Here is a 144,179-nt window from a genome sequence, read left to right on the forward strand (position 1 = left end):
TTTCTCACCTACGTACCCCATAAACTAAGACAATAACAGGGAAGAAGGTTAAAAAGTATCAAAAATATCAATAAGATTGTGGATCACTGAGCACTTCTAATCAAGTAAGGCCATTTTTTTATGACAAAGACAGTAATATCTTGAAACATAATAATTTTAGAATTATTGTTATTATTGTTATAACCTGCTGAAGTCCTCTGTCAAAGCAACTGCTGAAACGGAAATTGCTCAATGTAAGGCCAAGGAATAGTCTGAGAACAGTTAAGGTGAAAGATGATCATTCTCTTCAGGTCTTGGCACTAAAGCAGGTATTTATGGCAGCAGCAGTATAAGCCCTCATGCTCATGCACTGTGTACTCCAACTCTCCAATTTTTAGTTGTTGGGACAGATAATAAATGTGTTGGACAAACCCTACAGAGGGCTGGGCTTAATGAGGAGCAGTGTAGAAAGCACAAGTTTACATTGATAGAGAATTCTAGTGGTAAAGGTTGCTTAGATTCATCATTTTACAATTCCCAATTCCTATAGAACCAGGAATCGGTCCCGGTGAGTTTCTAACAACCCTGGCCTTTATCTGTGGCTAACTCACTCCCATACTTGTAACCAAAGAGGTAGAACTTTGCTTGTTTCATTCCTGTTAATGGCAAAATATCTGGACTTTCTTTCCTTGTTCTAATTTCCCTTCCCTCTTCTCCCCAACCTTCTCTTCTCTTCCTTTCCCTTCCCTTCCCTTCACTTCCCTCTAGTTTTATTCTTAATTGGATTTAGCGCTTTCTGTTCCTACATGTGTTACCCTGAAAGTCATAGAAGATTTGGCCTTCTAGTTTGATACTTGTCTCCTACCTTCTGATTCCTTTTACAGGTGGAGTCAAAAAAAGAAAAAAAGGTTGCAGGAGGGAAAAAGGTATTAAACAAATCTGACAAGGCAATAAACATGGGGAAAAGAGTGTGAGGTCAAAAGGGTGATAGATTGGAAATAAAATGTGGTGAGTGTGATGGTTAATATTTGTCCTTTCAAGACAGCTACTAAGAAAAGTGCAAGGATGTTAGTGACCATTTAATTGAAGTGCCAGCTGTGTGTTGTAGAAGGGAATCAGACAGCTTAAAAAGACTCTACCTTGGGATGCCCTTGTCCAGACCCACCCACCTTCTCGAACAACTCCTATGCGTTCCTCAACTCCCTCTAGTTGCCTCTCCCATATCACCCTCTTATTTCTTTGATAACAGTTGCTGCCATCCTTGATTAATATATTTCATTTATTTGTGACATGTTCATTGTCTCTTTTTTCTAATAGAAAGTATGCTATATGATGTTTGTAAAGTGTTTGCTTTATACCTTAACTTCTTTCTCATCATAATGATGGCACCTTCTATATACAATTGTATTGTATTCTACTTTAATAAACTCATTGGTTTCTTTTCACTTCTAATAAAATATGAGCCTCTTAAATGTTGGGTCATGCATTACTCCTCTTTGGAAATGCAGACCACTTAGCATATAGTTTTCTGAATGGATGGACATTTTTCAGAAAGTAGTATTAGTCTCCCAAAACCATTTTGATCAAAAGAGAAATTTATATTTCACAAGTTATCAAATATGGAAAATACACTTCTTTATAATTCAGATAGTAGAGAAGTTTTTATTATTTGCTTATGGAAGTTTATCATAATTTAAATACATATTTTCTATTTACCTATAAATTCCATAATCTATTTTAACCATTTCCTTGGTTAAAAAATTAGATTTTCAATATAGACAAATGTAAGGTTATGCAACATTTTTGAAGTATTCTTTTTAATAAGTGGTGGTTGGCTTCCTAACTCCTTCCTTTTTTTTCAACTTATCAGGTAACTTTGGTGCCTGATAATTGTGACTCTTTCTCTCTGATACTTAACGAAAATGCCAGGAATATCAGACACTTACTTGTCATAACAAATATTAAAGGAAAAGTCATTTTCTACCTTTTTGGAAATGTTTAACTAACAAGATGTCCTATATGTTGTAAAACTTGAAAGAGATACTTAGGCTACATAACACTAGACATTTCCCCCCTTTTTTTTACAATAGAAATACAGAACTCTGAATAATAAAATTAATATTTTTCTCCATTATGGATATTAATTTATTGTCTTTTCTCTGAACACTTACTTGGATATAATTTACAATAAAAGGTATAAGGTATATGTGCATTAGATGTCTTAAAAGAAGAGTGATGTTGGGCAACCAGCTATCCTGGATTGCCTAGAACTGGGGGTTTCCTAGGATACGGGACATTCAGTGCTAAACCCAGGCAAACTAGGATGATTGTTTACCCTAGGCTGATATGGCATCAGGTTTTTTCTTTTTTAACTTAAACCATATACTTGTTGGAAAAGTTTCTAGAATTTTATAAGAATGCATCTCTAAGGTAAAAGTTAAAGAGAGGAAAGTAACTCATTTTTGTTTGAAAGGTTGACATTTTTATGTTTTATTTTCATCCCAAGATGATGATGATTATTTATTTATAATAGTTGTAAGGGTACATGGCACTTGCAAACACATAAAAGACAAAGCTCCTGTGAGATTTCCCATCTAACTCAATATACAATACACCATATAATAGCAAAGGAGGAGGCAGAAAGGGTTGGGAAAAAATCAATACTGGAAGGTTTAGTGAAAGAAATGTGTTCTAAACTTTCAAGGAGAAATGTCAAAGAATAAGAGGAAGTTTATTCAAGTAAGACTAATCTGGTTTTAAACCTTTTGAGAATTATACATGCATAAATAATAGGAAAATTAATTTCTGTGTCTTTTTTCTGTTATACTGTATCCTTGTTTTTTTAAAATTTATCATTATGCAATGACCCTCTTTAACCTTAATACTGTAATGTTTTCTCCCTTAAACTCCAGATTCTTGTGACTATTATTTGTCAGGTACATCATTTTTCTTCCTGTTACTTTCAAATTTAACATGTTACTATGTTTTACATGTGATTTTTAAAGTAACATATAGCTGGAAATTTGTAATCTAATCAGAAAATTCCCATTTTTTTTTAATGTTCACATTTATTCCATTCCTCCTTACTGTGATTCTTAGTATTTTATTTCTGCCACCGTACTTTCAGTTTTATCTTTTTTTTAAATCTTTTCTGTCTTCAACTTGGGCAAATCAAGTGTATTTATTTCATTTATCTTCTAGATTATTGGAAGTTACACATTATTTTATGTTATTTTAAATTTCTAATATGTATAACCTAACCTGACAAAGTCTAATATTAATATCTTTACATTCCTATTCCATAGAAATAAAATAACTTACAACCACTTTCCATGTAATTCATATCTAATATTTTAATGTTTTATTTTTAACCTACACAGGCTTGGCCATTATTTTTATAGTAATTTATGTTTACCACGTCTTTACCAACATTCATTCTTACCATCCATTTATGAATCCTGGTCCTACCTTCTGAGTATAATATTTTTCTTCCTACAGTAAATTCCTGAGTGGTAATTTACGTGATGGGGGTTCTCTAAGTGACTGAAAAATCCAACAAGCAAAAAGCCCTCTCTATTTGAACATATCTCCCTATCCCCCCTCACTCTTAAAGAATTATTTGACAGGGTATAGAACTCTAGAAGATAGTTATTTTCTCTAAGCATTTAGAAGATATTATTTATTCTTTATTTTCTGACCTTTTTATTGCTTTTGAGGGATCTGCTGCAGTCCAAATATTACTTCTGTGCAGTTTTTCATTCTCTCTCTCTCTCTCTCTCTCTCCCCCCCTTCCACCCTTCCTCCCTCCATCCTGGTTGTCTATTCTCTCAGTTGTCTTTAAGATTTTTCTTTGTAAAAAACTAATGTTTGACTTTCTGTCCCTCTCTTTGACGACATTAGCAGAAAATGATCAAAACCTAATTGTGGAAACTTTTCTCTGCCACATTTTGGTAATAGGAGGCGACCTCCATTAAATGGAAGATAAAGGCTACTTCATCTAAAGTGCTTTGAGCACAAGAAAGAGCTGTGTGCAGCACCTCACCATGTGTCTACTTTTTGTTGCTTACACAAGCCTGGGCATTTCTATAATATTTGGTATCAATAAGGCTTATCTATACTAGTTTGTAGAAATGGAATTAATATGGCAATTTTAGATTTAATTGAGGTTCTACACTTATTGCTTATATATTCACTTTAATCCACACTGTTACCTTGTTTCTTTGTGCATGCTGAGCTGCTATTACTAGGAGATGTTTAAAAAAACAATACTTCTCTGTTGCCTAAGGCACTTGAACCATTACCAACTATTCTGTGCCCATGGAATATCTTATTTTTGAAATGAGTTTTTATTTACAAAGAGTTTCCAAAAATAAAATAGTGGCAGTACAGTAAAATAAAAAAAATGTTTGGCAGTTTCAATTAGACATGATTGGTACAGATTTATTTTTATTCTGATTGGAAATTATTTTGCTTTTGGACTATAAGAATTCATACTTTTCCTTGATCTAAAAAAATTTAGTCATTATCATTTCAAATATCGTCCCCTTCTTATTCTACTTTGATAGCTCATAGTAATATGTATGTTGGATTTTCTCTTTTATCTTCCCTGTGTCTTGGTCTTTCTTTCATATGTTTAATCTTCGCTTCTCTCTGGGCTACATTTTGGGAAATTTCACTGCCAAGCAATTCAAAGTTCTCTCTTCAGCTTTATTTAATCTGCTTGACTAGTTCACTGACTATGTTTTAATGTCTAGAATGTCTAAGTAATGATTTTTTTCCAAATTAGCCTGCTCTGTTTTTCATAGTGCCTAAGTCTTTCTTTGTGGATTCTATTCTTTTTTTTTTTTTTTTTTTTTTTGAGAAACAAGGTCGGGTCTGGCTCTGTTGCCCAGGCTGGACTGTGGCCTGATCATTGCTCACTGTAACCCTGGACTGTGGCCCAATCATAGCTCACTCTAACCTCCAACTCTTGGGCTCAAGCGATCCTTCTGCCTCAGCCTCCCTAGTAGCTGATACTACAGGCATGTACCAACATGCCAGGTTAATTTTTCTTATTTTTTGTAAAGGTGAGGTCTCCCTATGTTCCTCAGGTTGGTCTTGAACTCCTGGCGACAAATGAGCCTCCCATCTTGGCCTCCCAAATTGCTAGGATTACAGGTGTGAGCAACTGCGCCCAGCCAGATTCTATTCATATATGGCTTTAACTATATTAAATAAATTATTTTATTGTCTGTTTCAGATTATTCTATTTTCCTCTTTCTTATATTTGCTTACTGTGTCTTAGGTGGATTGTTTCCTTATTTTTTTAGTATTTGATTATGATTTTATCTTCCAAAGCAATTATTTACTCCATAGGCATTTTGTATAACATAGATCATGGCTATAATCACCAATAAGTTAGGGTATACTTTAACTAAAAGAGTAATTGGAATGTTTGTCTAGAGTAGTTTTACATTTACTTTTTCCAGATGTGTCAGGAGAACCACTGCTCCAGGAATAATTTTTTAACATTTATATTGAGATATAGTTCATATACCATAAAATTTACTGATTTAAAGTGTATAATTCAACAGCTTTAGTATATCCACAGAGTTCTGCAACCATCACCACAATCTAAGTTTAGAACAATTTATTACCCCCAAAAGAAATGCTGTACCCATTAGAAGTCAGTACTCAGTCATCCCTTCCCCCCAGCAACCAGTAATCTACTTTCTGTCTCTATGGATTTGCCTATTCTGGACATTTTACATAAATGGGAGCATACAATATATATTCTTTTTTGACTGGCTTCATTCACTTAGCATAATGTGTTAAAAGTTCATTTATATTTTAGCATCTATCAGTATTCATTTTTATTGTCAAAAATATTCCATTTTATAGATGCATCACATTTTGTTTATTCTTTCATCAGTTGATGGACATTTGGGTTGTTTCTAGTTTTGGAATATTCTGAATAATGCTGCTATAAACATTCATGGACAAGTTTTTGTGTGCATGTATGTTTTCATTTTTCTTTGCATATATACCCAGAAGTGACACTATTGCATCATATGGTAAGTCTATGTTTAGCATTTTGTGGACATGAGTGTTTTCCACAGTGTTTGCAGCATTTTATACTTCCACCAGCAGTGTCCAAGGGTTCCGATTTCTTCAGATCCTCAGCTACTCTTGTTATGGTCTATTTTCTTGATTATAGCTATTCTAGTGGATGTGAAGTGGTATTTCATTATGATTTTGATTTGTATTTCCTTAATAGATAATGATGTCAAGCCTTTTTATGTGTTTATTGGACTTTTCTATATTATTTCTGGAAATATGTCTATTCAGATCTTTTGCTCATTTTTAAATTATGTTGTCTTTTCATGATTGAGTTGTAAGAGTTTATATTAGAGTAAGAATATACTTTCTGGATATAGTCCCTTATCAGATAAAAGATTTTCAAGTATATTTTTCCCATCCAGTAGGTTGTCCTTTCACTTTCCATACCCAGTGGATTGAGGATTTTTATCATAAGGGGTACTGAATTTTATCAAATGGTTTTTCACCATCTATTGAAATGAACTTATGGTTTTTGTTCTTGGTTCTGTTAATGTGATGTAGCACATTTATTGATTTGCATATGTTGAATCATCCTTGAATCCCTGGGGTGAATCCTACTTGATCACGATAAATGATCTTTTTAGTATGTTGTTGGATTTAGTTTGCTAGTACTTTGATGAGGATTTTTGCATTTACATTCATCAATGAGATGGGCTTGTAGTTTTCTTTTATTGTTGTGTCCTTTTTTGGTTTTGCTATCAAAGCATGCAATGGTGACCTCATAGAACGAGTTTGGAAGTATTCCCCCCTCTTCAATTTTTTAGTTATTTATTCCAGTCTTCTCTGTCTAGTTTGTTTTGGTTTTTATTGAATATGTTTGCTTAGAAATTTTTCATAATTTACCTCTTGAATATTTTTTCCCTGCTAGGTCACTGCTTCCTTTTGGACACTAGATGGTACCCTAAGCCCAGGTTCACCTCAGCTCTGGTACACTACTGGAACACTTCCCGACCTAAATGGGGAGGGTCCCAAAGGTGATATCCCAGTAGCATGGGGAGGCTGGCTATGGTTTCATGCCCAGGGCACCTGTGGAATGTACTTCCTACAGCATGGTGCTGCCGAACAGCCACTCAGATTAGGCATCTCCTTTGGCTGAGTTACAGGTCAGAGTTTCCACAGGTGGGAATGGTAGTCCTGCCTTCCCCCTTCCTCTCTGGTTGTCTTCAGGGATATTCCTTCCTTTATGTGCTTGCAATATTGCCCATGGGACAGGGCAGGGACAGGTGTCCTGTCAGGGGACCCAAGACAGTGGAGAAGCTGGTTGTCTGCCTTGATCTCACTTTTTCCACTGCAGAAACCATGAGTTAGAAGAAAATTTCCCACATGATTGGTGCCAGGCAGATGCAGGGGGAGTGTCTAGGATACGGAAGTCTGATTCTTAGAGGTTTTCACTTCTCTGTGGTCCCAGGAACTGTATCATCCTCATATTTGAGTTCTAGGATATTGCTGGTGATAATCTAGGCACTGGATATTTGGTTTTGGTTTTCTGTAAGGGGGAGCTTAGAGTATACAGCTTCCTACTACACCGTCGTTTTGGAACTCCTGAATTTCTTATATATTAAATATATAAAACTATTGTCATGTTTAAATGAGACAATCTGAACAAGGATTTTAGAAATTAAAATAAGTCAGTAACATGCAATTTCTAAATTCTCTCTCTTCCTCATTGAAACGAAACGTTCAGGGGGATACACGATTTGAATAATTAACTTTTAAGGTCTCAGAAGAAAAGTTCCAGAGAAAATTTTAACTATTTTATTGCCAAAATAATCAGCCATCTTTCATATTCTAAGGGGCAATAAAATAAACACTTATTTCTAATATTTCAATCTTATAGCTCTTATTTGATTCACAGTGATCATAGTATTATTTTAAAAGTTTATCTGTGAAATATATTTTTCAGCTAAATTTTAAACATTTAAAAGTTTTCTTGTCAAAAATGTCATTTTGTTTCTGAGGAGTTTTTCCTATGTCGTATGCTGTTAAATACAGTTTGAGAAACAATAAATCAGTATTTTATCACCAAATCTTTCCAAATAAATAATTCAACAAAACATTTATTACAATTTCACATTGCCCAAAAATGTCTTCTAACCATTCAGCTTTGATTGTCTTTGTTTTACCTGGTTACAGAGCTAGCAAATTGGGTATTCATAATAAATGTCTATGGGGTTGATTTAGGAAAGAAGACAGACAAAAATCAAGAAATACATATGATTAGTATCTATGCATTTTATAAATATGTGATTCTATCAATTAGAACCATTGATAAGCTGTACACCTCATAATTGTATGTATCCCATTGTATCACCATAATTTTTCTTAGTGTCAACAGGGTTTTCCAGTAGCAGATGAGTATGGCTGCAGAAAGTAGAACTTTGTTTTATTTTATATATAGCATGATAACATTATTTAACATATTTCTGAACTTGTGTTTTGGGTGTAAATTTATCTAATTTAAGCACACTTCCAATTTATTAAAACAGATACTTAGTTTTGTATAATTCTATATGTTTGATGTTATAGAATGAAGTTTCACATGGAAGCTTTCTCAACAAGATTAACAGCTAACATAATTGGCCTTAGCTGTGTGGGTTTTTTAAATACAGAATTGTTTGGCCCAGTTGCATTTCCCAATTGATATCAACCTCATTTTCTCATAATTTAATCCTTTAAATATTTTATATGTGATGTTTTTATAATTATGTTAATTAACTTCTGAAGAACCTTTTTCTGTAGAAATAATCTCATTTTCACATTTAGGTGAAAGTGTAAGATTTTTATTTTTAGCGTATCTGTTTCAGTAGCTCATTCACTTTTATATCCTTCATTATTTAAGAATTTCCTTTGAATTAATTATTTGATGTCAAATAACAACAGTGCCATAAAATAAATAGAGGGGCTTTTATTAAAGATAAATAAGATCCAATAATCTCTCAATTAGTTACTGAAAAATTTTTTTAAATGCCATTCTCACCGAAATGACAGGCGGAAAAACCCCTCTGTTTTATTTATCTGTATTTATCTCGGAACTTTGCTGTTAAGGTAAAGGGAAAAGATATGACTGCCTGCATTTTTCATATTTGAGAGTGAAAATTCACAATGAAAAGTTAAATTTCTGGCTCAGGCCAATATTTTGAAAATGCTAACTTAATTTCCTGGCCATTGAGAATTTAAAATTAGCCCTAAAATAGTTCTTAAACATTTTTAAATAAATTAGCAGAACTGCAAGAACAATGTCAAATACAATGTATAAGTTTTGTTACTTTTTATGTTTAAATTTTCTATATAGATTCTCATTTGTATTACAGTTCACCTAACAGTTTTTCTGATAATGTATTAACATGTTAACAAAAAAACTTTGAAGATCAGTCTGAGATAATGGCTGAACATAGAAATGAGAGTAAATGTGACCCCATTAAAAAATATCTTTGTTTTTCGGAAGATTTACTTTAAATTTTACATGACCGCTGTATGTGAACAACAGATAGTGAGGGAATACTCTTCTTATTGTAGATTTTACTGCGTTTCCACAATCTAAGCTTCCAGTTACCAGATAATAAAACAGCTAGCTTCTCTGGATGCAGAGATAGCCTTCATGCTATAAATCAACACAATAGCTTCTTGCAAGCTGCTGGGGAGCCAGACAGCCTCGAATAATTTAACACCAGGAGAGGTGTGAATCCCCGCTATTTATCTTAATAAAGTGTTAACTTCAAAATATTTAAGTGCTTACAGTTTTATCCCAAAATAAAAAATACTCAAATCTAGTTATGGAAACTTAATTAAATCACTTTTCATTTCTCAACGTCTTTCTTATGCTCTGCCATTTAACTACTACTATAAAAACAATGAGTTCTCTAGAACTAATGCAAATAATTGGCAAACTAAATTTCTGAACAAAAACATAAAAAGCGTTTTACTATACTACCAAAGATTTTATCAATGCTAACAATAACATTGAATTTGTCATAAAATGTGATGTTGCTCCAGAGTTATACATTGCCAAAAAACAGAAACTGAGCTTGGTTGTAACGTACTAAGTTAGGAGTGAGATTTTCTAGGTTCAGATCTTGGCTCTGCCATTTATTATAGAAGACTAATTTTGGACAAATTACATAATCACTCTCTGCCTCACATTAGTCATCTGTAGATGGGAATGACAATGGCACTACCTCACAGGTTAAGTGGGTTAATATTGTTATTTAGAATAGTGCCTGGCACATATAAATACTACACATGCATTCAAGAAATACTTGATCTAATAATGTATTATCATATATTGAATAAAAACATTTTTAATTTTGTAATTTCTGCTGTCTTTTTGGAAAGTAGATTGTTTTGGATAATAACTAATGAAAACCAATCTTTTACCCAGAGGAAAATAAAAGACATACTTATTAAATTTGTTAATAACCCAGTACTGAGAGCATAGCCAATAGTTTAGTTAACACATTGACTTCAAAAAGGCCTGCTGAAACAATGAGCTGATTCTAGTCAGATAAAATTGAATAAGGAAAACTAATGCTTTATATTTAGATTTATAAAATTTCCAAGTCTAGAATGGAGGACTTAAGTTTAAGAGAGGTTCTATGGTCTAGTAAGAGCCAAGTTCAAAATTAACCAAACATATTATAGTTGCCCAAAATAACTATTAAACTTTAGACTCAATCAATAACTATGTAGTGTCAGTTGCAAAAAAAAAAAAAAAAATTACTCTGTAATGTGAACAGAGCTTAACATTTCTAGAATGTTGGAAAAGACCAGATAGTATATTTTAAGGTGGGTATTAACTAGCTGAAGTACATGTGGAAGATGTCATGACAATTACATAATAGAAATCTCAGTAAAGGTAGAACAATTGATGTGAATAAGGCAGTTTAGTCTGAAAAGGAGAATACAAAGATACATGATAGCTGTGTTCAATTTCTTAAGCTCTATAAAGTTCTTAAAAAGAATTACACCTTATTCCTCTTACTTTTGAAAGCAGAAGTTGTTTCAAAATGCTTAAACACCCACCATTTTAACAAAATTTTCCTCTCCTAAAATCTTTCTATTTGACACATACAGTGATAGATTTCTCAGTTCTCTTCATTTCTATCCTCTTACGAATTATCCAGGGACACCAAATTCAGGTCAGGGTAGTGCTGGGGAAATATAATTAAAAACAAAATTTCCTCCCAAGCCACATAAAAAAACTCTCCACAAAGGTAGAAGAGAAAGAAAACAGTTTTGTTATTGAATAAGCATTAAACCAGAATGTGATGCATGTGCCAGGCAATCCGCTAAGAGATTGCAAAGACAGAAAGGAGTCTCACCCTTTTATACAGCCAAGCAGCTTCAACCCTTTACATACATGTTCTTAAGATAAACAATAACTCGTTCTCAGGTAACAGAACTAGACAGAACCATTCGTCACACATAGTTTATTCTAAATTTATCTCGTAATTGGGGTGACCATCTGTATTGGTTAATTAATTGGCATCCCAAGTAATAACAAACTTCTCCTATCTTTATGACAGGAGGTAGTTTTGAAACTTTGAGCAAGGCACCCATTCACGTTAGGCTCCACCCCTTCCACAGACACTGGGACATAGGGATAGTATCTTCCTTGATAATTATTAATACTCACTATCAAATCGGTATTAACTGATCAACGCTTAAGTGCACATATAGTAGTAACATTCATCTGATGTTGGGAAGATGGGAGTGGGGAGGAGGGGATGGGTATATACACATCTAATGGGTTAATGGGTGTGGTGCTCACCATCTGGGGGATGAACACACTTGAAGCTCTGACTTGAGTGGGGCAAAGGCAATATATGTAACCTAAACATTTGTACTCCAATAATATGCTGAAATACAAACAAAATTAAAAAAAATACATTTCAAAGGAATGACTCCCAGACCCTTGAGAGAGATCTTCTCAGTCATGAAGCTGGCAAGAGACTTATTTAGATTTTAAAAAGATTTTCATATATTTCAAAGTCACAAAGAAAGAACATATAATTACCAGTTTCCAAAGTAAATTCTCTAAGAAAAAGGATGGGGGGGAATCTCTTCCCATATTTTCAACATTGAGAATTAAATCTTTTATTTATTTGTATTTCCTCTTACAGAAGGGAGAAATTGAAAATGGAAAGGGAAAAGGCAAAGATAGTCTTTGCCATGTATCAGAATTAAAATTCAGAAAATACAAGTGGCTAAAGAAATCAAGAATATTTGTCTTATAACTGCTTATAAATAAGTGATGATAGCAAGGCAATCATGCTTCCCTTTTATTAAGAAAAGAAATGCTGTATATGTCATGATCTAATTTAAAATTATATTTACCATTTATGTCCAATGTGTCTGTGAAGTCCAGCATTTAAGAGAACTGTTTAACTTTTGTGAAAGTAACAAAAACCATCTAAATGAGAAAGAACAGAGCCTATTAATTCAGAGCTTGCTGTAGCAAGGGAGTCAGCCACCATTACTTGCATTTGGCAAAGACTCAGAGGCAGGCAGGGGAATATGAAAGCTTTATAGTGAAAAAAGAAAAGGCTTCAGATATGCTCTGATTTCAAGTTGTTAGCATGGGAAAAGTGGAGGGGAGCAAACTACAAGTGGAGAATCTCATGTGATTGGATTGGGGGACACATTTGGCCTTTTTTGGTTGGTCCTGAGGTGGTAGTGGGGCAAAAATGCAGAAGTTGACAATCATTGACTTGGGCAAGTCCTGACCATTCTGCGCTGGTTGCTGCAGAGGGTGTTGGGTTGTTGGGGCAGAGTTCCATAGTCCTATGTCGTGTGCCCATTGTCTGTGCCTGTATTCACTTTCTCACTTTGTGTAACCCAACATTCTCAGACTTTATTATGCCGACCTATTGTAATGAGTTGAAAAACTTACCAGGTTTCTATGTGTTCTGGAATAATTTATAATATCAGGGATGGTATATATTTTTTGAAAGTTTGGTAGAACTTGTCTATGAATCTGCTTCCTTAGTATTTTCTTAATTATCTTAAAAGGTAATATAAATAAGTTAACTTCAAATAGCACAAAGGATATGCAGTGAAAACTAGTCTCCCAGCTCTCCTGCCTAGAGGCAAACTCTTATGACAGGTTTATATATCTTTACATACACACATATAATCCTTTTCTTCTTCAGAAAGAATAGCACCTTGCTCCTGTTTTTTTTTTCAATTTATTTATTTATTTTCTTTTTTAAAAAATTTCAGAATATTATGGCATCTGCACTCAAACGTTTGCTTGCTCTTTCTAAACTTTGCAGGATGTCTTAGTGGTTGTGCCACGTCAGCACCTAGAGATAGCTATTTAGGTTTTCCCAGTCTTTCGTTTTTACAAACAAGGCTGCTGTTAATAGTTTTGTGTACACATCCTTGCACATATTTGTGAGTCTATCAGGTAGTTAAATTCCTAGAAGTAAAATTTCTGGATGAGAGAATTCTAAACATTGATAGATACTGCCAATTTGCCCTCCAGAGAGATTGTATCAATTTCCATCCCTACTAACAACTTTAAAATTGGCCAGCTTCCTATACCCTTGCCAACACAGTCTTCCATTAATTGTTAGGCAAACAATAGATTAAAAGTAGTATCTTCTAATTTTTATTTGAATTTGCATTTTTATGAGTAAGATTAAAGTTTTATGTTAAAATCCATCTTTATTTTCTGTTATTAGTCATCATCTTTGTTCCATGTTTTCTTGGATGACTTGTTTTATAGATTTGCAACAATTTGTCACGTGTAAAAGAAATTAGCCATATGTGTATCAAATGTACTATAGAATTTTCACCCAGTTTACTAGGTTTTTTGTGTGTTTGTGCTGTTGTTGCAATGGAGGTAGTGAAATTGTTAAGGAATGATATTTATTATTTTTTGTATCTCCTGGATTATGCCTAAGAGGAATCTCTGTTTTCAAAGCTTAGTTTATATTCTATCCCAAGTTTAGTGTGAGTTACTTTTATGAATTCATGTTTTGCACTTATCTTTTGCTTTACCTGAAATTTATTTTAATATAAGGAGGGAGTTAAGAATCCAGCTTTACTTTACTTTTTTTCCAGGGAGTCAAAAATGAAATCAAATCAAAATATTTAAAAAATTTTAAAGCTTTTTTTGCATATAAAAGAACAGTTCAAGAACCATGGGAACCTTAAACCAGTATGGTTAGAAGCCCTGCTCACAGCAGTTACAACACAGTTTAGAAACCATACAGAAGGAAGTATAATATTTTTACCTTTTTTTGTGATTGGCTATTATACATTAGCATTTTTTGAGATAAATAAGTAGAGCTGTTTAGGCTGGTTTGTCTATAGCTGATTGGTTTAATTTCACTGAATTATGCTGACAAGGATGTGAAGCTTACATTTTATGCTTTGTTTATGATTACAGCTAACATTTCAGGGAAGTCAGGATGATTTACATTTTGGCTATGTAGCTATAGGCAGTTGGTCTTGGGTTATATCTAAACTGTGGCCACCATTTTTATTTATTTTCTTAACACTAGTCATTTTTTTCTCCAAACAAGTCTCTATCTATATTCCATAGGTTTGAAATATAGTGTTATACTAGATGGAAGTTTATTTGCATTATTTCATGCTTATACACATAATTATTTAAGGCCATAATCTTTTTCTCTAAAAATGTCTCTGAAATAGATCTGAAATACAATAATTATTGCTATTTTTCTAGCTATTCTGGAATTTCTAGATTTTTCTCTCGTATACAATACTTGCCTAAGGGGTATTTTGTTTTTGTTTTTATGTCTAACTCTGCAATTAATGTCTGGTTTTATTGCATTGTGATAGATATTGGTATCTTTACTCTTTCTGGTTTTTGAAATACGTTGACGTTTTCTTTAGGAACTTTTCATTATTTGGACAATTTTGATTACTAGACAGCAGTAAAATTGTAGTCTTTGCTTCCAAAATACAGCATATAATACATCAATTAAAGCTACCTTAGTAATCATATTGGCATGTAATTTAGATTTACTATTATTACTTATTTTCTACTTGATTGACCATGGGTGAAAGAGATAAATTAATGCCTCATAATACTATTGTCTTTCCATTTATTTCACCTTGTATTTCTGTAGCTTCTGCTTCATTAACTTTCTGGTGTCATAAATATTCCTGACTACTTCATTGTAGTCTCCTTAACTTGTCTGTTTTCACGCTTGCCTCTCTATGGTCTTTTCTCCACACAGCATCAAGTATGAAATTTTAAAAGACATAACAGGCCGGACGCAGTGGCTCATGCCTGTAATCCTAGCACTCTGGGAGGCCTGAGGCCGGTGGATCACTCGAGGTCAGGAGTTCGAGACCAGCCTGAGCAAGAGCAAGACCCTATCTCTACTAAAAAAATAGAAAGAAATTAGTTAGACAACTAAAAATAGCCAGGCATGGTGGCGCATGCCTGTAGTCCCAGCAATTTGGGAGGCTGAGGCAGCAGGATTGCTTGAGCCCAGGATATGAGGTTGCTGTGAGCTAGGCTGACGCCATGGCACTCTAGCCCAGGCAATAGAGTGAGATCCGTCTCAAAAAAAAAAAAAAAAGAAATGAGTGAGTTCTGAATAGTGCAATTTATCATTATAAAATGTTCTTGTGTCTGACAATTTCAATTTTGTTTTTTTAAACTGTTTTAAGGTTTTTTCCAGATTTATTAAGGTATAATTGATAAATTATAATTGATAAATTAAAATTATATTTATTTAAGGTATACAATGTGATTATTTGATACATGTATACATTGTAAAATGATTACCAGAATTAACTCATCTATTAATATCATCTCATTTCTATTTCTATTTCTCATTTTCTTTGTAAAATGTAGGTAGAGATTTTGTTCCTCCTCCAGCTTAGAAGTCTCTTTGGTTCCATTTTTTAAGGGTAAATCTTTTACTTTCTGTATTATTTTTTCTATAGTTACTCATCAATTCATATTTTCTATCACTTTAGAGCCAATGTGGGTAATTTTCCCTTGAAAATTGTCTATTTCATTTAGCATTTAACTTTTATTGGTATAAATTTTAACAGATCATTGTTTTATACTTGTTTAGTACTCCATATCTGGAAGAAGTCCCTTTATTATTTCTGAAAATTTTGTAATATTTTGACTGACTCTGAAGATGTTAATTATATTCCTTTGTAAGTCTTCTGTTTGTTTACTAAAATCTTGAGATTAATTTCTTGTCAAATTGATGACTTATGTTAATAAAGCATATTTTTCACAAAATTTTGGTGATTTTGTTTGCTAGCTTCTCATATTTCTGTTTGATGATTTCCATTTGCTTGGCTGTGGATGTATGTTCTGACATCAGAGCTGGCCTCCGGAGATTGTGGGAGCAAAATGCTGGTAGACTATGCCAGAAATTTCTCTCTGATTACGTCTGGCTTCAGTGATCCGGACACTCACCCTCTCCACTTTGGTCTGAGCACAAATGCAGCTGATGCTCAGGGAAGGAAAGAACTCTCTCCAGCTATTCCACATGCACTCACCCAAATAATCCTTTCTCTGGGGGTCTCCCCAGCTGTTTGTATGTGTTGACTCTGGGCTTTAAGCATCCTTTGGTACCATTCCATATCTGCTGCACAATCCTATTCTGAATGTCTTTTGGGCTGTGGTTTAGATGAACATTTTTTCTGCTTTTTTTTGTTCTATTGAACTTCTAAAATTATATGATTAATTGATAAAAAAGATATTCTAGTTTTTTAGCACTTTAGATTCATTATTTCATAAAATACACATGGCCATTTTAAAGGTAATTTGGGTTGGAGAGTGTTCATATGGTTTTTATCAGCCATTTTATCTAATATCCTTGTTCAGCACTTTCTATGATTTCTGATTTGAAACCTGTTTTTTTCTCTTACCTGGGTTAAACATTTCTAAGACGGCAATGTAGTATCTATGTGGATTTATCTCTTCTAGAAATTTGAGGGTTTGTTTCTGTTAGTGGTATTTTTTGCCAGGGAATTTTTCACTTGCAGAATGTTTTTTTCCATGTGTGTTAGAGGGATGAAGCCAATTCTTAAGGCCATAATGGTAGAAGAGATGGCTTAATTATAGCTGACACAATAAAAGGCAATAATGCATGGTACAAAATTCTGAATAATATCATCACATATTTTATTATCTAATAGTAATTATTTTTTTTAATTTGTAGATTAGCTTATTTTGGGGGTTTTAAATATTTAGTAATGCCTGTGTTTTTCATCTATGTGGTGGCCATCACCACAAAATTACAAATATTGGGGTGCAAGCAGAACAGATGAATCTACGTAAAAATATAGACATATGTACTCTAAGTGAAATGACTTTAATATTCTGTGTTTTTATGTTTGCTTTTACTAAAAAATTGGGGATATGTTAAAGATAACATGAAAAGTCATATTAAAACTTGGAGCTATCTCAATGTAATCAAACTATCCAATTATACTTAGAATATGTTTAAACTATCAATCTATAAAAATGACTCTAGCTGTAGTATACATTTTATTATTTGATTCTGAGTAAAGTTGGAAAATTATGAAGTTTATATAGGCCTACAGAAATTGCCCCATATAAAATTTCTGAGAAGAGTCTTATAATTTTAATATTTCATCTTTATATTAATATTTTATGACTTTTTTACAGGCTTACTAGGATTTACAGTAGTACTAAACTAGGGTAATAGATAGTTGTATTTACCAAAAGGCCTCTGAGAAAACTGAAGTTAGATTAACAATTTATCACAGATCCTAGTATATCCTGAAAAATGTCTTTGTCACTGTTTTTTCCAAAGTTGCATATTTATCTTTAAAAACAATAAATTGAATGAGATTTGCATTGCCTTGAGGTACTCACTGCTTGTGCTTGTTTTGTTTTTGAATTCAGTAATTCCTAAGAGGTAAATGCTTTACCTCCTAATTGTGTGTCCTGCAAATAGATAGCTATAAACTTGTTTTCAAAAAGTAGGATAAAAATTCCTAGAAGCATATGCCATATATCTTTTCTTTGTCCCTCCATACCTTCTTGCCACTCTTCTTTGACTTACTTTCTACCAGAGGAGGCTGACATGCCCAAAGCATACTATTGCCACCCACTGACCTCCAGCTTTGGGTGGCCTTGGTCGATGGGAAGCCTTGGCAGTTTATCTGAGGGAGTATTTATCTGTGGGGTGGCCTGAGGCTGGCTGCATCACTGCACTGAAGGTCACATCTTTACTTAAGGCAGTCCTTTCTATACGACTTTCTCCTTCTGAGATCCAGGAACTGCTATCTCTCCTTACTGTTGACATAAGTGGTCTACAGCCTTACTAATGCATGGTTTCAAGTATCACAATGGAAAGAACAATGTCACTAGTAAAGAAAAGGAGATGGCAATAGTTTCAATAGTGGGACTCAAATAGTGCAGCCAAGATCGATTTTTGGCTCACAGACAGTAAGAACTTGTATTAATTATTTTGTTGCAAGTGAAAGAAACTCATGTCAAATTGTCAGCAAAAATGGATTCGTTTTTATAATCGAGAAATGTAAGTGTAGATAACCAGATTATGACAGATGGGAGTTCAGACGTTCTCATTTAGACATTTATGCACATCCATTCATTCTTATTTTCCTCCCGCCCTTCTCCTCAACCCCTTTCTCTACTATTTCTTAACTCTACTTTGGTTTTAGAGGGTTTCATTCTCAGCAAGTTCTGTGCCCATCAAAGTTGGACTTAGATCCAAGCTTATAATGTCTTAGTATCTAGCAAGCCCAGTGTAAAGAAAGCTTTTGTTTTTCAAATATTACAGCAAAAGACTCAGTACTTACTTTGACTGGAAATGCTTGAGCTATGTGATTATTTCTAAACATCAATCAGTGTGGCTGGAGCAATAGAATTTGTAAACTGCCCAGGCTTGTGGCAAATGAGTGCCTGTGATCATAAGAATAGGGAGTGGGGTTGCTCACCAAAATGACAGTTATTCAATCAATCAACTATTATTTACTAAGTACCTACTAGGTATGAGAACTTTCCTAAGTGATAGGGATAGTCTTTAATAAAATCTTTGCCATAATGAAGCTTAGCTTCTGGTCAGGATTATAAACGGTAAAAATAAACAAACTGTAATATATAGTTACCTATCTGCTTTAAAGCAAATTCAAGAAGGTAAAGGGATAGAGTGTGGATCATTAGTAAAGGGTCTCTGATAAAATGACTTTGTAGCAGGACCCGAAGGAAGAGAGTTAGTGAGGTAAGTAGATATTTAGGGGAGAGTATTTCTAGGTAGTATGTTTAGGATGTTTAAAAAACAGCAATAGAATATTATTCGGCAAAGAGATTGAGGGAGGAAATTTCAATATAAAAGTGAGAAGTAGCAAGAGACCAGATTAATTTTTCTGACTGTGATAGGAAACCATTGAGAAATTTTTATTGGGGAAGTGACATTTGTAATTACATTTTTAAAAAATCACTCTGCTTTTATGTAGAGAATCAAATGTAAGAAGATAAGAATGGAGGTTGAGAAGCAATTTTAGGAGACTGTTGCTTTGGTCCCAGTGAAAGATAATTGGGTTGATGGAGGAGGTGAGAAATCCTGAATCCAGGCTAGGATATATTCTGAAGATATAGATAATAGTACTTGCTTGTGGATTGGTGTGAAGTGTAGGAAGAAGAATTAAAGATGTCCTCAAGGTGGTTCTACCTGTATCTTAGTCAGCTTGGGCTGTTATAATAAATAGCATGGTTCTAGAGGCAGGGAAGTCCAACATCAAGGCACTAACAGATCTGGTGTCTGGTGAGGACACTGTTCCTGATTTGCAGATGCCATCGTCTTGTTGGATCCTCACCTTCTTTAAGGTTACCTCTCTTCCTCTTCTTATAAGAACTCTAATCTTATCATGGAGGCCCTACCCCATGACCTAGTCTCTCCCAAAAGCCCTACCTCCCAATACCATCACAATAGGACTTCAATATATGAATTAGGCAGGGGGTGAGGGGGACACAAACATATAGTCATAGTCCATAGCTGCCTCCATAATTGCACGGAGGTGGCTCCTCATCATTAAAAAGGAGCAATTTCAGGGTTCATGAAATCAAGGGTTCTGTTTTGGACCTGTTGATTTGAGAAGTGGAGATCTCTTTTAGACATCCAAGTGGAAATATCCATAATGCAGATGAAAATACACATCTGCAATTTTTAGTAAATACAAAGTTGGTATGTATCCATCTGGAACAAAAGATATAAAATTGGAAACCATAAACTTATATAACTGCACTGAGCATGGGGAGGGATGATTCATCAGAGGAATATCAAAGTGTTGGATAGTGGATGGACAAAAAGTTAAACACAAACTCTCAGAGGCTATATATTTTTTTATTGTATTTTCCCATCTGGTACCAGTTTTTACTAAATGTGAAGATTATTAGTGATGTTAAATGTCATGTGCCTATGAATTTCCTCGCATTCCCCTGAAAGAACACTGCTTTTTATTGCCAGTAACAGAAAACCAAAATCTCAAACTGACTTAAATAAGGAAATTTGCTAGCTCCTATAACTAGAAATTAAGAGACTTGTGAGGTTTCAGAGTTAGTTCATCTAAGGGCTTACCAATACCATCAAAGTTGAAGATCATTATATTATATTATATTATATATTTTTTCATTCTGCTTAGTCAACCAAAGGACTGGCTTCATGTTAAGTTTGGTTCTCTTTTGGTAATGGGAAAGCTGCCAGGAGTAATTGGTCTACCTATTTCTAGGCACCAGGAAGAGGAGAGGCTGATTTCCCATGATATTTCCCCAAAGAGAAAGAAAAAAAGATCTCTTAGAAGTCTCAGAAAGTATTTCCTTACATCTCTTTAGCCTGGATTTGGTTAACATGCTCATTCCTGAATCTGTGACCGTACCCAAGAGGATAGGATTTTTCTGCTGGAGGAAGATGGTTTGATCTAAAGGGTATCTTTAGATCAAAAGAAGCATATCCAATACAAGGAAAATTAAGGAGGAGACTGATCAAGATTAATGTTATTAGTATTTGGAGGTAAAATATGAATAGAATTAGCAGATTACTTAGAGTAGGTAGAAAATTCTAAATAGTCAGATATAAATGACAAAATGAAAATTTTATTTTTAACATTTTTTTCAGTCTAATAGACTTACAAGATTCTGTTAAACAAATATGCCTCTATACTTTGGTCTAGTTTACACTACTTAAATGTGAAAATAAGTAGGAATAGCATAATATTTGTTTATCTCCATCTGTTCTATTCCTTTGGCTGTGCCAGACTCTGACACCAAGTTCTCAGTTGAATATATCCTAATTAAACTGAAGTTTTTCAAAGGTGATTATATGGTAATCACTTTTATTCTGCTGTAATCATAGGAAAGATATCTTGGAGTAAATTTTTTACTATTGAGGATTAGATAAAAGAGGGACAACACAAATGATAGTTTATTCTCTGATTAATATAGTAGCTATAATCTTATCATTCTAACAATACACAGTTGTTGATGGGCAAGTATTAGGGAGGAAAGATTAACATTTAGCCATAGAAAGTCTCATTGTTATTGCAAACAAGTGAAAAATGAATAAACTACTCTCAATTTTTATCAAGGGTACTCTATATATTGACTTTCCCATTTACCTGTAAAAATGTATGAATGTAATGAATAGATGCAGATTCAATTGAAAGTAATAGGACCAAATTCTGACAATGTTACAAAATGTCTTTCTGTGTTAAAAATTCATTTTGAACCTAAAGCAAATGGTTCCCAATTACTCCAAATAACTGATGAACTCAAAAAACATGCAAACTCTTAATCAACTTTCCATTATTCAAAACTATTCTTTATAAAGTTTCTAAAAGTATGCCAATTTTTGATCACTCAAAAATGGGGAAGAAAAAGAAAAATGTTAAGCTAACAAAATGCTACCTGCTCCTGTGCTCTCTAACTTTTAGAGCTGGATCATCATTTTTCAAAACAAACCAACCATCAGTACTTTTATTTTTTAGTCTAAGATTACATAGAAGAGAGGCTGTATATGTGGATATTATTGCAGGATTATACAGGACATAGCCATCTCATGCTATAAAATGTAAGACATGTAGAAGAAAGGGACTCTAAACCTAAGACATAAACCCATATGTCCACAGTATTAAGAAGTTGAACGAGCCTCTTTGACTAATTTGCCTTCCATGTCTGTTAATTTCCAGCAAACATTTCCTCTCATTTCCTCTTATTTTTCTTCATGTACCACCTTTTGTGTGTATTGCATCAATTATACATGTGTCAAATTTGAACATAAACCAAGTTCTTTACTGGTGTACTCAAAAATTTCACCTAACTCTTAAGCATTTTGTGAGCTCAGTAAGTTTACTGAAGTTTTCTTTTTTTGAGTGGGTTGAATGGGGCTATAGCATAGGTATCAAAGAATGGTATCTCTTCTGGAAATCATGCACACTCTCTGGCTTTTTGTTGGTTCCACTTTAATTTCTACTTTTTTCTCTTTCTTCCCCTCTACAGAGAAACCTGAAGAACCAACTGTTTATTTTCTTAGGCAATATTGTTCTTCTCACATAGCACCTGGCTGGATCTTGGTTTTTATTATAAGTAGGTTTGTCAAAGAATTTTTTTCTGAATATACACTCGAATTATAAATCAAAAAGATTTTCCTGAATGCAGTGTTTTAAATATCAATAAATATCTTTGGTGTTTTATAATTTAGCTAAAGGTTATCTCTGTTGAGATAGCAAATTTCAACCACGTGCTTTTTACACACTGAGTCACTGATGTGCCACGTGAGATGGGCCAAAATAGAAGAATGACCCACTCTTCTCCATGATTAAAATTTTGGTTCTTCTTGTTTAGTCTATGCCTTGCTCTGCACATTGAATTCCAGTTATGCTAACTTGGCTTTTAGACTTTTATTTTGTGTCTATCCATTCAATTTTCCTTTGCATGGCATATCTCTTAGCATTCCTTTCAGACAGGACTTTTCACTGTATTTGCTCTTATTCACTCCAAGTCATTACTCCATCAAACACAGTGGGAAGGGAACTTAGGAGAGAGTGATCCAATCCAATTAAAAAAAATTGTCTGTTGCTGAGAAAATAGATGAAACAGGAGGCTCTTAAGCTCCCAGGAGTATTAGAGACAGACATCTTGTTTAAATAGTCTAATTATAAATGATCTAATTCAAGAAATCACTTATTTTTATTAACCTATACAAACTTACAAAATGTCAATCTTAACTAATGTGTTACTGTGGTCATTATACTCAAAGGTCTTTGTCATTGTACTTGTAATTCACAAAATGTGGTCTTTGAACCATTGGTAGGCTCCACAGATTCTCCATGTTATTCATGGGCCAAATATATATATGTGTATATATATGGTTGGGTGTGTGTGCATGTGCCTGTATATAATGTTTGTGTTTACAATGTAGCTTCTTTACTTCTTTGGTATTAATAAGCAATTTGCCTATTTTTCATAGTCATATATAACCTCACTAGTGTCTATCCAAAATCAGTATCTTTCTTCTTATCAATTCTATTGATGATTTTCAAACATTGGGATAGTGGAGATAATGAAATGTTTTGTTCATTGGCCTGCAGATCACTGGAAAGAAAACTGAATAGTCTATCATTAGGCATGATGTCTTAGTTAACCATTCATTTATAAAGTATTTAGTGACTCCCAAATGAACAAAACAGCTTGAAATCCCTGGCCCCGTGGAGCTTACATTCTAGTGCAAAACACAATTAAATGAGTCAATTTTACAGTGTGTTTGAAGTTGATTAGTGGTATGGGAAAAAAAGAAGTGTAGCAAAAGTCTGAAGGGATGTGTGTGCAAATTTAAATACAGTTTGGCTTCTTGGAGAGGTTATACTTGAGGAAATACTTGAAGGAATTGAGGGAATTAGGAAAGAGTATTCTAGTACTCCACTAAGACTTCACATAAACAGTAAGGAATCCAGTTTGTCTGAAGTGAGTAAACATGAAGATATAAAAGTCAGAAGGATAGCAAAGGAATCAGATCATATATTGCCTTTTAGGTCACGTAAACGACTTTGACTTTTAGTCTGATAGCATTGCAGAACCTTTGTCGTACATTTAGCAGAGGATCAAACGATTTGACTTACTGTCCTTGATGAGACAGAAGCACTGGTTCTGTGTGGGCAGAAGATGAAGAGTAAAGAATCAGGGGGATCCTCTAGGATGCTACTGCGAAAATCCAGTCCAGAGAGTATGATGACTTACATCACAGTGGTAGTGATGGAGATGATTTGCAGTGGTCTGACCCTGTACAGATTTAAGGGGACAGCTCATAAAAATTCCTGGGTGTTGGTTGTCACAACACTATTGGTTACAAATAACAGAAACTTAATTAAATACTAATAAATACTGGTGGAAATCAAAAGTATCACATGGAACATAAGAGTAGGACATATAGCTCCTTATGAATAACTATGTCAAAGATATTAAGAAGTCAGTAAACTACTTTGTCTTTTTCTCTGGGATTACATGATGGCTGTTTTTGTTTCTTTGTATACATCTGATTCATGCTTCATCTTTCTTTGCAGTTTGTTTTGCTCTCTCTTTTCATGCTCTTGTGGACAGTGGCCACCCTAGTCTCCTATTTGCCCTTGCAACTCAAGTAAGTGTCAAAGTCAATTGACTTGTACACTAATGCTAATCCCATCTTCCTAAGAGAGAGAATCTGACTGGCTCAGCACAGGCAAGAGATTGGCTGACCCTGAGTCAAGTGATCAAGTGATCACCCTCACTCAGCCTATAGTCAGGGTGGAACAGCATCAAGTATATAATACAAGAGTGGCTGCATGGTTAGACTTCTTTGTGTGGGGAGCACAGTTTTTAGAGTATGAGTTGCATAAACACCCAAAATGGTTATCAGATAATTTTAGCACTAAAAGTTGCTTAAATACACTTTGAGGCCTTCAAAAACTTATTTTGGTTTAGTTGTTTTTAGTTATGTTGTTAAATGATTAAAAAAAATAATTTTTTAATTAACAAAAAAGAAAGCAGCTAGTAATCCAAATCCTACACTTAACAATAACCAGTGTTAACATTTTATGAACATTATTTCAGACACCTCTGTACAAATAAATAGAATTAGCAATGAAGCTACCTGGGTAGGTAGATATAATTAATTTTAAAATAAAGAAAACATAATACATAAATGTTATTTTAAAGTAAAAGTATTAAATATTAAATTTTATTTGAATAAATCAGAGGAGAAAACAGTTGAAGTAAAACTGAAAGGATGGCTAAATTTCAGATAAATGTTTTTTACCCCAACAAAATGCATAAATTCTTATAAGAATCCTCTCAGCTGGGAGAAAGGGAACTAGAAGAAGAAAGTGTTCATTCTTGTTATAGCACTGAGATGAGCCTTGAACTTTCAATTGTTCTCAGAAAATCAGCCAACTCTGAGTTCTGAGTTCTGAGTTCATGCAGCTTGGGTTTTAGCAGCAGGACAGCTGATTCACTAACAAGCCTTGAAGACTTTGTGCTTAGAAAGAAGTGGACATATAGCAAGAAAAATTAGATCATATGCCTTAGGTGAGAGGATTTTTAAAGAGAGATTCCTGTCTTTTCAGAATCACTGGAGATATTATAGTGATTATACAAGGAGGCCTCAATTTTATAAATTGTTAGAAAGCTAAGGATAGGAACATGTCACAGCCAAATACTTGTAAATATTATAGAGACCATAGCTGTAATCTATTTCTGTTAATAATTCAAATCAAGGCACAGAAAGAAAATAGGAAGCATCTGAAGGAGGTTGAGACTGATTAAGTGCCTAGAAAAGAGATTACCTAAGAGGCAGACATTAAGGGAAGATGGTGCCCCTAGACCACACATATTAAGCATCCACATATATTTCTCCAGTAGACTGTTCTATCAAACTGACATGACTTGATTATGTTAAAATGTAGGATCATCAAATAAACTTTGTTTAAATTCTATGCTTTCCTAACAACCAAGTGTTTATATTAGTAATTTGGCATCTCATAAGTACTTATATTAAGATAATGCCCTATTCTGTAAACATATTTAATTAAAAATTCTGGTTGGAATTTATTCATATTATCAGTTTTTTATATCAATGTCTGTTTAATGTGAGCTGTCTCACCAGAGTCTCAATCTGAATATATTCTCATATTTTCACATATAATATCTGATCATAATCACATAAAATTATATCTGTGACAGTCTACAGCCTAGAAATAGAAAAAGAAGCAATGACTTTGACCTGATAATCAAAATGAAGGCTGGATACAGGGTTCAGAAAGGAATAAGACTAAAAATGTATTGACTAGTCAAGAATATTTTATGCTTAAAGCTATATATTGTAACAGGACTGAAATTTACTTTAGAGAATCAGTTTTCCTTTATTGTCATAGAGGAAATATATTGCTGTATTATCATTTCTGCTTAATTCTTACTTCCTCACGAAGGCTTGCTGTGACTTTTCTATCTAGGTCAGTTTCTCCCATTTTATACTTTCCTGGTACCATGAACTGTACTTTATATCTTGAATCATAATCAAAATTTTGCATTGATTTCTCTGAATCTATAAAAGATTCTTTCTCCACTGCAAGCTCCAAATGGTCTGGGGACAGGCCTGATTGTGCACAACTTAATGCTCCAGTGTCCTGATCAATCCCAGGCACTTGCTAAATGTTTTAGGAATATTCATTAAGTTACATAATGCCTTTTGGTTTTTTTTAAAAAAAAAACATTAAGAAAATGTTATATATAAAGAAACAGTTATTTTGAGAAGGTCATATATTTCTTATAGTCTTTGAAGAGAAAGCACATAGTTATAATTTACTTGTATGAACCAATACACTATAAAATATTGATCTATTTACAGTCTATAATTAAAATTTGAATATAGAGTTTTTTTTTCTTAGACAAGAAAGGCAATTTTTAAAAAGAGTAGGATTTGAAGGTAACTGGAAGTTATGCATGTAAATTTAAAAATTACTATCAAAATACAAAAGTTTTAGGGAGAAATCTTCAATAGACACCTGTTTTTCTCAATTTGTGGTACACAATGTTATATTTCAAAAACATCTTTATTGTCTTCCTAATATGCTTTACCATTTAAATTTATAATTTAAACATAAATTTTGATATAAATTTGTTTGGATTATCTCCTGGTTCAACTATATATCAATACAAAAATTTGATGCTTTATTGAAATGGGATTTGATAAATCAATCTAGATGTTCATTAGGATTGGGCAGAAATGATGTTGGATATAATAAAATGAACTCCAACCAATATATCCTAGCTATTATTGCTAGAAAATCTCAGGAGTAAGTAGGAGATCATATTGTCAGGCTGTAGGGATGCAACATGATGACAACATCTTGCAGGATAGATAGATAGAAAATAACAATAGGTTAATGACCCTACAATTAATGCAAAGGAAATGAATTTGAAGTGTTAGACTGTTAGGCAATTCAAATCGACATTTAGACATTGAAAAGTAAATAGTAAAGAACAATTTGAGAACAGTAATGAGAGAGAAGAAGTACCAGCAATTTGAAGATTAATTTCTTTCACCGTTTTTACTTACAATAACTGCACTGGATCTTTTTATTTGTGCATCAGCTAAAAAAGCACTCTTTCCACTTTTGGTGCTTGTTACTTATTAGTGAGAATCTCATTTTAACTTTTCTTAAAAAGTTCTTAAAATTTCAATTTTGAACATTTTACATTGTAGATTTTATATCAAAACTTTTCACTGCACCTTTAAAAATTATAACTTGTAATAATTATTACATTAATTGTTAGCCTTAGAGTAACTTTTCAATGCTGTTTCAACAAGCATAGAAAAACAGTAATAGATTGTTTTGGCATTAATGTCCTCAGTGCCTTTCCAGTTGATTCAATCTCTGTTTTTCCCCTCTCTTATTATATTAATTTGCACTGTATATTCATGTGTAATTTTCTTCATTTGTAGAAACTAATTGCTAATGTGAGGAAAAGCAGATAGGCTCTGGAGCCAGATGCATCCCAGCTCTACAACTAATTGGGAGATTATGAAAAAGAAACAAGACTGGAAGTTACTAGGATGTGTAGGAAGTGTTTACATCCTAGAGAAATTGAGAACAATCACTATAGCAACAACAACAAAAAAAGGAGTTAAGGTATACTTCTGTTAGATATCTTCATCACATCCTACAGAATACAGACATTTATAGGCTAAACAGATGATGAGGAACAGTTTTAAAAGATTCAACTGAGGCCAGGCGCGGTGGCTCACGCCTGTAATCCTAGCACTCTGGGAGGCCGAGGTGGGTGGATTGCTCGAGGTCAGGAGTTCGAGACCAGCCTCAGCAAGAGCGAGAACCCCGTCTCTACCAAAAAATAGAAAGAAATTATCTGGCCAACTAAAATATATATACAGAAAAAAAAAATAGCCGGGCATGGTGGCACGTGCCTGTAGTCCCAGCTACTCGGGAGGCTGAGGCAGGAGGATCGCTTAAGCCCAAGAGTTTGAGGTTGCTGTGAGCTAGGCTGATGCCATGGCACTCACTCTAGCCTGGGCAACACAGCGAGACTCTGTCTCAAAAAAAAAAAAAAAGATTCAATTGATAAAAAGGTAAGAGGAAAACTACAACTATTTGCAGCAAAATGAAAATGCTTTTACAAAGACTAAAAATGTCCTTTTGGCTTAGCAATAAAGAGCAAAAAAGAGGTAGGTCTTCAATATTTTTGTCAAGAGCAGTTTCAGTATAACAGGGTGGGATGGGATAGAAATCAGAGGTGAAGAAAGAGAAACAGTTTTCCTTAGCCTTTATTTGTTAATTCAATGGATGTTTATCACCCACAATTTGCCAGACACTGGACAGGCTCTATTTAGTAAGCAATTCTCCCTGCCCTTAAAAAGCTTCTACTACTGGAAGAATGTGTTTAAATGCTGCTAGGAAAGAATGGGTGAGGAAAGAAAGTTGAAAATACATCGAGAGAAGATATATTAATATTACTGATGACAGAAGGGAGATGAAAATGGTCAGGATCCAAAGCCCACGTGGAGGGTTTCACTTACGGACTAGGAACAGTTATTTCGAAGCCGGGTGAGGCCAGAGAAGAAACGACGACAGAGTCTGACCCTTATGTTAGGGGCAGAAAAACAAAGTGAGTGGTAACGAAAGTCAGTAAAAGAGAAAGGAGAAAGCAGTTGTAGAAAAACAATAAGGAGGAAATGGTTACAGAAAAATAAAAAGAGGGAACAGTTATTTCAGTCTTAAAGAATGGGGTAATTAGGCCATGGAACACTGACCACCATTCAGAGAATGGAAAAAACACCATAAACAGGTATGGCACTTTCCCCACCATATGTATATTAGAAAGAATGACTGAAACATAACCTTTAAATTATGTCTATACCTGGGAAAAATTCAGTCCCCAAAACAGTGACATAGAGTTATGAATAATTATAATTAACCTTTACCTAAACTACTAACATATAAAAGGGAAAACACAGAATTAGACAGTGCCTTCTGCACTCACAGAGACAGACCTGTTTCCCCTCAGGAAACGTCTTTAGCTTTGCACCCTTAAACTTTACTTATAATACATTCTTCATGCATACTTGCGGAGTGTTTGTCATATCTCTCCTTCATGCGGGCCAAGGCTTGTGATTCTTCTAAGCCCAGAGCCCAAGAACTGGGGCAACACTTCAGAGTTCAGACATGAACAGGACAGGGACACTTATCATCGTTTTCCTCAAATGGACAGCTCTTGAGCTTATTCACTTGTCCCCTCCCCTCCCCATGCATGGTATATAATCACGGTAGGGATGGGAAAGATAATGCTTCCTGTTGAAAGAATAGGTACTTTGAAAATAGTTAGCTATTTCCTCCTGCAAATATTTATCTAAATCAGATACTTTAGTCCAAATTAGCCTTGGAAATATTTGTGTAATTCTTTGTTACCTTAGTCTCACACTGAGGTGGTTTCACTTAAATGACTGAAGGCATACATCAGAAATTTGCAAAGGATTCACATTTAACAATAAATCTTATTAATTATAACACAAATCATAGCCCTAGAAACCAATGGCAAGGTAAACCAAATCTGCCTGTAAATAGCATAACCCATTGGAGGAAGGATGCCAATGCCCCAAAATTGCTATACAAACTATCAAATACCATTGTTATCTTTGTAACTGTTTCCATGTAAAAACTGCATTTGGGTGCTTACTTCTGGAGGAAAGAACTGGAAGTTAAAGATGGGCGCTGCCCACTGGGGTTTCCAATCTATGAAACCGAATCGCAAATCCCGCACTGCACATCCGCCCCGCTTCCCTGTCAGGCGCCTCCAGCCACGAACGCGGGAATTGGCGGGGGGCGGAGTTAATGGGAGCGGCAAGAATTCTGGGAGATGCGACCGGACGGGGCGGGGCCTGTACTGAGAGGCTTCGCTACCCCTAACGCCGCATTCTGTACTTCGGGGAAACCTCCAGGGCGCCTTAGGCCTGGGAACTAGTACGCAGTTTTCCCTCCCCGGGCGCGGGAAGGAACGACTGTTTAGCGCTAGTGACAGTGTACGCATGCGTGGGAGCTGGGCCGTCAGCGTGCGTGTGACGTCATAAGCGCGCCCATCTAAACTCTTCGCGGGTTTCTTTGTAGAGTGCGAGTGAGTAATATCTGAAAAGTAAGTTTGGAGTTCGTTGCGTGGGTACAAGACGCGTCGGGATCGCATTTGGCATTATAAAGGGGTAGGTTTAGTTTAGATCAAAATTTGATGTAATTATTGCAAAGAAACCTTACGTGTTATCTTGAGCCTGTTGTGTTCGGCATCTTGCCTGGCTTTTTGGGAGAGGCAGACGTCCCTGCCCTCAAAAAGCTCAAGTTGCTTGGGGAAGGTTGGTGCGCATACATTAAAACTGAATATTGACAGTAGTGACTGTCCCAGTCAAGAGGTTTGAGGAATAAGAATGAACCTACAATACACAAGTTAACTTCAGTTTAATAATTGTTTCTTTCGGTTATTTAGGGAGTGAAGGGAGGAGGCCATAGATAATATTGTGGCAAGCTTTTTGTGCACAATTTACTTACACAATATTACAACTGCCAAGGGGTTTAAAAAACAAAAACAAAGCTTTTCAGCCACTCCCCTTTCCCAATAGCTTTTATATTTTAAAGCAAGGTGGTAAAAGCATTTATTAATGAAGTTTTCACAGATCTTAAAACTGGCTTTTAGAGGTACTTGAAATACAAAAGCTAAGTAGAAAAGAGTTAAGTTTCAGTTCCTTAGAAGAATGCTGTGTATTGATCCTTGTAATAAAATGTAAAATAATCTATCCTCCTGTCCCTGCCTCCCCAACCATGATAACTAATTTAAAGGAAAGGAAAAGCAAAACTAAGTCAAAGAGGCTTACAGCAAATTATTGACTACATTTTGGGTAAAACACTGGTCTTGTGTTTTCAGCAGCAAGCTGTCAACTTCCCTATTTGAATTTGCTTTGGACATCACTGTGAGGCAGAACTGATATGCCACTTGAATTAATAAGGGAAGTCAATGGAGTGCCTGAAGTTCAGCCACTGAGTATATTACACACAGTGTGTTTGAGATCCCTACAGCTGGATTGTGATTATAGCAAGAAATATATCCAGGTAAGAATTTTCGTAACTCAGAATGTTTTTTCCTCCTAAAAGGGATGCAGAATTTTACATTGAGTTTCTTTATGAGAGCCATTTTAGGAGTGGTTTTTATCTTGGCCATACATTTTAGACAGTGTTTCAATGATAAGTTATTTTTAATTTCTCAGCATTTATTTAGCAAACATTTATTGAATTCTTCTGTGATACACTGGAATAAGTTTCCGAGGCACAAAAATGAATACACTCTCCCCACAGTCACTCTTGCCTCATATCTGTGCCTCTGGTACTTGTCTTGGAATCTATTTGGTTTGATAATAATATAGCCTTGCCAGCATTCTTATCTTTACTGTTTCGGTGGTTTGTCAACTTACTGGTGGTTTAATACTTTAAGTATCTCTTAGCATATCATTGGATCATACTTTTTAATCTAGTCTATCTCACCATTTAATTGGCATGCTTAGTCAATTTATTTAAAATAATTAACAGACCACATCATGGTCTGTTTAAGTCTATCTTGCTGTTTGATTTGTCCTTCTGGTTTATCATCTTTGCTTTTTTCCTGAGTTCTTTTGGGTTAATTAAACATTTTGTATTCCATTTTATTTTCTCTTGGCTTTAAGCAATACTTGTTTTATTTTCTTTGGTGGCTATTGTAACACTACGAGTATACATCTTTAACATATTAAAATCTACTCAGACATACTATTGTACCACTTCCCAGATGATCCTTGTTATTTCTCACGTCCTGCTTAAATTCTTCCCACTTGACAAAGGTAAAAAATCTTGCAACAGTAAAATTCCACTTACCTGCTTCTCTGTTCTTTGAGCTGTTATATCTTTTACATGTACATGTATTACAAACTCCGCCTTACATTGTTATTTTTGCTTTAAACAGTGAGTTGTCTTTTAAGGAAATTAAGAAAAGGAAAAAATAGTCTTTATATCGACTGGCATATTTACCATTTCTGGTGTTCTTCATTTTTGCCTGTATACCTGAGTTTTTATCTGGTTAATTTCCCTTTATCTTGAAAAATATCAAGCATGTCTTACAGTTTGAGTTGTAGATGACTTCTCTTGGCTTTCATTCATTTGAAAATGCTGTTATTAAACATTTGTTTTGAAGAATATTTTTATTGAATATAGATAGACTCCTGGGTTGCTTTTTCTTTCTTTTAGCACTTTAAAGATATCATTCCACTTGCTTTCTGGCTTCCATTGTTTTGTATGTAATGAGCATTTTTTTTCCTTTGTTCAATTTCTATTTTATCTTTTGTTTTCAGCAGTTAGGCTGTCATGTGCCTAGGTGTGTTTTTTCTTTGAGTTTCTCCTGTTTGTGGGTAACTGAGCTTCTTGGATTCGTGAATCAATGGTTTTCATCAAATTTTGGAAATTTGGTTACTGTTTCTGGAAATCTTTTTTCTGCTACGTTATTCTTTTTTCTTTCTAGAATGCCAGTTACATGTGTGTTCATATATTAGGCTGTTTGATACTGTCACATAGATCTCTGAGATATTGTTCCTTTTTCCTCAATTTTATTGTTTTGGTTTGTTGGCGGAAAGGATTTTCAGATTGAGTAATTTCTGTTATCTGTCTTCAAGTTCACTGAACTTTTTTCCTGTTATATCCAATATTTTGTTATGCATATTTAGTGAACTTTTTATTTTAGTTAAGGTGGAGTTGAAGGACTTAGTAAAATGGATCTGATAAAAAAAGAAAGAAAAATCTACATTTCAGTTTTGCCTTTCTAATTGTTAATATTCTCCATATAGAGACATTTGTTATACCTTTGATTCATCTATTTATTTTTCATTTTCCTGGAATTTCCTTTCATATGAAATAAAGTTTTATGAATGACAGTTAGTCTTTTCTACTTAATTGCATTTAAATTCATATCAAATGCTTGTTAGCATTCTCAAACTCATTTTACATTTGGTTGATTAGTGTGGTGTTTCTTATATACTTGTATTTGTTTTGTGTGCTTGATATAGAAATGTCAAATACTATGACACTTTGCTAATTCCTTATTTTATTTTTGTTCCTACTTATTAGTGAAATTTTTTTTTCAATTTTAACATTTTTATTTGTGTTACTGTAGTAAATCCTTTTACCTGTAAGTGAACATGTTATTATAGTATCTAGTAAGGTTAAAACTAGCAAATACCTTTTGTGTGTTTCTCATGGTTAATGTATTATGTACAGTTCTCATTTAGAAAAAAATAAAGTTGAAGAATTTTTCTGTTCTTTTATGTATCTGAATTATTTCTCATTTTTCAACCTCAGTTTGTATACTTACATACTCTTTTCTAACCTGCAGAAATCTCTTATTTATGTTTCTTAAATTTTATTAATGGCTTTTACTGCTACATTTACTGTTTTTAGTATTACATTTCTGTGAGTTTTGACAAATATATAGAAACATGTTAACTACATGTTAACATATCAAGCAATCCATCACCTTCCAAAATTTTATAGTCACCCTGCTATCCCCAGTATTAACCCCTGATGACCACTTATTAGTTTTCTGACTTTATACTTTTGCCTTTCAAGAATGCCATGTAAATGAAATTATACAGCATGTAGCCTTTTTGATTCTGGCTTCTTTCACTTAGTGTGCTGCATTTGAAATTCTTTCAGGTTGTTTTTATCGGTAGTATTCTTTTCTATTGGTGACTGGAATTTCATTGCAGCCTGTTTATTCACCATTGTAGGAATATTTATATTCTTTCCAGTTGTGGTGGTGAATAAAGCAACTATAAATATATGTACAAGTTTTTATCTGAACTAAGTTTTTATTTCATTTAGGTAACTATCAAGTGGTCAAATAGTTCTAAGCGACCGTGTATAATTCAGTACTTAGGTTGGCCTGCTATACTTTAGCTGGTTAGGAGACAAGCAGCCCAAATGGATTTACATAGTTTATTACTTATGGCATAGCAGGCAGTATCAACTTCATGTTTACATTGGTTGTTTTTTCTTCCCCGTGTCCCATGGGGACAGGCCAGATGCATGCTGTACATACAGGATTTGTATCACAGCTGAAGACCGCTGAGCTTAGAAAACTCCCAAATTTTTGATGGGGTATATTAGTTTGTCAGGGCTGCCATAACAAAATACCACAAACCAGGTGGCTGAATGTTTATTTTCTCATGGTTCTGGAGGGGTCTGCAGGTTTGATTTCTTCAGAGACTTCTCTCCTCGGCTTGCAGATGCCCACCTTCTTGCTGTGTAATTACATGACCTTTCGTCTGTGCATGTTGGAGCCTCTACTGTCTTTCTGTGTACCTTTTTGTCCTCTTATAAGGGCACAAGTCAGATTAGGGCACACCCAAATGGCCTCTTTTTAAAGTAATTATCTCCTTAAAGGCCCTATCTCTAAACATACATTCTGAGATACAAGGGGTTAGGGCTTCAGCATATGAATTTAGGGGGAACACAAAATTTAGTCTATAATAGAGTATGTTAACATATTAATATCTATAGGAATTTTTATCTGAAAAGCAAGCATGAGATTTCTGGAGTAGAGACAAACTACGTAACAATGTCTTGGACTGTATATAATAGGTAGAGTCATAAGATTATAATGCCATATTTTTACTGTATCCTTTCTTGGTTGCTATGTTTAGATACACAAATATTACCATTGTGTTACAGTTGCCTGCAGTATTCAGTACAGTTACATGCTGTATAGGTTATGAAGCAATTGACTATATCATACAGCCTACGTATGTAGTAGGCCATACCATATAGGTTTGTGTCAGTATACTCTGATGTTCAAAGAGGAAATCACCTAATGATGCATTTCTCAGAACATATCCCAATTGTTAAGTGCCACATGACTTTGTTACTCTCAGCAATCACTGCATCTTAGCATCACTCAGCAATAACTCCATGCCTCCCCATTCAGGGCAATGCATTGAGGGCCTTATATCTTCCTGCATGTATTAATATAGAAAGGGGATTTCTTGCACTGTAGGAGAGGAACCATGAAATGATGAATCTGGGAGTTATGTAGCACAGATTCACCCTCCTCTCCTGAGAGAGGGAGAGAAACCTAATCTACTTAATGTAAATACATCATTTGGAATGTAAAGGAATAGCTATAGATTTTGTCTACTATTGAATTATAAACACATAACTCTGGGGACATAAATCTCTCTGGACGTCTCTCACTGTTCAGTTATCCTTTAACTTTCAAACCTTGTCTTTTAACTTAGGTTCTAATTTTCTTTGCTCACTTCAACTAAAGGCAGGGAGAAATTTCATACCACTTTTGTAGTAGAATAACTTCCATTGTAGGTAAAGCTGTGAACATAATATATAACTGAGGGTTACATGGTCAACCAAAAGTGTTTTGTTAAACCCTTCTATGTTTCTTATAGCTACCTCTGGGTGCACATCACACTATTTTTGTGGTTAATTTCTGCCTTTCACACAAGAAGTACAATGCTTAGGGCACACAAAACAGAGTTTAAACTGTTAGGGGCCCCTCCAAGAAAGATATAGATCAGTCAGACAGGTTGACACAGGGTCTCCTCTCTTGCCTACCAGCTGGTAAGCCCTAAGGCCCCCAGTTCAGTCCCAGTAGTTCGGGTTTTCAGACAGAGATCACCTGAGGGCTGTCAGTTAAATCTGTCTTGCTTTACCAATTCATTTGCCCTAGTTGTGGACAATATTTGGAGGTATTCTGCATCCAAGATGCAGAAACTGGGCCATGCTCTCCTGGTTCATAGTTAGAGCTATCGGGTAGGGGGTGGTATGGGCTTAGTAGTTGATTTACTTTCAAAATTCCCAGTAGTTTGTGAGAGCAGCACCAGTGCCTTTTCCTTTAGGGTGATGGAAGGCTCCCGAAGTAGTTCTGAAAGACAAAGATCATTTATGCCTCCCCTCCCTTCTGCCTTTAGGGTCTAAGGGATTTTCTTCCCAAGTTCTGGAATTCCTTTTTCTGGTGCTAGGGCCCCTCCCCAGGTGCTAGAGATCTCTCCCTAGGTGCCTAGTTGTTTTGCTCTCCTTCTGTTGTTATAAAACCAGCGTGTCTCATTTCAGTAACTATAAATTCATATTTTTCCCGATCGTCCCCTCCTCTCACCAGGATCTATCTTCTAGTTGGATCAGGTACAAGAGGAACAAAAGCACTGCTTTGAGTTTCGTTTGGTTAATCTCATTTAACCTGATTGTGGTTCTCTTGATAGCTTTTTCTTGACAGTTTATTTTTTCTTGCCTTTTTTGGTATGCCTCATAATATGCTATTGTTGAGAGCTGTACATCTTGTGTAGGACAATGGAAACTGAAGTAAATATACTAGGCTGTGTATAGATCATGAATAGGACATGTATAGGTCTTTTTCTGCTAGGCTTTTAGTGTGGTGCATTGAGAGTTAATCTAATCAAGAGTAGAGCTAGGTTTGAGATTTGCTGTTTGTTGTTCAGTGCACAAGAGGCTTCAGATTCCTCTAGAGTTACTTCATATGTAGAATGGGTGCTGGTTGGCTAGAGGATTTTTCTCTTTGTCTTCCCTGTCTTTAGGTTAGGTCTTTACTTTGTGCTTTGATAAGTTCTCTTTGCATGCCCTAGGGCCTCTCTCCCAGTAGTAGACCATGTTACTTTTTATTAGGTACTGTTAGCCTTTTTTGGGTACATGTTCTCCATTCTAAGTAAGCTTGTCTTGGCAGGAAGTAGGTCCCTGGGTCTTGTGAGTGGGGCCTTGCCCTGCCCCTCGCTGTAGGTCTGGGTCTTGCAGCTATGTACCTATTCCTGCCCATCCCTAACAAGGGGTAGAAGGTATTTTTTTCTGTTTCTTCCAGCTACAGTGGGTTTTCAGAAAAGCTCTAAGATTGACAGGTTTGTTGCCCATCTCCCAGCATTTTAATGCCTTTGTTCTGAAAGAAAGAGGAGAAAGATCCAATAAGAGTTTCCTGCCATAATTGCTGCCACCCTTACCCTACCTCTTAGCTTGAACCTTGTCAAATCTGTGTTGAAGAACTTGTAAGTGTATTGTGAATTTCCCTTGTATATGCAGCTCAGGGGCTCCATGTGTTTTTACTAGCCCAAACTTGGCCTTTAGTAATTCATTAAGTATGTTAGAAGAATTTTTCTTACAGATGTCTGACATCATTTGCCATTTGCCTTAAGTAAGCAAGTGCTTGCTCCCATTGCTCATTTGGAGGTACTCTTCTTTCCTTAAATTCCTATTTAGTTGTTTTCCCTGACACTTCAGCTCTCTGATGGGTCAAGAAAAGTTTTGAAATTTGCAGATTGTCCAACTTGTCACTCTTTCCAGCTTTCTATCCCTTAAGTGGAAATATTAATTTTTACCTTTACTTTTGACTGAATCATTATGCATTGTTGATTGTCATATTTTATTTATGATTCCTATCTTGTAAGTAAAATTGATATATGTTTTGTTGGCTATATCAAAGTCTGGAATATTTATGTGAAAGATATATATTGTAGGGTCTGTTTAAAATTTTATTAAATAAATAAAGTATATTTCTGTGTAGAAGTTTTCAAAGAACCCAATAATATATTCATAGAATCATCAAATTTCAGAGCTAGAAGAAATTATAAAAACCATCTAGATTAAACACTTCGTTTTTTTCTGAGACTCTGATTACATAACTTTTTTTAAACTGACAGATCTGGTTAGTTACAGAAGGCAGAACAAAAACTAAACTGTGCCTGTGTCTTAGTCTATTGATTTGTCCATACTACTTTTGAGATTATCATTTAATGACAGGAATACATTCTGAGAAATATGTTAGGCGATTTTGTCGTGTGAATGTAATAGAGTGTATTTACACAAACCTAGATGGTACAACCTGCTATACACCTAGGCTGTATGGTATAGCCTGTTGCTCCTAGGCTGCAAACTTGTATAGCGTGTTCTTTACTGAAATCTGTAGGCAAATGTAACACAAAAGTATTTGTGTCTCTAAATATATATAAACCTAGAAAACTGTAGAAAAAGTAAAAATACAGTATTATAATCTTATGGGATCACCATTTTATTATATGGTCTGACGTTGACCAAAACATCACTATGTGGTGTGTGACTGTACACAAATGAGTAAGTACCATATACCATTATAACTACCTAAATATTAACATCAGTTTCTTAATATGAAATATCAACGTATTCATGTATATGTACACATATATACATATATCTGTCTTCCTTTCTATTTGTACATCTGCAAACACACAATTCCATTTTACACCTAAAATAACTTAACAAAATGCTTTTATATAATCAAACATCAAATCAGTATTCCATTTTCCCATATTATCTCATAAATTATTTTTCAATTTGTTTTCTTCTATGGAAAAGACTGAGGTAGAGAAATCAATGTGGAGGCTTTACAGTAATTCAAGACCTATCCTGCATGTATAAAGACCAAAACTAAAGAGTTGGTGAAATTGGCATAGAATTGATTAGTTGTATATGTGCATTTGTGGGTTGCATGGGGGCGTAGTTTTCAGTTTTTGAGACAGAATTCATCATATAAGTCTGTAAGAACATCTGCTTCCTAAATTTTGAATTTGAATGTTTTTTAATGCTCAGTATTAGTTTTTCCCACTTTTTTCTACATTAAGTAAATATTTGAATAAAAGCAGCTGTTCTTGGGTATTATGTGTTCTCTATAAATTTTGTTAATCTAGCATAGCATATGTGTCTAATATTCGTTTGACACTATGAAATGGGTCGCCTATAAACTCTGCAACTTTTGGATTGAAATGCCCTATCAGTATATTCGAAATATTTTCTTGTCTCTTAAGATTTTTTTAAATAAAAAACATTTAAATTCTATGTCCTAAATTATTTAGGTAAACATTGTCACAGATTGCTGATTGCTGACATAGCAAAAAAACCCAGAAGTTATACTGAAATGTTGCCCAAAAAAGTCAGCTTTAATCACAGAATTCTTTTTGTTGCTCATTTGTTGCACGTAAATTTGGGGATTGTGCAGAAATTTATGGCAGTATTTGTAGCCTTCTGATTTTCTTGGGTGAGAATATTTATAGTTCCTAACTTCTCTTAAAGCAGGCTTGAACATCATCCTGTAATTCCTTTAAAATTTTTTCTTTCCACACGTGAGAAGATAAGATTCTAGAGGTCAGTGTTATATCTAGTAATTTGTGAATGAGTTGTGGCATGTGTCCAGTTAGGTGAATTATTTAAATAATTGTAACAGTGCTAAGAATGAGCAGTATGTCCACAACTATTAGTTGGAGTCCTCCAATACCTCCTGCCATTCCAGCCCAGGAACCCTAATGTGAAGCGGCACTACACTTCTCTTGCTCCGTTTCTTTGAATGCTCCTGTCAGGTAGGAGAGACCATGCCTCTAATGGTGGTCCTGGCATTGTGGTGGGTGTCTGGTCCTCTAAGGCTGTGACCATCTGTTGACTTTGTAGGAACTGGAGCCTCTGCAGTATACCCTACTCATCTTTTGCATTTTAGATATTACTCCTGAATATATCTGTGTTTCCTAGAGGAGAATGTAAGAGAATTAGTATGTATTCATTCAGTCATTCCTGCGTTTATTTGATAGTATATTGAGCATCTATTAGGAGCCAGGCTTGGATCACTGGTGATCCCCACAAAGAAGGTTGTTCTTATACAGCATACGCTCTAGTGGAGAAACACAATAAACAGAAATAAATAATATATTTTTTCTAGTGGCAAACAGTGCTATGGGGAAACTAAAGCAGTGGAAGAGAGATAAGGTATGAGTATGAGAAGAAGGGAGCTTTGTTTTTATCTGGTGGTAAGGGAAAGACTGTGATAGTGATATTTGGGCAGAGACTTGGAAGAAGTGATTAAGTGATCCCTCAGATATTTGAAGAGCATACTAGACCAGGAATTAGCAAATACAGAGGCTCTGAAATGTGAGTGTATGTTTTAGACTCAGCAACGGGATTAGAGTGTCTAAATCCCAGCAGGTAGGACCTAGGGCAAACCCTTAACTCCATTTTTCATTTAGTTTTTCTTTTTTTTATTTTAGTCTGTAAGATGGGGCCAATGGATTATTGACAGGATTAGAGACCAAATATATCTACTACTGGCACATAGTAGGAACTGAATACATAGCAACAATTATTGTTATTATTTTCATATTGTAATTACAGGCCAATGAGGAAGAGTAGGGTGGAGGAAGGGAATCTGATTGTATATGTTTTGCAGATGCATTGTACATGTTTGGCTAATTCATATTACATATACAATATCTTATTAGTATTTTATCTGACATATGAAAAGTGTTTTCTGCTATTGAAATGAATTTTAAATAGGTACTCATTAAAATAAAATAGAACTATACTTAGTACTTATTACTTGTCAGATAACAAGAAGATGTTAATAATGGTAAGTCAAAGTTTTCTCTCTTTAAAATAAAATGGTAAAAAGACTGAGGTCACAATTTACTTCAAATTCTTTCTGGATTTAAAATCCTCAAATGCTGGTCATTTGAGAGTCTAATTTGTCTATTTATTTTAAAGGTTGTAGTATCAAGATTAAAGGTTATTGTAATCTAAAGGTAAAACTTTTTTCATAAAGGAATGAATTTTTTCTAATTTAATTCTTATACCTTTCTTCTTTGTCATTTGCTTGTTCTCCTAAGGATAGCTTTGTATTTGAAAACAACAATCATAAAATATTAATACTGAAGTGAATTTTAACAAGATTTTAATCCTTGCTTTGGTAGACTAATGATAAATTTTGCAGAAATACACATGCTCTAATGGAACCTTTCTCCATATAAGGCATTTTTTCAATTTTAACTTTCATTTTTTAAAAGTAAGTTTTAACCTTTAGTATGTGGATATAAAATATGAGGAAAGACTTTTCCAAGGTATTCTGAAAGTTTTTAAAACAATATTTTATCACAAAATTGTCAAAATTATGGACATTTGTTAATACATTTTTTCCCATCTTTATAGAATTTAATTCTGAAAAAGGAGGTACAATGGTGCCTGTATTGGAAGTCAGGAGATCTGGATTCTTGTCTTGGTCTTTAACTAATTATCTGGATGTGATCGTAGACCATTGATTTATCGTCTCTGGTTCTTTATCTGAAAGGTGTTCTATTAATAGTATATGAAATCTAAGGACCTCTTAAATGCTTTTCTAAATTGCTAAGATTCTATGAAGTAAGATTTTGAGCGTTGTACAGTTTTATTTAAGATTTATGAAGGTATACTTTCTATATATATATATATGAGTATTAATATATTTGGTTATTTATTTAGTTGTCCAAATACTTGTTAACACAACTAATGTAATTATTTTATCCAGATATGATATATAACTAAGAATATTGAGTAGCAATGAGAGTGGTGGGAAACTGAGCACAGGGGTACTTGAGTTATTTATGGATTGGTAAGAAAGAATAGCATATACAAAGGCCCTGAGCGAGCATCTTGAGATGTTTAAAGAATTGTGAGAAGGCAGAATATTGTGTGAGTCACACGACATGTGGCTGGTAAGATCAGTGGGTGTCAGATCCTATAGTGATTAGTGGACCGTTGAAGGATTTTGGTTTCAGTGCTAATATTATTCACATATATTACTTATAATTATGTCCTTGATATTATAATCCAGTAGATGTTAATGCTCTGAAAATTCATTTTTTTTTTATATTAGAGAAATATTTTCTGTCACATTATCAATGCCATTAGGTCCCCTGGTTTCTCCCTGTATCCTCTTACTTTTTGTAAGAATGTTTTAAAATATAATAACCTAACAAGATTTGTAAGGTCAATATAGAAAAGTTATTTAATGTTTGTTAAAGTTAGATAAGCATTTTTCTTTTTGAATTACATTTCATGTTTTCTATCAGTGCTTTCTTGGTCCATGAAGTGGGGCATTATAGTTGTCTTTGGCTATAATGTAGCTGTAGATGCTGAAGACCCTTTTAGAGCAGGAGATCATATATTCAGTGAGCATTAAATAAGTTTAGGTTAACCAGTTTTCCATTTTATAGAAGTAATTCCTGTTTTTAAATAATAATATAAACAAAGATTATATAATATAAAGAATTATAGATATTTTGATAATTGATTTAAAACATTTTTTCCTATTTAGGACACTATTGCAGTGGCTGAATTTATTGTTTTGTCAGCTTCTTCATCTAGAATGGAAAGCATTACATATTTTTGAAAGCATTTGAAGACTTCAACTGTTTATGTAAGTGTGCAACTTTTAGTCTCTAATCATGTTGCAGTTTTAATGTGCTAAAAGTGATGGGACAGAAGTAGTATTTCTATAAATCTGCAGATAAACTGTTCTGATTGAATGATTTTAGTTGAATGTTTTAAGTTTAAAAATTCTTTTCTTCACATTATGTTTAGAATGACTCTAGATAGAAAAGGAAGATCCCTTATAGGTACTTATTAATGAAACTTACAAAACTGCACAGACATTCAAGTACCCTTTTTAGGTAAAACTGATTTCTTCCCATTTTATCCTTAATGAAGATGATTATCCCTTTCTTCCCTCTTTAGAGTGGACCTCGCCCCACACCTTCCACCCCCCCGACCCCCAGTACACAGGGATACACATACTTGAAAATTGCCTCTTTGGTCTAGGCTGTTAGGTGGAGTTGGGCCAAACCATATGCCCTGCAGGCCAGTATCTGCCTGGTTTTTTTCTCGTATACACAAAGGTACCATAAGGGCTAGAGGTAGCCCTGCTTGATATTAAAATTAATGGGTTAGACTGAATATGGGTGAGATTTACAGTTAGAGTGATCACTTTTGCACTTCCTCATTTTTTTCTTTCTGAAAAAATTGAGGGATTTTTGCAGGAAAAATTTTAAATAACTCTGCTTTTCCACTTCCATTGGGTTAATCAAAGTTTATATTCTGTTTTACATTCTATACTGAGAACTGAGTATTGGCGTACTGCAAATTTAGTCTCTAAAAGTACTAATTTTTTTATAAAGTACATTTTATTTGACCTTACATCTTTTATTTTTTTAGATTCTATAGCTTAGACAACTTTGCACATGTCACTCTTAATTTGTAAGCTGTAACTTTATGCCATTCTAGTGAATTTGAATAGTATGCAGTTAAGTGTGTAGTTTTACTACAACTAAAGGTCTGTAATTACATTGGAGGTTGTTTGCATACAAATAAGTCCCTTTTTTTTTCAGGTTTATGTTAAATCTATAAGAGATTGTTCTACAGAATCAATGTCTTTGGTAAGATGATATTCTGTTTTATTTAGAATATGTACACCTACGCTCACACATACACACAGATACATGCTTATATATATTCAACCCACTTTATATCTAATTTTGAAGTTGTATCAATACAATGGGGAAAACAGTCTTTTTTATATCTGATAATGCTACAATGAAGTTATATATTTACCTAGTAATTAATATATGAATATTCTGTTGTCTGGAATATTTGCTGATATTTTACATAAATGGTACATACACAAGAAAATTAAATAAAAGTTTTTACTACATGAAGACACTGAAATTTATATTAGTTTTAAACAATAGGCAAATTCATTTCTTTTGTTTTTCATCAGCTTGTATTTAAGCAGATTATGTACTGAATTATGATTTGACAAATTGTATAATTTTAAGAAGTTTTTTATACTTGTCATACATTTTGCTTTTCTTTTTTCTTAACCCTTTTTTCCCCCTGTTTTATAAAATTTCATTATCTCATAGCAATAGGAAGGTTCCTCTTTTTATAGGCGAGCTACTTGTAGCTGAGTGAAACTGGAAAGAAGGTAACATATTGATAAAGTTTAATACAATGTTTATGTTTTATCTATGTTTTTAAGCCTTTAGTTTTGAAGGAACAGTGCAGGGACCTAATTTCTTGTTGACAATGGCCGCTGGACACAGATTTTAAATACTGAGTACTGTTTTTCGGGAACACTGTAACCAAACCAATAAAAAGGATTGATGTACTTTTTTTGAAAATGTGAATGAACCCTAGATATTAGTACTTCTCCAAAATTTTATAGATTGGTTTCAAATATTTGATGTATCTGTGAACCTGTAAATAAGGCGGAGATAAGTGAAAAAGCCTCTAAACTTGGCAAAAATGATTTTTCATAAAACCCATTCTAAATTAACTAAATCAGGCACAGATTGGACTTTTTCCTGACTACAAGATGCTCATTTTGCACATTTCCACATTTTTAATCTGAGCAGCAATCTGCTATCTTGATGTCAAGAAAACTTCAAGTTAATCATTGTTGAGATTCTTCCTGTTTTCCTGAAAAAGTGCTGTTTTCTTGAAAATGCATTATTAAATATCTAGTCTATCTGAGGACTAGAGATATTTTTAGAATCTAGGAAATCAAATATTTTGTTTTTCTGTGTTGGAAGGGTTGCCCTTTTCAAGTGACTTAGGGTAGCAATTTGATCTTGTACGATCTTCAGGATGTAAAAGTTTTAACTGGCCAAGTTATCCAATCTGAAGGCCCACCATAAACTATCCCCTATAGTCCTAACCAAACTATTAATAACTTGTTATTACCTTTGACCAGTACACTCCAGCTGTGCAAGCCTCCTCAATTTTCAAAGTTACTGAATTAGTTTTCTCTGTTTGGAACACTGTTGCTTATCTCATTCTCAACTTCTGTCGTTTGCTTAACTGGTTTCCTTTCTTTCTTTTTTTTTTTGAGGCAGAGTCTTGCTTTGTGGCCTGGGCTAGAGTGCCGTGGCATCAGGCTAGCTCACAGCAGCCTCAAACTCCTGGGCTCAAGCAATCCTCCTGCCTCAGCCTCCCGAGTAGCTGGGACTACAGGCATGTGCCACCATGCCCGGCTAATTTTTTCTGTATATATTTTTAGTTGTCCAGATAATTTCTTTCTGTTTTTAGTATAGATGGGGTCTCACTCTTGCTCAGGCTGGTCTCGAACTTCTGAGCTCAAAAGATCCTCCTGCCTCGGCCTCCCAGAGTGCTAGGATTACAGGCGTGAGCCACCGCGCCCGGCCTGGTTCCTTTCTTTAACTATCTTTTCAAAGGGACTTTCTAAGAAAACTTCATTTAAGTCATCTCTCACCTTTTATGATCTATTCTTCCATTAGTGCAGGGCTCTTTATGTTTTGTTCATACCTTTATTTTTAGCACCATGTATATTACATAGCCCATTGTTGAATGAAATATGGAGGAAGGAAAGAATAATTTGTGGATTGAATTATGCAGCTAGGTGTCTTCTCTTAAGGCTTATATTGTTTGCTGTGCTTGATTTTTATTAACTTCCTGCATATGTTGTAAATTATATCTCATTTAACCTAGTCCTCACATTTTCTTGGCTGATTCCATAATGGGCTGCCTCTTAAGCTATTGGAACAAAAAAACTTTGCATGTCTATGCGAAGGGTGGATCAAGAGATGTACTTGGTTTTTTGATAATGCAATCAAGTTACATTTAGTGTGTCATGAGCCCATGGTTTTTTCATGAATATGTTTTAATATTTTAGGCCAAGTGACTGTCTAGACCTGTGCTGTCCCATACTGTAACAACTAGCCGTGTGTGGCTATTAGATTTAGAAATTCAGTTCATGATTTGCACTAGTTATATTTAAATTCCTTAATAGTTACAGTGTTGATATAGAACATTTCCATTATCAGAGAAGGTTCTATTGGACAGTGCTATTCTAGATTATTTTGGGAGCAATACAATGCTTCAATAAGCATTCCCATCAAAAGTACTAGCTGCTTTTATTAGCCTGAGAATTGTTAGGATGCCATAAATATTATATGCCTGTTGTCATAAATATTAGACACACTTTTGTATCAGCCATGTCAAACTATTTCTGGACCCCTGATTATATTAATATAATGCTTTGTCCATTCTCTTGCACATGCTATACCCTGTTCCTGTGTTACTTATCCTTTAATATTTAGATTTATTTGTTACGACCTTCAGAAAGCCTTTGCTTACTCTTCTCCTTATCTAATCCTACTATATCCCCCACAACACACATTTGTCTAAGTTCAGACTGATTGAATTTTCTAAACTTATGCACATTTATTTCAGAAAATAATTTTTGTGTTCTCTTGTTGCCATTTTAATCTCTTTATATCATTTAATAATCAAAATCTGGCTTTATTTGGGCCTAAGTAAAATCTTTATAATAGTATGGGGCAAAAAAGAGAGAGAAATTGTACCACAGTTTTGAAGTGATATTAGTTAAGGTTAAAAACCCCTTTACAGTCCTTTTTTATGGAATGTCATACTACATTGTGTCAGCAAGGGAGACAAATTGGCCACTTACTAGGAATCATTATCTATATTTAATTCCTATGTTCCCACGTATGGGCTTACTTGAGAATACATTAACCAAACTTCTAAGAGAAGAACTAAGAAGTGAAAATACCAATTTATTAATTTATAATGAAGACTATAACTTAGCTGCTATACATGCATATATTGGCTGATTTACATGGAAAGCAAAATTACTAATTAAGAAGTTGTATTTTGGTCATGAATTAACAAGTGCACTTACTTGGATGACCATAATGGTTAGTGTCATTGAGTTGTGTTGGCCTTCCCCATTCTTTACATTAGGGAAGTACTTGTTAAGACAGAATATTAGGTCCAGTTAGTTTTTTAGCTGAACACGTATCTTCTCTCTGCTGTTCCATATGCTTCTGTTCCTTCATTCTTCTTTCATCATTGATGAGCTACAGCTTTTTTTATATTAACATTTGATTAGGTTTCTAAGTCCTACTCTTTTTGTTTGGCCTGAGGGATCGGCCTCCTTGAAAAAACTAATTAATTCATTTTGATTTGAGTTTTAAATTTTTAATTCTCAGAGTGATGGTAACTATTTCCAATTGAGGTGGAGGTGAGTAAAATAATCACTCGGTTGGGGGTCACCCAACTGAACCCTTTTATGGGTTGGTTTAGTATCTTTGTTAATATATAAACATAGCCTTGTAAACCACTTTCCCTTCTCTTTCCAAAGTTATGCACAGTTATTTCAGAAAGTAAACTTTGTGTTCTGTTACTACCATTTTTTTTTTAAGTTCTTTTTTTTTTTTTTTTTCAGCTCATCATGGGGGTTCAGGTCATATACATTGTCCATGTCCCGCCCATCTCCCCCGAGTCAGAGTCCCAAGCGCGTCCATTCTTATTCTCCAGACAGTGCGCCTGGCACTCATCATGTAGTCATACCTCCATCCCCTCCCCCCCCACCTCCCCAGGTCTGCACCTTCAAGCATGACCATTCCCCAGAGGGTGTGCAATGCACTCATCATGTAGGCATACACCCATCCCCTTCCCCCACCCCCCATCCCAGTCTGATATCCAATTGGTATCCTTCCCCGATGTACATTTAGGTGATGATCAGGGAAACCAGTTTTCTGGTGAGTACATGTGATGCTTGTTTTTCCATTCTTTGGATACTTCACTTAGTATAATGGGTTCCAGCTCTCTCCAGGAGAACCAAAGAGATGTCGTATCATCCTTATTTCTTATAGCTGAGTAGTGCTCCATGGTACTACCATTTTTAATGTTTGTATCATTTTTGAATCAAAACCTGACTTTATTTAGGCCTAAGTAAAATCTTCATAAAGTAAGAAAAAAAAGAAATTATACCTTAAATTTTAAAGAGATATTAGTTAAAGTTAAAAGCCAGAACCCAAATCTCTTAAACTACTTGTCTTAGAATTTGCTCTGTCTGTTAATAGTATGATTTCTTGTCCTCCATCTACAATTTCATTACCAAATTAGTTGGGGAAGTACTAACTTAAAGATAGCTAGAATGGCTTAATTACTAAAGAGCCCCTCAGAGGCTTTAATACACTTGGAAGTGTCCTAGACAAAAAACATTTCCTAAACTTACAAGATATGGATTCTTTATTGATAGGACCAGTATTCTACTTGCCCTTTCAGGGCTTCTAAAATTGTCTCATAATTACCTGTCATTTCCTTTCAGTAAAACTCTCTTTTCTTAGATCTTTCACATTGAAGATATACATATAAAAAAGTGTATCTTATTTTCAGTTATTGCTTCAGTTTTTACATTAATTGCTGGTATTTTAATATAGATGCACCTTGATTTACAGTGGGGCCATGTCCTGATAAAACCATTGTAAGTCAAAAATATGGTAGGTTGAAAATGCATTTAATACCCTGATAGACCTATACTAAATTCAGGAAATCGTAAGTTGAACCATCGTAAGTTGGGGACCGTCTGTATACTATTTTGTATTTTTTTATTGAAAACATGTTTTTTATTGGAGTTGTAAAATGTTTCATTCAGATTATAAGTTAATTATGTTTTCATGGGCTAGTATGCAAATTATACAATTTACAAACGAAGTTATAAGGAAAACTAGTTGGTTTTATAGTAACCTTTATAAGCTATGCATTGCCTCTTTTTAGGCTATAGCCTCTTTTAGATACTTAAAAGGATAAAATACACTTATGGATTTGCTAGTTTACAAATATCATAACATGATTCTAAAATGTAAATACTTAATGTATTCACTGTCTTCTCTTTCTTTAGGTCCCAGCAACAAATTATGTATATACACCCCTGAATCAACTTAAGGGTGGTACAATTGTTAATGTCTATGGTATTGTGAAGTTTTTTAAGCCCCCATATCTAAGCAAAGGAACTGGTAGGTGAACTACTTTTGTAGTTATTTTAAAAATTATTGTATTGTTTTGTCTCCCTTATTTTAAGTACAAGCTGTGAAGGTTGAGACCATTCCTAGTCTTAATATCAATTGCTACACCTAGGTTTACCATTTATGACCTGTGGTTGCTTGATACATAGCATAATACTAAGAGTGAAACTCCACCAGAATAACATTTATGAATTCATGCATTATCTGTCATCTCTCTAACTTATGTCACTGGATATATCATAGTATTTTATCAAAATATTTATGCTTTCTTCTCATTCCTACCTTCCATTTTCTTTTGCAATATAATAAAAAATGGGAAATTATGTAACCTCTCATCGGCATAATAAAGGGAGTGCTCCTATTTGTGTATTGTATAGTAAATCTCCTTGTAAATGAAATAAGATTGTACCATTTAATATTGCCTTGGTTCAGTGATTTGCCTTCATAGCTTTTACTTGAGTATTTCAATAATACACTTTTATACAAATGGAGAAGTGTTGCTGAAGTACTGATTGGTTTAAAAACAGCAGTGTTGTGGTGGATAAAAAGGAAATGGAGCAACTTTCATGGAAGAATTACTTGTGGATTATATAATTTATGCATGCATGCTTTGATTAAAAATCTTGCTTAGATGAACTAGCAGCTTTCTCTTATAATAAAACTCCAAGGCAATTTATACTTAATCATACTGAGTAAATTAGGTGAATTGCTCAAGATTACAGAATAGAGGGCTTAATTTATCATTTGTTATCTTTTCTAGATTTATATCAAGCTATGAGAAGTATTACCAAAGTGTTAAACTAGTTAAATACTTTGTCAGCAATTTAAATATGATGCAGTTCTAAAGTATTAAAGTCAATACTTTATCAACAGTTTAAATATATATATTGTAGTATATATATACTAAATATATATAATAATATATATATTATAAACAATATAATAAATATTGTTATGATGTCCATACTACCTAAAGTGATCTACAGAATCAGTGAAATCCCTATCAAAATACCATCATCATTCTTTACAGATTTAGAAAAAATAATTCTACACTTCATATGGAACCAGAGAAGACCTCATATAGCCAACGCAATCTTAAGCAAAAAGAACAAATTGGGAGGCATTAGTCTACCAGACTTCAAGCTTTACTACAAGGCTATAGTAACCAAAACAGCATGGTACTGGCAGAAGAGCATCATTTCACATGCCATCTAAGACCAGTTTGGCACTGTATCTTGGCAAAATATCTTTAGGTATTAGATACTTTAAAACCGATTCTAAGGTCATATCCAGGTGCATTAGAGAAGAGTGCTATGATTAGCAATAGCAGAAATACTGTTTTTGCTGCTGCTGCCACTACTACCAGCCATCACTTATATAGCACTTAACTATGTTCCACGTATTATTGTTAAAAACTGTACATGTAATCACTTATTGAATTCTAACAACAGTCTTATAGGGTGAATACTATTTTTAATCCCCATTTTGCAGATAAAGAAATAGAGGCACAAAGAGGCCAAGTGACTTAAGTGTCTGTCACAAGCTTCAGAGGGGGAGAATTTTTACAAGTGCCCTAGGTTGTAGGTCATAACTTGTTAATTTTGTTAAGATGATTAATCAGCTACTATGTTATAAATGCTGTTAACTGAGAAGACTTAACACTAAATCTGAAAGCATACTTATCTGTGTTTTCTGATTAAAAAAGATCTACTTCCCCTCTGGCATTGTTTAGAAATCTTCTGTACAATCACTGTTGTTAAAAATACTTGCCATGTATGCATATTTTTTATACATATATATATATATAATTTATTTCACTGACACATTAGGCATCTTCCCACAGCTAAGTTATTTAAAGTAGAAACTCTCTTAACCATCCTTTCTTTATCTGTAAAGCCTTGTAACTGACCTCTCAGAACTGGGAATAGATTGATATACCTACTCATTTCTACTCCTGTTCATGAAGCTGAATTCTTATAAGAATTGTGGTCTTATGAATTTATTCATTCCCAAATATGTTGATACTCTTCTTAGTTGTTATTCTAATTAAGTAACCTCATTAAATATTGTATAAACTTATGAATATGAATGTGAAAATAGTGTTTTTGTAAAAACTAAGTTGAATGCCTTGGAAAGATAATAAACAGGCAGTACTCAAATTTGGCCTGTGGGCCATAATTTGCTTACCTGTGATTTATAATATTGTGCTCTCTACTATTTCCTTTTACCACTCCCAGTTCAATTAATTTGTCTTTAAGTAGCCTCACACTTAAGCATACATCTTCTTTGATTGCCTTTGTCTTTCCACTAGGATTTAACTTCTGTTCAGATACCTCAGGAGAGAATCATTTTTTGTCTTTTTTGTCTTTTCTTTTACTCATTCAGCTTATGAGTCAAAAAACAAATCTTAATTATTACAGAGTGTAAAAATGGCACATATGCTAAGCTTCGTAAGAATGAATTATCACTGAGTCTTTCTATGATGATGTCCTTGGGGTCTGTTTGTGTAGAAATATATAAAGAATTTCATTATAGTAATGTGTTTCTTTAAATTCTACTTTAGTATGGTTCAAGACAAATGTATAAAATAGTAAATACTATTAATATAATACAGAAGTCAGATGTACTAAATTTACTTCCTGTCTTTGACCTATAAGATGTTAGACTTGGGTACCTTACCTAGCCTTTTTAAGAAACTAAGTACGCTTGTTTCTAAGCTGGAGGCAATATTATCTGCTACATACAACTGTGTAAGAATTCAAGGTAATAATATATATAGATTGCTTAGTACATACCTGGCATATAGTAAGCCCTCAGTAATTCTTAACCATTAAATAATGTGATTTTCCCCCAGTTTAAGCCTGGGGACAAAAGTGCTTTGCTTAATTTTATTTCCTTTTTCAGAAGAAGTAAAGCACTTTATTCAGCTTCTATAAATTGGAATGTTTAAAGTTATGTATTTTGTACTTTATTAATTTTATTTGAATAACACCAGACTGTGTTTAGGATTCTAAATATTCTTTACCAAAACCTAATTTTTCTTGAGAATTAGACTTAATTTCAGACTCAATTAGTATTTTCAGAAGAGTTGTTTCAAATTATCTAAATCATTTATACTATGGAAATTGTTATTTCTTTTGAATTTTTATTCATTTTTTTTCTTTATTGATTAACTTTAAATAATATATTTGTCTTTCATTCCCTGTTTATCAACTTTAATCATTGTCATTGCCTTCTTTCTCCTCCAGTCTTCTGTCAGGTATACCTTTACTTTTCTATTGTCAGAATTAGTAGCATTATATTCTCTTCTGTAACCATACATATTTCTTCCATTCTTTGTTTCTGGTTTCCTCTCACATCTTAAAGATGGGCACATTTGGTTAATTGTGTGTCTGAATTGTCCCAGTTAATTGTGTGTCTTAAGTGACCGTGGGTGTGTGTGTGCCCTGCTTCAAGTGAAGTCCTGTCCAGTATTGGTTCCAGCCTTGTGTGCTGAGCTGTCATGATAGGCTCCAGCCACCCATGACTCTGAACTGAAGTAAGCAGGTTGGAAATGACTGAATGAATACAAATTATTGTAAATAAAAATTTCTGAAGTATACAATAATCCTATAAATACACGATAATAAACGAAGCAATACGAAATGTTCAGTAAGGCCACCATATTGTTACTTGTTTTTGAACTGTGTGGTATTAAGAAGTGCTCCTTATACTTTTCACTGTGCAAACATTTATTCCTTGACTTAACTCACTACCACTCTGACCACCATCACTCACTTATATACCAAAAATTGGGTAAATAATTATCTTACTATTTTTTATTAATCTTTCTTAATGTATGTATACATCACATTTATTTCAATATTTGATATTAAAAGTATTTCAGGTCTTTTCTTAAAAGTTTTGTGATATTTTTGAGACCAGAAATATGTCATAAGAACTTAACTCTTATTTGTATCAATCAGTCTGTGGTAAAATTGGTTTCATTATAGGTTGTTTTGCTCAGTCACAGTTTCCAAGAACCTATCAACAACGTTAAGTGAGGACTTACTGTACAAAGCTGTAGTAACCAAAGCTATAGTAAGCAAAACAGCATGATACTGGCATAAAAACACACCCATAGACAAGTAGAGCAGGACAGAGAGCCCAGAAATCCATGTGTTTATAGCCAACTGATTTATACAAAGACAACAAGAACACACAATAGGAAAAGGGCAGTCTTTTCTATAAATGCTATTGGGAAAACTGGATAACCACATCCAGAACAAAATTAGAGACATATCTCACACTACGTATAAAAATCAACTCAAAATGGATTAAAGACTTAAATGAAAGACCCAAAACTATGAAACTACTGGAAGAAAGCACAGGCGGAAAGCTTCATAACACTGGTAAGGGCAATGCTCTTAGATATGATTTCAAAAGCACAGGCAACAAAAGCAAGACTAGACAAATAGGATTACATCAAACTAAAAAGTTGCCAAGATAACAATCAACAGAGTAAAGAGACAACCTGTAGAATGGGAGAAGATATTGTAAACTATATATCTGATAAGGGGTTAATATCCGAAATATATAAGGAAGTCAACTGGATGGCAAGAAAAAACAATTAAAACATGGGCAAAGGATTTGAATAGCCATTTTTTTATAAGAAGACATACAAGTGGCCAACAGTTATATGAAAAAATGCTTCACATTACTAATCTAGGGAAATGCAGATTAAAACTATGTATGATGAGATACCACTTCATACCTGTTAGAATGACTGTTACCAAAAAGACAAAAAATAATTGTTGGTGAGACTGTGGAGAAAAGGGAACCCTCTTACACTGTTGGTGGGAATGTAAATTAGTATAGCCATTATGGAAAACCATACAGAAGTTCCTCAAAAAAACTAAAAACAAAACTACTGTGTGATCTAGCAATCCTATTACCAGGTACAGTAGTCCTCGCTAGTCTGAAGGGGTATGTTCCAAGACCTCCAGCAATCACCTGAAACTACATACAGTACCAAACCCTGTATACACTGTTTTTTCCTGTATATACATACCTATCTATGATAACATTTAAGGGTCTTATTACTTTGTACCTAGCACTTTGCGGCCACTTTTAAGTAAAATAAGGTTACTTGAACACAAACACTGCAGTACCTCAACAGGTAATTTGATAGCTGAGACAGCTACTAAATGACTAAATGGGCGATAGCGTAGACACTGGATGCACTGAACAAAGGAAGATTCATGTTTATTTCTGGAATTTTCCATTTAATATTTATAGACTGGTTACTGCAGGTAACTGAAACCATGAAAAGTGAAACTGCCACAGATAGGGGACCAGCGGACTACTGTGTATATCCAAGGGAAATGGAATCATTATGTTGAAGAGATATCTGCACTCCCATATTTATTGCAGCATTAGTCATAATAGTCAAGATATGGAATGAACCTAAGTGTCTATTAATGGATGAATAAAGAAAATGTGGTAAATATATATAATGCAATGCTATTCGGCCATAAGAAAAAAAAAGGAAATCCTGCCATTTTCAGCAACATAGTTGAACCTGGAGGACATTGTGTTAAGTGAAAAAAGCCAGGCACAGAAAGATAAATACTGTATCTCACTTATATGTGGTACCTAAAAAAGTAGAACTCATAGAAGCAGAGAGAATGTTGGTTGCCAGGGGACAGGAAGGTTAGGGCCAGGAATTGAGGAGATGCTGGTCAAAGGATACAAAATTTGAGTTACATAGTAGGAGTAAGTTCAAGAAATCTGTTGTACAACATGATAATTATGATTAACAATATATTATAGTCTTGAAAAATGCTAAGAGTGTGGATGTAAAGCATGTTTACCACAAGAATGATTATTATTGTGAGGTGATGCATGTTAGCTGACTAGATTTAGTCATTTTATAATATGTATTAATATATACTTTAAAAAAATATATTACTTGATAAATACATACAATTTTGTGTGTCAGTTCTTTAAAATTTTTCAAATGGCAGCATCTATTATAGTTTTTATACCACCAGTGTTTGAAGTTAGTGTTTTCATGGTAACACAAATATCATTAAATTGTTTTGCCAGTTTAAGTTATATAAAATAACTCTCTTATTTTAATGTATAATTTTTATAGGTGACTAGCATTTTCCCTTTTGAGTTTTTATTATTACATAGTTTTCATTGAATTTTTTATTTATTTATATTATATACTGTAAAATCCTAGGTTTTTAGCATAATTTTCATAAATTATGCAATGCAGATATGGCTCTTCATCACATTTGCTGCAAATATCTTACAGTCTTTTGTTTGCACTCTAAATTTAGTTGTATTTATTTTATAAATTGTATGTTTTATTTGAATGTTTATCTTTTTTATGACTTCTAAACTTTGAAGTAATTTAAAAAGTGACTTCCTCTTCAAAAAATTAACCCTAAGTAGGATTTTTATTTTTGTTTTACTAAACATTCTAAAATTAATTTTTATGAAACACTTTTCCAAAATAATTTGGCAGTGTAGTGTTGAGAGCCAAGAAGTCTGTTTTGATCCTCTTAGAAGACTTAATTAAAGAGAAGAATAGTTTGGTGTTTTGAAGTAAGCACATACTTATTTTATCAAATGCTTTGATATTCATTCTAAAAGGCAGGTAAAATATTTTTTGTGTTTTCCAGATTATTGCTCGGTTGTAACAATTGTGGACCAGACAAATGTAAAGTTAACCTGCCTGCTCTTTAGTGGAAACTATGAAGCCCTTCCAATAATTTATAAAAATGGAGATATCGTTCGCTTTCACAGGCTGAAGGTATAATTCATACTATATAGAACTTATATGTTTGACAAGAACTCTATATTTTTCATTAAAGCTGGTTATCATTAATATGGTTGCTTTGTTAGAACATGACATCAAGCTTTTCAGGAGATAAGAAGAAATGTAAATGGTATCAGACTTGAAATAATTTACAATGGGAAATGTCATCATTTGAACAAACCACTTGCTCTCCCTCCTCAGAAATGTGTTACATGCCATGATTAAGACTAGTTCCCATCTGTCATCTCATTTCTAAATATAGATTGATGCTGTAAAAGTTTTATGTGTGGAGTTTAATAAAGAACTTTTTTTGAAAAAGCCTTAGGTCAATAAGAAAAAAGTATATGAAAATCAGAAAATTATACTATTTCCTGTTTATTTTATTAATTCAAGTACAATGAAAACATTGAGATAATAAGTATAAAATCGTATTCAGTTGTTCTTCATTTGTGAGAAATGTGTTAAAATATGAACAGGTAACCCAGGCATGGTGGCTTATGCCTGTAATCCCAGCACTTTGGGAGGCCAAGGTGGGAGGATCGCTCGAGGCCAGGAGTTGGAGACCAGCCTGGGCAATAGCTAGATTACCCAACCCCCCCACCCACCATCTCTACAAAATATGAACAGATACTTTTAAAATTATACTTGCAGTTAAATAATTAAATATAAGAAAACCTTTAATATGAAGGTATAGCTTATTAAATAACGTTTTTTTTAAATAAGAATTTTAGAACTTAAGCAAACGATTCTTATTTTTTCAAAATTATCCTTGTTCCTGTAGTATTTCTTCAATTGACTTCTTTTGTTCAATGCAGATTTTGAGTTTTTCTTTGGAAATTACTAATGATGCTTTAAACAGCTTTTAAATACTTTAATTTTCAGTCCTTTGATTTTAAACATTTCTATTTCTTCATCTTTTCCTGTGTTACGTGGATTTCAATGTAACCCCTTCATTATCTTGGTTGTCTTTTTCTTCTAATGCTGCAATTTATCTCTGTCCCTCAAGGTCAGTCTGAGACTCATAAATAAGGACAATATTCCAGATGTTCTATTCTTAGATGCAGTAGGAGTTACTTATTTTGATCTATTAATGCTATTTACTTGAGAATATAGAAGGATAGTAGAGAATATTTGTGTGAAGATGAGAAAGAGAAACTATTATCATCATAGCAATATATTATAGGCTTATCCCAACATCAAGAAATTGCTTATTTTTCACACACTGTTGTTTCTCATAGTATTTGTATTCAAAGCGTGCAACCTCCCCCTTAATGTTTTTAGTTGTTATTCTTGTTATTGTTTAATTGAAGTAGATATCTCATCATTCACAATAATAAGCATACTCTGGTAACTAGCACTCTAGAAACTTCCTTCATACCCCCATTCAGGGGGGTCATTAATCCTCCTCCTGCCCCCAGGAGTTGTATGACTTACAACACCATATATGGTTGATCCTTGAACAACATGGGCTTAACTGCATGGGTACGCTTATACACGGATCTTTTTTCAATAAACATATTGGAAAAATTTTTGGAAATTTGTGATAATTTGAAAAAACTCACAGATGAACCACTTAGCCTAAAAATACTGAAAAAAATTAAGAAAAAGACATATCTGGAAAGCATAAAAGTAACTGTCTATTTTGCCAGTTACTACCATAAAATATACACATATCTAGGTAAACTCACACCTAGCGGGTGTGGTATGAGCTGTCTGGGGAATGGGCAAGCTTGTAGCTCTGACTCTGGCGGTGCAAAGGCAGTTTATGTAACCAAAGTATTTGTACTCCGATAATACTCTGAAATAATAAAGAAATTTTTAGAAAGTTGAAATTTATTATAACTTACAAACACAGACCATACATGGTGCCATTCACAGTTGAGAACAAGTAAGTAAAGGTGCAGTATTAAATCATAACTGCATAAAATTAACTCTAGTACATATAGTACTACTATAAGAATTTTGTAGCCACTTCCAGTTGCTATTGTGATGAGTTCAAGTGTTAGAAGTGTCTGCTTAAAATGCTGTATGCCGCTATCATCTCCTCGTGAGCAGTTCACCTTACCAGTAAATTGTGTATTGCAGTAAAAAGTGAAATCTCCCAGTTCTTACTGTTTTTCATCATGTTCCATGCAATATTGTAAACCTTGAATAACATCATGGGATCTATATGAAGTGCCACTAGTAATGCTGGAAATGCTCCCAAGAAGCAGAGAAACATGACATTACAAGAAAAAGTTGAATTGCTTTGTATGTGTCATCATTGGTTGAGGTCTGCAGCTGCGGTTGCCTTCCATTTGAAGATAAATGAATCCAGCATAAGGACCATTATAAAAAAAGAAAAGGAAATTCATGAAGCCATTGCTGCAGCTACACCAGCAGCTGTGAAAACCACCTTGCACTTTTTGTGAAATACCTTTTTATCTCATATTGAAATTTTGGCTTTTATGTGGGCACAGGATTACTATAAGAATAGACGTACCTGTAGACACATACTAGATTCGAGAAAAAGCAAAGTCATTATATGACAACTTAAAGCAAAAAGAAGGTGAAGGATCTAAAGCTGGAGAATTTAATGCCAATAAAGGATGGCTTGATAATTTTAGAAAGAGGTGGCTTAAAAAATATCAAGATAACAGGAGAATTAGCTTCTGCTGACCAAGAGGCGGCAGAGGAGTTCCTAGACAACATTAAGAAAATCACTGGAGAGAAAGGATATCTGCCTGAATAGGTTTTTAATGTGAACGAAAGTCATATTCTGGTGAAGAAAAATACCACAAAGGATATTTTTTAGTAAAGAAGAAAAGCAAGTTTCAAGACTTAAGGCAGAGAAGAATAGACTAACTCTACTATGTTGTACAAATATAGTCAGGTTTATGATCAGGACTGCTCTTACCTATAAAACTGCTAACCTCCTATCCTTGAAGGGAAGAAATAAACACCAATTGCCAGTCTTTTGGTTGTACGAGAAGGTCTGGACAATGAAAACCCTTTTTCTGGATTGGTTCCATCAATGCTTTGTCCCTGAAGTCAGGAAGTACCTTGCCAGTAAGGGACTGCCTTTTAAGTTCTTTTGATATTGAGCAATGCTCTTGGCCACCCAAAACCCCATGAGTGCAACGCTGAAGGCATGGAAACTTCTTCCCAAACACAATATCTCTGATTCAGCCTCCAGATCAGGGGGTCATAAGGACTTTAAGGCTCATTGCATATGGTACTCTGTGGAAAGGATTGTCAGTGCAATGGAATAGAACCTCAATAGAAGATCATGGAAGTCTGGAAGGATTTCATCACTGAAGATGCCATCGTTGTTAAGAAAAGTCTGTAAAAGCCATCAAGCCTGAAACAATAAATTCCTGTTGGAGAAAGCTGTGTCTAAATGTGCTGTGTGATTTCACAGGAGTTACCTCAGAGCCATTTAAGAAAATCATGAAAAGGATTGTGGATCGAGCAAAAAAGGTGAGGGAGTGAAGAGTTTTAAGATATCAATGTTGGAGAAATTTAAGAGTTAATAAACACTATACCAGAAATTAACAGAATGAAACTTGATGGAGATGAGTGCTTCCAAACCAATGCCAGATGATGAGGAAAATGTAGAAGCAGCAGCTCCAGAAAACAAATTGACATTAGACAATCTGGCAGAAGAGTTCCCATTATTCAAGACTGCTTTGGCCTTTGTTTGCAACATGGGCCCTTGTATGATATGTGAGTGGACTAAACACTCAATTTGCAAGAAAAAGATCAACTGAATAAAAAATCAGGAAACAAATAACATGCTACCTATAAGAAATGCACTTTAAATCTGAAGACCCAAACAAATTAGAACTAAAACTGTAGAAGAAATATACTAAGGAAACAATAAACATAAGGAAACTGAAATAACTGTATTACTCTCATACAGAGAGTATTGAAGGGAACATTTCATAAGGACAAAGAGTCACTTCATGCAGATGTAACAAACATGAAGGTATGTGCATCTAATAAATGAGCCCCAAAATTCAGAAAGGAAAAAGGGCTTTGACATATCTCAGTGCTTATAGTCACTGGTTAAATTTCACTCTCAGCTGCATTTTATTCAGCTTACACTGTCACCTTTCAAGTGTCCAAGTTTTCCCTGTTACACTTATAAGTAACTGTCACTTATGATCATTTTTTCTTGTGTAAATTACATCCTGATTAAAAAAACTAGTAATTTAAAAAGGCAAGCTTGTAGGATTAGGGAGACTCCCACCTAGCTCTTTAAAAAATGTAAATGAATTTTACATAGAGTTTTACAGTTCATGTGATACTTGTGTATCTTGATAAAGCATCAGTTTATTTTATGATTTCATATGCTAATTAAATGAAAAATAGTAAAGAATTATGCCATCTAATTATGCTATCAAAATTTATAATCTCTCAAGTTTCTTCTGTTCCTGGGTTCTGCATCAGTAAGCTATTTTATTTGTATCTGTTTTCTAGTTTGCCTTACTTTTTTTCTTAGATCCAAGTATATAAAAATGAAACGCAGGGTATCACCAGCTCTGGCTTTGCATCATTGACATTTGAGGGAATTTTGGGAGCTCCTGTCATACCTCGTACTTCAAGCAAGTATTTTAACTTCACTACTGAGGACCAAAAAATGGTAGAAGCCTTACGTCTTTGGGCATCTACTCATATTTCTCCTTCTTGGACATTACTAAAATTGTGTGATGTTCAGCCAATGCAGTATTTTGACCTGACTTGTCAGCTCTTGGGCAAAGCAGAAGTGGATGGAACATCATTTCTTCTAAAGGTACGTGTTTTTAAATACTTGAAATTATTAATTAGCACCACCCACATGTCTATGAAGAATTTATATTTCATTCTGATGGAATAAATATGCATACTATATATTATACTAAGAGCTTAGTGTTTTTGATGAGCCTCAATATTCTTGCAGCTCCACTCTTGTGCTTCTCTTCTTTATACTTCCAGAGAAAAGTGTTATCAAGTCTATATGTTAAATATAATATGATTTATGGTATATTTATTTATGTGTTTCTTAGTAGTAATAAATTATAGACTTGTTTTATATTGTTATTTTTTAGTTGCAATCCTATATATGACTATTTCTGCTTCCCTGTCAGGATCACCTTCCCTCTCACTCATTTACTTTCTTGACCCATTGAGGTTGAGTTCTCTTCCCATCTCCTTCACTGCTGGTTTCCTAAGTAGGTCATGGACAGTTTGAAGCATTTATTGTTATTATGTTTTGGTTTTTAAATCAGTAGGATACAAATAGTAACATAAGACCCATTTAATCTTGTTTTACACCTATCCCAGTTTATTTCATGAATAATTTTTGAAGAAATCAGATGTCTGATATTTTCCTTCCCTGGACATTTGAACAAACGTTGCTTCAGGACCTGATCCTGTGGTTATTTCTCTGTCCTGTGTTTGGAATAATAGGGCATAAAATGGAATGCAGTGGCAGTTGGACAGGTCTTGGAGTTTGGCATTATCATCATATACACCTTACCTATATTAAAGAACAGTCAAGATATAAATTATTTAATAAAATATAGACGATTTTGAAGTTGAAAATAGCACATTTATATACACACAAAATACTATCAAAAAGTAAATTCATGCTATAAACAAAGTTAATTAAGTCAAGTATGACAAAGCTGAAGCTAACACAACATAAAGTTATCCAAACAAAGTTAGAAACAATCTAAGGTCAGCCAGTCATGTTCTCTTGCCAAAGTGATGTTCTTGACAAACGAACATTTGCTAACTACTTAATACTTCCAATGACAAGGAATCTACTACTGTGCAGAGAGGTATGCTTCATCTTTTGACTACTGTGTTGTTAGAAACTTCTTAAATTCTGAGATAAATATGCCGCTTCTTTAGCTGACACAGTTGATTTTACATTTTCTCTGTAAAGAAGCACAACATATGCCTACATCCCATTTTAATAGATAGCCTTTTTGAATAAATGAAAACAACTCCCATGTAACTGTTATTTTAAATGGTTTGCATTAAAAGCATAATTGAATAAATCTGTAGATCTAACATTGTTCCCCATTTTTCTCTATTCTGTTTATACAAATTATATTTCTGAACAATACTCTTATATTGAATTTTCTTTATATATATTCTGTTTTTTTAATATTCACAGTGTTGGTGCAGGCTCATCTTTCAGTGTTTTACTTGTTTGTTTTATGGTTTTGCTTTTTTTATAAATAGTCCAAAGTCATTGATAGCCAGAGCTGGTGAGTAGTTTGTATGTCTGATCTGAAATATGGTTTGGTGAAAAAAAAAAAAATTAGCCGGGCATGATGGCACATACCTGTAGTCCCAGCTACTCGGGAGGCTGAGGCAGAAGGATTTCTTAGGCCCAGGAGTTTGAGGTTGCCAAAAAAAAAAAAATTTAAATGCACAAACTCCTTGACTTATTAATTCTAGAACTTGTCTTCACAGATCTATGAACATACATATGAAATGACAAATGTTTAAGTCAGTCACCTAAATGCCCATCAGTAGATTGAAAGTTAAAGTAAACCATGCCATACATTCGTATGATGAAACACAGAGTAGTTGAATAGTGTCCCCCTAAAATCCACATCTACCTGGAATCTGTGAATGTGAACTTATTTAAAAATAGTGTCTCTTCAATGTAATTAGTTACATGAGGTCATACTGGATTAGGGTGGACCCTAAGTTCAATATGACTGATGTCCTTACAAGAAGAGGAAAATTTGGACTCAGAAAAACACAAAGAGAAGGCCATGTGACACCAAAGACAGAGATTGAAATATAATAATACAGCTGGCAAGCCAAGGAATACTAAGGATGCTAACAAGCAAAGATTCTTCCCTAGATCCTTCAAAGGGAGCATGGCCCTGCTGACACCTTGATGTCAGATATCTGGCTTCCAGAACTGTGAAAGAATATATTTCTGTTGTTTTACCCAAACTGTTAAATTATCCAGTTTTTGGTAATTTGTTACAGCAGCCCTGGGAAACTAAATTAGGGAGCTTTTTACATAGTAATGTGGAAAAATCTGTAAGAGTTAAATGAAAAAAGCAACTGCAGATCAGTATTTAGAGTATGCTATTGTGTGTATACAAAAAGGGGGAAAACAATATGTATTTGCATATGTACTAAAGTATGTCTGAAAAGATATTTAAGAAACTAGTTTCAGTGTTTACTTATTTTTGGTAGGAGAGACTGAGAAGATAGGGACAAGGGAAAGAGAGAAACTTCACTACGTAACATTTTAGTTATCTTCCAGATTTCTGGATGATGTTAAAATTACCTATGCCAAAATCAAATACCTTATTAAAAACTTCCCTCCAACTTCCTATAGAGTTGTGTTATTTTTTTAATTACTTAAGTTGAAAGCTTATTCTAACATGCTATGTTTGTTCTGTTTGTTCACAGACAAATTTAAGGCTCTAAGTTTTGTCTTTGGGTATATCTCCAGTCATTGCCTGATAAAATGCTCAAAAATAAGCTAAAAAAAAAAAAGAATATAAAGCTAGTTTTTTTAAAGGCATATATATTATAAATACACAAAAGAAAAAAAGATGAAGTCATCAATATGTTAGTATTTTGTCTAGGTTTATGGCAGTGTGACTTTTTTTTTTTCTTTCCATGCTACCTCTTCCACATTACCTATAGTTCATATGTATTAATATGTAGTTCTTTTGCAAGAAAATAGTCCTATTTAAAATATTGCTGATATTTAGAGGCATGCATTTAATTACTTTTAAGTAATATTACCAGAAAATAAAACTCTTTTTAGCATCAGCAGTTTTCCTGAAGGATCATTAAACTTTGCTTTATCCTCTTACGGCAGGTATGGGATGGCACCAGGACACCATTCCCATCTTGGAGAGTCTTAATCCAAGACCTTGTGCTTGAAGGTGATTTAAGTTACATCCATCGGCTACAAAATCTGGCAATAGACATTTTAGTCTATGATAACCATGTTCAAGTGGCAAAATCTCTGAAGGTAATGTTGAGTACCAAAAATATTTGTTACTTTGTATTTTTATGAATTGTGATTTGGGGTCATCATAAATTTTGATGATAAATGATTACATTTGTATGTTATATTTGGAGTGTAGAAATTAACTTCAAATTTACTTTTATCAATTTTTAAGTTATAAAATATATGTTAAAAATAAATTATTGAAAGATAAATTATAATGGATTTGAATGATTCTTAAAAGATTGTTTCCTGAATATATTAAATATGTACATAATTTTACTGGGAATATGGTAAGGAAAAAATTATCATGTGAAGTATACTGCTTTAAAATGACTAAAGGTATATAAATCTTATATAACTTACTATTAACTTAAGTGTTAAGCTTGGTAAATTGGTTTGATAGAATCTAGGTTGTGGCCAGGCGGGGCAGCTCACACCTGTAATCCTAGCATTCTAGGAGGCCAAGGCGGGAGGATCACTTGAGGCCAGGAGTTCAAGACCGGCCTGAGCAAGAGCAAGACCCTGGTCTCTACTAGAAATAGAAAGAAAAAAAAAATTAGCTGGGCATGGTGGTATTCTCCTGCAATCCGAGCTACTTGGGAGGCTGAAGCAGGAGGATCACTTGAGCCCAGGAGTTTGAGGTTGCAGTGAGCTATGATGATGCCATTGTACTCTAGCCAGGGTTACAGAGCAAGACTGTCTCCAAAAATAAAGAAAAAAACAATCTAAATGGTAACTTCTCACTCCTTAGTTTTAGAAATTGTTAAGTCACCCGAAATACATATTATAAATTATGTGTTTGTGTGTAATGTATAGTTTTATAGAATTTGCATGCTGTTTTTGAGATAGCTTTTTAGGTAAAGGTACACAATTTAGATATGGCAGTGATTAATTATTAACAACACAAATTATAGGGAATATTTTTTCTTCATTTTATTATATCCTTTATTTGATAGTATCCTTTGTAGTAAAGAATAGTATCTTAAATAATAATAATACAGTAAATAATACGAATAACATTTGCTAGGCACTTCATGTATATTTGGTACTAACCAATGAGAGAGATGCTATCCTCATCTCATTGTACAAATGAGCAGTGAAGTACGCAGGGGTTAAATGAATTGTGCAATATCCCATAGTAAGTTGAATGAAGCCAGTGTTTGAATCCAGAATGTCTGTTTCCAGAGCTAATCTTTTCAATCCTTAAAAGGAAATGATCTTTTTTATTGCAAATATCTTCCAGCCTACTTACTTATAGGATGTTAAAAGAAAATAGTAAAAGTGATGAAGCTTTGAATTTCATTGCCCAGTTTCCCTTTGCAAGTCATTGTCCATGGGGGAGAAAATATTTCCAGTTCCACATTATGCTACAAATAAGTTCACCCAAATCAAATAAATAAATTATTTTAAATTTAGGATTTAGGGCCCAGGAAGATGTTATTGTACTTTTGTCCTTTATAAGCGTATGTATGTGCATGCACATTGTGTATATGACATATCGGAAAAAACTGAAGATACACTTTTGATTTTTTCTCTGAAAGATATTATCTACATTGATTACTTTATTTCAAAAGTAAAAATAATGATAAATCCAATTCTGAAGTTGTTTTTTTTATGGAAAGGGAGTTCTTACATGAAGGAATTGAATTTACGTTTTAGATTCACCTCGGTGCCACACTCAGCATACCTACTTTAACCATTTAATTACCTTTTCTTTCCCTATGCTGCTTCTGTAGGTCTTTTCTGCTTCCCCGTTTGTCGTGCTTTTCTCGTCCAAGTCCTAAATAGCATCTAGCACAGTGCTTTACATATAGTAAGGATGAAGTAAATAATATCTGCTGCTAAATGAATCCATTAGTGAGCACAGATTTTTTTTCTCCCTTTTTATTGTCTGCTTCATTTTGCCCACTAGAGGGTGATATGAGCACATATAATTAAGAAAATATATGGCACTTTATTTCTCTCTAAAGATATCATAGCATTATATTATTTGTCTGCAATGCAATATAAAAATGAAAAGGATTTTTTTCTCTGTGTAAGTAATATAACTTTATACTTATATGTACAATTGACATCACATTTATTTGTTTTCTGACAACTTTTATAACATTTCTCATTAATTTAGGAAATCTTCAGTCACAGGACATTGATACAAATGAATTCTCAGCACTTCAAGACAGCTGTTAAAGTTGCATTTTTGTATCAAAGTACATGGAAACAATCCAAGACTTTTATTGTATAGGAGCAGGGAAAAAATGTGGACAGTTAATGCAATTATAAAGTATAATATAATCAACTTCTGTAAACAATACATTTTACAGCCTAAATTGCTCTTAACTCTTTTCTGAGTCTTGCTTTTTAAACATTTTGTAGGCTCATATACATAAACTGACTTTTCAAACCTTTGTCTAGAAACTAAAGGCATATTTTTTAGTCCTCACTCTTATTCAGAACAATTTTTAAAATAATTCTCAAACATAAAGTCATAATTATGTTTTGGCCTTCAGTGGCCTGACAACTGTAATTTGACTGGCTATTTTGAGACATGTATAGGAAATTAAAAATGCTAAACCTAATGAGAAATTCTTGACAGTTTATGAAGAATGTTTTGATTATTTCTAAAAGGATAGTGATTTCTTACTAGCTTTGTTTGCTTTGTTTTTTTTAGTTTATACATTAAAATAGACTTTTATAACAGTTTTTTAAACTATATTTTTACTTTTATCTTTGGAATCTTATCACAATACTGACAAGACTAATATTTGTCTTTTATGATAGAGTATCTGGTACATTGCATAGTATATTTAGTCAAGCTTAAAAAAAGTACAATGCTGCCTCCAGATGGAATTTCTCATAACAACAATTTGTTATCTTTATAGTCTGTTTATGCAAATAAAGTCTATCAAGTCCTGTGCCACATTTATTTCAGGCACTTTTAATTTTTAGGAAATAAAACTACATATTGAAACTTCCTTGTACCCCTGCCTGATCTCAGGTTTTATTGTTTTGTTTTGTTTTGTTTTGTTTCTTTGTTTGTTTTTGCTCCCCAAGTACCTCTCTGTCTCAATATTTAGGTATGTACACCTATATTATGCTTTTACTTTATCTACTTTTTGATATGGCAAAACCCCCTTCCTGTTCTTCAAAAATGACTATTTCTATAAACTTTTGGATTAACTTTTCAGATTCCATGAAAGATACTGGGGATTTTGATTGAAATTGTATTGAGTTTAAAGATTAATTTGAAGGAAATCATTTTTATGATATTGAAAAATAAGCTTTTTGTCTATGAATATGTTATCTTTCTCCGTGTGTTTAGGCCTTCTTTAAAATTCTTTGTAGATTATACGTGTGCTGTACTAGCATATTTATATATACACACACACATATTAAAAAAGAATCACAAAATAATAAACATTCAAAAAGAATGAGATAAAAATAGAAATTTTTGTATTTTCTTCCAGTAGCTCACTTTAAAGACCATGAGGAAAATGATTTTTATCCTCTTTTTTTTTTTTTTTTTTTTTTTTTGTTTCTTTTGGTGTTTTCTTTCCCTGACTTTCTTTATCCTATTCTTGTGCCATGGTGTAGATGTAAGTGAAAGAAGTCAGAGAAGAAAAGGCTAGGTACTTTATCTCCTCCTAAAACCTATGACTGGATGCGAAAAAAGACGTTTGGGAATAAAGGAGTAGTATCTGGGAATGTAGATGTTTTCCCTTTACTTTATTTTCTCATATCTCCCCTCCATCAGACCTAGAGAGTAATGAGGAGAAATACAATGAAGAGAAGCTACCACAACCAGAAGTAGAAAGTTGATTTATTGCTCACCCTTTTTTTTAATATTCTCTGTTATACAGATTGAGCATCCCTAATCCAGAAGTTTAAGATCTGAAGTACTCCAAAATCCAAAACTTTTTGAGTGCTGACATGAAACAGTGATACCTTTGTTACACAAACTTTGTTTCATGCACAAAATTATTTAAAATGTTTTATAAAATTACCTTCAGGCTACGTGTATAAGGTGTATATGAAACATAAATGAATTTCGTGTTTAGACTTGTGTCACACCCTCAAGATACCTCATTATGTATATGCAGATATTCCAAAATCTGAAGCATTTCTGTCTAGTCCCAAGCACTTTGGATAAGAGATAATCAACCTGTATTGCTTTTCTGTTACATACTGTATCACCACTGTTATTCAATCCTGAAATTGTAGGAAAAAAAAAGAAAATGGTAGCCCCACAGTAATCCAGCAGTCAGGAGTACTGTTTTTATGCAAAAAAATAAAAATAAAATTTTCTAGTAACTCCTTTTGTTTATAAATCTTTTTTCATAAATATAAACGTAATTTGGGTTAAATAGCTTCTTCCTTTAGGTAGATGTCAACATTTTTGAATAGTATTCTACATCTTTCATTTGAAATTTTTATTAAAAGAAGATCTCAGGATACTCTAATTAAAGACATTTTTAGATTCAGTTTAGCAAAACATCTCACATTAACTATAGACCATTTAGTTCAAAACTCGACACTTATGTGCACATACAGTAGTAACACATTCATCGGGTGTCGGGCAGGTGAGAGTGGGGAGGAGGGAATGGGTATATTCACACCTAATAGGTGCGGTGCACACCGTCTGGAAGATGGACACGCTTGAAGCTCTGACTCGGGTGGGGCGAAGGCAATATATGTAACCTAAACATTTGTACCCCTGTGATATGCTGAAATTAAAAAAATAAAAAAAAAAACTCTAAGTGGTTTAATCCTATATTTGAACTCAGAGCGTGAACTCACTATGGTGCTGTAGGCACAAATGCTTTATTACAAAAGTTTTCTTTCCATAGAACTTTTGGGATGGGAGATGTTTATTATTTTAATGTGGTAGCACATTTAAAATTTTTTTCTAGTGTTCTTTTAATGACAGTATGTTAGTGATCATAATTAATCTTAAACTAGTTAATGCAAGTTATTTTCAGAAAGTGTAATCAAATAGGGAGCTAGAATTTCATTTAGGTAATGGGTTTCCTAACCACTATATTTTATTGCTGCCAAGACACAATATTTTTTAATATTTTAATATCTATGATATGGAAATATGTTTTCCAATTGAATATATTTGTATTTGTGCGTGTGTGTATACACGCACATGTGCCATGGGCATGTGTTTTGGTTTTGTCATGTGCCCATGTAGCTGATAATTCAGTCACATTGGTATAGTATACTCAGTATATTTTCTGATTGGCCAGTTTCCCTGGTGGTTGTTAATGGTCATTGCCCCATAGTAGTTGTTAAAATTTCAAATATCAGAAATCATTTAATTTTTTTCTTCACTTTCTAAATAGTAAATATTCTATTTTTAGGTTGGAAGCTTTCTTAGAATCTATAGCCTCCATACCAAACTTAAATCAGTGAATTCAGGGAACCAGACAACATTAAGTCTGGAGTTTCATCTTCATGGAGGTACCAGTTACGGTCGGGGAATCAGGGTCTTGCCAGAAAGTAACTCTGATGTGGATCAACTGAAAAGGTAAGCATTTTATATATCTATTTAGAAAATGTAAATATTTATTAAGCTTATTTCTAAGACAGTGTTGTTCCTGGGAGTCTGAAAACTTTCTTATTTGATCCTCATAGCCTTTTGTGCCATTCTGTATATTTTTTAATAAATGAGCCAAATGAAGCATACCAAATGATTGTATGTTCAAATAAATGTTAATATATAGTAGCAGAGCCAGGGTTATAATTGAAGTTTTCCAACAGTTAGAATCTACCTTGTACACTTATCACTCACTCATGCTCCTCTTCTACCACTGGCCTCACTCTCCAAGTACAGCAACACACAATGGAAACTGGACCTTAGCCAAACTTTTGGAAATTTGATATATGTGTAGGATTCCAAAAATACTTAATTCTGCCATGGAAAAATACATTCCTAAAGTGCCTCTGGTTAAATAGATAACAAAAGTGTTTTAGTGTGTTACATTTTTAAAAACTATTTTAAAACTTTTAGATGTGCCCAGAAAGTAAATCATATCTTAAATTTTGCTGTATTTTCAGTTCTTTTTTTCTTGAAATATTCCTAGGTACTGTGTGCAGAAACATTTTGACCAGTATTCTAGAAATAAAAAATCTACATTATCTTCAAAGAGAAGACATACTGTTTAGTAAATTGAAATAATTATTGTCTAAATTTTAATTTATTGAAATCAATATAACTTTGAAACCAATTAAGTTAGCTTTTGTTGTATTAAATTTTTTATCAGTTTCACTGATTTACACCTCATATTGTAATATATAGCAACACTGCATTTCTCTTCTTGAATCTAGAGTGAAATTGTTCTGACTCAATGTCATCCATTAATTCCCAACTTATTTTTGTTTCTAGTATTTCCTCATCCCACTCTTATTTCTTTCTAAACTCAGATTTTTAATTTGAGGGACCTTAGAACTCTCAGATAATCTGATGAAAGCTACAGACCCTTTACAGAAGAATGCATATGCACACAAAATTTTATATACAATTTCAGTGAATTTCTGGATTTTGTGACTAGAACTAAACTTACTATATTGACTTTGTTTTCTACAATTTGAAATTGTATTCTTTCAATTATAGGGCTTTAGAATCTGCAGATTTGACAGCCAATCAGCTTTCAGGTGGTATCTGTCAATCAGAACCTGAGGACAGCGTACCAAGTAAGAACAGTTTCTGACATTGACAGTTTAGTTCCTGCTGCATAAAAGAATTTTATCGTCATAATTCTCTTTTTCTCTTTCTCTCTCTCTCTTTTTTTAATTCATATATATTGTAAAGAGACATCCTAAATGTTTTGTCCTATACAAAAAGGTAAATGTGCTTCCTTCCTAAATTGTATAGTTACTTTTTTAAATTGGGGTAGTAATGATTACTTGATTACAAAATACATGTGTGTACACGTGTATTCATAAGAAAATCTGTATCAATTCTCTAGGCAACTATTTTGCTTGTCAGTTTCTAAAAAGAACAAAGGTTGTTTGTGCAGCTTTATTTCAAACAAACCAAATATTTTTTACTCATATGCATCTTAGATATATACATAGTTCTCAGTCTTTATTGAATTAATGAAGTGTCTAGTTATAAGATGTTAACAAACAGGGGGGTGTTTGTTTATATTATTGTCACCAAAGTGGTGACTATTCAAATCTGAACTTTAAAACTCTGAACGTGCAATATTTTTTTCTTTACCACTTACCTACTTGTACATTCTGGGACCTAAATCTAGGTCATATTTCTGTCTCACATTTTTTTTTAACAATCTAACTCGTACGCTAGTATTATCCAAAGAACCATTTCATTCTATACCGGTAATGATAAGCATGAAGATAAACATGTATTTCTTGGCAGGTACCTGTATGCTTTATTGTTTAACCCTGACAGCACTCCTATAATACGTATTATTTTCTCCCTTTTACAAAAGGAAAACTTAGATTTGGGCATCATATAATTTTCCCACAGTTACTTTGCTGTTAACTGACAGCAAAGCAAGACTAATTCACATCCAGGCTATTTGATATTTGATATATATTTTAAATTTATTTCCTCATTCTCTCTATCTTAAAACTCTGCTTACTAACATCTTGATGATAGCATTGTAGTCTGATATGTGATTACTTGAACTATCATTAGGAGGCCAGTTTAGGTCAATTGATGATCATTTGAAGATAGTACAATTTGTAATTACACTTTTTGCAATCTCTTTTCTCCTTTTAAAATGATTCTTTTATTATTTTTAAATTAGAAAGTAATACATGTCATAATACCAAGTTGAATAGCTTTTCCTGTGCCTTTATGCCCTACTCCCTGAGGTAAGGTTAACAGTTTAGCATGTGAGTCCTTCAATACCTTTGTGTTTATACAAATATATATTCTTATATACAAACATGACTTTTTCCTGTTTATTAAATTTTTACCAAAATGAAATGAAATCATACTATAATAGTTGCTTTTTTTTTTTTTTTTTCAGACAGAGTCTTGCTCTGTTGCTAGAGTACAGTACTCGGGACTAGAGTACAGTGGCATCCTCATAGTTCCCTGCATCCTCAGCTCCTGGGCTCAAGCAATCTTCCTGGCCTCAGCCTCTCCCAAGTAGCCGGAGTTATAGGCACACGCCACCATGCCTGGCTAATTTTTCTATTTTTTGTAGATAACAGGGTCTCGCTATGTTGCTCAGGCTGATCTTGAACTCCTGGCCTCAGGCAATCCTCTCACCTCAGCCTCCCAAAGTGCTAGGATTACAGGTGTGAGCCCTGTACCCAGCCACTTTCTTTAACAATATATCATAGACATCTTTCTAGGCTACTTCATATGGCTCAACACATTCTTTTAATAGTGACATAATATTTTGTAATATGGGTATAACACTATTTATTCAGCCATTCTCCATTTGATAGACAGGCTATTGCCAGTTTTTTGCTCTTATAAATAATGCTTTAATAAGCAAACTTAAACATTGTACTTCCATGCTTTTGTTTCTCAAAAATACAAACTCCTAAAAGTGGGGTTGATATATCCAAAGGTAGACACATATTTTAATAGATGTTGCCAGATTATTTACCCAAAAGGTCATAGGAATTTATATCCGAATAGCAATGTAGGACAATATACTTCCCTTACACCTTCACAGTATTAGAGGTTAACACTGTGTGTAATTTTTTTTTTTTTTACAATTTAGCAGTTAAAAGGTAGTTTCTTACTTAATTTTTCTTACTATTTGGACACTTGAAAATCTTATTATATATTTATCAGCTCTTTTTATTCCCTCTTTGGATTGTCTGCTTTTACCCTTTATCTGATTTTCTGTTGGATTCTTTATCTTTTTCTTATCAGTTTATGGGAGACCATGTATATGTTTTACACATATTTACTTATTTGAGTGATTTTAAGGTTTCTGCCATTGTTTACATTTCATGTTGGAATGGCAGATATTAATTAATAAATCAGATTCATTGAAATCATACCATGCCAGCTTGAGATATCCATTCAAGTTCTCTTTGCCTTGAATTCTTATGCCATTTGTTAGCAATGTTAAGGGAAAAGAACAAGTAATGCATACATTTCTGTATAATGCCCTATAAAATAAATTATAAAAATATAATATACCATTATATATAATAAAATATAAGCTAAAATAATTATAAAATGTAGATTTTTCAAGTCTTAAATTCTTCACTTTAGGAAGTATTTTGTAACCTTATTGCTATGATTACTACTTTTGCTTTCTTATTAAACTCCTGTTTTATGATGTTCATCAGGTCATTCTATTAAATTTCATAAGTTTGCTATTTTATCCTCTCCTTTAATTTCTTTCATGTTGTATTTTTCCAACATAATAAAACTTTTCAAATTTATGGAAAAGTTAGAACAATTGTACAGTGCACATTCACATACCCACCAGTTAGATTCTCCAATAAACACTTTACTCTGTCTGTTCTGTCACATGTGTCTCTCTATCCCTCCTTTGATCCATCAATTCATGTTAGTTTTTGATGCATTTCAAAGTAAGTTGTAGAGGCATCAGTACATTTCCTGAACACTTCAGTATGAACATAATTAACTAAAGTTTAGTTAATTTAGTAGTTATTTAGGATTATTTTTTTATTTTTGAGGAATATGCAAGGAAGTGGACAACTTACCATTTTAATGTATCATTCTATGAGTTTTGAGTAATGCATAAACATGTTGTAACCCAAATCCCTCTAGATTTGCCTGTTCTAGAAATTCAAAATAATGGAATTATATATTTGTACTCTTCTGTACATACTATGTTTTTGAGATTCATCCACATGATTGCATATATCAGTAGTTTGTTTTTTAATGCTTAGTTGTATGGTTTGAGGTGGACATTTTTCTTTTCAGTAGGAATTTCTAGTTCTTGTGGCACCATTTGTTTCTTGTTAGATGGCTTTGGTGTCTTTGTCAAAAAGCAAGTGAGGGGCTGGGCACAGTGACTCACACCTGTAATCCCAGCACTTTGGAAATGCCGAGGCAGAAGGAGCACTTGAGGCCACAAGTTTGAGACTAGCCTGGGCAACATGGCAAGACCCCATCTCTACAAAAAATTAAAAAAAAAATTAGCCAGGTTTGGTGGCAGCACCTGTAGTCCCAGCTTCTCCGGACTGAGCTGGGAGGATCACTTGAGCTGAGGAGTTCCAGGCTACAATGAGTTATGATTGTGCCACGGCACTCCAGCCTGGGTGACAGAGCAAGACTTTGTCTCTTAAAATTAAAAAAAAAAAAAAAAAAATACAGTGGGTATAAATGTGGGCTTATTTCAGAGCTTTCCATTCAGTGCTTGCTAGTATAGTGTGAAGTATGCATTTTTCCCCATACAAATTTCCAGTTGTTGCAGTGCCATTTGTTGACAAGAGTTTTGCTTTCCTTTTGAACTGCTTTGCTGCCTTTGTAAATAAAAAAAATCAAAAGACCATGTAAATGTGGGTTTATTTTTAGGCTCTCTGTTTAATTCTGTTTACTTGTCAGTCCTACGCCAGTGCTATATTGTCTTGGTTATTGTAGCTTTATAGTAAGTCTTGAAGTCATGTAATGTAAATCCTTCAACTTTGTGCTTCTTTTTCAAGATTTTATTCAGTATTCTAGATTTTTTGCATTTCCACATAAGTGATAGAATCTGCTTGTCAATTTCTACAATAAAGCCTCTGCTATTTTGATTAGACTTGTGCTGAATCTATAGGTTAATCTGGGGAGAATTGATACCTTACCAATAGTGAGCCTTCTAAAACATGAATATGACATCTCACTGTTTATTTACATTTTCTTCAGTTTCTCTCAGCAATACTTTGTAGTTTTCAGTTCCATATTTAATTTTTAGTGGACTTAAAAGTTATAATTCTTTTTTCTTCTGCTTCTTGTAGGCTCCGGATCAGTATCATTATATGAGGTAGAAAGATGTCAACAGCTATCTGCTACAAGTAAGACTGTGTATCATTTTTAAGATACAGGCACAATAATTGAGCATAATAAAGTTTGTCCTTACACTTACCAACTAATCCATTCCTATCTAAGAGTGAGAACAGATATCCATGCGGGCAAAAATACATCCATATTTAACTGTCTTTCCTCGTCCTGTACTGGAATAAAATGGAACCCATAAAGATACATAACTTCACATTGAATACATACTTTAAGACACATATCTCTAAGATTTATAAAAGATATCATTTTATTATTTAACAATACAATATATTTTTAGTTCTAGGATATAAAATATATTCTATGACATTACTTTTAATCAATTCACATGATGCATTTAACAGTGCACCATAAAGCAGTGGTCCCCATCCTTTTTGGCACCAGGGACCATTTTCGTGGAAGATAATTTTTCCATGGACCAGGAGGTAGGGGGTGATTTGGGGATGATTCAAGTGCATTATATTTATTGTATACTTTATTTCTATTATATTGTAATATATAATGAAATATATATGGGGTCCCCACCATAAGTTGGGGACCCCTGCCATAAAGGATCTCCTTACAACATGTCCCAAACTTTAATTTAATGTTAACAATGCTAATATATCTATTACATAACCTCCTTCTGTTATTTCAGTTAAGATAAAAAAAAATTTTTTTTCAGAAAAATATTTTTAAGCACATGTCTATTAAATAATGTATTATTGTAAAAATACAAGTTTCTCATATGGAGAAAGGAGATGCAAATGTAGAATGGGAGAAGGCTAGATGAAAGCTTGTGGTATTGGAGGTACCATAATGTAATAATGGTTTTATAGATAGATATGGAAATATATACAGATGTGTGTATGTATATATACTACATATATAAATTCACACACATACATAATCATGCATATATAGGTGCATATGTGTGTATGTGTATGTTTGTATTGGTGTGAACGTGTATTCATGTATACCCTATCTCTGTCAATGAAAAGACATAGAGGCAGTGGCACTCTAGTTGCAATAAGCACACCTAGTGCACAGATCTTGGATTATAAATAGTATTTCTCCCTAAAAGGAATCAGCATTCCTTGGAGAAATAGCAGATTCCAGGACTAGGCCAGGGAAATTACAGGATTAGTCTGGAACATCTTGTAGTGCCAGAAAGTAAATAAGTTCTCAGTTAGTGATGGAGCATGACAAATGGCATATGATAAACCATGTCAAACCTGGGACAATTTGAGCATCAAAATAAATATTAGTGGTGGATTAGAAATCATTGAATAAAGTAGGAGGACATGAGTCCATGTTGATAATAAACGAAAGAAAAATAAATAAATGGGGTTGAATGGAAATCTCTTCCTTAAAATAGAATGGCAACTAATAAAAGGAGTGGTGAAATTAGAAAAAAAAAAAATCACCATTTTGTAAGCATGATAGTAATTGTTGATTTAGTCGTGAATCAGTGGATTGTGAACTATCAAAATCCTAAATGTTTGATGAAGAATGGGATATTTTACCTTTTCCCAAGCACCTTCTTATTAATTACAAGGGGGAAATAGTAAGTTTATAGTAGAGAAACCTGTTGGGCACCACCTAAACCAGCTGAACCAGGTTAGATCCACAGTAATGCAAACACTGAAGTTACGTGACTCTTGATGTGATGAGAAGCACACAATACCACTTATGTAGCATTCCTGCCAAAAATTCATAACCTGAACCTGAGCATGAGGAAAAATCAGACACACCCAAATTTATGTTTATACTATAAAATAAATGGCCTGTACTCCTCCAATATATCAATGTCATAAAAGACAAAGAAAAGCCAAGGAGCCATTCCACATAAAAGAAGTCCAAAAAGACATGAAAAATAAATGTAATGCAGATCCAGGATTGGATCCTGGACCCAAAAAGAAAGTGCTTACAAGAACATTTTGGGGACAATTGGAGAAACTTGAGTACTGTCTATTGATTTGACAAATGTTCTGATGTTGAAAATTGCACTGTACTTATGTAAGTAAAATGTTTTCATGTGAAATGTGCACTGTAGTATTTAGGGGAAGGGGATATAATATGTGGAAATTATTCTCCAATGATTCAATAACATATATATGGAGGAAGACAGAGATAAAAACAGACACAAGACAACAGTAAAGGTGCCAAAATGTTAACAATTGGTGAATCTTGGTGAAAGCTGCACAGAAGATGTTTGTATTATTTTGCAATTTATTTTTAAGTTTGAAAGTATTTTTAAATAAGAAGTTAATTTTATCTTAAAATGTGAGTTTGAAGTAATTGCTGCTATCACTGTGTAGCATTTTACACAAAATTGATGAGGTCTGCCTATGATCTTTGTACAAAAAAAAAAAAAAGAAGAAGAAAAATGTTCCACTGTAAACCCTTGGCCACTTGCTCCTTGAAGGAAAATTAATTCAATGAGAGTTTAGTAGGATTAAAGCTAAGTACAGAAAGGAATTGTCCTGAACGTCAAGGTTCATGAGGTACAGTTTATCAGTACCTTATCAGTTCCATTTTCTAAAACGCAGGAAAGTGTTAACCTAGAATGTATAGCAAGCAAGTCTGTTATCTTAAGCTAAGGGTCAGCAGCAATTTTATACTTATCCCAGTATAAACTGACCACTACAATCCCAGGCCTTCTGTCCACAATTAGCTGAGGAGACCTATTTTACCCATTTCCCAGGCAATTGCCCCTAATGCTTTTTTATTTCAAAATATTAAGGGGGTATAAATGTTTGCCTTTTCTTTTTCCAGTATATCTCTAATTTCTCCTCCTTTCCTTCCCCCTCCTCCTTTTCTCCTTCCTGCCACCAGCCCTAAACTTTCCTTTCTCCACTACTCCACCACCACTGTGAGAGTCAGATTACCCCTAATGTCCTCGTTTCAAACAACGTGATTCTGTAAATGATAGTTCAGTAAAGAGCCACTAATTCGAAATATCAGGGAGAGAAACCTAACAAATGTCTAGCAAATGTTTTGTGTTACCTTTTTTGTAGCAAATACCAATTAGAACTTAAGTTGTTGACTATCAGAGATGTCTAAGAGATCAGTATTTTCTTAATATTTTTATGAGTAGTATATTAATTTCTTGGTTAAATAAATCTTACTGTTTTCCCTAAGTTATCCAGGAGATCCCCATTATTAGTCCCATACAAAAATAATTTTTTAAACATTTAACAGATAACTTAATTCTTTCTTGCCCAAATTATCCAACATTTATTCAGTAGACATTTGTTGAGTACCTACTGTGTGCCTGGCACTATGCTAGCAGGCCTTCAGTGGACATCAGGGAATAAAGGCATAACTCTTGCTTTCATGTAGTTGACAGTTAATAGAGCTTAAATTAAACAGATTTGATAGTATGTATTTGGTTCGGGGGAATATGTGTCATGAATATACTTATAATTCTTGTGATTATTCTGATTAATATAAAAATTCTTTACAGTACTTACAGATCATCAATATTTAGAGAAAACACCACTATGTGCTATTTTGAAACAAAAAGCTCCTCAACAGTATCGTATCCGAGCAAAATTGAGGTCATATAAACCCAGAAAACTCTTTCAGTCTGTTAAACTTCGTTGTCCTAAATGTCATTCACTGTAAGTATTTTCCATAATAAAACAGAAATTTTCATTTCACATATTTGTATCTGTTCTTGTACATATATATAATTTTAAGTCCTAGGAAAAAGTAAATTGTGATTTTTTTTTTATACATTTTGAAAGAATGGTAATGTTTTCAAGGGAAACTGCTAAATTCTGAGAGGGTAAATCCTTCTGATTCTTTCTTAATAATAATAAATAAAAGTGGGTGCTATTTTCAGATCTGGAATTCAGCTTAGTAGCTCTGATAAATGCAAATGAGAAATAATTATAAATGTATTTGGAGAGACATTCTCATAAATCACAAAATTATCTGCTTAAATATAAACTTTTATTAACTGAATTTTTGAAAAGAATTCTAATTAGTTAAGTAATACAGAAAGCCTCGTTGGAAATATTTCTGTCTTGGTTAATAACTACAATATAATAAATATAATTTAAATTTTCTTTTATAACTGAGAATTTTTCAGTGCCTTTATTCTAAACATCAATTATTATATAAACATATAAGTAAATTTATAGAACTGTTTTATATCTTATTACTATATTATCAGCATAAAACATACTCTGAAAATTATTTTTAATCCCTGCTCATCTTTTTAATATAATTTGCCTATCTTTCCCCTAAATGTATAAAATGATGTTTTGGAAAATATAGGTAATTGTTAGATATGTGCATTTGGATACCATAAATCAAGTTTTCATTGTAATGTGCTACAGTGTGTAAATACATATATACACACACTCATTATTATATATTTGTGTGTTTATATATTGTTTGTGAATGTCTGTGTACATTGATATACATATATTTTTCTCTCCAAATTTCAAGGGTAATACTGTTTGGAGAGATTTTTGAAAGGATTTTAGGTAATTCTTGAAGTTTTATCGAATTTGGTTCATTGAATTATATAAAATCATATAGCTTTATAAAATAAAACCACCCCTTATGATCATTTTTTAAACAAATAAGGAAATATCTCAGAGGAAGTTAATACAGACTCCCTAAGGTTACATAGCTAGTTGGTGACCAACAGGACAAGGACATATACTTTTGATTCCAAATGATACCATTTCTACTAAATGATACTTAACCGTGTGACTTTTAAAAATTATTAATTATTAAAGGGAGGCCAGGTGTTATGGCTCATGCCTATAATCCCAGCACTTTGGGAGGCTGAGGTGGGAGGATCACTTGAGCCCAGGAGTTCAAGACCAGTCTGGGCATCATAGCAAGACCCCATCTCTACAAAAACTTAAAGACAAATTTTTAAAGGGAATTGAAAGTAATATTGGTTTAACATATGTGCCCTTATACCTAAATAGTAAGTGGATATTTAAGTGAAGTGAAGACAGGGAGCTACTGTACTTTTTTCTCCCACTGGAAAATTTAACATTCCTTTCAGAAGAGAAAAAATTTGTACTAGAAGTAATTATAATGTCCATGTATGGTATCACAAAACCAGGCATGGAAATTGCCAGTGGTTAATGTAATTATTATATGGATGTACTTAGCCATAAAATATTAATATTTATCTATTGAGTAAAAGTTATTTAATCTGTGAAGTGAATTATCTCCATAATTTAAGGAAAAGTAGCTGACTCATCTGCATGTAAAAATGATATCTTTTAAATAAATAATTTGTTAAATTGGAATTTTCAAGCTTATACCAAAATTGTTTTCTGTTATTTCATTATCAATGATTTTAGGAAAGAAGTTCCACATGAGGGCAGTTTGGATATGATTTTGCAAGATGGTGCAGCTAAAACCCCAGATATCAAACTACAAAATACATCATTATATGATTCAAGAATCTGGACCACAGAAGATCAAGGAGGACGAAAAGTAGCTGTTCATTTTGTGAGAAATGATGGTATTCTCCCACTTTCAAATGAATGTCTAATTTTGATAGAAGGTAGGATATTTAAGTCACTGTTTTGTTACAATACTGCTTTTGCATATTTTCTCTAATTAACTATGGTTAAATATATTTTACAGGCAACCTAGCACATATAAAGCAAAACTAGTGTGAATTTAAATTTCATAAAATGTAATGAATATGTATATATTAGCTAGATTCAAATATATGGAATATATACATATACTTAAATTTTTCTGAATTACATTTTGAAATTATACATTAAACTCAAGTGTTTACATTTACCCATCTTGTTGGATTCCTGCATATTATTTTGTCAACTCTGCACTGATTATCTAGTTGAGTAATAATGAAGAGGCTGATTGCTTTTTACAGTTGCTGTTTTCTTGGCCTCTAGATGTCGCTGTTGTTTCATAAAAATAGAGTGAAAATATCTATTGATATCTAAATCAAGGAAGGAAACATTGAAACAAGTAAAAATAGCTTGACAAATTTTAAAAGAATCAAATTTATCATGTCTATTTTTTCATTTCTTTTATATTTTGTTTTAATTTTTTATTTAATATTTATCTAATATGTGTACTATACATTTTTTTATGCCAAATTTAAAGTTTCATTGTTTTCCTTGAGGCTTTTCTTCCTTCATAAACTTTTATAATTAAAGAAAAACATCATCTTTAATTTGCATAAGAGGAATTGTTTTATTTTATAAATGAACTTATCTTTATTATAATGTATTACCATTTTTATTGCTGACATTTCTAAAGATTGGTGTTGTTTTCATGAACATATCTCTTATATTAAATATAATTAAAATGTGACAGAAACTACTCTAATTGATTTCTATTAATATGTATCCATTTAATCATCACAACAAATCTTGCCCTCTTTCTAGTAAAGTTACACTAGTATGTATATGTTTTAGTAGCATATGAGATTTCCTATTCTTCTAGATTTACTAACACATACCACTGCTTTTAAAATTTTGGCATATTATTAGGGTTCTTTAAGAGAAACAGAGTCCATAGGATAAATAAATATATATAGAGAGAGATATATCTTTTTATATGTGTGTGTATAGAGAGAGATTTGTTATTAGAAATTGCGTGTGCAGTGTCTGGGGGATGGACACACTTGAAACTCTGACTGGGGGGGGAGCAAGGGCAATATACATAACCTCAACATTTGTACCCCCGTAATATGCTGAAATTAAAAGAAAAAGAAAGAAAGAAAGAAATTGGATCATCTGATTATGGAAGCTGACGAGTTCCAAGATCTTGAGAGTGATTCGGAAAGCTGTAGACCCAGGAGAGCCAATGATGTCGTTCCAGTCTGAAGGCTGACAGGCTTAAGACCCAGAAGAAGCCGATGTACCAGGTCAAAGTCGGGAGGAATTCTCACTCAGTCAGAGGAAGGTCAGCCTGTATGATTAGGGTCTTCGGCTGATTGAATGAGGCCCACCCACATTTGGGGGAGCAATCTGTCTTGCTCAGTCTACCGATTTAAATGTTAATCACCCAAAAACACCCTAACAGAAACACCCAGAATAATGTTTGACCAAATATGTGGATACTCCATGGCCCAGTCAAATAGACACATAAAATTAACCATTACACGTGCCCATCACTTTAATGCATGAAATGTATCTTATTCCATTAGCAATATTTCAATCTGTACTAGGGCATAGATATAAAGGAAAAATATAATAAAAACACAGAGACATAAAAGAAGGGAGTAAGACTGTTATCATTCATATTGGTTCCAGGACACCCCACAGATTTTCCGCAGATGTTCAAGTGGCTTATATAAAATGGTGTAGTATTTGCATATAACCTATGCACATCCTCCTCTATACTGTAAATCAGCGATCCCCAACCTTTTTGGCACCAGGGACCAGTTTCCTGGAGCAGCTGTAAATACATAAATATACTCACTGGTTTGCCACTCACCTCCTGCTGTGCGGTATCCCAGTTCCTAAGTTTCACAGAAGACAGTTTTTTCCATGGAGGGAACGGGGTAGGTGGTGGAGCTCTGAGGCCCAGTCCCTGATAGGTCACGGACCAACTCCAGCTTTAAATCATCTCTAGATTACTTAAAATTCCTAGTACAATGTAAATGTTATGTAAATAGTTGTAATACTATATTGGTTTTTTAATTTGTATTATTCTTATGGCTCCCTATAGACAGCATACCTGTTTATTTTAATCTACATATCTTAAGCACCTAGCATGGTAAACCTGGCATTTAGCTAGCTCTCAGTAAATACTTATTAAATAAATAAATACATCTAGAGTGATAACTTTACCTTACAGAGCTTTTAATAAAAGTCAAATGAGAGTTTATGTAAAACTTTCAGAATATAACATAGGAGAAAAATCTACATAATTTAGATATTAATGACTTTGTAAATACAACATGAAAGGCATGATCCAGGAAACAAATAATTGTTAAGCTGTTAATAAATAATTGTTAAGCAATTTCATTAAAATTAGAAACTTCTTTGAGAAAGACACTCTCAAGAGAATGAGAAGACAAGCCACAGATTGGGAGAAAATATTTTCAAAAGACACATCTAATAAAAGATTGTTATTCTTAATATGCAAAGAACTCTTAAAACTCAATGAAAAGAAAACAACCAATCCAATTTAAAAATGGACAAAAGATCTGAACAGACCTCTCACCAAAGAAGATATAGAGATAACAACTAAGCATGTGAAAAGATGTTCATCATATGTCATTAGGAAATTACAAATTAAAACAATAAATGAGATACTACTACCAACCTATAAGAATGGCCAAAATCCAGAACACTGACAACACTAAGTGCTGACAAGGATGTGAAACAACAGGAAATCTCAGTGACTGCTGGTGGGAATGCAAAATGGTACAACCACTTTGGAATACAGTTCAGCAGTTTCTGACTAAACATACTTGTACGTATGATTCAACAGTCTCACTTTCTTCATATTTACCCAAAGAAGTTGAAAATTATGTCCACACAAAACCTGTACATGAATGTTTATAGCAGCTTTATTCATAATTGCCAAAACTTAGAAGCAGCCAAGATGTTCTTCAGTAGGTGAATGGGTAAATAAACTGTGGTACATCCAGACAATGGAATATTATTCAGCACTAAAAAGAAATGAGTTATCAATCCATGAAAGAACATGGAGGAACTTTAAATGCATATTACTAATTGAAAGAAGCCAATCTGAAAAGGCTACATAATATATGATTCCAACTATATGATATTCTGGAAAAGGCAAAACTATGGAGACAGGTAAAAGATTAGTGGTTTCCAGGGGTTAGATGGAGCAGGGTGAGGGAGAAAGGAATAGGTGGAATACAGAGGATTTTTAGGTCAGTGAAAATACTCTGTATGATACTATCATGATGGATCCAGGTAATTTTACATATGTCCAAACACATAGAATATACAATATCAAAAGGGAATTCTAATGTAAACTGTGGACTTTGAATGATTATAATGTGTTAGTATAGGTTCATCATTTTTGAAAAATGTACTACTATGGTGGAGGATGTTGATACTGATGGAGGCTCTTCATGTGTGGGAGCAGGAGGTAGGTATGTGGGATATCTCTGTACATTCTTCTTAATTTTGCTGTGAACTTAAAATTGCTCTAAAAATGAAGTATTAAAAAAAACATTTAGTGTCTGGGCACGGTGGCTCATGCCTGTAATCCCAGCACTCTGGGAGGCCGAGGCAGGAGGATAACTTGAGGTCAAGAGTTCAAGACCAGCCTGAGCAAGAATGAGACCACTTATCTACTAAAAATATAAAAATTAGCTGGGTGTGGTGGCATGTGCCTGTGGTCCCAGCTACTCTGGAAGCTGAGGCAGGAGAATCTCTTGAGCCCAGGAGTTTGAGGTTGCTGTGAGCTTGGCTGATGCCATGGCACGCTAGCCCAGGTGACAGAGCGAGACTCTGTCTCAAAAAAAAAAAAAAACTAAGGAGGTCTGAATAAAGAATAAACTTTAGGGGAGGAGGGGGAAAAAATTTAGTAAGTGTGCCACTCTGGTACAAGATGTTGATAGTGGGGGAGTCTGGATGGGACGGCAGGAGGTGTATGAGAACTCTCTATACCTCTGCTCAGTTTTGCTGTGAACCTAAAACTGCTCTAAAAAATAAAGTCTATTTTAAAAAGAAAAGAAAAAATGGTAGTGTTATGAAAGCACTTTGAAATGTAAAAGGGATATAAGAATGTAAGCTCTTTTTAGTTTATATTTCTAAGTATTATAACCTGAGCCAGGGGCTATAATCTAACTGCAGTATGGCACTGCTCTGCTTAGGAACTTTCAAAATCAAAAGCTGACTTGGACTTAGAGATGAACCAAAGAAAACTGCATGACTATAAAGTCATTTTTAGAATACAAGGACCTCCAACAACATCCACTGATAGTCATGCCAAGTTATTGGATTCATCTAATGCAGCTGACACTATTTTATTGTGACCTATAGTCTATATAGACTATGCAGACCATCGTTTACGTTCGAATTCACTCCTGTGTTTTACAGTTCTTTAGGCTTTGACAAATTCAGGATATAATGTACCTACCGTTACAATCTCATACAGAACAGTTTCACTGCCCTAAATATCTCCTGTACTCCACCTAGTCATCCTTGTCCTTCTTCACCTTTTCCAGAACGTTCAGATTTTCTTCTTTGTTATTTCTAGAAGTTCTAGAATGTACATTTTACATTTAGAGTTGTAATACATTTTCAGTTAATTTTTGTGAACAATGTAAGTTCTGTGTCTAGATTTATTGCCTTACAAATGAATGTCCAGTTTTCCAGTACCATTTGTTGAAAAGACTGTCCCTTCTCCATTAAATTGCCTTTGCTCCTTTGTCAAAGATGGGTTGACTCTATGTGGATCTGTTTCTGTGTTCACTATTCTGTTTTGATCTATTTATCCACTCTTTTGCCAATACCACACTGTCTTCATTATTAAAGCTTTATAGTAAGTCTTGAAGTAGTGTAGTGTCAGTCCTCAAATGTTGTTCTTTTTCTTCAATATTGTGTTGACTATTGTGCATCTTTTGCCTTTTTCATGTAAACTTTAGAGTCAGTTTGTCAATAACCAAATTTAGCTTCCTGGGATTTTGATTAGGATTGCCTCATATAGATCAAGATGAACTTAGATCTAACTGCAGTGTGATATAGCAGAAAGGTGGTTTCCTGAAGGTGGGAACCAGGTAAAATGCCACACAGCTCTCTATTCTTGCCAAGATTCAGACTATTTTCTGGAATGAACACTGCCAGGAATGTTGCAAGCTGCTGGTAATTACTAGAGTTCTGAAAAAGTTTATTTTGACAATTTTGTTCATGTTCTTACTGGTTTATGGAAAAGTATATTTTTAGAGATCCTTACTCTACTATGCCAGAAGGGTGTCTCCCTCCAAACTAAATGTTAACATTACAAATTCTGCCCAAATTTTAGTAAATACACAGAGGTATTTTTTTTTAATCATATTCTCTTTCCCTAGAGAGAGGAAGCATTATCAATTTAAGTGAAAAATACACTGGAAAAGGTATCAGTAGGTTTGAGTTTCAAAGACTACATTGCTTTCTAATAACAGTGCACCATTGGGCAATACTTCTCAGCCAACCTGATGGTTTGAATGCTTACCCTGTCATAGAATTAGGGGAAGTATGATGATTTTTCCAGTAAAAACACTACTCCCAATGAACAGACACTACATGTGAGTTAGTATTACTTGAAACTACTATTTGTATCTATATTTAAATTTAATGTTGACCTGAAAGTTTAAAAGATTTATTTCAAACTCAAAACTAAATTTGCCTAGACATTAGAAGTATATAGCAAATTTATTAGTGAGAATCCCATCATGCTTTGGCTTTCAACTTACATTGTCTTTTGGTTATTTGAACCAAAAAATTTCTACATAAAACTCAATTTGTTTAAATTTTAAAAGATGGTTTAAATTTCATAGACTTTGTATTTTACTCAAGCCTCAGCATTTTTGTACATTGATTTCTTTAATCAATGTCTAGGATCCTAAGTTTACAAATTAATATTTTTCACAATAAATGTATTAAATCATTAAACTTATGACTTTCAACTTGTCTTTATCTGACAATCACTTTAGTCTTTTACTGTACCCCACATGTTACTTAATAGGTATTCCATTTTGCTTACATCATATTTGCACCACTTAAAGGGTTTATTTATTCTCTTTTAACAGGAGGTTCACTCAGTGAAATCTGTAAACTTTCAAACAAGTTTCATAGTATAATTCCTGTGAGATCTGGCCATGAAGACTTGGAGCTCCTGGACCTTTCAGCACCATTTCTTATACAAGGAAAAGCCTATCACTATGGGTATGTTTTCAACTTGGGGAATTTTTAGAATTAAAAACTGTTTATGAGTAATTTTTATTTTTATTATTCTATTAGTTACTATATGCTCAATGGAAACTTATTGAGTACCAACTTACATGTACTAAAGGGATAGAATGGATAACAGAGAACATTTTACATAGTAAGGATCAGTGTTGTTCCCTAAACTTTTCTTTCAATTGTTTGTATGTATGTGTATACTAGGACATGATATAAAATGAATTTATTACTGTGAGTCCTTGCTAAAAATGTTTAAAAGTTACCACTAAGGTGTTTACCTAGAATTGGAATTACTGAATCATAAGGTATGCATAATTTTTGCTTTATAGGAAAATACTAAGTTGTTCTTCCAATGGTTTTAACAATTTATGGTTCCATCAATAGTATATAAAAATTTTAATTTCCACCAAGTTCTAATACTTGGTATTAGTCTAATTTGTAGTTCCTTATGATCATCAAATGGTATCTATGGTGCTTTTGTCTGTATTTCCTAGATGACTGGTGCATTTAAGCAGCCCTCATGTTTATTGGCTATTTAGTTTTCTATTCCATGGATTCCATGTTCACATCTTTTATCTTTTTCTTTATGGTGATTGATCTTTTTTTAGTCCGTGTGTGTGTGCATGCATATGATAGATTATAAGAATTCTTTCTATGTTAGAGATAATAATCTTTTGTCAGTTACATCTCTACTTGTGTTTCCTGTACCTTTTTAACTTTATGGTTTGTTATTTTTGTAGATTTTTAATAATATTAATATAGACATATTTTACCAAAATATTTTCCAAAATCTTAAAAAGTTTTAAAAAGCTTTCCTTAATTTGTCTGAACCTGTTGCTTTTTAAGTAGAATTTAGATGTGAAAGTTACAGATACCAGGATATAATCACTTTTTTTCAGATCCAAACAGACTAGAGCTGGGAGAGAACAAAGGGGGAGGGCTCATGTTTGCATGTCTGTGAAAGGCTGTCTCAAGGACTTTCTGAAATAATGCTAGGAGAAATTCTTGAGAAGTGCAGCAATTCAGATAAGATGTTTTTCAAAGGACACCTGCCCAGTAGAGACATCTCCACCAGTGAACTGACACCAGTTCTGGCTTTGAGTCTCCAAAACCAATGAACTTTGTTTCCAAGTAGCTTGCGTGAAATTCTCCTTTTGCCAATAAAAGTTTCCCTTTAACCTCCCCTCTTTTTTTTTTTTTTTGAACTTGCTCTTCACATTTATTGAATTAATCTATTGGTCTTTTGTTATCAACTTAAGAATGTGTTTAATATTAAGAAAAGTAGCCCTCTGGCTTTGATATAAGTTGCAAAATTTTTCTCATTTTGTTATTTCCCTTTTGATTTTGTTTATGGTTTTATTTCCATGCAGAATACACACACACACATTCCTATGTTAACCTCCCCTCTTCAGATGCATGTGTGGCTTGCCCTAGCTGTGCATTTCTTGTCATAATCTTCTTTTCTGAGTCCCAAATAAATTCCACAGATTTGGAGATATTTTTTCTCTGATTTTTTGTTGTTGTTGACAAGACTAATGGTTGCATTTTTTATTGGTTATATATTTTTTAAGGTTTTGTATTTTATTAACGAAATTTTTCTAGAAAAATATTTATTTCATTTATTTTTTAAATTTAAATTTATAGGCATATGTTGATAGTATTTTGATGATTTTTAAATCTCTACTTTATTCTTGAATATACATCTTATTGTTTCTTGGTACAGTCTTTTTTTCCTTGACCTTTCTTTGCCAAAGCAAATACCTTTTGTTCATGTTGATGTTGTCTATTATTTTACTAGTGCTCTTATCTTTGCCTTTCTTTACTTTCTATAGGTTTCTTCAGTTTTTCTTTTTCAAACTTTATCAATTAAGTGCTTACCTCAGTTACCTAATTAATGTTTAATATATTTTAATGTTTATATTTATCTATAACTTTCCCTCTGAGAAAATAGTCATAGCTTTATTCCAAGCTTTGTTGTGCAGTGTTTTTCTTGTCATTCGGTTCTAAATGTTTCATAATTCCCATTATGATTTCTTTGACACATAAATTATTAGATGTGTATTTGTGAGTTTTCATACATTTATTTTAGGGGCTATGTTTTCATTTACATTTTAGTTTTATTGCTTTTTAGCCAAATAATGTGATGCATTTCATAATCCTTTGGGATTTGTTCCACTTTGCTTTATCCTAAATGTGGATATTCAGATTTGTATATATTGCATGTATTTTTAAAAAAGAATGTGTATTCTTTAATAGTTGAATTAGGATTTTCTATATGTCCATTAGATCAGGCTTGTTAATCATAATTAAAACTTCTATTTCTTTTGTAATTTTGTCTATTTAATCACTTTCTTAGAGAGGTTTGTATAAATGCCCACTGTAGTTGCGGGTTTGTAAATTTTTATTCTGTCAACATTTGGTTTATATATTTTGAGGCTCTTTTATTGGTTCATTAAGTAAGGTTAAGTATTATTTTATCTTTCTGGTGAATTCATTATTCTGTATATTACAGATCTAATTCTAAGTATTATTTTCTGCCTTAAGATTTACATTTACCAATATTTTTTATTATTGTATCAGCTCTTTTTGCAGGTGAGGGAAGTTGGTAATTGCTTAGTTATCTTACTCTCATTTCTTTGCTTTCAAATTACTGGGTCATCCTATTTTAGTATGTCACTTATAAATAAAAGCTTATGGCTAAATTTTAGTTTTAATAGGTGAGTTTAAAGTATGTTTTCATTATTGATATATTCAATTTATATTTCTCCATTTTTTTATTGTTTTATACTTATGTTTTTACTGGTTTTTTCCTGTTTTAAAAATTATTTAATTTTTTCTCCAGTCTTTTATTGGATTGATTTTTTTATGTGTTACTAATTTACTCTATTTCCCGTTTTACTGCTTTGAAAGTAGTTATTTAAGTTTGACTTATTACTCTTAATTTTTAATTTGTATACCATACTTCTTTTATCAATGTCTAATGCTAATCAATATCACTGTCTTTTTTTTAGGCAATAATATTCTTTCATTCTATTATCTATTGTTAGAGAAGAAATATCTATGTATTTGATGAATAGAAGGAGATAAAATTTAATATAGTGAACCTTCTGTTTTCCCCAAAGTGCAAATTAAAAGGAATATTTTCAATCTCCTTTTGAATTTTTATTTTTGTCTTTATTCAAATATTTTTTTAGGTACATTTTTTCATCAACAGCTCATAAACATCATTATCATGTATAATAAAAAATACATTACTCTTACTTAGAATATCTTGGTATATAAGTAAAAATATCTATACTAAATAATGTAAAATTTTAGTATATTGTATAGTTTTAGATTATATACATTTTAAAAAGTAACTATGGTATTAGGTATCATAAACTATAAACTTCTGGATATATGCTTACTAAAAAAATTAGTTATCCAAAATCTTGCTACCCCTGACTATTTTAGTTGGAATAATTTTTTTATGTTGGCTATACTTTGGCTATTAGATATAGCTCATAAAGCCATAAAATCAGAGAACTTTAGAGATTATTATCTCTCTTAAATTTTTCATTTTAACAAATAAGGAAATTAAGAGCCAAGCTAATTCATGATTTGGACCTGGAACCCAGCCCTTTATTCTCAATTTACAGTTGTTTATTCTGAATCTTATACTATCTTTTTTATTGTCTTTATAGAAAAAGCTTATTTTTTGATAATACTCTTTTCAAATAATCACAGTATAAGAGATATAATACTCTTCTGTTTAATGACTTGTTTTTTTAAACAGAAGCATGCTTCAACAGAAAAAATAAGCTATAATTAAACAAATTAAATTAATTTTAAATGTTTATGTTTTTTCTTTTATTAATTTCAGATGTAAGCAGTGTTCTAGCTTGAAACCAATACAAAATCTGAATTTCCTGGTCGATAAAGCGTCATGTATTCCATCTTCTGTGGCAGAAGGTTAGCTAAATTTCCATGCTCTACAGTTTTAACTGTCTGTATATAAGGTCAACTTACTGATTTATATGTTAATATCTATGGATCTATAAGGCTGAGTTAAAATGTAACTTTTCTTAAGGGAAACCATTCACAGTGATTGCAATAAAAGTATAGAGTAAATGTTTAAAATACTTTGCAAAGTCACTTTTAAGCACCTGCCAGTATTTTTTAATCATAATGCATATTTTAATATTTATAATTTTTCGTGTTAGTCATTGATCATAAATACTGGTTCTGAAAAATCTTTTCAGCTCAAAGTATCTTGGGATGGAAAAGGGTTTTAGAAATAACTGCTAAAACTTTTCACCCAACACAAGTCTTTAGCTGGAACAACAAGAATCTTTATATCACATTCTTAACTGTGATTATGCAGCCTTTGTTTAAAACTCTTTCAGTGACAGGGTACTCATTACACGCAAGGCAGCATGTCTTCTTAATTTTTAAGCATTTCTTAATATTGAAGCAAAAATCTACCTACCTTTAACTTTAACATGGGCCAAGTTCTGTCTACTAAAATTATTTACAGTATACCCATTTCCTTTCTATAAGATAAAAAGATGTTGTGCATTTGAAGATACCTGTCAGGCCTTCCTTACTTTAAGTAGACATCCTTACTTCCTTTGCTACTTTCCCACATTCCTTACTATTTTGTTTCTTCTCCTCTGTAAACATTCCGCTTTACCAATGCTCTTCTCAAAGTTAGGCATTCAAGCTAGACATGGTGCTGCAGATATAGTTTGGCCAATTCAGAATATAGGGAACATTATTATTTCCCTAAAACTGGACAGTCAGATTCTGCTAGCCTGAAATTTCATTGTCTAAATATTTACTTGTATACGGGGTTGTATTTTCCTTCTTTTTTAATTCAATTGTGTGCTACTGCTGTTTCCATGTTTTGTATGTGGTCTGGTGCAATCCTAGATTACTTTCTTATAAACTTCTTGATATCAAGCTTGATTTCCTTATCCTATTCTTAATGTAATTTTTTGTGTGTGGTCACTCAAGGTAGGTTTTAAGTTCATCCCTCTTGGTTTTAGTTCACAGTTTTAACTTACTGAGACCTTTTGAAACCTAAAAATCAGTTCCTCTGTATTAACAGTATCTCTTATGTGCCCTAATTCATGTCTGTGTGTCCTAATTTAGTCTTCTTACTTTCCCCCTTAATTAGGCTTACTGTTTTTAAATATTCTACAGATGGAAGCTAATGTAACATTCTATAAACATACAGGGTCTTCCATTTACAAACACAAAGATATTCATCTAACCTATGAATTCCCATGTGATTTAGTATCTCTAATTTCTGTTTTCTTCCTCATCTTACCAAATTATGAAATCCCAGATTCTGATATTTTTATTCATTCAACCAGATGATATCTCTTAAAAAATTAGATGTCCTTTATGCTTATATTATAAACCAGGGAGAGGCATATTAAAAAATTAATTTAATTGCATGCTATTTTTTAGAACATTCTGGTATTTCAGTTTTATCTTCCATAAGACTAACATGCAATGAGTTGCATTTCATGAATTACTTTTTATGGTTTCTATCAAGGCATCAACTCATTTGAAAGATACATTATATTAATATTTAATCAAAAAGAGTTACTTATAATATCATGAGACATTTTCCCTATGTAGGTATAATGATTTGTTCCAAAATGGACATGCTAAATGAGCTTAATATAGGTTGAATATCTGTGAAGGTAAAAATACAAAACTGTTTTTTTTCTACTGTCACACCATAGCAATCAATACAGAAGACATCTGTAACCAAATGTGTCAGGGATTTTCCTCCACATTCCAAGAAAGCAAGCAGTTCTGCAGTGGACATCCACTGGATGTCCTCCAGTTCAATTCTGACACTATCTACCTGAAGATAGTGTCAGGTTTTTCTTTACCTCTTGAACTATTTTAGTAAATAAAATATACGGGTATATACTGTCATGGAAACAAGTTTAACTTTGCCTTGATAATAAGAAATCGGAGGCTCATATATTTGATCTTTTTTTCCTTTCACTAGTTCTGGGTATTGTACCCCTCCAATATGTGTTTGTTATGACATTTACTCTTGATGATGGAACAGGAGTATTAGAAGCATATCTCCTGGATTCTGTAAGTAACAGAGGTAGTAAAGATATTTGTAACTAAAAAATAATATTTATTTAAATTTTAATACATTTATTCATACCTACTTTATTTCTAAAAGGATTTAAGGCAACTTAAAAGTATAAATAAATGCAAGCACATAAATCTTAAATTGTATACCTCTTTTTTTGATTTAATGCTGTAAATCTTAATATATGAATAGTGAAAAATTGAGGAACAGAGATTTGAAGGGGGACGGTCATTCTCCATATGATGGAGAGGTATGGCCACTTTATGTAGGCATTATTTATAGTCAGCATTTCACCATACTTTTTAAAACATTTACATTTCATATTAGAGGAAATGAAGTTACTTTGTTAGGGAGATAGGTATTGTGTGAAGATATGAGGCAGTTCACAAGACCACTTCTGACACCAGTTGCAAGTTTGGAAGTCCCAAAGGCCACCCTTAGTTTTGATAACTCAGAAGAAAGACTCACAGCACTCACTGAAAACTATTATACTCATAATTAGACTTTTTACCACTAAAGGATATGAATTAAAATCAGCCAAAGAAAGAAGGACATAGAGCAGAGTCCAGGAAAGTTCCAAATATGAAGCTTATAATTGTCCTCTCTCCACACAGTTGTGGACTGGTTTACTTTCCCTGCAGCAATGTTTCTTGAATACCTGCTATGCACCAGGCTCTGTTCTGTTCTACAGGGGATATGAGACTAAGCAAAGCAAGCCAAATTCCTTCCTTCCTGAAATTCATAATATAGTAGGGGAGAAAATAAATAAATAAATAAATAAATAAATATATACTGTAGGTTATGTTTTTTAAACTTAACATAAGATTTGTTTTCCTCTACACAAAGAGAATAGTCATCCTGTTTTTTAATCATCATTAAGTCAAAGTAATTTTACTTGATTATATGTATCTCAAAGCTATTTTAAGATTAAAGTAGTAAATCAGATTGTAGAGTTTAGACCAGCACTCTAGTTTATGAATTCTATGATCTTGATAGAGTGAAATAGTCTAGATTATTTTTAATTAGATAATATTTACATAATTTTATATTAATTATCACTTTTTAAGAAATAAATTTCATTTCCTTTTTCTATCATATGATTTTTTTAAAGGACAAATTCTTCCAGATTCCAGCATCAGAAATCCTAGTGGATGATGACCTTCAGAAAAGTATGGCTATGATCATGGATATGATTTGTCCTTCAAGAATAAAAATTGGTAGGTGATAATATTATAACAATACCACCCTTTTCTTTTACTTGAAATAGCACCTAGCATATATCTAATCTGTGGACTTCTAGAAGTCTAAAAGGTATGAATCCAGATGAATTACTAAGTAGTGAGTGATTACTATATGGTCCACCTTTTAATAAAGTCAGTGGCTGGGATAAAATAGGTATGAATCATAATTCCTACAATGAAAAGCTTTTAAAATATTTTGAAATATAGAGAGGGGAAGCAGTTTTGATACAGGCACATTTGATGCTGTATTTTATACATACAAACTTTAGTTGAAATTAGACCAAAAGAGATGAAATATTGGCAAGAAACATTTCCTATAACAGACTTCAATTATCCAGTTTAATCAATGGAGAATTTTCTGTTGCGTGTTAAGATTTTACAAGATTTTGTTTCACAAATTTTTTATGAGCCTTAATAGTTTTCTTTATAGACATTTGATTAATCAACTAGATCTTCTTGAGGTCAAATTGTACTGATTATACCTGCTGCCACTAAGTTTTCCTTCTGTGGCCATTATTTCTATTTATGTTGAAATTACAGATCTAAATCATATTCCAATAATTTGATTCTTCTAATAATTTTTTATCAGTAAGAAATTTTCCCAGCTGCAGATTTAGCTGTTGTTGGTTTAACTTTTATAAGCTATTTTGATCAGACTTTACTTTCCCCTGTCAATCTTTATATTTTATAACAGTTCCAGAATGATAGGAGTTCTCGTTCATATATAACAAATCTTAACTTTAATACCTTTGTTTGTTGTCAGTTTTCATTTGGGTTGGCTGTTGGATTCTTTGGGATAGATTTCTGAAATTATAACTTCATATCAAAAAGCATGGGCCTCATAGACTTTTGGTATATACTTCCAGATTGCTTTTCAAAAATATTTTACTTGTTTATCGTTCTACCAGCAGTGTAAGAGAGTGTCTGTCTTGTTTCACCTTTGCCAACATCAGATGCTATATTAAATGCCTTTGAGACTCGAACTTGAAGAAACATAAGAGCCTTTTCTAAAAGTTATAAATAGATTGACTCCATTCATAACTAAAGCTTGGCAATGGCATCTGTGGCTGCCAGCACTGCCTGGGCTCTATACCTGCTACTTGATCTGAGTTTTAGCTGGACTCAGGTCAGGGCCTGGGCTCATTTTAAGTCCAGGTTCCTTTCTTTCCAGTCATTCAAGTAGAAAACCTAGGGAGATCAGTAGCATTCAGCAGGAAAAAAAGGAATAAAAATTGGGGGTGAGATAGCTCACTACCTTTGCTATCAAACATTTTGAAGACTCCAGGTATGATCACTTTTATCTGTTGTTGGGAAAAAAATTCAAACTAGTCACAATTGCTGCAGAACAATAACATGAATACAATGTGTATTTGGAATGTGTATTTACTACTGTTAAATTTGGTAAGGGCATTTATTTACTTTTCAAGCTAAATTAAATGTTTTTTTTTTTGTTTTTTTTTTTTTGAGACAGAGTGTCACTTTGTTGCCCTGGCTAGAGTGAGTGCCGTGGCGTCAGCCTAGCTCACAGCAACCTCAAACTCCTGGGCTTAAGCGATCCTACTGCCTCAGCCTCCCGAGTAGCTGGGACTATAGGCATGCGCCACCATGCCCGGCTAATTTTTTTTTTTATATATATATTTTAGTTGGCCAGATAATTTCTTTCTATTTTTAGTAGAGACGGGGTCTCGCTCTTGCTCAGCCTGGTCTCCAACTCCTGACCTCGAGTAATCCACCCGCCTCGGCCTCCCAGAGTGCTAGGATTACAGGCGTGAGCCACCGCGCCCGGCCTTAAATTAAATGTTAATTTTTCTAGCTCAGCGTTATGCTGAGAGATATATATATTTAGAGTTATTTAGTTTTAATGGTTAGATACCATTTTCTTTTTTATTTGCAGATTCATATCCGTGGTTGGAATGCTTCATCAGGTCATATAATGTCATAAATGGAATAGAGCAGCAAATTTGCTATCAGATTTTTGACACCACAGTTGCAGAAGATCTTATCTAATATTGCCATTCAACTTAACGTACGTAAAATATTGTAATTTTAGAAAATGTTACTTTTCATGAGATTGTTATAAAACATGTAAGAAATTTAGTTGTTTTTGAAATACCATCCACATTTCCATTTTAACCACTATTTTAGTGTTTTTTTTGTTTTGTTTTGTTTTTGATAAATAGACATCGTGTTATCTTCTTGTGAATATGTTAATAATGTTCCTGTTTCTCCAGATATCCAGCATGAGGATGGCTTCCGGGTATATAAAAGAAAAAGAGACATTCAATAAATAATAGTGTTTTCATTTACTCTTTGTATTCCCTTTAGAGAAGGTATTTTGTTTCCTTGCACTAAAATCATTTTTCCTACTGTTTTTTTTATGTATCAGCCACTGATTTCTCTGTCATTCACCATCCCTAGTTGGGCTTCTTTTCCTGCCCTGGTTTTTTAATATCAGCAGTGTTGATAATTTTAGCATGGCTATGGGATTAGAAAATATCTTTACCTTAAATTTCTTGTCTTTTACTGGGTACAAGGTAAATGACAGCTACTGGTTTGGTTTGGTTTGGTTTGGTTTGATTTTTATACAGAGGGATCTGCTTAAACAGCACTTTTTAGAGAAGTGTTTCTCTTAGTGAGCTACAGGGTACTAAAAGTGATTTGCTATAAGTAGAAGTGGCAAAATTGCGTTGTTTGAGTGCTGATATTGAGCATTTTAGGATAAATCCATGTCTTTAGACCTAAATTGGATGTTTTGTTTGTTTCCCTCCGTGGTATTAGAAGTTATTCCATTCCACCTCAGGCTAATAGAGTGGTCAGATTTACAAACTTAATGACTTATTTATAATGTTAGTGACCCTTTTTCGTAGTCTCATGTAAAATACACCTATATTACTAGTTTTCACTAATTGAGTGAGATGTTAAATCAGTATAATAGTCTACTTTTTACCTGACAGTGTTTGCCAAATTTAAAATCATGACTATTTAATTTCCTACAAATATGTCTATGTATTTGTATGTACAAATTTGTGTATGTTATTTGCTGAAGTCTCAGACATATAGATCTGCCTAGTTCAATATTAGTGAAGAATAAAATAAATTCACATATTTCAATTGTTTCTTTTATTTGCCCTATGTTGAGCTAAGAAATGATAGGAGGCAAAGAATTTCAAAGCAGGTATTGTGTAAAGTACTTAACATATATTTGAACCTTACAACAGCCAGTTTTCCTGATAAGAAAACTAAGGCTTTATTGATAAGCTGATTTGACTAATTTCACATAGTTTTGTGGGGTTTTTTGAGAGAGGGTCTCTGTTGCCAGGGCTAGAGTGCTGTGATGTCACAGCTCACTGCAACCTCAGACTCCTGGACTCAAGCGATCCTCCAGCCTCAGCCTCCTGAGAAGCTGGGATTACAGGTTCACAGGTTCGCACCACCAAGCCTGCTTAGTATTTCAGGGGTGTTTTTTTTTGTTTGTTTGTTTGTAGATACTGGGTCTCACTATATTGCTCATGCTGTAATTTCACACTAGGTCAGTACTTAAATTCAGGTAATCTCTATCCAGAGCCTGTACTATTAACCACTCCATGATTCTGGAACAAGTTAGCATGGAATTTTCTGCACATGAGTTCTGTGTTAAATATCTGAAGTAACACTGGAAATAGATTGATTGTAAAAGGAGTCATTGTGTTTTACTGCACAATCAAAAGGCTTTTAACACCTCATTGGCACAAAGGATTGGATGGATAACTGATTTCCTCTACACGTAGTAACCTTAAATTCTAGTTCCTGGATACATTAGCACATCTCTACACCTAACTACCAATCTCCTCCATTGTTAACTTACCAATTTGTTTGAGCCAGTGAAAGAGACTGATGCTTTTATTGTAGGAATGTAAACTCTGGGTTCAAAACATTTTCAGGGAAAAGTTTTAAAACCCTACAGTTGAACAGATGTGTTTCAGTATCTGTGATGTGGTAGGGATACAAAGGTGAGATACGTATTTTTTCTGCCTTTGGGAAGTACTCAGTCTAGAAGAGCAGGAGTCAAAAAGCACTGTGGGTTCACGATGTGAACCTGTGGAATCTCCAAGTTTACAAATGAAAACTCTTCCCATGAATCTTCATGATGATAGATCATTTCTCTTTTATTTTTTGTTTTAAATAAACCTCCACATTGTCGTGATTTCTTTTAGTTTGTTGTGAAGGTTTTTCCTTAACTTTCCTAACCTTTTTTTTTTTAACTTTTCAATTTTGAACAAGAATTGTTCCATCAACACCTAGTATTTATCCAGTGGCAATATATATGCCTTACCCTAATCAGGAACCCAGATTGTTATTATAGAATTTCATTTCTGGAGAACCATGATGGTATTTCATTGTGCCTAAATTTGATCCTTGTCCCCTTTATGTGAATATTGGTAGAATCTTCTTGTCAGAGTTAAAATTCCATAAATTTAAGAGAATGGTTTGTGTACAGGCTCTGCCTCAATTTCCAGTTTCTGCAGCATCCATTTTTTTAGACATTACTGGATTGTCTCTTATCCCTGCATTGTTCTGTGTGAGGAAGAGAATGCACACCTTAGAATATCGGAGGCAGCTGATTATTCTTTTTCTAGATGCAGTACTGAAAAATGCACTGCTCACAAGCTCTTTGTGTGGCCGCCTTCAATTAGACTGCTTTATCTGAGGGAACTATACATGCCAAGGCAGTGTATCACTCCTATTTTCTTTTTACCTCTGGTTATACTGCACCTTGGGAGCTGTTTCTAAATGAGTGTAGAAACACTGGTGTTGGTGGACTAGAAGCTGAATGCATCTCTGTCTAGCTAAGAAAGCTGTCTTCACACAACGGGGCTCTGGCTGCCCAGGTTTCTAATTAGTGTAGATCCTGTGCCTTAGCTACTTGCAGGTCACAGGAATGACCCAAAGTCTTTTCCCTGCCCACTTCCCAGCTGACTGTGAAGTCCTGTTTCAGAAACTAAAACATGAATTTGTTACTACTTCTGACTTGCAATCTAGCCAATTTTCTTCTGTAGTTTTTGGGAACTTTCCTTGGTATCTGAGGGAAAAAAAAGCTAAATTCTTCTGATAATTTTCAATGTTGTTTTAAATTCTGATGTTACATTTCATCATGTTTTGTTTTTATCCAGACTTTTTATTAATAAAAGTAATATATACTAGTAAGAATTTGAAACCATGTAGGATATGTAAAGTTGAACTAATCCCTGCCCTAATTAGTACTCAGGAAGAAACCACTTTTAATAGTTTGGTTTGTGATTTTCCAGACAGTTTTCCCTAAGAACATGTGAGTATATGTATTTATACATTTTTTAAATAGCGTAATATTATATAGTTATGCAACTTTTGTCACTTTATATAGTGAACTTTATTTTTTACATGTCAATAAATATAGAGGGAGAAACTCATTGCTTGTCATTACTCAGTATAGGTAACTTTTCAGAGGGTAATTCTCTGATTATTTCACTTTCTATTTCTGTTGTGGTTTTTTGTGTTTAAGCATTTTATTTCTTACTATGGCAATTTTGGAATTTTATATTTTTATAAGAATATGTCCTTATTATCTGTTTTGTCACCTTATTATTACCTTATAGTTATTCATAATATTATGTTATTATTTCTTATTATTTTAGTCTGTATTTTGTCTGGTGTTATTTCCTTTTTAAATAAATCTAGAGACCCTGGAACCTGGTTTCATTATATCTCCTGGAGGTTTTCAGGCGATCAGAATTTTGGAGACCTGCCTGTCCAGACTTCCTAATACAGATTAGGATTGTGCCATGACACAGTTCTCTTAAAATACTCTTCCATGCTTTGAAAAATTCATTGTGAAAAGAATATCAATGCAAAAAAGGAGAATGCTTTCTGTGATGCTTTTCTTTAGGAGATTTAGGCTCTGTGAAGCCTATGATGAGTCACACTAAAGTTCTAGGACATTATTTTAGAGAAAATGAAAACATTTCTTCCTCTGCTGGCTGCACAGGGTCTCTGGATAGTATCAAAGTCTTCTACCCATTTTAGGAAAAAGAGGTCTAGTCAGCTAGTAAAATCTGGGCATAATGATGTGTTTTTTCCCTCTAGTACTTTGAAATAGTATCAAAACTCGCTAAGCAGGAACTCACTAGTGCATTCATACATGTGAGATCATATTGTGGTCAGGAAATCAGTAATGCTGTGTATTATTTTTTTTCCTGCAGTATTGTGATTTTAAGCTATTAGGAAATTTGAGATCAGTTAAGGTTTCAAAGTGATGATCATCTTACATGAAGATAAACGTCCTTTCCATTCAAGACTGCATTTGATGGGTTGAGAAGTGTGAGGCATCAATTATAAGGATAATGTATCAGTGTACATAGGAGCGCTCCTTCAAATGTGCCAATCGGTGAAACATGGATTTCAGAGACTTCTTTGCTATATTTAGACTATAGCAACATCTTAATGAATTTCTGGGGTTTTTCACCTTGAAATTTAAGCCACAAAGTCACATTGACATTGTCTGTGTTTGTGTGTATGCTTGCTTTTATTCTCTGCTTTGAGTTTGCATTTTTGGATACTATCTTGAAATTTACCCAACGGTGTAGTCCACAACTACCAAAGAAACCATTTTCAGTTTGTTTAAACTTTTCTTTAATTATATTTATTCGTTCACAGTATTTTGAAGACTTGGATCATGTGTCTATTAAAAGTTTTAACCTTCCAACAGTATTAATCAAATATTGTTGCAGTTTCTAAACAAGTACCTTTTTATATATTAGCCTGAAGCTTCTTTTTTTTGTATGCCTTCAAAATGATTTTTCCATTCTTTGAAATAGGAACTCCCAGATAAAAGCCAATTTTTGCTGCATAAAAACTATTTCTCAGCAGACTTTCATCCTCCATTAGAAGGCAAAGTCCTAGAATTTAAAACTTTTTGCCAAGTTTAGCTACTTCACAAGTGACTTTCTGTCCAAGGCTTCCAAAACAGTTAATACATACATAAATAATTAATAACAAGTCTCTCAGCACTACAGGGAAGGTAAGACATTTTAAAAATCAAAATTATTGCCTGTAATCCTAGCCCTCTGGGAGGCCGAGGCGGGTGGATTGCTCGAGGTCGGGAGTTCGAGACCAGCCTGAGCGAGACCCCGTCTCTACTAAAAATAGAAAGAAATTATCTGGACAACTAAAAATATATATAGAAAAAATTAGCCGGGCATGGTGGCGCATGCCTGTAGTCCCAGCTACTGGGGAGGCTGAGGCAGTAGGATCACTTAAGCCCAGGAGTTTGAGGTTGCTGTGAGCTTGGCTGACACCACGGCACTCTAGCCTGGGCAACAGAGTGAGACTCTGTCTCAAAAAAAAAAAAAAAAAAAAAATTATTAGCCTGGGGAGTAAAGTGAAAACATAGCTTGCAATAGATAGGCATGGTTGCAGTTTGGTTTTAATAGGAAATCCATGTGCTTATTCCTAATTAGATAAGGTTCTAGAATAATTAAATGTGTCTTTAAATTTTGGAATCATAATATTTCTGCACAATAATCGAAGTTTAAATGGAGGTTAAGATAAAAAAATACTAAGTACAAAATTGATATTTAAAAGTCAACTCATATATTTACATTCATTTATTATTCATACAGTGTCTGTATCCAAAAAGGATTTGATGTGATTTATAATAAAAAACAAACATGGGACACACCTTTAGAAACAGGACAGGAAAATGAGAACCAAAGAGAGAAGAATGTTAAAACAATTCAAAATCCCCAATTTGAGGGATGCTACAGGTTTTGAACAAAATTTATACATGAAAATGCAACAGGTTACATTGCTCTTACTGAATAACAAAAGTTATTACATTGTGCTATTAGGAGATACAAACCTTTTATTTGTCTCAGTATTAAGAATAACAAGGTCATTTTTTTCTTTTTTTATTCTTGAGACAGGGTCTCGCTGTTGTCCAGGCTGGAGTGCAGTGGCACGATCACAGCTCATTGCAGCCTTGAACTCCTGAGCTCAAGACATCCTCCACCTCAGCCTTCCTAATAGCTGGGACTACAGGCATATGCCAGACGCCCAGCTAATTTTATTTTACTTTTTGTTCACACGAGATCTTGCTATATTGCCCAGGCTAGTCTCAAACTCCTGGCCTCAACTGATCCTCTTACCTTGGTCTCCCAGAGGGCTGGGATTACAGGTGTGAGCCACTGTGCCCAGCCCAACAAGGTGAATTTTTATACTAAACACCCTAAACAGAAAGATTTATGTAATTGATATCAGTTAACTAAAAATACAGAAACTTGATCCAGAATGATAGGTGATAAGTTCTGAAGATGGAAGAAATAGAGTAGGGGAAGTTTCCACTAACTATCCACCTTTTAGCTCTTAAGAGAGGCACTTTTTTGTTTTGTTTTAATGAGTGATGTAAAGAGTCTCAAATATCTGCATATTTAAAAATTGTTACAAGCACTAATTACCACAGGGAAAAAAGTCATTACTATTTTTGTGGCATTAAAAAAATCTATTCCCCTCTGATAACAAATGTCACTGAGAAAATTAGCTCTTTTACCTTTTCCTTTTCTAGATGTGAGTAATGAAATAAACATTGTATTTAATGTTTCATGTAAGGAAGAATGTGGGTTTTAATTAATCATTTGGAAGATGTGTGCTTCAGTTTTTCATCTTCAGTGCTCCATGGATGTTGCTTTAGTCGTAAGTCAAACAAGCTTCACACGTGTGCCCAGTTGCCCGTCTGCCTCCATCGACCGTTGCTTCCATCGACTGGTGGAAGCAAAGCCACATCCCCTAAGTCCAAGACACACAAATGAGCGCCTCAGGGAAGGTCACCAGCCCCATCCAAGGCCAGGACCGGAGTGGCCTGGCCCTCCCCGTCCCTTTAATCTGCACCTGCGAAATGGGGACACTAACAATGATTGACACTGGAGGAGTATTTTATCTACATCAAATTTACTGAGTTCTAAATGCCAGAACATTACATCTACTCATCCTTGATTCTTTCCTTTTTTTTTTTTTTTTTTTTTACCCCACATCCATTAGAAAAATCATTATGGCTTACTCTTTAAAATATGTCCATAATTTGACTACCTCTTACCACTTCCTCTACTACCATGCTGGTCAGGCTACCATCTTCTCTTGCCTAGACTACACCCATAATCCCCAACTGGTCTTCCTGTCTCATAATTTTCCCACACATTACATCAGCAGCAGTCAGGCGAATCTGTTCAAACATGAGGCAGATAGTGTCATTTTCCATGTTTTCTAATCTCACAGAGAAAGATTACCATGGCCTTCACCATCCATGGTAAGTGATGCAGTTCCTTATTATCACTCTGATATCTTCTATCACTTTTCTCTTCTGCTGCTCTCCAAACATTGGTCTCCTTATTTTTCCAACATAGCAAGCAAACTCTTCCTACAGGGCCTTTGTGCTTGATGTTGTTACTTTAGTCTAGACACTGTTGAGCTGTTGCAGTTTCCATGGTTCACTCCCTGACATCCTCTGTACCAAAGTGACTTTATCAGAAAGATCACCCTGAGTATATAAAATACCACTGTACCCCATCCCACTCTGGCATTAACTTACCCTGTGATCTACTACAAATGACTCCACGTCCTTGGGCTGCATTTTTTTTAAGCTTAGGAGTAAAGATATTTTTCCTCTTTTGAAGCATTATTAACCACCTGTCTTTTGTATTGAACTTTCATAAGAATTAAAGCCTTTGGAAAGTTTACTAGGTTCTGTGAAGGATCAAGACATTGCATTTTATAAAATTAGTGTAAAGCATTTTCATAAAAGTCAGCAGAAAGTTCTCAAGATTTCAGAAATCTTTATTTTCTTTTTTCAAGTGCAAATGCATTTGGCCTTTAAATTTCCTCCACAATTTAAACCGAAATAACAAAGATTATCTGCAGTTTTGTTTTAAATACCAGACTTCCTTTTTCTCCTATAGTAGCACAAAGCAGCAAAATAAATATTTTATAGATGTGTATTATCCTTAAGGGAAGAAAAAAACCTGTGTTAAGAGGGTTGATTTGTTTAACACAGATTTTATTTTAATAAGCAAAGGCAGAGATAGTCTAATTTAGTTTGATAGCTGTTCATTGTGTTTTCAAACATGCTTTATGTATTTCTCACCACACATGACAATTGATGAGACATCTCTCAACTCCCTTAATGGATTTATTTTGAAGCTCTGCTTATCTTCAGCATGTCATTCTCTTCTTTCATGACCTTTTGTTAGACAGGAGAGATTATTTGATTAAAATGAATCAGATTAAAATTCAGTGTGAGAAACTGCATGGTATCATCTTTTCCAATTCTTATTCAGTGTTTAGGTGCGAAATTCTTTAGGTCTTTGTCCTTGAAGTGGTTATTTGTAACACAGAAACTTTAGTAAAGAAATCAATTGAGAACATGTACAATTTTTTCACAGTTTTCTCAAAATTATTCTAAATCAGAGGAAGATGCATATATGTGGTACAAGGGAGTGTTCTGCACTTTACTTATCTCACAAATACAAAAATATCACTCTTTTTTCATTTTTCCTATTTGTGGCAAACACTGTTGGTTGGCTAGTCCAATACCCATCCACGAGCCCTTGCTCCCCAGAGGCATTTCAGCTAGTGATGACCATGTGATACATTTCTGGGTCAGAGATAGAAGTTTGTTATCTAAGAAGTTTGCTTTCCTGATAAAAAGAGAGAGATTAAACTGGCACCCAGCTCTAACCTTCATACCTTTTGTTCCTTCCTCCTTGTTCCTGCCTTGAACATAGACGTTGATGATTAAACACACAGCATCACTTTACAATTGTGAGGCAGTAAGTATGCATACAGAAATCTTCACCCGAAGATAATGGAGTACAGTGTTTAAAAAGAACCTGAGTCCCCAATAACATCTATGAGAAGCTGAACTAACTTTCCACTTCTGGGCTTTTTGTTCTGTATGAAAAATGAAGCCCTCCTTGCTTAAACCTCTACTTCTGTTTTCTGTTATTTCCAGCTGAATCCATTCCTAACCAATTTACAGTTTTAAACTTTTTGGTTATCTGCCATTAATTGACTGCTTATGTGCTAGGCATTGTGCCAAATATTTTACATATAATAATTAATTTAATCCACATAACAGCCATGAGGCAAGTAACACTTTATTATGGATATCACGCTGGCATATGGGGTGAATGGAGGAGCCTGGATCTCTGTGTGACTAGATGGATTTATCAAATGAAAAAACTGAAGCTCAGAAATATTAAGCAACTTTGCATGACTAGTAAGTGGCAATACTAGGATTCAAATGTCATATTACAAAATTTCGTGATTTATAAGAAGCTTATTTGTATTTGTATCTGATTTATTGTGAGGCTCAAATTCTTTTCAAGTGCATTTGTCATTATGTATTTTGCCCACTTTTAGAACATTTCTGTTACTAAAAATGTGGCTAAACCTCATCCATTCTTTCCTTTTCGTCATTTGGCAGTTTTACTTTGCTTAGGGGTTTCATTTTGTTTATCATGAAAAATAACTTTGTAATTATAAAGTTAAATTTATCAATTTATTTTATACTTTCTGGTTATTATATATTATTATTAGGCCTCTAAGAAAAACATATTTCTTTCATAATTTTATTTGAATGCTTTTATAGTCTAATTCTTTCTTTAAATCTTTGATCTGCCTAGAATCTATTTTAGTATATGACATGAGGTAAGACTACAACTTTCTCAGCTTATTAGATTTTTCCCACTATCATACACAAAAACAAACTTACAAAAAACCTGCATGTTTTATCTGAAACTAAACTTTCCGTTCCTTTCTGTTGCTCTCTGATGATAAAAAGTATCTTTCATAACTGTAATCGACATCACAATTAATAGAGAATTATAGGAGACATTTATTTCTAGTAAAAATACAATGCAAAATGATTCTATAGCTACTTAAAATTCCACAGGATATAACCAATGCATTAGTTTTGAATCAGATTCAGTAGTATAAATATAAGGAAAGAACATACAAAATTAAAATATTCACAAACAATTCTATGATGTTAAAAAACCCAAGTGTTAACTGAGAAGCTATTAGAAGTAATCAAAACAACTCAGTAAATTGGCAGGATAAAATTTAATTAGCCCAAAATGATGGGCTTTCTTAAATATCCATGAGACTAGATAATGTTTTGAGTTTATAATTTATGTTTTTTCCTTTATCTTTTCTCTCCCCCTACTCACAATTTAAGTAGGTCTGAGTTCCACATTTCATTTCCACAGGGAGGTATTAACTGAGCAGGAGGCAAAAATGGCCTATAATAAGTTCTGGCTTCTGTTTTCTCCATAGTCTTTTGAATAATACTTCGGAGAACGTGGAGGGCTGTGGGAAAGGTAAAAGGGGATATGTGGACCGTCGGTAGAGTCAGAATGCCTTGAAGGTGTACGTAATTAAGATATCTGAGTTCTATCTATAGAAAGATGTAGTCTGGCTCCGTATGCCTTTTATGTGTTCTATACTGGAGGTTAGGATGAAAGTCTTAAAAATAAATGTGTCACACCAACTCCCCGAGGGCGGAGTGGAGCAGGCCAGCAGCTCATGATGCCACCACGAGGCTGTCTTGCACTCAGTGCTCTGAATTCTTTGCTTCATTTAGACTCATTTCTGCCAAGTTTTCATGCACTGCTTTTGAAGACCCAAGGGAGGCCCATAAAATAAGGCTGTGTGATTTCTCTCTGTAATGAATTTTGCTCTCTACTTAAAACTGTTCTTGATATGACTACTTAAATATTTATGTCCTCTAGGATGACACACCCACAAAAAAAAAAGAGAGTGCGAATAAAATGGAAAAAGATTTTTAAAACGTGTTAGATGATCTACAGTGCAATATTTTCTTTACTTTTATAAGTAGAAATTTAAAAATAAAAACTGGTTCTTCCTATAGTTAATATTTCAGTGAAGGGCACACGTTTGTTAAAAGTACAGATAACGAAGAATGAGGCTTCCTTGTCTTCATTTTTCATCAGTATGTTTGAGTGGGTCTATGAAACTATTTGTTTTTTTCTTCTCGCATGTATATAAATGTCAAGTTTGGGATTTTGGTTAACTTGGAAGCTATTATAGGTATTTTAATAATTTTAGGTGAAAACTTTTAAAACATATCTGGCAGACCATGTTCATTTATTGAAACATGTAATAGTAAACATATTATTTTAGCGGCGTCTATATAAAAGACATTGTGAGGTCAATTCTACAAAGAAACTGAAATATTAATGATACATGATCTCATAATCCATTTAGGCAAGCAGAACATAACCCTTTAAGAAGGGGAGAGATGACTGTTACGTAATAGTGGTTCCAGTTTCCTTCAGACTAAGGTTTGTGCAGTTATTTCAGGTTTAATTATTCCACCACTAATTCACTGAAAAGGCTATGGTTTGTCTCTGGAGAGTCTTTGTATTTAATTACCTGTAAACTAACCATATGTTTAACATGCAAGAATTCAAATTCAAGATCATGCAACTATCTTTAAAAAACTGTCCTGCTTTGTTGTAATTTTAATCTCTTTTAGTGAGTAAGTTAATTCATTTGGCCATGAACCTAAAATTTATGTTTGACCTGCTTGAATCTGTAGATCATCTTCCCATTTTTCCTCTGGATCTATTGTACCCACTATATACAATACTTGCAGTCTTACGGTTTTCTCTCTTATATACATCTTATATATATACATATATCTAGTTATAGAATTCAGTGTTACCAAAACACATTGCCCCTAAGCAACAGACAGTGTTACTGACCCTTCCTGAGCAAGGTGCAATTATTTAGGATCCAAACAAACAAACAAAAAAGCACCATTCTCAGTATTTAAAAGAAAGAATTTAATGTAGGAAATGGGTTATGTCAGTGATGAAGCAAGTGAGAAACTGACTAGAGGACAATGAGGCTATCCAAAGATTGGCTCACCCAAATCTCCCACCACAGGTAGGTGGAAGGACAGCAGGAGCTAGAGGTGTGGTGGCAACCTATGGTCCTGAGCTGCTGCATGAAGGCTGGAGCCTAGTGGGCTTTTCTGGCAGGAACTGAGGCCCTGAAAGTGGTGGTAGCTACCGCCAAGGGCAAAAAGTGGAGGACCTTGGCTTCTCCCCTCCTCCTGCCTCTAATCTGATGGTGCTTGGAGCCTGGAAAATGGAGACTGCAAGGTGAGCCCCTGTGGATACAGAACAGGACTGAGAAGGACAAGGGCAAACATGACCAGAATAGGCACTCAGGCGTGAAACTCGAGTTGTTTCCAGAAGTGTGGGTGGGTTTGAACTGAACAGTTCATTCTGTATCTCTCAGTCCCTTTCTCTCTCTCACTGTTCTAATTCTGTGAGACAGCAAGAGGGAAGCATGCAGTGATGATACCAGAGCTTCCGTGAGGCTTAAATCAATGACAGTTGTCTCATTGACCCAATATTGCATCTGGTTGAACAAAACAAGACACATAGAAAATGTTTTGTTTTCCATAGCTTATTTTTGGCAAAAACATACTGTCATTTCACTATGCACATTAACAATAGCTACAGGGAATACTTGTAGACCATCTGGTAGTATAAAAATATTCCCTGTTTAAGACATTTATTTATTTCTTTGCTTCATAGTGGTTCTTTTCCTCATAGTAAAATGTACAGCATTACTGAGCTAAAGTGAAAATACAGAGAATAGCTAAACCATGCTAAGAGTTGGAAACTTGAAAGTTGAATATAAATCAAAGAAAACAAAAGTCAGTAAACTGCAATTGTTGCACTATTATGCAAGAATAATTATGTAAATCTCAAAGAGATCTACATCTTTAAGGCAAGTACAATAACTGTTAACAACAATGGCATAGGATACCCTGCAAAGCCTGCTCTTCAGGGAAGTATCCAGGAGAGACATCAATTACATACCAGGTGCTTCATCAGTTGGCCTCAAATATGTTCTGCTTGATTCCTCTCACATGGACCCTCATATCAATTTGCAAAAGCACAGACCTTGAATCAAGTGACATTCTTCAATACAGAGGTGATATCTTTAAGCTTCTAAACAATGTTTGGGTAATTTAGAAGGGAAAAGGAAAAATTTTCAGGACAGAATGACAACGTATAAGTGTGCATTAGAATATCTTAACCAATTAATCAAAAAATAGTCACAGAGAACCACAGAGGAAGTGTCTTTGTGATAGGCACTGGAGGATATAAGTAGGTGTAAGAGTCTAACTATTTAAGAAGTTTACAGTCTATTTGGGGAACAAGGTATGGTGCACTGCAATGTATGGTAAGTGGCAATAAGTAGTGCAAAAAAAAAAAAAAAAGATCCTGTAGAAATTCCCTTGTTAGATGAAGACATAGGTCAGATCAGACCTCTTAAGCTTAAAGACTTCCAGTGGAAGATTCTGAGCTCAGCCTCCTTAAGACAATTCATAAGGGACTTCATAACATAATCACAGACATTTTCAACATCTTTGCTAGTAACTTTTACCACCTCACATTTACCCTACTCTGTGCTAAAATTCTCATTTTATCCAAATGAGACATGCAATGCCACCCTTTCCTAGCCCTTAACATGCTGTACACTTTGCCTATCAACCATGCCACTCGTGTCTTGGCAAATGATCACTCATCTTTTGAGGACTATTTCAGATGTCTCCTTCTTTCTGTCATTTCTGTAACCGGTTTGTTCATGTCACGTAGAATACTCTTTAATGGAGATTTTTGATCAATCTATCTGTATCTCCCACTAGGCTCTTTTAAGGATGGAGCCTACATGATGGACTCTTTCTACATTTTAATCCTTAGCTCTTTTCACAGTAGTAGTGCATAAAGGATACTCAATATGTATTTGTTTAACTGAATGAAGCCATGAGAGAGCACTGTGGACAGGGGAAGTGAGAGAGGAATTTTCGGAGTGTTAACCTCAGAAAGAGGGGCAGAACCAAGTCGCTACAGTGATGGAGTGAGGGCATACAAGGAATGTATGTGAACCAACAGTGGTCATAGGGAGTGCAGATTTTGGGATATTAGATCATTGGGATGTGAGTTCAGCTGGGGATTTCTATATTGTCTCTTTGCAAATGCAGTTGTAGAGTAACCAGGTAGTTTTATGATTGGCTTTCCTCTATGTCAGGTAATCAGCTTGCTACAGTTTATAATTTTTATAATTTAAGTACTCTTTGAATATTTCTAAATTCCATTATAATTCTAGATTACAGAACAGGTTTTAATTATTTTGATGTAAATGATATTCAATGATTTTTTTATTATCTACCTTTTTAATTTTATTGTAAAGATTTTGATGTATTTTTTCAGTAATGCTTTTAAACATTTGAAGGGAAAAGAGGAATAGAAAACTATGTTTGTAAATATGTTGTTAGTTGCTAGGAAATTTTTTAGAAATATATTACCTAAATATTTTTCCTATATTTCAACTGAAATCACTAAGACTACTCATTTTTCCTTTAAATATTATAGTTATTTAATAACTATGGATCATTAATCTTTAGCAAGAAACCCACAAAAACAAGGTAATATCTTATCATCCTTATATTTAAAAACCCACTAATTATAACAGGAAGGACTTAGAGGAAAGAATCTTTCCTCAAAATAAATGCTTTAAGTTTACTATTTCTGTGAGTTACATATTAATATTCATTTTAAAATAAATTCTTAAATCAGAAACTCCTAATTGCTAGTTCTTTTCTCTGGAGTGAAAGTTTTCTCCAAGGCTATGAGTGATCAATGCCAAAACAGCTTGTTGCAAAGACTACGAGCAATTGTTATTGATTTACACATGAAGAGAGGTACTTTGGGTGGTAGGGGAAGGAGGCTATAAGACTGAGAGAAGAAAGAACCATAATACCAAATAAGAGTTAGATCGATCTCCCCACACGTAAATCCAAAACTTCTGTGACCATTTTCAGAAAGGTAATTGCAAATCCAATGAGAAACTGAACATTTGACACAGTTCAGTGTGCCTTCCTTAAATACTCACCTCTTTGACTTCCTAGACAAATAAAATATAGGTGAAGTGGGGATGATACAGGAACTAGGAGTAAAGGATAGCATTCTATTAATGTACAAAGCTAACTCACTTATATCTGGGGACATTTTCTGATGGATATGGTCGTTGTTGAATGGGTAGGTTTTATTAGGTGGAAATAAAAATTCCACGAAGAAATAAAGCAAATTTCGATTCAGTAGTTCTGTGGTGGGGCCTGAGACTCTGCTGTTCTAACAAGCTTTTAGAAGGCTGATGCTGCTAGTTTGGACCACACTTGAAATAGCAAGGTAATAAGGTAGGAGCTTCCAGTTTCTGCATCATGCAGAAACATACTCCCAAACCTATTATTAATTAGAATCACCAGAGGAAAATCATTATGCCCTCTCCCATCTGTTCTCCAAACAAAAGCCAAGATGATCCTTTCCTTGCTCAAAACTACCTTCTCATCACACTCATTAAAAATCTACACTCTGTACAATGCTCTACTCAGCAGTCTCCAACCTCTTTGGCACCAGGGACTGTTTTCATGGAAGATAATTTTCCCACGGATTGGGGTGGGAGTGGGGATGGTTTCAGGATGATTCGAGTGCAATACCTTTAATGTGCACTTTATTTCTATCATTATTACATTGTATGTATAATGAAGCAATTATACAACTCACCACAGTTTGGGGACCCCTGCTTACATGATCCAGCTAGGGCAGCCTTTCCAAGCTAACATACTTTATTCCTCTCCAGACGCACTGGTCCTCTTAGTTCCAGAACATGCCTGCCAAACACCTTTCTCAAGGTTTTTTATTTTATTGTTGTTACTCCAGACTACAAATATTATTCCCCAAATTTCCCCATGATGGCTTCCTCAACTTCACTGAGGTCTCTGCCTACATAGCAATTTTAGAGAGTTTTTCTCTAAAGACTCTATGCAGATACTGTCCCTGTCACTCTCTTCCCCCTTCTGTTTTATTTATTTCATAGAACTTATTACTACCTGACATTACCTTTTATGTTCATATATTTTTTCTTTCTCCTTATTACACTAGAATTTCAGCTACTTGAGAACAGGGAATTTATCTGTTTTGTTCATTGTTGCACTGTCCCAGTCTGAAAGAACACTCAGCTCATAGAAGGTGCTCAACAAATAAATATACATTTAATGAATGAAGAAAAGAGAAGCTTTATTTAAAAACCAACCAGGCAAACAAACTGGTGTTCTGGATCTGATACTGGTGAAGTAGGTTATAGTCAATTAACTTCCCTCTTCCCCCACCCGCCCCAAGACAACAATGATAAAATCTGAAAGAAAAAATTAACATGCTGGAGAATAACCAAAAGTCAGAATTCAACCCTTGACATAAGGGAACTGTATTTATCCTGCATTTCCATCTGGTTTGTGTGATACAGGGCAGCAAGAACTCAAGCAGAGAACTGCCTGTTTCTGGTTTGAGTTGCCCAGGGACAGAAGTTGGAGCTGCCTAAGTGGCTGAGAATTTCCCCTCAGTAAGTAAAGAGTCATAGAGGTGGGAGAACAACAATATAAATATACACGTTCCTCAATTCCTTAGTGACTATGTAAGTGTAAGGGAGAATCCAGCGAGCTCAGTGGAAATCAATAGCTTGGAAGTTTAAAGGGGTTAATAAAGACTTTAGCTGTTGTACCATTACAGAGAAGACAAACATTTGGAATGTGAGTCAGGCCAAGTTGGAAGGGCTTGATAAATACCTTGGGCTTTTGATTGAAACACCATGTTTTCAGATTAAAGACTATTTCACAGGATTTGCCCTATGGGATCTGACCCATATAAACAATGTAAAAGTAGACATCTGCTTATAAAAGCAAGATGTCACAGTTCATGGTGAATGGTCAGTAATTTAACTGCTTGTTAGGGGGAAAAAGTTAATATTGCTCAAAAAACAATAACAGAATCCAACATTCCCCCAAGTATCATCCATAATGTCTAGCCTATAACAAACATCACTAAAAATATGCAAAATCAAACTGTGACACTGGATCAAGAGGAAAAGTAGTCAATAAAAACAGACCAGAGATGAATTAGATGTTGGAATTAGTAGACAATACCTTTAAAACCACTATTATAAATATATGTGAGAACTGAAAGAGAAAGATGGTCATATTGATTCAATAGTTCTGTGGTGGGGTCTAAGTGAATATGTAGAGAATCTCAACATAGAAATGCACACTATAAAACAATATAATACAAATTCTAAAGATGAAAATTAAAATATGTGAAAGAAAAATGTCACATTATGGGCTTAACAGTTGATTGGAGATGGCAGAAGAAACAGTCAGTTGAACTTGAAGACAGATTAATAGAAATTATCCAATTTGAAGAACAAAGAAGAAAAGAATATTGAAGACAGGGAGCAGACATCCAGAGATATGTGAGGTAATATCCCTATATCTAATGTACATATACGTAGAATTCCAGCTGACAGAAAGAGAGAAGGTGGAAAAGAATATATATTAGAAATATAATAACCAAAATTTCTCAAATTTGGTGAAAAACTTCAGCTTTAAAAATTTCAAAAAATCTTTAGTAGGAGTAATACATATAAAACTGTAACTGTACACATCATAATCAAACTGCTAGTAACCAAAAGAAAAAGAAATTTTTAAAAGCAACCTGGTGTGTGGGTGGGAGGTAAGGTAGGGTGATGGAATATTACATCCAGGGAAACAATGATTCAAAGATGATTGACTTTGCACCAAAAACAGTGAAGGCCAGAAGACAATGGAATGGAATCTTTAAAGTATTGAAAAAAAAGTCTCTCAACTCACAATCCTATCTCCCAGAAAGAAAGTCTTTCAAGAAGAAAGACAAAACAAAAACTTTTCAAATAAATAAATAAGAGCTGAAAATTTGCCATCAGCAGACTCACACTACAAGAAATGCTGAAGAATTTTCTTTAGGTTGAGGAAAAATGATGACTGGAGAACTCAAATCTTCAGGAAGGATAAAAGAGCAGAAGAAAAGATTAATATGTATATACATGTAAAAGAATATGGTATTTTTTCTCCTTTCTTTAAAAGGCAATAGGATTTTTTGGTTTTTTAAAAATTATATATTAAAAAATTATAATTGCTTATATTTATAGGGTACAAAGAGGCATTATGATTTTTAATACAATATGGAATGATTAAATTAAGTTAGCTACTATTTCCATCACCTCAAATATTTAACATGTTTTTGTGATGAGAATATTAGAAAGTTACTCTCTTAGCAATATTGAAATGTACAGTATTCAATTGTTAGTAATATTTAGCATGGTGTGCAATTGATCACAAAAAATCAGGTAAGACTGTATTGTGGTGTTCATAATGTATGTAGACTGGAAATCTATAACAATAGCATAGAAAATGGGAATAGATAGAATCATGCTGTTAGGCTATAATATTTTATATCGAGTGGGAAAAATACTCTTTAAGTAGACTGTAATAACTTAAAGATGCATATGGTAATTCTGTATAAATTATTAAAAAAATCCACAAAGAGGTTTAGCTTAAAGCCAAAGAAACGAACAAAAAAACCCACCAAAACATAAGACTTAAAATGGCATGCTAATAGTTGACTAGCCTAAAAGGGGAAAAGAAAGAGATTTGTATACTTCACTATATGTAAAATTTTATTTTAATAAAACATAAGAAAAAAAACCCAAATGAACAAAAATAGACCTACTAAATCCCAGAATATTAGGAATGGGATTCAGGAATTTATATAACACACCCCCCTAGTTGTGATGATCATCCATGTTTGAAACTACTGATATATATAGATCTTACCAACTTCCCCGTGGTTATGAAAACACAAGGCTGTTCTCTCCTTCATGCAGACACATCACTCAACTGTAAGAGCAGAAGGAACCTCAGACTTCTCAGCCAGAAAAAGCTGGATATGGCCTAATGGTCTGTAAGAACCATGTTATCAAAATGACAGCAGTTAGGAAAGCCTTGGAGAGTTTAACAGCTTGCTATTTTATCTTTTATTCTCATATACTTCTTGCTAACTTTTATCTTCCCTCAATTTGTCTGTCTTTTATGGGAATCTGATGTAGAGACAATTATCATAATCTGACACTTTCATTTTCATAGGAAAAGGAGACTTTTGTGGGGAATATCAATGTCCTCTGTCAACTCACACATTTATGGCCTGAGCAAATTTGACACTGAGATTTTAAGGAAACAAGTCTGTAGCATATAGTGTATTTCTATAAATCTAATGCTTTGTGGAAGACAGAGAATCTATTAGAAATGTAGAGAAACTAATGGGACCTACAATACATCATGAGGCAAGTCACAAGAGATTTGATATAAAACCATTTCTTGTGCCTCTAGAAGTCACCTTTCATTACATTGAGGCAAAAAAAAAAAAAGTAGAAGGAAACCCTTCAGAAAATATGCTGATTTAAAATCAGGAAGATAATTTACAGCACCTAGAGTGGTAATTAGAAATTTGCAGTTTATTCCAGAGACCATGACAAGTCATTAAGGTGCTTTAAAATGGGGAATGGCATGGTCAGATTGTTGTAATAAAAAGATCATTCTGGCCACAGTGTAGAAAATGGGTTGGAGGGTGAGTTGGGAAAACCAGTGTGGACACTGTTGAGCAATCTATGTGAGGGGTGATGTTGGCTTAAACTGGGGTGTTGATCATGGGTATAGAGAGAAGAGTGCAGATTCCTGAAATATTTAAGAGGTAGAATTGCAGGACTTGGAATGTAAGAGAAGGATTATTGGATCCAAATTGAGTTATAAAGGTTGTGAATATCAAAAGAAGTTCAGAGATGTGGATTCAAGAGAACTGAGATCACTATTAAATAAGAATTAATGTTTAATGGAAGTACCAGAATGAGAGAGCTGGAAGAATGAGAATTTGTACACAAAGAGCAAACTTTCAAGTTGAGATTTCAGAGATAGAGAAATGTCAGGTGATGATAAAGCACCCGATGTGGCATTCAGAGCCACTGAAGTTGATGGAGGGGAAGACCACTGGAGACAGAAAGCCAAGGAGGCAGTAAGTGTAGTGCCAGATGAGGATTCTACATTTTTTGAATTTTAAAATGAAAATTGAGACAGAGATGTAATCCATGAGTCAGATACTGAAGGTTTCAGTGAATGAGAGAGAATTACCAGGAAGTTAGTTGGTGACAGAGATAGGAAGGAATAGAGGTTAGTTTAGGCTAAATGGTGTCATCCTAATTGAACCTGTCTCTGTTACACAGAAGAACAGGCAGAAAAAAAAATCTCCTTCGGTGACATTCTTCTGACATCTCCCAGATGGAAGCTGATTAGTAGAGTAGTTGCTCTTACCTGAGTTACATCTTTGACATCTCTCTACCTCAGCTAACCTCTGCTGATTCACTAGGATAGTGGCCCTTTGAATCCCAGTTCCCCTGCTGTCCTACTCCAATGGTTTCCTCTATCTTAACATTAACAGCCAGCCCCTTGGAAGTGTAAGTATGCATGCCTCTGTGTGTGTGTGTGTGTGTGTGTGTGTGTGTGTGTGTGTGTGTGTGTGTGCGTGCGTGTGCTGGGGAGGAAGTAAAAGTCATTCTACACGTATAGTTTTGTGTCTCATTTTTGGCTCATAGAAATGATGATTCTTTGCATCCAAAAGAGAAAAAAAAAGATGAATCACGTGCTGAGAGGTCAGCTAAATATAGAAAGTCTGGAGTATACAATGGACATAGACAAGCACTAAAGATTGAGAACTAAAGTTAGAGAATCATGAAGAGCAGAGCAGAGAAGGAGAGACATAGGATTTCACCCTGTTTTAGGTAGGCGGTTGTGTTTGAGGTTCTGGACTCTCAGGACTTCACTGGAGCTAGAATGAAACCATAGGTCTGCAGAAGTCAATCTTTCTATAAGGCGGAAATGGGGGAAACAACAAATGCATGAGATTGAGGGGCAAAACAAGATCTACAGAACCAATTGTCCTGAGGGCCACTCCTTCCAAAAGTGAATGCTGTAAAAGGGGAAAACAGGGTCTTCTGCATATCTACAGTGACATCATTGAGAGGGAAAACTGTTGGCTCTATTCAGCCTTCACCTCATTGGATGAGGCCCACCCACATTATAGCTGCTAATCTACTTTATCAGAGTTTACTGAGTTAAATGTCAATCTCATTCAAAACGCCCTCACAGAAACATCACTAATAATATATTCCCCAAATAACCAAACTACATCTTTTCACTTTAATTAATGAAATAGTTCAAATCAAAAGTCATTTAAAAATTTAAACATTTAGCAAGTGGCTCTTTGCATGATGCTGGCCTTACATAGGTGAATGAAACAGACAGATTTCCTATATTCATAGAGCTTACAGTTTGATGGTAAAATAAACATGTTCATAATATCTTACAATTTTCATGTGTAACATGAAAAGAAACAACCTAAGTTTTCTCCACATAGTGTCACAGTTACACATTTGTGGAACTGATTGTTTTCCTTCACCCTGCAACTGTGTGGGCAGCCTCGCTGCCCTTTTCCAAAGGTTGCATGGCAAAGGGCACCGTTGTGTTTATCAGAACGTCCACACGATTGCTTGTTAATTTGGATGAGTGACTGTAATGCTTAGAGCTTCAGTTTCTTCATTACTCAAGTGAGTGTAATACTTTCTGTGCTGTCACAATGCGACGGGAATGCAATCAACAGAAAGATATAAGGTTTTAATGGCAATGGCTAGGAAATTTACAGAGGCAGGAAAAACAGAGAACAGATACATAAAACAGGAGATTGAACACAGTGAGGTTTCAGAGGCAGGGATTGCTTCTCAAATGCCCCCAGCATTCCAGTGGAATTATGCAGTTTGGGATGATACCACCTAAACGGAATAAGGACATCAGCTGGTAGATGTTTCCTTTACCATGTTCAAAGGTTTGTTTTGTTTTTTGTTTTTTTTAATATATCCTCTTGGTACCAGCCAGGCTGTTCTGGAGACTCTGGCTATATGCCTGCCTCCTCACTAGGTGCAAATAACTGGTGCAAAACAAAATTAGCACCTTCCAGAGTGTGTTTGCCTGGAGGAGAAATGAAGCGGGTTCTACTACCCACAGTCAGGCTTCAACAGGCCTGGGCTTAAGCTCTGTGAGGAGCTCCTCCTGCAAACAACTCGCTCACAAACAACATGGACATGTTGAAAGCACTTAGCACATAACAGGCACTCAATCAATTAAAAACTGGAATTCTATGACACGTATAATTTTGTCCAAAATTCTACAGGTATATTGCTATATTACTAGATTGACTTGAAAAGATAATATGCTACGAGCTGAGTTCTCTTTATTGCTAAAGTTGCTCATAACAGCAAGTTATTGTTATTATTGTCATTCTGTACATTATTACTCAGTGCTTTATTCAGGCTATTATACTCAGAATATATTCAGAATTTCTGTATTTCCAATCTCTTGTGCATTTACTATATCCTAAGTTCCTGAAAATAAAAAAGACACTATTCATCTTTGCATGTAACCATTCTAATACTGGTGGTTTTAGAATACATTGTTCATTATATTGCACAAGAACAACAATGTAATGTATACGCTTAAAGGTGATTATTCAAATATTTAATTGGTTTTAATGAAAATGAGTTTTTCTTGATTCTTTTCATGTTAAGAACAGCAAATCCTATTTCTGAATATAAATGGTACATTTTAAAAGCTATTTGGTTGCATTATGTTACATATAAACACAGGCAAAAGTTGTGATTGTGTTTTTTTGCATAATTTGTACTTTGCACAATCTAGATGTAAAACCACTTTATTTTCAACCCCAGTTACTCTTACCATATGAAGACACTGTTAACAAGGACAGCTGTCTGTCGGTAAAATTAAAAGGTGATTAAATAAAGTATAAAAGCAAATCTAATCGTGTCATGCCTCTCAAACAGCATGACACCCCCACCAGCAGACACACACATGCAGGAACACACCTTGTAAATACTTCGTTGACTTTAGATACTTCCCAGGATAGAGACAGAACCCTTTACCATGCCTCTGAGGCCTTTCAGGATCTGGCTCCCCCATCTCCTGTTAGCCCCACTCATGCCACAGTGCCTTGGCACACTCTGTGTTAGCCATAATGCACCACAATTAACCCACAGAGTTAGAATAATAGTCAGGATTAAAGGCTGATTCTTTAGTGAGTACTTCTGAGATATTAATAATTATTTTCTAGCTGTTTTCTTCCAGGTTGTTATAGTTCAGGGGATATCGATGCTTTGCTGATTATTTCAGCCTCTCAACTGATCATACCCTCTCCTGCCACCATGTCTTGGACATGGGTGCTTCCTCTGCCTGGATAATTTTCCCTCTCCCTGCTGAGTCGTTAACATCTAAGAATCCTTCAGAACTTCTTTACAGAAGTCATGTTCAACCTTCTGGAGTAGATAAAATACTCCAATCATAGATTCTAAGCATCACATAGCTCTCCTTCATCAAATCTGCCTCCAATGCAATTTCATATTTGCTTGTGTAAACACTTAATTACTACGCCTGTTTCCTCATCTCGTTAAACTGTAGGCTCCTCAAGGCAGAGTCCTTGGTGGTTTCTGCTCACCATTGCATTCCTTGGTGTCTAGCATTGTGCCTTGGAGTAGTGGAAACTTGACAAATACGTGTAGAAAAAAATAAAAAATGTGTACGAGCAGTGCGTGAAATCATTGTAATGTTGGCCAGGTTTCAAGATCACATATTTGTGCAGCTGAACTATCAGAGGACATAATAGATGTTTTAATTTATCTGTTTGGAATATTGGAATCAAAAGATTTTAGTGAACGAAGCACTATTTGTATCTTCCCTTGCTTTGAATGCTGTAGGGCATTTACTAATTTGCCTAATGCCTTTGATGAAAATGTTTGCATTTTCTTTGATTTTTATTTGTTTTCTTGTCATCCTCAGGGGGCAGAATGCCTGTCTGACTCACCCTGACAGATCAGCTATGGCAGCTCTACTGTTATAGAAAATTCTCCACCCCAAAGGCTTTATATCTCCTGCAGGGAAAGCTCCTGAGCAAATGCTGTCATTAGCAGCCATGCATTGTTGAAGACACACAGCGGGAAAATATGTCGGGCATTATTTCAATGTACAGATTTTAGTAGAAAACCATAAGAGTTTTCAGGGTATTAATGATAGATTAAAACAATATTTACCTAAATCCTGAGAATTTCTTACTCATCTCTTACTCATCTCTTTAAAACCAACTCATTTTTCTTACTCATCTCTTTAAAACCAACTCATTTGCTTTCATACTTTTCAGGGAAAATGCTTTCATTTGGAAATTGTTTTAGCTGTACTATTGGATTTCACTTTACTTTTTACATAGTCTGTTTCTTGCCTCCTGGTTTAAAATCACCAAGAGAAATATTCTCCACATCTAGGACAATAGGCATATCAAGCTTCCTTATATAAGAACTCTTTTTATACACACACACACACACACACACACACACACACACATACACACACACACAAACATACCTCACTGTCTTGTGTATGACAGATAGTAAATATTTGTTGAGTTATTAAGCACTTAAAATAGTTATATATGTGTATATTTTTCTCCTCACAAACAATTCTGGGAAATAGTAACACTTCTTTTAAATTGGTGAAGATTTAAAAAAAAAAATTTCTAAATGTATAAACTGGAGGAATAATCCTATGCTTTGTATAGGACCACAGAGTTGGGTGAATGTGTAGATTTGACGAAGAAAAGAATTCCATGTAAAAATAGCAATAAATACAATAAGAGTCAGGATTAAAAGCTGATTTGTTAATGGATACTTCTAAGATAATTGTTTTCCAAGTGTTTTCTTCTAGGCTGTTATAGTTCAGGGGATATTTATGCTTTGATGATTATTAAAGAAGAATTTGGAGACAAAGGAAAAGTTTGAAATTCAAGTATAATACGCAGTAGGAAAGGAGCCATAGAATGATTAACATATAGATGTCTAAATAAATAGTTACAATAAGAATTCTCTTACCTAACTTGATTAGCACCTGGTAGCTGGTTACATAATTGAAAAGCAATGAAAGTGAGAAATCCTCAAAAAGTTAATCTACACCTTAAATATTTTAATCTAAAACATATAAATTTCATTTATTCACCAATCTTTTGAGCTGAAGCCAATAATGAGTGCTATTTCCTGATTGAAGACCCTTACTTTCTTTCTTGCATGTACCATACCCATAATGTATCATTTACATTTCCAGTTTAAGTTTCATTAGAGTAAGAATTTAACACTTGTAAGGCAATCTAAAGGCACAAACATTTTTAACTCTTTATCATAATGTTTTATGGTTGTCTCACAACTGATTTAACAGCATTTTAAAATCAAATCCCTATGAAACAAAGAAACAACTTCTATTTCGATAATCACATCTCATAGCTTTTTATATAATGTTAATTAATTTGCAAAATTATCATGAGAAGTACAGCTGGCTTTCGCAGGTAGAGAAGCAAACACAACTGATTTTGACTTTGGTAAGCAACACAGCTCAACAAAAGGGTTGGAAGCAAAAGTGCCTGGGTCTGACAATGAGTAGCCTGTCAGTGACTAAGCAGCCCATTGACACGCCACGTTTTGTGGGTGGAATAGAGAACATTAGTGATTCCAGCAATTTGGTTAATTCTAACTGAACAATTTTCTTTTAAAAATTTATATTTTCCTTATTTTAAGTATAACATATTTATTATAGGAATCTGAAAATAAAATACACCTACCTCACAATGTATCACCTGGGAAATCACTATATGTATTTTCAATAATTTCTCCAATCATTCTAAATCCATGGACCACTTACAACACCATAGTTTTAAACACAGTCCATGTTTTTAGCTAATACTGTATGTATCATATACAAATATGACAATATGTACTTATAATGAGCCATTTTTCCTGGTATAACTCATGAATATTAGTACTGATATTGGACCTATAACTAGAGTTTCTAGATTTCCTTCTTTTGTAGTAGTCCCTATATAAAAGAGATTTTTATGAATAATATAAAGGATCTGAATCACTAATATGAAAATTATGTGAATATTAAAAATATTTTTTAAGTATAATATTCTTTAACAATGCCATAACCATTTTCAAATGAGGATATGTGGTCATGGAAAGATTAGAGAGACATCCCCGAGATTACCCTGCCAGGTAGTTAATGAAAGAGTAGGATTAGAACCCAGGTCTCTTCTCAGTATTGCAATATTCACAGGCCTGATTAAAGTATAGTCATTATGATCTAAGTAAACAGTGTAATATAATGGTCTGACAGTATGTTTTCTTCTTAAATGTATTTTCTTCAGTTAAAATGTCAGATTTCTGACATCCTTTAAGTATATTTCCAAATAACAATTTAAAATTGTAGCAATTTCTTTAGAAGCAGTCACAGAACAGCAACATAATGTCCTCAGAAAACGGAACTCCGGATCACTTTTTCAAAATGATACCTGAAGTTAAAAGTATTTTAGAACTTGTTAGAAATAAAAATGCCTTGTGTCATGTTGCCCCAAAATCCTGCATATAATTTTGATGCCCAGTTTTAGATTCTAAACAACTCAAAATTTAGTTTGCTTTTCAGGCACCCAGCACAGAGCCACGTGAAGATAGTGCATAATAGATACTTACTGGTTGACTGTCTCCCATCATTTTTTCTTCCTTAATGTGATCCCCAAGTCTGTCTTAAATACTGTGTTCATTTCATTTCTCTTCACCTCAAGCCTGGAGAAAAGCTTTCTCTACCTATTGCCCATATGTTGTGCCAGCGTAAGGTAAAACTATTCTCTAGAGCTAAAAGTCTAGGTTACATATGCCCTCATTTTGTGTGTGTCCCTCAAGGGAACCCAGGGAAAAAGGAGCAGAATTAACTCAGCTTCCCATAACAGCTTCACAGAAGGCTGTGCTTCAAACTGATCTCTGATAATGTAGTGCGTAGAGGTGTGACAGGGATATGACTCTCTTTTCCTTCTTAATTCCCTTCATTTATAGGAAATCTTTCTCTGTAATACCTCCATGGGTTGTGAACACAATGTATTCTTGTTTATTGCCTAAAAGGTAAAAAAAAAAATGCCTTATACGTATTAAAAAAATCCAAGCTCTAGAAAAGGTAACCATTTTATACAAAATTCTAATACTGTTTAAAGTTCTACCTATAGTCATTCTACCAGGTTTAAAATGTTGACTGTAAGTTTTTGCAATGATGACACTTAAAAGCTTTTTCTTAAAGTTAGGGAATTTGAGTAGATAAAGGTGTAATAAGGTGTCTGATCAGGAAATGAATATCTGCGATGAAAGATTTGATTGCAAGTAATTGAACCACACCTCAATTTAACTTAGTGAAAAAGCATTGGGGCACCTCATAGAATCCAAGGACTGAGAGGCAGCTGGATTTCAGGTAGAGAACCACACTCTGGAGCTGGCGGTTTCTCTTTCTGAGTCTCCTTCGTTTGTCTTCCTAGGTACAAATTGCTTTTCTGTGTGCCTTTATCTTCATTGGAAACTCGTCTCCCAACAGCTCCCATGTCCTGTCTAAAGTGGAGCTACTCTCCCTGCCCTCTTTCTGTTTATTTCCCAATTGGAAAAGTTGTAGGGATGGGACTAATTGGCTAAGCTTTGGTCAATTTGACAGAGCCAGTACTAGAGTAATAAATAAGCTATTGGTGTAGGAGTACCACCCAGAAAATACATATGGCTGGGGGCTGAATGGAGCATAGTCATGGTGGTGGTAAGACAAAACAAGGGGTCCTTGTAAATGCTTTAGTTTTTTCATTGGTATTCGAGAGACTAAAGCAAATCAGTTAAACAAGTTACTTATCGAGGAACAACTGCATATCACTGTGCCCCTTATATATATATATATATATATATATATATATATATATATATATATATATATATTACCTTTTCAATCATTATAACCTTGTGTGTCAATAAAGTGAACACCCATGACTTTTCCTGTACAGAACCCCTTCTCATACTGGGAAATGCCTCCACAAATCTTCTGTAAACTCACTTCTGTGGATAACATAACTGCAAGGCATCTGTGGAAGCTGTCTACGATTTCAATTTTCACATACCCTCTGACCACATTTGCAAGGTACAGGTATGGATCTTTCTGATCATGTTGGGTCCCTTCCTGGAATATTGAAATGAAAAAAAGTAAAATCAGTCTCTCTCTCTCTCTCTCTCTCTCTCTCTCTCTCTCTCTCTCTCTCTCTCTCTCGACTGATTGTTAATGCATAAATGAGGAAGCTGTTGGCAGGCATATTTTATATATTTGAGGTGCAAAGGAAGCTGGAATGCAGTGAGCACACACACAAAAAAAGAAAGAAATCTGAGTGCCAGAGAGAAGCAGAAACAAAGGATGGATCATGGTTCAAGTTCATTTCCTGCACCTCCATTTACCCCAACACTCCTGCAGGGCATTTTGTAACGGCTTCTTGGTGGTGGTGGTGGTGATGGGTGCTTTCTGGTTGCAAGTCACTGGCTCTTAAGTCCATGTTTCATTTTACTGCCTCTCTGATATGTCTCTCCCCACTTCTACTCTTCTTCTTTCAACTCTGTTCCAAGCCACACTGTACTACTGTCACTTCTATAAGTCTACCATATTGAATTTCAGCTTTTTCCTAGTTTCATTTCAATGTTCAACTCTCCCCTTCCCTTCCACAACCTGCCCCTCACCCCCCCCACACACACACCCCACTCCCATATTCACTTGCAGGTCTCAGTTTAAAACTTCCTTCTTCAAGGATATCTACTTTGACCCCTTTCCAGACTTTGTAAGAAACCTTTTTATATTTTCATAGCACTCCATACTTCCCCTATTTTAGAGCTAACTTTGTCATGGTGTATTCTAAATCAATGCCTATTTACTTGATTAAATTCTCTATCACAGTGTAAGCTCCTTAAAGATATGGGCCATAACTGTTCACCACTGTACATCAAGCCACCTAGTACAGTACCTGGCACATATAAGGTAGACAACAATAAATATTGAGTAAATAATGAGATTAATATGTATTTGAAGATCATTAGGCTAGAATTAGTGAATCCTCAGGTCAAATATTCACCTAAGTATTATGTTTATTAAGCACACTTCAAAAACAAATGACCAATAAGATTTTTTTTTTAAAAAAAAAAAAAGCAAAAGTTCTCATACGTTATCCTAGCAACACTGAACTGCTTGTAGGTCCATAACGTCTCTCCCAGTCTTTGCTGGTACTAGTCACTCTGTTGCAACATGGACTTTTTCTCCTTCCACATCAATATCTAACTCCATCCACTTTTTTCAGGAAGCCTCTCTAAACCCCTGACTGGTTGCCCCTCCTTCTCACTCTCAAAAAACTTGGTTTTACGTTCCAATTGTGTTTCTACTGTACTACATGATATAGTGTAAATAACCTCATTCACTTTGGTCTCGGTTTCTTTATTTCTAAAATGAATGGGTTGTACTGGATTACTGATCTTTAATTTTATTTTAGCAGTCAAATTCTCTTATTTTACAACTAAACTTCTTTTACTAAGTCCAATGCTTACATTGATGGAAGTCTTGTCAGAGATCAAATGTGTCTTTTCAGTTAGCTCAAAAACGTGTTGGGATCACTGAAGGGATGCGGCCCCACCCTATACTGCCCAAGAGGCACCACCCTTGAAGACACCTTGAAATCACCAGGAGGTGCCTCCCTTGTAGAGACCACCCCAGGGCCTCAGTCATATCATCACATATGTGTGGTCTTTCTAATACAAGAAGAGATAATCAGTTTCTTTGTTATCTGAAATTCGAAACAAAAGCTTTCCCAGCTCCTAAAGGTGGATACTCAGGGAAGGATATTGAGTTCATGAAGAAGTGAACATGAAACTAGTCCTGCAGAAGTGCTATGTGGACCAGCTGGGGCCCTGAAAATGGATACATATGGGAACCTGAAAGTGCAAACACTAGAAACTAGTAATCTCAAGTATACAGATTTGATTACCCTGGGCCAAATCATAAAATTTTATTAATTTGATCATTCAAAATTTCTCATGTGATCACGTCAATTTGTTCTGGTGATAAGAGTCACGCCCTCTCAACATCCTGAGTTAGTTTAAAAATAAATATAAAACAGAGATACTTCCCATCACAAGTAATATTTTTTTTCTTTCTAGACCTCAATTCCAACAGAGAAAATATTCTCTGTAGAAGATTCAAAAAGGTGAACACAAACAAATCAGAAAGATTATTCTGGAAAAGTTTTTCCTTTTGTTGACCAACCTCTAGGGTAGAGTTTTATAACTCTCATAAAGCAAATCTTGTTTTGCTACTATTTGTATTTCAGCTACTAATCAAGAAAATAATTGCTGAAAGTGCCATGACCCAAGTCTTAGATATATCCGTTGAATTGATTTCTTTGCTGGAGCTAAAATTTAATAGGTTTCGAAGAGAGCAAAATCAATGGTATATTCTCTTTTAAAATCCCTTATAACTATCTCAACTTTTCACTTTTCATATAGAAATGCATGGTCTTCCTCACTGACTCTGTATAGAAAAATTACATTCTAGTCAGATTGCTAAAAATTCAAATATACTAGCATTTGTTATTTTAAGCAAAGACTAATATTTCTGCCATTTGGCTTGACTTGCTTTTATACTTTTGTATTATCCAGTATCAACATTACACAGAAAACTGATTTAAAGAATAATGCTTGAAGAAAATAAGGAAAAATAAGGAAAAGAAAAGAATAATGCTTGGTCAGAGATAGATCAACAGTATGGAATATTATGATTTCTTTTAGAGAATCTTAGAAGGAATTTTATTGATACAGCATACACAGCTTTGACTCAGATTCTAGGAGAAGGAAGTAAAATATGTATCCTTAGAAAATCACATTTCTTTTGGAAAATTGTTGAAAAGTTCAGCTTATTATGATTTTATTTTACAGGATTTAAAATTAAAAGTGATGTAATTGCTAGGGAAAATACACTGGTTGAGAAGTCATGAGAGACGGAAGCCTGAAATGCTCTGATCTCCTGCTACATCATTATTTGCTCAGGACCAACTAGGTTTCAAAATTGTCTTTGCTTTTCAGTGGATTTTGACCAAAATGTGGGGCTGCATTTCACAAACATTTGCCTCCATAAAGAGCTGTGAAAGATTGAAAATGTTTGTTACATATGTGTTAATTCATCTTTAATTTTATCCCTTTTTGCACTCAAGTTTCTTTCCAATTTAAAAAGAAAAAGATTTGGCTATGTAGTTCAGTGTATTTGTCTAAGTGCGGTTCAAACATATTTTATGTAGCCCAGCAGCTGCATTTTTGTCTGGCATATATAAAGGTCTATTTTAATAATTGTTTCATTTTTACTTTCAAATACTTTAACTTGGATATTTGATTTTTAAGATAGACATAACCATATTGGTGCTATATCCCAAACACAGTACCATTTCCCCCTGTTAATTCTAATTAGGCTCTCATATGTGGCTGTGGTCCCCAATGCCTGGGCCACTGACTAGTACTGGCCTGTGGCCTGTTAGCAACTGGGCGCACAGTAGGAGGTAAGTGGTGGGTGAGCAACGGAAGCTTCATCTGTATTTACTGCTGCTCCTCATCGTGACCACTGCTTTAGAGGAAAATATAGAATATCATTTGATCTTGATTTGGCAGATTACCTGAAAAGGACACCTAAGCACACAGGGAAAAAAAATGATAAATGGGACAATATAAAAATTACAAAACTTTGTCATCAAAGACAGTATTAAGAAAGTGAAAATGAAACCCATAGAATGTAATGTGCTTGAATCATCCTGAAACCATCTGCCTGCCACCCCCCTCCCACCCCCTCCCACTCCTGGTCTGTGGAAAAATTGTCTTTCATGAAACCTGTCCTGGCGCCAAAGGCATTGGGGACTGACTGAATATGGCAAAAGAGAGAGTATGGAGTAGGCAGTCAATGGAGCCTTCCAAACTAACAATTAGTAATTCAGAAACAGAGAGTTTGTAACCACAAACTGTAAAAAAGACATATTTTGAGTCTCAGAAAATAATAATCTATGGGTTGCATGTCACCATTTCTGTTTGAAAAATGGGCCTTTTGAATTCTCTGAAGCAAAAAGGAAAGAAAAATTATTAAAGAAGTGAATTGAGTGCTGCGTAAAACTTCTACTGTTCAATGATGTATCTTAAAAGTTGAAATAGTCATTTCTCTTGTTCTGTAATGTGTCTTATTTCAGCACACCAAACACTAAATGGAATGTGATAGATTTTATAAAAATGCCAAGACAGGTAATAATTTACATGTTCCCTTTTGTAAAAAGAAATCAATAGTACGTAGTATAAACCTTATGAAATGCTGACACAGAAAAATCCATGTTCAGTCAGTTCTTTTTGTGCAGATAAATGACCTTGAGTTTAAACCAGACAGTGATTAGCTAACTTCTTCTCTGATCTATATTTCTAAAGTAAAAACTCAGACATAGATGAGTTGTGACTATTCCCATTTAAAAAAATTATAGTTATAGCTGAGCTAAGCTTTGGAAAAAGATTTGAAAGACATTTGTTTTTCTTTTTGCAGTGAATGCATTCTAAATTTTCTTATGAAATAAGCTTATTACTTTAGACTTTTATTTACCAAGCATAATCTCTTCAAGGCTTATAAGTTCTTGATGGTATTTAAATTTTACTAAAAAAATCAAAAGCAAAAAACAACAATAAATATTTGAGTTACCAAAAGCAATAACAGTAAATATTTTAAACATTATGAGGTCTTTTCATATCTACCTAATCAACATAACAACTTGGGTGGGCAGAACTGAGAGTAGGTATCAGTATCCCTGTTTTACAGATGAGAAAATTGTGTTTCCAAAGAGGTAATTAATTGGTATTGTCCCAGGCTCCAACAGAGTGGCTGGATCTCTCTATGATTTTATTCATGGTCATAATAAGTCTTTACTTAAGGAGCCAGAACCTGGCAGCCATCCAGGTAGGAAGGCATCATTGTTCAGTTAAGGAGGGAGCAATTTATGAATAAGGAGGTATCATCTCAGACAAGCACAGGCAGTATTTTCCCCAGCCACTCCCCAAGCTAGATAGCTGAGCTCTATAGCTCACCACTTTGAAAATGATGTCCAAGGATGCATTAATTACAATGGACCTTCTAGGAAGGATGTAAAGGGATATTTCCCTGTTTAGGTTTGATTTCTTTCTGAGTAGGAATGGAAATTAGTGACATATTTATGTGGTCAAGAGCAAAAAAGGATAGAAAAATAGCTTACACGTATAACTCAAGTTCCAAGCTAATGAAATGACACAGAGGCAATATCACTGATTTTATTTTGTCTTGCTCCATAATTAACCCAGATTTCCTCCTTACAAACTCCATTTAAAAAAGCAAAATACTATGGTTACACTAGAAGCTTCCTCCCATCCCATCACCATTCATTCCTCTGTTACCTGAGGTGACTAATATTCTGAAGTTTACGTGTATTTTTTCATTCAGCTATTTTATGCTTTTATGATATGTAATGTATGATTTACTGTATTATGTGAATTTTAAAAATTACACAAATAGTAGCAAAGTATAGTCAAGGCATCGAGTTTTGCTTTTATCTCTTAAATATTTGTTTCTGAGATTCAGTGTTGTTGAGACATATAAGTCTAATTTTGTTCTTTTAATGAATATACAAGGGAGTATAAATTCAGTGAGAACAGAACTTCACTTTATTAACTACTCTGCCCTAAGTAACTTAAGCAGAATATCTCTTTAATGAATTAATAAATTTGGAAGAGTGAATTAGTGTATATAAATGAATAAATTAATGCATAAGTGAATATATTCTATTAGCCTACATTTTTTCTCTTTCTCCTTGTGTCTAATTTTGATATTAAGGTTATTCTGGCTTCGTAAAATGAATTGGGTAACTTTTAAACATTTCATATACTTGTATATTTATTCCTTAGGACGTGCTAAGGTTTAGTGCTTTCTTGTTGGTAGACCTTGAGGAACAATTTGGTTTTTTAAATGTTATAGTTCTATTTAGGTTTCTAAAAATTTTCTTCTTGGGCTAATTTTGGTAATTTATATTTTTCTATAAAGTTGTTCCTGTTGTCTACGTTTTCAGATTAATTTGTTTATTAGTTTCCTATTGTTGCTGCAATAAATGACCACCAATTTAGTAGCTTAAAATAACACAAATTTATAATTTTATAGTTCTGGAGGTCAGAAGTCTCAAATGGGCCAGCAGAGACTTTTCTTTGCCCATTCTAGCTTCTGGACATTGCCCATGTTATTTGGCCCGTGGCCTGGCTTTTACTCTGACCCACCTGGATTGTCCATGATACTCTTTCCATCTCAACAGCCTTAACTGAATCAAATCTGCAAAGTCCCTTTTGTCCTGTAAGGTAACAGGTATCAGGAATTAGGATGTGGACATCTTTTGGGGGACCATTATTCTACCTGCCACGAGTGGCATCATATTTTTCATTGTATTTTCTCCTGTCTCTGGAGATGTGTTGCTTAAAAAAAAAAAAAAAAAAACAATCAGAATATGTTTATTTCTTCTATCACTTTCTCTTAATTTGTCTGACATTTGTCTATTTTATTAGCTATACCTTGACAGCTGTGACAGGGTTGTGGGCTATAGTATAAAGGTTAGAAAGGCATGATCAGCTGCTCTGGGGGTTCTGTTCAAGTAATTTTCCCCCTCTTGACATTTCCCACTACTTCATCCAACAAAGCTACTTTCACTGTGCTCTGGGTGTTCCAAGCAACCCATGGCAGGATGCTGTCTAAGTCGTTGCATCCTGAACATTCTCACTCTGTGTCCCACCCGCGGAACTGGTGATTCTCTACGATTGAACCCGCTGAGCTCCTTTTCCCTCCTGCCTCAGCTCTCGGCAATACCTAAGGAGGTGAGGGCCTCACCTTACTATTCCCTCGCGGGCTGAGGCCTGGGCATGCGCACCGCCCGCGGCCGCTCGGAGGGGGTCGCGCCGGTCTCTCCCCTCCTCCCCGCCTCCCTCTCCTTTTCCTCCTTTCCCCCCACCCCTCCCATCTTCCCATTCGCCCCACCCGGTCTGGCTGGTTTCGCCGTCTGGGGAATCAGCCTGTCACGCCCATCCCCAGCCCCTAGCCGTTCAGGCTCTGCGCCTCCGCCCTCGATCCCTCGCCGCTTGCTGCTCGGACGAGTGAAAGCCGCTACGAACGGCCAGAATGAAACGTGTGTGGGATTAGTGAGTGGTAAACCACCAGGGGATCCCGTCTCCCCACAAACCAACGTCTCCCCGAGGAGGAGGACGAGGAGGGGGAGGGGGAGGAGACAAGGAGCCGAGCGCTGGCTTTCGCGAGCGCGCGCCGCGGCTGGAGCGGCGGGGAGAGGCCGGGCCACCTCCCCTTCCCCGGCCGCGCTCCACCTCGCCCGCGGCGGCTCCAGGCACCACCCGCGCCGCCCGGCTGCGCCCGCGGTGGCCGCGACAAGCTCCTGCGGCCGGCGGCACAGTCCGGCGACGAGCGACGCGCTCCTGCTCTCCTGCCCCCCATGATTCCCTTCGCCAGGCCAAGCCGCCCCGCAGCCCGCGACGCCCTCTCATCAACTTTGAGCTGGAGGAGAAGCAACTTTGACAGTGGCCGGGGGGTTGGAATCCCGCTTCTCCTCGGTGGCAGTAGCGTCTCCAGTCGCTGGGGTTAGGTGGGGCAAGAGTTTCGCTTGCGCATCAGCGCTGAGTCTGCTGTTTGCAACCTGTTTCCAGCGAGCGGGGAGAGGCATTGTGACTGCCAGTCGTCTGGGAGAGGGGGACTTGTTTTTCTTTCCCTCTAGAGACCTTGGCTCGCAACTGGATAAAGGAGTACGGAAAGGCTGTAAATAAGCGGAGCAACTGTTACAAGAAGGCAACCACCCAAAGGCAGGGAGGAGCGTGGGGCTTCGTTCGGTTTTCCTCAATTGCAACATTAATCAAGAGTCAGGTGTTGATTGCAACTTTGCAAGGTCGGCCACCGAGAGTAGCCATTCCCTCTGTGAACGTTGAGGGTACACTCGCTCGGATTGGATTTCGTCTGAGAAATGCACGGGACGCCAAACGAGGAAGGATTGTAGGAGTGTGTGCGGGACCCCAAGACCCATCCTCCACCCTCCTGGTAATCTCCGGTCCCCCGTTGCCCGGGCGGGGGTGAGTATGTGACATGTGTCTAACTCTCAGCAGTAACTTAGGCAGCAGGTGTCGGTCCTAAGCAGGAGCAGCGGCTGCCGGGTGCGCCCTTGCCAAGCCATGCGGGCTACGGGCGCGTTTCTCGTCCGCCTGTCACGGCTGCTGCTTCTGCTACTGCTCAAGGTCTCTGCCTCTTCTGCCCGCGGGTCCGCCCCTGCAGCCAGGAACCAGACTTGTCGGGGGGAAGGCTGTTCAGCTACACTGATCGAGCGCCGCAGCAGGGACGCTTGGGGACCGGGAAATTCTGCAAGAGACGCTGTTCGAGTCCGTGCGCCCTGGGAGAAGCCGGAGGCAGCGGTGCTCGCCGCGCCCTCCTGGGACCTCCCGGCGGCCCCAGGCGATTACCCGGGTGGCGGGAGAGGGGCGGAGGTGTCGGCAGCCCACCCCTCGGGACCTCCGACCAGACCGCCTGGCCCCTGGAGGTGGAAAGGTGCTCGCGGTCAGGAGCCCCCTGAAACTTTGGGGAGAGGGGACCCTACGGCCTTCCAGCTCTTCCTTCAGATCTCAGAGGAAGACGAGAAGGGTCCCAGAGGCGCTGGCATTTCCGGGTGGAGCCAGGAGCAGAGTGTGAAGACGGTGCCCGGAGCCAGCGATCTTTTTTACTGGCCAAGGAGAGCCAGGAAACTCCAGGGTTCCCGCCACAAGCCCCTATCCAAGACGGGCAGTGGACTGGCGGGGCACGAAGGGCGGACGATTGCACCTCCTGGCAGGGCGCTGGCCCAGAATGGGTCCTCGGGTGAAGGGGTCCACGAGCGCGGGGGTCCCCGCCGGGGAAACAGCACGAACCGGCGCGTGAGACTGAAGAACCCCTTCTACCCGCTGACCCAGGAGTCATACGGAGCCTATGCGGTCATGTGTTTGTCTGTGGTGATCTTTGGCACCGGCATCATCGGCAACCTGGCGGTGATGTGCATCGTGTGTCACAACTACTACATGCGGAGCATCTCCAACTCCCTTTTGGCCAATCTGGCCTTCTGGGACTTTCTCATCATCTTCTTCTGTCTTCCGCTCGTCATCTTCCACGAGCTCACCAAGAAGTGGCTGCTGGAGGATTTCTCCTGCAAAATTGTGCCCTATATAGAGGTAATGCCTCCCAGGGGGTCTCAGGCTACTGGCTTGATCCATTTCCAGGATTGTAGCATCAAAGAACTGCTTCTGGATGCACCTACCTGGCTAAAGTCCTTTGCAGTTTATCTAGGTCCCGCCTCCATTTCTCTTTCCAATCATTTATGCATGTATGTATATATAAAAGGAGGCTGCTTTGCTACATCGCCTTCAAATTCATCTGATCCTGGGCTGTGAAAAACTGATGACCTTATAGTGTACAGAATTGTTTGTATTATACATCTATCTCTCTGAATATGGTGTTATGCATATTTCTGATTCGGCACCTATCGGAGATTCTAGGGTTAAATAAATGGCCAGCCCACGGTTGTCATATCAGAGCCCAGCAAGGGAAAAAAAATCATTAGCGTTTATCTACTAGATTTCTAGTGCTTCAGTGTGATTTTTCCCCCAAGAAGATTATTGCATTTTTTAAAATACCAAAGTTGGAGTAATATTTTATCTTTTAAAAAAGCAAATCTGCCTCTGCTTGTTAGTTGGCTTCATGATATATTAATAACCTATCAAATTAGTTTAAGTGCCTGGCTGTCTTCCATGCTATGCTATCTAAATTTCTTGTTGTCATTTCTGGTTTTTCGCTTTTTCCTTCTCAATTGTCTAACAGTTTTATTTGTTTTTGCATGAATGAAATTAAGCAAAAATAAGACTTTGGCCACCATGGCACAGAATTTGTTTAACATATCAAAGTATATAGTATTATTTGTCATGTGGTATGGATATAAAGAATTGGCTATTTTAAGGGATTGGCGCTAAGATTGAAAAATTTCTTTAAAAGATGGGGGCCTGTAATAGGTTCCAAACTTTGAAAATGAAAGTCATTTTGAGTACAATTTTACTGCTTCATCGTACAGCTAGTGTCCTGAACCATTATTGTAGTTGGAATTTGCTCTTTAAATGGCCTCTCTTTAAACACCAGCTCTTGGATGGGGCTCAAGTGTTTTGCTGCCAGTTGTATTTGTAGCCAGCTGGCCCTTGATTTTCTCCATTCAGACTGTCCATTTCATTTATGGAAGCAGAAGAAGGGAAACTGTAAATATTTCAGAGCCCCTGATCCTGTCTGGCACCAGGGCCAGTGACACTATGTTCAACATTGTTCCAGGGCCTAAAGCTAGGGGATAAGCAAACAGAAAACAGTACCTACTTAGAAGGACCGAGGCAAGAGACAATAAATAAGACCCTCTGTTATCCTGACAGAGATCAGATGCAGAGTCATTTCATGACTACTAAATCAGCTGTTGCTACTTTACCAAGATTTCTCTTGTTGCCAAGCTCAAAATATCTCTGAAACATTTAATTTATTTGGTAGACAGGTCATTTTTCAATTGTGGAGGGAGGTCATTAAACTTATGTTAGAGAATATGTGTCTGTTTACCACTTACCTTTTTAAGGTCAATTTCCATTTAAGATTTCTCTGATTATTTGTTTGAATAATGCAGAAGAAATAGACTTATGCAAGAAGGAGACAAAAAGTAAACTACAAAGTGGGCAGGAGAGGTACCCCACTAAGAGAAATATTTTGGCTTGTCTTACTGAAGATGTACTAGACATGTAGAAACTTTTATATATCAGAGGGGAAAACAGTAGAGAGGAAAGAGAAAAGAAATTGAGGAAAGAAAACAAATTACAAGTTCTTGGATGAAAACTTTAAAAGACAAGAATTCTATAAAATTCAGGAAAGAATATAAAAACTTTGATTAGTTTAATGAGACTGAAGAGTTTTGAGTGATGGTATAACATATGTTTTAATTTTCTTTCACTCTAATTCTGAGAATTTTAAAAAATGTATACTACTTTCTTTCCTTTGTATTTCATTTTCAGATTAATTTTCTCCTCCTTAAGAATATTTTGTTTTTTACCTCTTCTTTTATTGTTAGTAAAAATCTCTCTTTTACTCTGTATTTTACTTAGCTTTCCCTCCATCTTTATAGCTTTTTCTATTTTGCAGTTATTGGTACTAGTCTTTATTTTTTTCTAGAGAAGCAAAGGCTTCAAAAAAATTCACTCATTTGGTTTTTTCCCTTGAAAAATTAGATTATAATATATATTTCTTTACTTGTTAGAGTAGTGAATGAAAATCTTAATATGTAATGTTTCCATATTTCTACTCCTTATTCCTCTGAAATACATTTTTAATGTTTTACCATGTTTTATAAAAATAACTATTGGATAATAGTATTGGTTTCATAATTCCTGATTATAGCTAGTCTAAATGTGAACCTAAAGCATTTCTGCTTCCAGGAGGCATTGCTGTTTTCACAGAAGTAAGAGCGATTTAGTGTCTGTCCCATGTTGGGTTCCTAAAAAAACAGACCTTGTGATGGAGATTTATTTATTTGGGGTATGAAGTATATTGGGGTGTCCCCTCAGGTTCAAAACCTATGAGGAAGTAAAGGAAGCAGGATCGGGCTGAGGGAGAAGTTGAACTGTGATGTAATTGCCACAAAGACCTCAGCTGACACCATGAGGAACTCTAGGGCTGGCGTGGCCATTCAGAGAAGTCCTGCATTGAGGCAAGAGGGACCAACTTTTATATCTCTTAATGAGCTGCTCATTGGATGCAAGGCTGCTCCCAAGAATGGAGCTGTCAACTACCAACAATCCCAGCAATTGGGAGAATCAATGCTTCATTCTTGAAGGACTTTGGGATTGAGCAAACCACAGCATTTATTACAGTGGTTTTTGAATTCTAATGTTAAATTAGAAATAAATGGCATTCTAATCCAGCCCCCTCATTTTAAAGATGAAACATGAGGCTCAAAGAAAAGAAAGACCACCCTAAGGATATATACCTAGTCAGTGGCCACCAGACCCTTAGTCTTAATGCTTCATGTTGATGTTTGGTGATTAGACAAACATGTATAAGGTAAAAGTTGTATCCAGTGAGTGTTTTCTTTTCCTTTCTGCTCCTTGGTATCTTTTAAAAAATATTTCTATGTCTACTAGACAGGAAAAAATAAAAGGCCATTTAACATAATTTGTTAAGTGATAAAATGTATGGCTTCTTTTGAGTTTCATGTTGTTTCTTATATAAACTGGCAGTAAGTTCCACAGTCAGTACCTGATTAAAATTTTTAAAATTGCTATTAATATGAGGCAACTACACTTTTTAATGTGCCAAACATGATTATTTTAATGATCAAAAAATTATGTTTCATTTTATATTCTTAAAATCACAGTGTGTATGATTTTGAAGGACAATACATTACTTTTGTTCAAACTTTTTCCAAATTCCCTTCCAATATGTTTACTTCTTGACCTCAGGACTTCTTAAAAATATTTGACATTTTGTTTCTTTTCATATTTCTAGATTTTGCCTTTTCTTTACTTTTTATTGTCTCATATTTATTTTATTTATTGTCTATTCTTCCTTTTTTTAAAAAAAATGCACTCTCATATTGCTGTATAATGTAGGAATTACGATCTTTCCAATAATGAGGTTAGCCTTTTACAATGTTTTTATTTTTAATTTTTCATAGTTAATTTTAAATTTTATCCACAATTATTTATTTTTAATTTTTTATCTCTCATCTTCTCTTTTGCTTTCTTTTTTCTTTTCTACCACAGTTCTTTTTTGCTATAGCTTGAGTCTTACCATAATCTGAAGAGGATAATGGAATTTGGGGAAGAATTGGGTTTATATGGAAAAATAGAAGACATTTTTCTAGCAGAAACTACGGACTCTTTGCAATTTGCATTCAACAGTTTGTTGGCTTAAGGCTTGAGGGTAGCACCCAGCTTCCAGGGTCTATTGTTAGAAAGGGAGTTTTATGATGCTTAATATTACTATGAGTAGGAATGTGCTGGAAACTGTTATAGCTGATGACCTCTTCCCTTCTATTCCAGGATTATGACATCTTTATGGCCTAGTGATAAATCTCATAAAGACCAAGGGCAAATGGAATGGTAGGAAAAGAAGGATAGGAGAAAAGAAAATCTGGATGGATGATGGCCATCCTTATAAGACTTATCACTTTCAACTACGTTACCACATAGTCACCAGAGAAAAAACCATACTCAAAGCAACAGTTGTGTATATATAGTGTTGTATGTGTGTATATGTCGGATATGGAGGTCTGGGTGCAGATTACAATAGGAGAATCACAGAGGAGTTCCTCATTATACCATTTGCTTAAGGATCTACCAATGTTTGAAGCCAAGTAACTCAGGCATTGAATACAGGAGTGGAACAGCTCTTTTGCTCATTACTTGATGGAAACCAGTTGGAGTCAGTGTATCATCTGACCCAGATCAACTGTCAAATATTTTGCTTCTGTTTAGACACTAATTGGGGATTTTGAATGATCTAGGCTTCTCTTTAAAGAACTAATACTTTCATGGTGTGTGGTAGGGCAGAAGGCTTCAAATAGTTCTAAGGTAATCCCGGATCTGACTGTACTTTTGTTTTACTGGGATATGAGATTACTGCATGGGGGTGGAGGGTGAATAAAGGGAACCAGGGCCTCTGGTCTGGGCATAATTTGTGATAAGTCTAGAATCTTTTCTGATGAGAAGAGCCGGCTTCTCTGATGGTTTTAGAAATACTGGCTTTAAACTGAGTGAAACAAATGGCTCTTTCATTACCTTAGATTGTAGCTAGTACTGAACAGAAAGAAAGGAAGGGTGCTGGAGGCTGAGGATGACATTGCCATAAAGCTCTACAATTCTACACAGATTTCCCTACAACTCCTGCATTCAAGTAATAGCGCATTTATCATGGCAGATGGTAAATTTTCCTTGAGTGGTGGATTAGCCATTAGATGTTCTACTGGACTTTTAAGTGGGAACACACAGTTTTATGCGTAATTTGAAAGATACTAATAATATTCTCAGGGAAAATATATTCAATATATAAGAATGATGATTAACAAATATCTTATGACTTCTCAATAATCTTTTTGTAATCATTTTTTGCATCCCCATGCAAATGAAAATATTTAGCTGGTGACTCCAGCAGGAAAGAAAAAGCAGTTTCTTAGAGTATGCTTTTATTTATAACTCTATTCCTGAATGGTGTACGGTGAATTTAACTGAATTGGGGGCTTACCTAAGAAATGAAATCTTTATGCTATTTAAAAGAAAAATTCAGCTAATTTCTATAATTATTGATTGTAATGAGAATGTATCCGTTTCTAAAGCTGTCAATGAAGTATAAACAGGAACATGGATTTTTCTTTACTTCCTTTCTAGAAATAGTATCTGGCATTCAGCTTTTAAGGGTTATATATATAACAAAGCAGCACTCAATAACTGATTCAGGAACAATTTGAATAATTTATTATTTTCTATAATCATTTTCCATATTTGTCATCATTCATTCATTTATTCACTTATTGGGCTTTTCTTCTATGTGAGGCACTATGTTAGGAGTGGGCAGGAGGAGAAGGCAGGAGGGGAAGAAGGGAAAAAGTTTCCAAGATAAATATCATAGATGAGCGATTACTATTAAAGTTACAAAAAAGTAAAATAATATTCCATAACATGGTGAAAATTATAATAGAGGTTTGAACAGAGCATTATGGAAGCTCAGAAATGGCCCTGGAATGGGTCAGCTCATAATTGTACTTGGTTATGCCCGAAGATGGAAAAATTTATGGTAACTGTGCTCCCTCTGATTCTTCTCAATTATATTCTTACTACTAATCTTCATAAATGCCTGTACAGACTAGATCCATGATGCAAAATTATAGCTAGGAAAATATTTTAATTCTTGCTTTCTTTAGCTTTCCTGGGATAGGAAGACCATAATAATAATTAGAAAGATAATTCAGCAGATTGGTCAGTTCTAGAAATTTCTTTTAATATATATAATTTGTGTTAATGACTAGGGTAACTATCTTTGCTTTACAATTATTAGTCCTTATTAGCTATAAGGACATTGAATACATTACATTTTAAAATTTTACCTAAACGGATGTTTATTTGGCAATGTAATAACCACTATATTAAACTGAGTCCTTTTATTCTGAAAATATCAAAAACATACATATTATTTAATTTGATTTTAGAGAACCTAGGAAGGGAGACAGACAAGGAGATACTTTAGACCTTATTGTAGAGTGAGGGAAAGGAAAGCATAAAGAATGGACTTACCCAAGAATTGGATTAATCTCTCAAACATATAATCAGAGTAAGGATTTATCCTGAGTTTCTGAGGGCTTCTGAGGTATCTGGTTATGTCAGCAAAGTATCTTTCAACAGAAAAAAGGAAGCAAATATGTCTGCAAAAGTAAACCAGATCTGAGCTTATGAGTCCACCCAAGGCTGAGTGAGTGGGAATCTACCTTTCCTTTCGCCCTCACACTGCATGGACCTTGATAGAATTTTTCCACCTGTAATAGCTTTTTTCTTATGTTCTGCAACTAGATTTAATAACATCCCATTGGAAGCACATGGACCCGTGTCTGGGTTGTAGACTGTGGGAGGAGAGGGATGGGCAGGCAACTATGCAATGAGGTTTGTCTTTGGCATTGCATTTCTGCTCCAACCCCCAGGGATGCTCCTGTCGGTTCGCTTCCAAAGAATCGACCTGCCAATGTGCCATAATTAACTCAACCTTGTTGCCAAGACTAACTCTTAAATATCCCAATTAGGATAGTATTCTTTGTGCCAGAAAAGATGATCTCATCTAAAACTTTGGGAGTAGAGTGGAGAATGGATTACTGCAACCTCAAATATGGGGTCTTCCTATTTGCAAAGTAGGGGTAGGTATTTTCCATAAAGCATCCATAAAACACAGTATAGAATCCTAGTGCCAGGCTTATTCCTGAGACAGAATACTTTCACTTTGTGAATTTATGATAATTTTCAGTGTTATCTGTGTGTACATTTGAATGGTTCATAGCATTAATGAGGCCAGGGTCATTGATTTGATCCCTGCCTGGAATGAGTCATTTTCATTAGGTCTATGACTCTACTCAGGGCTGCCACTTTGTTTTACAAAATAGTCCCCTCCTCATCAATTCCCACTTGAGGGCCTTTCCTCCTATCTTTATTGTCTCCTCCTTGGTTCAAATCTCTCTCATATAGGAAAAGCTTCTGATAAACTAATTCACTTCAAGATGTGAGATTTAGAGATATTTGCCTTTTATAAAGAGATTGAATGAAGAAAGACTACTTCCTTAACAGACTACTGATGGTGAAATTTTGATAAAAAGCCAACAAATATTGTCTTAAAATATAGTTTCTCAATATCATTCAAATCATAATTGCCCAACTACAAATAATTTTGTTTTTAGTTTGGGTTCATCATCATGCAAATCAATATCATTAGTCACAAGGGGAATAGGTGAAAATTTGTTATTCCTTTTGGAAACTCATCAGAACCCCTAGGACAACAATTTAAATTTCAGGACACCTTAAGATTGATTAGGAACATCATAATACCAAGGACTGAAGACTGGACTGTGGGCTTGGAAAAAATATTACATTTTGAAGTGAATTTTTGATTACTAAAAATAAATATAAAATATAAAAAATTTCTTTAGTCCTGTTGATTCCAATAGATGGCTTATATCTTAGGACAAAATGATGCTAATCTTCATTTGCATTTTTATATTGATGAACACGGGGAAGATTTATAGTTAAATTATAACATGTTAGAGAGGTTGTAATTAAATGAATTTTTAACTGTAAAAGGAATATACTGTGCTACAGAAATCATAATTAGTAGGAAATCTTAATTCAAGATGGGACTATAAAGGGAAAGAAAGGATTTATAAAATCAAGAGACATTTTAGAAGAATATGTTTTTTGTAAATAGTCATAATTGCTTTTTTAAAATAAGTAAAAGCATGTTATCAAGCTTATGCAAGAGAATAGAAGGTGGAGAGTGAGGCAATAATGACAACAATAGTTTCAAAATATTTTTCTGCATGATATTGGGAATCACATATAAATGAAATAGGCTGGGTAAAATAGAAATAAATGAAGAGAAGAACATATATTCAGTGTTATTTGGGTGGAATGTTCTGTAGATGTGTGTTAGGCCCATTTGTTCTAGAGTTCTGTTTAAGTCCATTGTTTCTTTGCTTATTTTCTGTTTGGAGGATCTGTGCAGTTCTGTCAGTGGGTTGTTAAAGTCCCTGGCCATTGTGGCATTGCTGTTTATCATTTTGTTTAGATCAAGTAGGATTTGCTTTATGCATCTGGGTGCTCCTGTGTTAGGTAAATAAATATTTAGGATTGTTAAGTCTTCTTGTTGAATTGTTCCCTTCACCATTTTATAATGACCATCTTTGTTTGTCTTTATTTTTATTGATTTAAAGTTTATGTTATCTGATATGAGAATGGCTACACCAGCTTTCTTTTGGTTTCCCTTTGCCTGGAACATTGTTTTCCATCTCTTCACTTTGAGTCTGAATGAGTTCTTGTGGGTTAGATGCATTTCCTGGAGGCAACAGATTCTTGGCTTGTATTCAGTCAGCCTATGTCTCTTCAGTGGGCAGTTCAAGCCATTCACATTTATTGAGAGAATTGACATTTGGGGTGGATTTCTGTTCATCCTATTGGGTAGACCTTTCTTGTTTTGTTTTACCTCTTGAGCCATTGTGGAATCTAGGGTCTGTACTTTAGCTTTTGGGTGATTTTACACTGGTGGGTGTCTATTGTGCTGATCAGTGTATAATACAGGTATGAGTTCTTCCTGCAGGGCAGATCTGGTCTTTGCAAATTCTCTTAGCCATTGCTTGTCTGGAAAAGTCTTTATTTCTCCCTCATATAAGTAGCTTAGTTTTGCAGGATACAAAGCATTTGACAAAATTCAGCACCCTTTTATGATAGGAACTCTTAACAAAATAGGCATAGATGAGACAGACCTCAAAATTATTAAAGCCATATATGACAAACTCACAGCCAATATTCTACTGAATGGGGAAAAATTGAAAGCATTCCTGCTTAGAACTGGAACCAGGTAAGGTTTCCCACTATCTCTACTTCTATTCAACATAGTGCTGGAAGTCCTTGCCAGAGTAATCAGACAAGAGAAGAAAATGAAGTGTATCCAGATGTGGAAAGAAGAGGTCAAACTATCGCTCTTTGCTGATGGTATGATATTATATCTAGAAAACCCCAAAGATTCAACCAAGAGACTCCTGGAATTGATAAAAAAAATTCAATAAAGTCTCAGGCTATAAAATCAATTCACACAAATCAGTAGTTTTCATATACACCAATAACATTCAAGCTGAGAATCAAATCAAAGATTCAGTACCTTTCACAATAGCATCAAAGAAAATAAAATACTTAGGAATATGTTTAACTAAGGATGTGAGAGACCTATATAGGGAGAACTACGATACACTGAAGAAAGAAATTGCAGAGTATGTAAACAGATGGAAAACCATACCATGCTCATGGATTGGCAGAATATCTTTTAAATGTCTATGCTACCCAAAGTGATCTACAGATTCAATGCAATCCCTATTAAAATACCAACATCATTTTTCAGAGAGTTAAAAAATAATTCTACATTTTGTATGGAACCAGAGAAGACCCTGTATAGCAAAAGCAATCTTAAACAAAAAGAACAAATTGGGAGGCATCAATTTACCAGACTTCCAGCCATACTACAAGGCCATAGTAACCAAAACGTCATGGTACTGGCACAAGAATAGAGACATAGACCAATGGAACAGAACTGAGAACCCAGATATAAAACCATCCTCTTATTTCCATCAGATCTTTGACAAAGTAGACAAAAAAATACACTGGGGAAAAGAAGCCCTATTCAATAAACAGTGCTGGGAAAATTGGATAGCACCATGTAGAAGACTGAAACAGTACCTGCAACTCTCACCTCTCACCTCTCATAAAAATTGACTCACAATGGATAACAGACTTAAACCTAAGGCATGAAACCATAAGAATTCTAGAAGAAAATTTTGGAAAAACTCTTATAGATATCAGCCTAGGCAAAGAATTTATGAAGAAGACCCCTAAAGCAATCACAACATCAACAAAAATAAATAAATGGAACCGGATCAAATTAAAATGCTTCTGCACAGACAAGGAAACTATCTTTGGAGCAAATAGACAACCTACAGAGTAGGAGAAAATATTTGCATTCTATACATCTGTTAAAGGGCTGATAACTAGAATCTGTATAGAATCTGATAATCTAGAATCTATGTAGTTGTAAGGGTAAGACAGATATTTCTTCACTCTGTTTTTGGTGTGGAAACACTAATCAATGTGTGTCACTGCATGGTATCATCATCTTCATGTGCTCTGAAATGAAGACCTGCTGATAAAGGTCATCTTATTCACAGCAGTCTGATAAACAGTGGCTCTGATAAATGTGTTTCCCCCAACTGGTATCCAAAGAAGTATCTGTTTGGTTGGAAGTTGCCCTGAAGTGCTACAAGGACAAGGATTATGGAAAATACAAGAAGAAGTCAAAGGCTCAAGCCATTTAGAGTTTCAAAGGAAACTCTACCCTGTGCTCACCCTGCTTTTTTCTGGTTTTTAGACCTGTAACCACTGACTTATAATAGATTATCTTTCATGGCCCAAATGAATGGGTTTTCTTAACAATAGTGCCCTTGTTTTGAGGGTTACTTGTAAACAAAGGACAACACAAAAATAGATGTGTTTAAACATT

At 34.6% G+C, this 144,179-nt stretch overlaps 2 protein-coding genes across 5 annotated transcripts in view; both read left to right on the top strand.

The window, feature by feature from the left end:
• Nucleotides 1-30,526: 30,526 nt before the first annotated feature.
• On the top strand, nucleotides 30,527-120,448 carry POT1 (protection of telomeres 1). 4 transcript variants are annotated; one of them, XM_045564381.1, is made up of 19 exons: nucleotides 30,527-30,724; nucleotides 31,520-31,704; nucleotides 42,770-42,871; nucleotides 43,839-43,886; nucleotides 49,178-49,292; nucleotides 55,973-56,103; nucleotides 60,593-60,883; nucleotides 63,938-64,093; nucleotides 69,433-69,599; nucleotides 70,686-70,765; nucleotides 74,981-75,037; nucleotides 78,487-78,643; nucleotides 80,357-80,562; nucleotides 86,755-86,890; nucleotides 90,771-90,859; nucleotides 92,919-93,010; nucleotides 94,126-94,231; nucleotides 96,150-96,281; nucleotides 120,180-120,448. In XM_045564381.1, the coding sequence occupies exons 4-18, from the start codon at nucleotides 43,878-43,880 to the stop codon at nucleotides 96,260-96,262; spliced, it is 1,905 nt and encodes a 634-aa protein (XP_045420337.1). In that variant the 5' UTR covers nucleotides 30,527-30,724; nucleotides 31,520-31,704; nucleotides 42,770-42,871; nucleotides 43,839-43,877; the 3' UTR covers nucleotides 96,263-96,281; nucleotides 120,180-120,448. The 4 variants fall into 4 exon arrangements, with proteins under 4 accessions (XP_045420337.1, XP_045420340.1, XP_045420339.1 ...); XM_045564384.1 differs by lacking the exon at nucleotides 120,180-120,448 and adding an exon at nucleotides 102,193-102,227; XM_045564383.1 differs by lacking the exon at nucleotides 120,180-120,448 and adding an exon at nucleotides 96,487-97,602.
• An 11,377-nt stretch (nucleotides 120,449-131,825) lies between these two features.
• The window catches only part of GPR37 (G protein-coupled receptor 37), a 21,676-nt gene continuing 9,322 nt past the window's right edge, over nucleotides 131,826-144,179 (top strand). The window contains exon 1 of the mRNA XM_045565551.1: nucleotides 131,826-133,540. Within this exon, the coding sequence (XP_045421507.1) occupies nucleotides 132,518-133,540 (1,023 nt within the window). The 5' untranslated portion in view covers nucleotides 131,826-132,517. The remainder of the gene's footprint in view (nucleotides 133,541-144,179) is intronic.

This window comes from Lemur catta, chromosome 11 (genome assembly GCF_020740605.2).
Source record: "Lemur catta isolate mLemCat1 chromosome 11, mLemCat1.pri, whole genome shotgun sequence".
Lineage (NCBI taxonomy): Eukaryota > Metazoa > Chordata > Mammalia > Primates > Lemuridae > Lemur > Lemur catta.

What these genes read in the sequence shown, in the direction of transcription:
- POT1 (XM_045564381.1), top strand. An exon ending in TCAACAGCTATCTGCTACAA is followed by an intron (nt 75,038 to 78,486) that starts GTAAGACTGTGT and finishes AATTCTTTACAG; the next exon opens with TACTTACAGATCATCAATAT. An exon ending in TCCTTCAAGAATAAAAATTG is followed by an intron (nt 94,232 to 96,149) that starts GTAGGTGATAAT and finishes TTTTATTTGCAG; the next exon opens with ATTCATATCCGTGGTTGGAA.